The sequence below is a fragment of the Macrotis lagotis genome, chromosome X (genome assembly GCF_037893015.1).
Source record: "Macrotis lagotis isolate mMagLag1 chromosome X, bilby.v1.9.chrom.fasta, whole genome shotgun sequence".
Classification (NCBI taxonomy): domain Eukaryota; kingdom Metazoa; phylum Chordata; class Mammalia; order Peramelemorphia; family Peramelidae; genus Macrotis; species Macrotis lagotis.
Genome location: NC_133666.1, coordinates 635,557,442 through 635,700,939, shown reverse-complemented (window position 1 = coordinate 635,700,939; position 143,498 = coordinate 635,557,442). Strand labels below are relative to the sequence as shown.

General features: G+C 37.9%; 25 non-coding genes across 25 annotated transcripts; 10 read left to right on the top strand and 15 right to left on the bottom strand.

Annotated features, from left to right (window-relative positions):
• Positions 1-56,585: 56,585 nt before the first annotated feature.
• On the top strand, positions 56,586-56,657 carry TRNAP-AGG (transfer RNA proline (anticodon AGG)). Its single transcript has one exon. It is a non-coding gene; the product is annotated as a tRNA-Pro (tRNA).
• Positions 56,658-56,939: 282 nt separating this feature from the next.
• Positions 56,940-57,011, top strand: TRNAM-CAU (transfer RNA methionine (anticodon CAU)). Its single transcript has one exon. It is a non-coding gene; the product is annotated as a tRNA-Met (tRNA).
• Positions 57,012-61,743: 4,732 nt separating this feature from the next.
• Positions 61,744-61,816, bottom strand: TRNAF-GAA (transfer RNA phenylalanine (anticodon GAA)). Its single transcript has one exon. It is a non-coding gene; the product is annotated as a tRNA-Phe (tRNA).
• A 3,020-nt stretch (positions 61,817-64,836) lies between these two features.
• On the bottom strand, positions 64,837-64,909 carry TRNAF-GAA (transfer RNA phenylalanine (anticodon GAA)). Its single transcript has one exon. It is a non-coding gene; the product is annotated as a tRNA-Phe (tRNA).
• A 453-nt stretch (positions 64,910-65,362) lies between these two features.
• Positions 65,363-65,436, bottom strand: TRNAN-GUU (transfer RNA asparagine (anticodon GUU)). Its single transcript has one exon. It is a non-coding gene; the product is annotated as a tRNA-Asn (tRNA).
• A 1,795-nt stretch (positions 65,437-67,231) lies between these two features.
• On the bottom strand, positions 67,232-67,304 carry TRNAM-CAU (transfer RNA methionine (anticodon CAU)). The gene has a single exon. It is a non-coding gene; the product is annotated as a tRNA-Met (tRNA).
• A 7,379-nt stretch (positions 67,305-74,683) lies between these two features.
• On the top strand, positions 74,684-74,755 carry TRNAM-CAU (transfer RNA methionine (anticodon CAU)). Its single transcript has one exon. It is a non-coding gene; the product is annotated as a tRNA-Met (tRNA).
• Positions 74,756-79,635: 4,880 nt separating this feature from the next.
• Positions 79,636-79,708, bottom strand: TRNAF-GAA (transfer RNA phenylalanine (anticodon GAA)). Its single transcript has one exon. It is a non-coding gene; the product is annotated as a tRNA-Phe (tRNA).
• A 493-nt stretch (positions 79,709-80,201) lies between these two features.
• On the bottom strand, positions 80,202-80,275 carry TRNAN-GUU (transfer RNA asparagine (anticodon GUU)). The gene has a single exon. It is a non-coding gene; the product is annotated as a tRNA-Asn (tRNA).
• Positions 80,276-81,086: 811 nt separating this feature from the next.
• TRNAM-CAU (transfer RNA methionine (anticodon CAU)) lies at positions 81,087-81,159 on the bottom strand. The gene has a single exon. It is a non-coding gene; the product is annotated as a tRNA-Met (tRNA).
• Positions 81,160-87,201: 6,042 nt separating this feature from the next.
• TRNAM-CAU (transfer RNA methionine (anticodon CAU)) lies at positions 87,202-87,274 on the top strand. Its single transcript has one exon. It is a non-coding gene; the product is annotated as a tRNA-Met (tRNA).
• A 3,155-nt stretch (positions 87,275-90,429) lies between these two features.
• TRNAN-GUU (transfer RNA asparagine (anticodon GUU)) lies at positions 90,430-90,503 on the top strand. The gene has a single exon. It is a non-coding gene; the product is annotated as a tRNA-Asn (tRNA).
• Positions 90,504-93,727: 3,224 nt separating this feature from the next.
• On the top strand, positions 93,728-93,800 carry TRNAF-GAA (transfer RNA phenylalanine (anticodon GAA)). The gene has a single exon. It is a non-coding gene; the product is annotated as a tRNA-Phe (tRNA).
• An 8,320-nt stretch (positions 93,801-102,120) lies between these two features.
• Positions 102,121-102,192, bottom strand: TRNAM-CAU (transfer RNA methionine (anticodon CAU)). Its single transcript has one exon. It is a non-coding gene; the product is annotated as a tRNA-Met (tRNA).
• Positions 102,193-102,743: 551 nt separating this feature from the next.
• On the bottom strand, positions 102,744-102,815 carry TRNAM-CAU (transfer RNA methionine (anticodon CAU)). The gene has a single exon. It is a non-coding gene; the product is annotated as a tRNA-Met (tRNA).
• Positions 102,816-103,450: 635 nt separating this feature from the next.
• On the bottom strand, positions 103,451-103,584 carry LOC141503796 (U8 small nucleolar RNA). Its single transcript, XR_012473102.1, has one exon. It is a non-coding gene; the product is annotated as a U8 small nucleolar RNA (small nucleolar RNA).
• An 11,219-nt stretch (positions 103,585-114,803) lies between these two features.
• On the top strand, positions 114,804-114,876 carry TRNAR-CCG (transfer RNA arginine (anticodon CCG)). Its single transcript has one exon. It is a non-coding gene; the product is annotated as a tRNA-Arg (tRNA).
• Positions 114,877-116,373: 1,497 nt separating this feature from the next.
• On the bottom strand, positions 116,374-116,445 carry TRNAM-CAU (transfer RNA methionine (anticodon CAU)). Its single transcript has one exon. It is a non-coding gene; the product is annotated as a tRNA-Met (tRNA).
• A 6,393-nt stretch (positions 116,446-122,838) lies between these two features.
• On the bottom strand, positions 122,839-122,911 carry TRNAM-CAU (transfer RNA methionine (anticodon CAU)). Its single transcript has one exon. It is a non-coding gene; the product is annotated as a tRNA-Met (tRNA).
• A 10,409-nt stretch (positions 122,912-133,320) lies between these two features.
• On the top strand, positions 133,321-133,392 carry TRNAE-UUC (transfer RNA glutamic acid (anticodon UUC)). Its single transcript has one exon. It is a non-coding gene; the product is annotated as a tRNA-Glu (tRNA).
• A 3,782-nt stretch (positions 133,393-137,174) lies between these two features.
• Positions 137,175-137,247, top strand: TRNAK-UUU (transfer RNA lysine (anticodon UUU)). Its single transcript has one exon. It is a non-coding gene; the product is annotated as a tRNA-Lys (tRNA).
• A 468-nt stretch (positions 137,248-137,715) lies between these two features.
• Positions 137,716-137,788, top strand: TRNAR-ACG (transfer RNA arginine (anticodon ACG)). The gene has a single exon. It is a non-coding gene; the product is annotated as a tRNA-Arg (tRNA).
• A 1,277-nt stretch (positions 137,789-139,065) lies between these two features.
• TRNAR-ACG (transfer RNA arginine (anticodon ACG)) lies at positions 139,066-139,138 on the bottom strand. The gene has a single exon. It is a non-coding gene; the product is annotated as a tRNA-Arg (tRNA).
• Positions 139,139-139,606: 468 nt separating this feature from the next.
• On the bottom strand, positions 139,607-139,679 carry TRNAK-UUU (transfer RNA lysine (anticodon UUU)). Its single transcript has one exon. It is a non-coding gene; the product is annotated as a tRNA-Lys (tRNA).
• A 2,381-nt stretch (positions 139,680-142,060) lies between these two features.
• On the bottom strand, positions 142,061-142,132 carry TRNAE-UUC (transfer RNA glutamic acid (anticodon UUC)). Its single transcript has one exon. It is a non-coding gene; the product is annotated as a tRNA-Glu (tRNA).
• Between the last annotated feature and the right edge of the window lie 1,366 nt (positions 142,133-143,498).

Genomic DNA, 143,498 nt, shown 5'->3' with positions numbered 1-143,498 from the left:
AAAGTAAGAAAAATCAACTGATCCCTGCTCTCAAGGAGCTTGGTATAAAGAGGGGAGGCCAACTAAATACAGACAAACTGTAGAATAGAGAAAATAAATTGGGGGCAATCTCAGAAGGAAGGCATGAGCATGAGGAGAATCAAGAAAGCTTTTTTGCATTGTGGTTCTTTGGCTGAAACTTGAAGAAAGCCAGGAAGTGTAAATGGGACAGGAAGGGGGAAAGGGGGTGGCATAGGAGTCAGTTAGTGAAAAAGCTCAAAGGCTGGGGATCAAGGTTAGATGGTTATGAGAAACAGTAAGGAAGCCACTGTCATTGGATCACAGTGAAGAATGGGGAGAGGGTGATATAAGGGTGATACAAAATCAACAGAGGATTTCATATTTAATCTTGGAAATAATGAGAAGATACTAGAGTTTGTTGAATAAGAATCTATGTGATAAAATTTGAACTAATCAATTTGATAGCTGAGTGGACAATGGACTATAGTAGAAAGAGACTTGAGGCAAGGAGATTCACCATTAGACTACTATAATTGTTCAGCTAGAAAATGACTGACAGCCAGCACCCAGATAATGGAAGCACTAGAGAAGATAATTGGGTGTGTGTATAAGAGATAAATTTAGCTATTGATCAAATATGAAGAGTGAGAAAAAGTGAACAGTTGAGTTAAACACTTAGGTTGTAAGGCTGGGTGACTAGGAGGAATCCAACTCTAGAGGTAAATACATACATACATACTTGTCCACATTTACTCACACAAACACACATACACACACATTCACTCGTGGGAGACAGATAGAAACTGAAAGACTGGGGGCTTTGGGGAGTCTTAGAACAGGGTGGTTGAATTGCACAAATATAACAAAATATAACAAAAATGAAGATTTTCCTAAATTAATTTACAGGTTGTATACTATATCTAATTGTGTGTTTTTGGAGCACCATCTAGTAACTAAATCATGTACTACAGCCCACACTGGTTAATTAATGATGATATGTCTTGAAATTTGGATAAGAGTTGAAACTGGATCTAAAATACTCCCACCCCCAAAAAGAGATACTTTGAGTTATTGGGTGGAGAGTGTGTGGGATAGAAAAGATTGTTAATTGAGATAAATCTTTAAATTGTGATGTGGATCAGTTACATGGTCCTGATTCTTTCACTCCAGTGAGGAGGGGGATGTGCAGATGAACATGGCTAGACTGATTGATGAATATCCATGAAAAGAGCTCAGGACTCTGAAGGAATTCCACCAACATATATTTAGCTTTTGCTGATGGATTTATGATTGGAGTATTCAAATCTATGGGAAGTCAATTTACCACAAAATCGGTGCATTGGTTGGAGACCTTTGTCTTTTTTGTCTATTGAAGTATAAAACTATATAACATCAACAGTCCTATTAGATTGCATGTGCTACCTGCGGAGATCTGTCTTCTTGAGTTGAAGCAACACATTTCCTCCAATCAAGACAAATTGGGGGCATGGGATGGCAGTGAAGTGAAACACACAAAATTTTTTACTCTCTTTATTTGGTTATGTGCCTTATCGGTTGAATAGTATCAATAAATCAATGTATTGTGATACTTTGTCTATATTACTTGAAATTCTGGATGTGACTAATAAAAGTTATTTGTTGCTTGGAGTCTTGTTTGGAGGAATGGAGACCAAATTTTTGGGGGGGTAGGGAGGGGATGGAGTTCCATAAAGTATTATTAAGTATTAAGGACCTTGATGGTTGTGATAGTTGAAGCAATAAAAGATGTAGATAATATGTAGGAATTGATTTTCAAGATTCAGTGTTGAGATTGGACACAGGAATTCAAGACCCAGAGATAGTAGTACCCTTGACAATAGATGCATTGTGTTGAACATCAAAAAATAGTTATGATAGTGGTATCCGTTCTAGAAGGACCTTTGATGCAAAATCTCTGAATGATTTCTGCCTTTTCTGGATGTTCCTATTTGGCTGGTCAGTTTGATCATGTAGCACTTGGGATAAAAATGTATCCTAGTAAACAACAGTAGAGTCTGTCAAATGGCAAAGATCTTTGCAACCACCATGACCTTTCCCTTACACAGAGTAAGTGGAAAGAAAGACCTCATCCCTGAAGAACATCAGTATAATATAGTTCACTGGACCTGGAGTAAAAAATACTTGATCTGTCCTCAGACACTCATTAATTAAGTAATTTTTACTTAAATTGTTATTTAATTGATTCATGTGTGAAATAGTTATTTACTAATTAAATTAATTATTTTTGGTTAAATAATTGGTTAATAGATTATTATATGTGACCCTGGGCAAGTCATTTTGTTTCTTTCTTCATCAGTTTAACTGCAAAATGTAAATAACAATGGGATCTACCTTCCAGGTTGCATGAAAACATATTGAGATTCTTATTTGTAAAAATATTTTCTTTTTTTCCCCTTTTCCTCACTTCCTTCCTTCCATCCTCCTTCTTTCCTTCCTAATTAAACCTTAGGAAGATTTGTACATTCATTCTCAATTTTTGTGTAAATTTTCTATGAATATTTATTACATATAGCTTGATTTCCCTCAAAAATAAAACTTTACAAACAAACAAAAAAAGCCATAACTTTCCCAGTAAATGCTTAGAGAATTATGCCATGAGTTTTATTTGCTGTTGACTGGATAAACACTGCATTTACCTATTATATAAACTTTGTAGTTGTTTCATTAAAAAATATTTCATTAGTATGGAAATATGTTAGACATGGTTACATACTGCTGCCATAGGGAAGGGGGAGGAAGGAAGGGTGGTAAAAAAATGTGGAGCTCAAAAGTTTGCAAATGGATGAATGTAAAAAACTACCTTTACATGTAATTGGAAAAAAAGAAATAAAATTATATATAAATACATATACATACATACATATACATATACATATACATATATATCATTAGTTATTTCTTTTGCCTTTATCCACCATTTTGTGAAACTAAGTTTTAGCTGCTTATAAATTATGTGATTTTGGAGAAGTCACAAGATTATTCCCCTGAAGGGCAGCTTTTTAAAAAAATATATTTATTTTTCCAACTACATGCAAAGATAGTTTTTCAACATTCATTTTTTGGTAAGATTTTTGAGTTCCATATTTTTCTCCCTCCCTTCCTTCCCTTCCTGCCTCCCCTTGATAGTGAATAATCTGATATAGATTATATGTGTGTAACTATATACATGTATATACTATATTGTATATTTATAATTATATAACATATATTGCTATATATATTTATAACTATATTATATACTAGATATAACTATATATATACCTAAAACTATGTTAAATATATTTCCATATTAGTCATATTGTAAAAGAAGAATCAGAACAAAAGTGAAAAAAACACAAAAGGGAAAAATATAAAGTACAAAACAAATTAAGGTGGAAATAGTTTATATTCTTTGATCTGCATTCAGATTCCATAGTTCTTTCTCTATTTCTTAAGGAATGTCACAAAACTCCCCTTCTCCTTCTACCTCAGTGTATCCCCATTCTCTCTGCCATTAAGAAATCAGGTGTCTCAAGCTCATTCCTGGTTTTTTTCCCCTCCCATTTTTCACTCCCTCTAAATTGTATATTAACAATGTAGAAACTAATGGTCAATATTCTTGATTACTGAGAACCCTAGAAGCCAGTTTGTTTCTGTACCTGCATGTATTGCTAAATAAATTGTTTGGATATATCTATTTGATTTCTTTATCTGATAGTAGCAGAATTTTAGAAGATGGAGAAGATATAGAGACTGGCAAACAGTGCATATGTCAGGTTGGAAACCACTTGAAAGAGGCTTGCTACCTTCAGCTCAGAAATCAGGAAAAATAAACATATGGGTGCTATTTGACTTGACTATTAGGGGCTTCTGTCATTGGATACAATCTTTCTATGTTACTGAATGAATGAATTAAAAAAAATAGCAAGTGCTTACTATAAACCAGGCATTGTGTTAATCAATGGAAATATGAATACAAAAGTGAGATAATCTCTTCTCTCAACAAACTTACATTCTAATAAAAGAAAGCCCACATATAGATGAGGGATTGTTGTTTGTCCTCTGTTCTAGAAGAGTACCATTGCAAGAGAATTGATTTAAGTGAAACAGAGAGGCTGGAAATTATCAGCCTCACTCCTTCCTTCAGTCACTGGCAAGATCTGACCCAGGTGACTAAAAATAGTTGAATAACAAAACAGAAAACTGGAATTTATTGAGTAAGAGTATGACATAAGTAGGAAAATTGGTAATTTGGCATGGGGAAACATCTAGATGTAATATGCAGTATCATTTGATCTGTAGTTAAACTTGATGTAGTAGTTTAGGTGAAGGTGCACTCAGCCACACACCAAAGTGATTTTCTGAAGCATATTTAATTTTTTTTGAGGTAATTGGAGTTAAATGACTTGTTTGGTGTTACACAGAGAATAAGTATCTGAGGTCAAATTTGAACTCATGTTTTATCTGAATCCAGAGCTGGGGCTCTATCTACTCCACCACCTAGCACCCCCAGATAACTATTTGAACCCATTACTCAATAACAGACTCCCTATCACCTCCAGGATTAAATACAAAATGCTGTTTGGCATTCAAAATTCTTCATAACCTAGTCTTCCTTTACATTTTCCTAGTTGTTTTTTTAAATACTTTATTCCTCCACATACTCTTCAATGCAGTGTCACTGACTTCCTGATCATTCCTTGAATGAGAGATTCCCATTTCTTGACTCAAACATTCTCTCTGTTTATCCCCCCAAATAAAGTCCCACCTTCTACAGCCCCTCTTAAATCTAGTGCATTTTGTCCTTTATTCCCTATTTCTCTGCTATATAACTTGATTGTATTTATTTGTTTGTTATTTTCCCATTAGATTGTGAGTTCTTTGACCGTATGAACTATCTTTTGCCTCTTTTTTTAATATCTGTCAACTCTAAAAACAAATGACCAAAGAGTCACAGAGATTAAGCTACCACTGTTATCAAAGAGTTCACACAGGTTATCACGACTGATGTTAACTCTAAAAAATAAAATTTTAAAAAAAAAAGCTAACAATGATCATAAGCAAAAAGTTTCTTTATACTATTGGGGAAAAGAAACTAAAAGACCCATATTAATGTGGGCAAATCTCAATACATATACCAATGGCTACGCAGTGAGCTCTAGCCCTAAAAATGAAGGTAACAGTGATTATGAAACAAGTTTGACTGATAGCAGGACCTGAATGTGGTTTCTGCAGGTACTTGTAGGAGTTCAGGGACCATCTGGTGCTGCTGTGAAACAAGCTGGAAGTAGCCAGGTGGTACAATGAATAGGGCACTGGCCCTGGAGTCAAGAGGACCTGAATTCAAATCCAGCCTCAGACACTTTGTACTTAATTAGTTGTGTGACCTTGGACTTAATCCTATTACCTTGCAACCCCCCCCCCAAATTGGGGATTTTGTTATAACTGTATTATTTCAGAGAGTGAGTCAAAGGAATGCTGTTATGTCAAGCTCAGGAAACAGCTTGCTTGCTGGGTCTTAGATCTGGAAAACAGGGTATTTCTTAATAGTAAAAAGACAGGAGTGAAAAAGAGAGGAATGGTCTTGCAATGGGAATCCTAACATATACTTAGGGATAATGTCTGACACAAATAGTATGGATATATGAAATCTCTATTTTGTATGTAGTCTCAACCTTCATGCTACCCTTCAAATTCACTTCACCTTTTGATAAAAGATAGGGATAGGAAATTGTTACAGAAATTGTTACTGAATCAGATTAACACCTTCTCTACAGGCTTAGAGATGGTGTCCCTGAGAGGTTAAGTGGCTTGCCCAGGTTCACACCTCCAGTGATTATAAGGACAAGACTTTTTATAAGTTTTCCATTTGAAATTTTTAATAGGTTGTCTACTCTGTCCACTGTTCTAGATGGTCTCATAAGAAAGTCTTTTAAAAAATAAAGTCTAGTATTGCCAGAAGACATTAAGAGGGAAATACAAGTTCACCTAATAGGTTGGGGGGGTTTGCCCCACCCATTTCCGCTGAGGAGGGATATTTATAGAAGGATTCCAATGATCTCCATTCATTTTCCCTTCTTTGAGCCTCAGTTGAGCTAAACTCAGCTCAACCTAGCTAGCCCAGCCCAGCCCAGCCTAATCCAGCTCAACCCAGTTCAGTTCAACTCTGAGTTCAACCTCAATCAAGATTGAAGAAGATATAATTCTGGGTTGGAAACTATGGACTCTTCTGGAACCCCTCTTTCAAACTCAGGTAAGAACCTTTTGATTAAGTGTGGGATATCAGCATCCCCATGCCAAGACCACCTCTTTCCTTTTGCTTTTAGGAACCAACGTGTCCCTCCTCTACTCACATCCTCAGTCTCTTCAGTGGGGAATGTATGTGTCTGTCCTGTTTGCTTGTCTAACTTCCTGGGTCAACTGACCCAAAGGGTTTTAGAAACTTTGCAATTTATAAAAGACTCCTGAGTTAGAGAATGAAAGTAATAATATTATTTATGTAGCTCCTACTATGTACCAGGAATGTTCTAAACACTCTACAAATATGTTTCTTACTACAATCCTGGGAGGTACATTTATGAACCTTATTGACAAATTTTCTTAGCAGATAGAGGTCAAATGGGTTTACCCAAGGCCATAAAATTAGTGTCTGAGGTTGGATTTGAACTTGGTACATCCAGGCTCCTGGTGCTTTGTTCCCATGCCACCTAGCTTCCAACTACTTGGCACAGAATATAAACAGTATTCAGAAATATTATTGTACTTGTTATATTTGTATCTTCTTAGAGAGACTGGTAAATGCTTAAATAACAGGGAAAGAAAAAAGAGAAATAGAAAAAGAGAGAGAGAAGGAAAAAGAGGGGGGGGAAGAGAAAACAACCAAATATACTGAGTATATTTTAAGATTCATCTGCTTTGTTAACTTGTTCTCAATCACTTTCTTAAGTAGAGACATTAAACAGAACAGTAAATCAAGATCAGACTTCAAATTTTCTTGGTGTAAAGGAAAATTTTAACATTTGGTTCCCTGAATTTTCAGCCTGAGTTTTCTTCCAGGTCATTAGGTATAATCCAGATAAATTAAAACTAAATAATTTTATAATACTAAAAGGTTATTTCCTAAACTGTGTAAGGCTGTCACCTTTGGACCTCCTTCTAAAACCTTGGAGCAGAACAAAGGATTTGAGTGAAGCTCTCTGCAAAGTTAATTTGTTCAGTCATTTTTTTCCCTTCTTTGTCTAACTCTTTGGATAACCACAACAGATGAGGAAACTGAGACAAACAAGGTTGTCCAGGGTCACACAGTTAGTAAGTGTCTAAAGCCAGATTTGAACTGAGGAAGATTAATCTTCCACTATAAATTATCCATAAATGTGTGATGTAGGGAGATACCTCACCTGAGAGAATAGTGAGTGACTGTCATATTTGAGCTATATTTTTTAGTGTATTCATTCAACAGTGGTGGTACAGTGGGTAGAGCCTCGGCCTTGGAGTCAGGAGTTTGAAGACATTTGCCACTAACTGTGTGACCTTGGGCAAGTCACCTAACTTTGATTGCCTTGAATCCAGGGTCATCTCCAGTCATCCAGTATCTGGCCATTTGGACCCCAGATGGCTCTGGAGGAGTAAAGTGAGACTGGTGACTTAGCACAGAACCCCCCTCAACTCAAATCCAATTCACTTCTTGTCATGATGTCATGGTCATCTTTGAGAATGAAGGACAAATATCAACTGAATGCCTCCTAAAGACATAGTCTTCTGCCAGGATTTAAGAGATGTGTCAGTCAGTCAATAAATATTTGTGTCTATTATATTCCAGATAGTAAGCTAAGTATTCATGATACAAAGAAAGACGAAACAATTAATTTGGAAATGGTGATAGCACTAGAATGAAAAAGGATCAGGAAAGGTGCCTGGTAGGATTTTACCTGAATCTTGAAACAACCCAGGAAAACCAATAAGGAGTTTTACAGATTTGGGAGACAGTGAAAAAGGTGGAGTTAAGAAAAGAAGAAACTCTTTGTAATAGCAAGTATGACTCTGCCTACTTTTCAACTCCCTTTTGTGTATTGACTCCCTTGATAAAATTATAAACTCCTTGAGGGCACAGAATGTCTTTGTTTTGATTGATTGTATCCCTAGTACTTAGCACTCATTTATCTGACCCTTAGTAAGTGCAGGATGTTTACTGGATTGGATTGGATTAGATTGGAAGGACTTCCAAGGCCAGTGTCTCAATCACAGAGCGAAGGGGCAAAGCCAGTATTGGGAAATGAAAGAAGGAAAGGTAGAGGGGAGATTATGAAGAGCTTTCTATGACAGAGGATTTTATATTCGAACCTGGAGGTGATAAGAGAGCCCCTAGAGATTATTTAGTAGGTGGGTTTATTATTTAATAGCTCAAGTTAGACCTGAGCTTTAGCAAAATCACTTTCATAGTTAGAATAAAGTGGGAAGAGACTTCTAGTAGGAGAACCTACAATTAGGTCATTGCAATAAAGTTTTGAGGTAGGGAGGGAGGGTGAGAGGAGTGAAAAGTCATACCTGAGGGAAAGAGTTAGATGTCAAAGTAGATAGAGCACCAGATTTGAGTTCAAAACTGGCCTCAGACACTTAATAACTGTATGATCCTAGGCAATTAAAAATTATCTTTAGCTAAAATAAAACAGTAGAAATTTAGGTTATACATAATGTTTATCCTTTAAGATTTGAGGAATGTCTTTAGGCGCTAGCCATTATAGAAATGTCTACCCAAAAGTAAATGTGAAGAGTATTTATTGAAAATCCACAAAGAGTCACAAACTTTTGGCAGTCAACCAATCAGGTTACATATTAATGCATAAAGATGTTATTGATTACTTTATGATCTTTCAGAAAAAGCAGAATTAGTATATGCTTCCTGACTTGTTATTTAATATTTTATCAGATATCCTATATATATCAGATATCATATATATATATATATATATATATATATATATATATATATAACACATGAGATTTTTCCCTTTTTAAAATGTCATAAGTAAAGGAATTTATTTGGGGTTCTTATAGAGATAACCAGAAAACCTTCCTATTTTTTTTTTAAGGATGGACCCTAATTGTTGATATAACTGGAAGGACAATTTATTGGTGAAATTAGAGAAAGGCCAGGCTAATATACACAGAATCAAATAGTTGGAAAGGACAGGGACGCAGCTAATATTAAGATTTATAAAAAACCTTAGAGGCAGAGAAAGCAGTTTTTGATCAGAAATATAAGTTTTTAAAACTTATTAACAAGCAGGGTATTAACAAGCAGGGTGGCTAGGTGGCGTAGTGGAAAAAGCACCGGCCCTGAAGTCAGGAGTACCTGGGTTCAAATCCGGTCTCAGACACTTAATAATTACCTAGCTGTGTGGCCTTGAGCAAGCCACTTAACCCCTAGCTGTGTGGACTTAAGCAAGCCACTTTAACCCCATTTGCCTTGCAAAAAAAAAACCTAAAAAAAACTTATTAACAGTTGACATTTCTTAAAAAGATTATCTTCCTTACTGTACACTCATAAGTTGGGTCCCCCAGAGAGTGACTAACACAGGTTCAGGGTATTCTGTGTGATGACTGCTATACATGGTGCATGTTAGATATGGCTTTACTTATACAAATTAGTGCAATAGAAACCTTAATGCATTCAAACATTAGTTTGTATTATCTCTTAAACAATATAAACATTGTCCCTATATGATTTCCTAAGATTTCTCAGGAAATTTGTCTTATATTCATTGATAAGGTTTCCATTCTGCCCAAAGAACAGCCAGATGCAGTTTTGATGACTGATAATTCCCTAAACACAGATATTTTGAGGAAAGTATTTGGAAGGCTGACTTCAGGCAATTTTATGTTGCTGTTCTTTTCCTATTTCAGGCCCAACAAAATTTAGTGATGCGGACAGACTCACAGGAAACTCAACAGTGGAACCCAAGTCCTCAAAAGAGTGTTCTACTAAGAAAAACACAGTCAGGAAGAGGATAACCTATAGCCAAGAACAACTTCAGGAATTGAAAACTTATTTCAATCAGAATCAATATCTTGATCCACTACAGATGGAACAAATAGCTAATAGACTGGGAATTACCCACAATCAGGTGAGTGGGGGATATTTAAAGACTCAAAGTGCAAGGTTCTGCAGTAAACAAGAAGGTATGCCAGATTTGGTTTGCCTTGGTTTTAAATTGAGAGATAGTAAAGAATATCTTCTTGGAGGGCCTTAGAGGACATAAACTATCAGTGTTCCTTATAACCTACCATGGGTTAATAGAAAGAACACTGCTTTGGAAGTCCAGAGATATACATAGGGTCTAGTCTGGATTTTTCACTTGACTTTTGCTTTGCCCAACTGAAAATAAGGTGACTGGACATTATTCTCAAAAGGCTTTTCTAGCACTAAGATTTGTATAACAATATAGGGACTAATACTTGGACACAATCAAGTTTTCCATTATATCAAAGACTCAGTCTACTTCCTTGCGTTTTGAAGTTCTTAACTTGAGTTACATATCATCATCATATATCCTAAGCTCTCATATCTCCCATCTATCTCTTCCTTCCTTGTCAAACTTCTAATGCTTTATAGAAAAAAAAATTGACTCAAATGTATCTATTTTAAATGGTCTCTAGAAAGTGTTTGAGATTTATGAGTTAATATTTTTTCTCTGGGAAATGTCTCAGCAAAATGTAGGTTTTAGAAAGTATATATTAGGGGTGGCTAGGTGGTGCAGTGGATAAAGCACCAGCTCTGGAGTCAGGAGTACCTGGGTTCAAATCTGGTCTCAGACACTTAATAATTACCTAGCTTTATGGCCTTGGGCAAGCCACTTAACCCCATTTGCCTTGCAAAAAAAAAAAGAAAGAAAGAAAGTATATAAGAAAAATGTATATTTTTCCTGATTATCACTACCCTATTCTGACCATTCGCTTTGATCTCATGACTTTGCTCATCATTTTCTGTCAGCATTTATTGCATAAAAAGATCTCTGTTCTTGTATCCTTGACAGGTGAAAAAATGGTTCCAGAATATGAGAATGAAAAGAAGAAAGCAGGGAAATGGTTTAACACAAGAATTTCAGTCAGCAAGGGTAAGGTAACTTTTTTATCTTTTGTTTGATTCAAAACATAAGATGTTACATTTATCTGTATTAAATTCTACCTTACTAGACACAGTCCCAAAATTTTAGCCAAATAAGACATGGGGTTTGGGGAGTATGTGTAAATATTAGTGATATTTTCTAGCTTTGAATCATTAGCAAATTTGATTTTTTTCAAAGTCAAAGCATGTTTAAGTAATGACTTGAGGAATGGAAGAATAGCACAACTTCAAGCATAGATCATTGGTTCATTCCAACAGAGATTTCTTTCCATGATCACTGACCCATTACCAGCTACTCTTTATGTCTGTATATCAAACCTGTTTGGAATTCACCCTACTCTATTTAGTCATTATATCTGTCTTCATTATTCCAGAAGCATGATACAAAATACTTCAACATTCTTTGCTACAATCTTGGTAGGCACTATTCCAAACTTCTCTTTATCCATTAGCCTAGGAATATAACTTTTATTTTTAACAAATGAGGTTCATTTGGCACAACTCTTTCTTGATGAAACTATGCTGGTTCTTTGTAATCTCTTATTCTCTTCTAGATTGTTCACTCATCTCTTTTCACTTCTCTGTGGGTTTTTTTTTTTGGATGGGGTTAGATAAAGGTAATTAATGGAAATCATGTTAGTTTACAATTATATTGAACTACCAAACATATGGAACTTCAAAGGTATCATTTGCTGAATACTGTATGACTACACAAATGATTTCCATATAGTCAAAATGCAATCTTTAAAACAGAAAGCACATAATTATTCCTGGAAAGAAGATTGTGCTAGACTACCTCTGATAGTCCCAATTGGACATTTTTCAAATGGAGACAAAGATCTAAGTTACTGACTAGATCTTATATGGAGGATTTATAGGAAAATGTGGAAAATCACACAGGATGATAAATGTTCAGTGAGAGAGAATACCCATGTAGATGAGATTATGTATATATTAAAGGTGAGAGAGAGCAAAGAGATTGATATAAATTTATTATAGATTAAATAAACCTGATTTTTGCTTCAATCAGAGTGGGACTTAACAGAGATCAAAAATGAGTAGGGGAACAGTATGGATGAAATTACCTAGGACTGAGAATTAACAGATTGGGAATGTCAGAAATTTTAGAGGGGGGGACAGAAAAAGGGATTTGGGAGGTGACTAGGGATTCCCATTGAAAAACAGTGGAGGAAAGGTTAGTTATAGAAACAAATGCAGTCAAAATGATAGACATTTGGAGAGAATGATGACTATCAAAAAATGATGAAAATGTCACATATTCTTTAGAGGTTTCGTGTGCAGGCTAAGGGACAGAGGTCATAATACCATTATATGCTTTCTGTTAGTTATGCACACAGGGGACATTGTTTTGGTTTTCATCCTTTCTGAACTGTATTCAACTTTTGACACTCCATCTTCTGACTAGATGCATTTTCACTGGCTATCTACCATTCCTAGAATTTTCTCCATCCTCATCTCTGGCTTCTGGTTTCCTTCAAATCTCAAATGGTAAACCCCTATTCTATAAGTAAACTTTTCTAAAACCACTTAATGTTTGGGCCTTCCTTCTGTCTTTTTCAATTTATCTTGTATAAGGCCATCTCCAGGAGTCCTGACCATATCTTGTCACTGGTCCCAGATGGTTCCAGGGGAGAAAGTAAGGCTAGTGACTTTGCATAGCACTCCACTTACCCATCCCACCCTCTCCCTAAAATCCAATCCACTCTCATATCATGGCATCATGTCCCTAATTTGATGTTCCTCTGAGAACCTGAAGAACAAACGACAACAACAACAATCTTGTGTATACCTTCTATGACACAATGGATAGAGCACTGGACTTGGAATCAAGACTTACCTTCCTGTATTCAAATTTGGCTTCAGACACTTACTAGTTGTGTGACCCTGGGCAAGTCACTTAACCCTGTTTGCCTTAGTTTCTTCATCTATAAAATGAAGTGGAGAAGGAAATAGCAAGTCATTCTATTATCTTTGCCAAAAAATCATCAAATGTAGTTGAGAAGATTCAGAAACAACTGAAATTACCTAACAATAGCAAAAATATCTAATTTGTACGTGACTATTTGAATGTCACTCTTCCCCCCTCCCCTCATTAGAATCTGAGATACTTGAGATAAAGGACAGTTTTTTTTTTAATGTTCTTTCCCTTTTTTGTATCCCAAGTGCCTGGCATTTTGCCCAACACATAGAAGCTGCTTAAAAAATAATTACTTGACTTGTGATTTGATCACCCTCTTTCTTGGAAATTCCTGCTACCACTTCTCCTACATCCTGAGTCTTCCCTTTTGATGTCCTTTCCTGACTTTTTGCTCCCCCTCCTATCACCTATGTGCAGTATTCATAAAGTATCCCTAGACCCTCTCTATTCTCTATATCATTATCTCCTTTCTTACCTACATTCAATCATTTGCCAATCTGGTCAATTTTTATCACCCTAACCTCATGACTCAATTTCAGTTACCACTTCTTACAAGAGACCTTTCCTGATTTCCTCTAGTTATTATTTTTAAATTCCCTTATCTCTAAATATGTTGCTTCCCCATAAACTTGATAAAGGGACTATTTTCCTGACCACATGGTATCTAACAATTGCTCATTGAATAGAAACAAACAACCATTTCTTATTCTTCTGACTATAATTTCTTTTTTAAAAATTTTATTTTTTTCCAAATACATGCAAGGATACTTCAGCTTCTTTATCTGGAAAGTGGGAATGGTTTGGTTAGGTTTGCTATTTGTATGCTCTGTTATTACATCAGTTTCCATATTGAAATAGGAATGTTATGAACTCCGTCAAAGCACCAAATAATGCTGCCTATTTATTTTTCAGATGCATGACCTATCAGTAATGAACCCTAGTAGGTCTCAAGGCGTTGTCTTGCAGCAAGACTCTTGGACAAATAATACTACTCATGCAACAAAAAGGGACAACCAATCCTGGGATTACTTTTCTCATTTACATAGCCAACAACAGAAGAAGGATGAGCTCCCAAATGTTGGTTATCACCAAGCACCTGTTGTTTCCACTTATTTCAATCCTTATTTGGAGCCTAGTACTTTTCAGCCAAACTTTGGAATGAACCAATCCTGGAATATGTCCTCAAAAGACAACTTGCAACAGCAACAAAATAATGGAAATTACCAAGACAACCTACTTTCTGACCAACTAAAATCAACTCGCTGACTAGAGAAAATACATATTTTCATACAACTTTAATACCATCATAACCCCCAGCCTGCTCTCTCCAGTCTGCTGTACCACCATATCAATTGTCCTTTCCCCTGAGCATTCCTATTTCAATTTCATTTTGAACCAGTTCAGCTCTTTTCTATTTTTTCTTCTGACACTTAAAACATTTATTTTATTTTTAAGGATTTTATCAAATTATGTATAAATTTTGAATTACAAATTTTCTCCTTCCCTCTCCCTCACCTTCCTCAAGATGGGAAACAATTAGGGGGTGGGGAGGGGTTTGCAAGGCAATGGGGTTAAGTAACTTGCCTAAGGTCATACAGCTTGGCAATTTAAGTGTCTGAGGTCAGAATTATTTAATGTAGGTTATATATATACATATATATGTGAATGTTATTTGTATGTATATGTATAGGTTATGTGTATGTGAATAGTCTTGTGAAAGAAAACAAAAAACATTTTAAAAAACCCAAAGAAAAATAAATTTTTTAAAAGTATGCTTTGATCTACATTCAGACTATATCACTTCTGTCTTTGGAGTTGGATAGCACTTTTCATCATAAGTCCTTTGGAATTGTCTTGGATCATTGTTCTGCTGAGAAGAGCTAAGTCATTCACAATTGATTATCTTCAAAATTGCTATTACTATGTTTAATATTCTTCTGATTCTACTCATTTCATTTTGCATCAGTTCATGTAAGTCTTTCCAGGATTTTTCAGCATCCTGCTTATAATTTCTTATAGAACAATAACATTCTATTTCAATCATACCACAGCTTGTTCATCTATTTTCCAATTGATGGGCATCTATTCAATTTCCACTTCTTTGCCATCACAAATTGCTGCTAGAAATATTTTTGTTAATTCAACTTTTTATTGTCTTCTTCTCTAGAGTCCCTTGTCTACTTATCCTGTGGTTTACCTTGTTCTGCCAAGTCTCAGCTTTTAACTATTCCCACTATCTACTACCTTTGTTATCACTGATGTGTTATGCTTTGAAGCCAGAGACAATTGGGAAACTCTTCTGACTGGATCCTCTACAAATATATACTACTTAACTTTTGAAACTTATGCCACTTTTAAATGTTCCCTCACTGGGGCTAGGCAGCTTTTTAGACTCTCTCTAACTCACTGTCCCACTTATTATAATGCCTTTTCTAAACCTTTTTAGCCCCTTCAAAAAGTCTCACAGATGCTCCTTCACTTCCCATCTCAGTTGCACCTTTTGCCTCATTTTACTGGAAATATTGAGACCATTCTCTGATCTCCTGTCTCCTCTTCAAGTCTCCCAAATGCCACACTCTTCCTTTACTCCAATCTCACATGAAAAGATAACACTTCTCCTTGCTGATTAAAACTCCTCTACATGCACAGTCTCTCATTCTAGCCCATATTCTCCAGTAGATTGCTCCTTTGATTTTCCTACTTTCACTTACTTTGAATTTCTCCTTGTCCATTATCTTTTCCTACTTTTCTATTACCTACAGACATGCTTATGTTTGTAAGCCTGCATTTCACACCACCCCTTCACCTCCTGGCCCCCAAGATCATATTACAGGACAAAGAGCATTTATTTGACTGCCCTCATTTAAACTAGGATCTCTCTGTAGGTCAAAAACTAAAAATAGACTCAACTCTAAAAAGAGGTCCTTTGGATATGCAAAGGCAATTTACATATGAGGAGATCAAAGCAATCCATAGCCATGTGAAAAAAATGCTCTAAATCATTAATTATTAGAGAAATGCAAATTAAAGCTTCTCTGAGGTACCACCTCACACCTCTCAGACTGGTCAATATGACCAGAAAGGATAATGATCATTGTTGGAAGGGTTGTGGGAAATCTGGGACACTATTACACTGTTGGTGGAGCTGTGAACTCATCCAACCCTTCTGGAGAGCTATTTGGAACTACACCCAAAGGGCAACAAAAATGTGCATACCCTTTGACCCAGCAATACCACTACTGGGTCTAATATCCTGAAGAGATGATGAAAAAGGGTAAAAACATCACTTCTACAATAATTTTTATAGCAGCCCTGTTTGTGGTGGCAAAGAATTGGAAATCAAGTAAATGTCCTTCAATTGGGGAATGGCTTAGCAAACTGTGGTATATGTATGTCATGGAACACTATTGTTCTATTAGAAACCAGAAAGGACAGGATTTCAGGGAAGCCTGGAGGGATCTGCATGAACTGATACTGAGTGAGATGAGCAGAACCAGAAAAACACTGTACACCCTAACAGCAATGTGGGGCTGATGATCAACCTTGAAGGACTCATTCATTCCATCAGTGCAACAATTGGGAACAATTTCGGGCTGTCTGCAAAGGAGAGTACCATCTGTATCCAGATAAGGAGCTGTGGAGTTTGAGCAAAGTTCAAGGACTATTCCCTTTAATTTAGAAAAAAACAGATATCTTATTGTCTGATCTTGTTACTTCTTAGACTTCTTGTCTCTTCTTTAAGGATATGATTTCTCTCTCATCACACTCAATTTGGATCAAGGTACAACATGGAAACAAAGTAAAAACTGACAGATTGCTTTCCGTGGGGGTGGGGGGAAGGAAGTAAGATTGGGGGGAAAATTGTAAAACTCAAATAATATCTTTAATAAAAATAAATTTAAAAAAAGAAAGGTCCTTTGATTTAGGTGAAGACAGAAAAGGTAAGGAATTACATTTGGGCATTCTGGAAGTGGAACATGCTATAAAATGCAGGATTTATGTTTCAGGAAGTCCTCAATTTGGGCAATCCTGAACACACCATGATAGTAGGAATTTCCCATGTAAATCACCAGTGATGTCTGGAGGGAACCTTAGACCCCTCCAGGATAAGAAAACTAAAATTTTTAGATATATGATAGAAAAATTTATTAAATAGTCAAAGAAATATATGGTCCTACTGTCCTATGTTTGGCTGCTGTTACATAGCACTGGTACACTTAAGGCTTAACCTTTCCCAGTTCTATTTAGGTTGCTCAGACTTTCCTTTGAGTTGAAGCACTGCAACTTTCTTATCATGAATAAGTCTTAAGAACTCACTTAAGAACTATTAGCTCATGTTCCCAGGTTCCCTAGTCCCATTGTTCCACAAGCAACATGGTAGCTACCATGACAGGTTTGTCTGAAAATCCTAAATTAACCTAAGTTTCCAGAAGTTCTTTGCCTCCAAACTGGGTGATGACCCATTGATGGGCCACTATCTTGTATGCTGCTCCGTGAAATAGTGGGAGCAAGGGAGGAAGCAGTTGATTCTATCCCTAAGATAACTGCTGTCCATCTGTGCAAACTCTTATTCCTGTGCTTTGTTAAGAGAATTAATAAACCATTTTTCTCTGTCATCATTGTTGTGAATGATTCAACTGAACTCTACCCTAAATTTGCATGTCAGTTTTTAATTAGACAGATTTCAAATGGAGAACTGAAGAGTTTGAGGATGGAGGTAGTAGTGATGGTGGGAAGATGGTCTCCTTAAATAGAATACAGTCTTTTTTGATCTTTAAATGTCTTAATCATACTATAAGACTAGGATGAATTTTAGTCTTACCACAAACCCTGGAATGCTGGACTTATTGCTTTCTAACTAGAGAAGAAGGTTATATCACTGATAATAGAGAGATGTTTAGGGCTGCACCAGTGAAACTTTCAAAGCTTCAGAACTATACTGATGCTTAACCCTTTCCTAACTTATAAAAAAAAGGGAAAATTTGTTTTGTGAACTGGGACACAATCAAAAGGTAATTGAATTTGCTTGGGATATCTAATTTTATATTTAAAGATTACAAAAGAGGGAAAGGAAATGAGGGATTGACAGAAGGAAGGGAAGAAAGAAGAGGAAAAGGTAAACAAAACACTGGTGAGAAAGGGAAAGAGTGAAGGGAAGGGAAAAAAGTACAAATGGAGAAGAGATAGAATGGAGGGTAATAAAGAGTTAGTAATTATAACAATGTGAAGGGAATGACCTCTTCTAAAAAAATGGAAGAGGATAGCAAAGTGGATTAAAAACCAGAATTCTACAATGTGCTGCTTACAAGAAACCCATTTGAAGCAGATACAGAGTAGAGGTAAAAAGTTAAAAGCAGAATCTATTGTGCTTCAGCTAAAGTGAAAAAAAAAAACAAGGGTAACAATCCTCAGACAAAGTGATTGCAGAAATAGATCACATTAAAAGGAATAAGGAAGGAAACTAAATCTCCCTAAAAGGTACCATATATAATGAAGTAATTTCAATACTAAACATGTATGCACCAAGTGATATAGCATCCAAATTCTTAGAAGAGAAGCTATAAGAGTTACAGGAAGATATAAGTAGCAAAACTATACTGGTGGAGGATCTCAAGCTCACTCTCTCAGAATTAGATAAATCTAATCATAAATAAAACAAGAAAGAAATTAAAGAAGCGAATAGAAAGTTAGAAAACTTAGATATGGGGGTGGCTAGGTGGTGCAGTGGATAGAGCACTGGCCCTGGAGTCAGGAGTACCTGAGTTCAAATCCGGCTTCAGACACTTAATAATTACCTAGCTGTGTGGCCTTGGGCAAGCCACTTAACCCCATTTGCCTTGAAAAAACCTTTAAAAAAAGTTAGATATGATAGATCTCTGGAGAAAATTGAATGGGGATAAAAAGGAATATACTTTTTTCCTGCAGTACATAGTACCTACACAAAAATTGGCCATGTATTAGGGCATAAAAGCCTCATAATCAAATGCAGAAAGGCAGAAATATTAACTGCACCATTTTCAGATCATAATGCAATAAAAATCATATGCAGTAAAGGGCCATGGAGAGACAGACCTTTATTGGAAACTAAAAACAATTTTAAAGAATGAGTGGATCCAACAACAAATCAAAGAAATAGTTAATTATTTCATCCAAAATAATGCCAATAAAGAGACAACATAACAAAACTTGTGGAATATAGACAATGCTGTTATTAGGAGAAATATTATAACTCTAAATGCATATATAAATATAATAAAGAGGAGATCAATGAATTGGTCATACAACTAAAAAAGCTAGAGAAAGAATAAATTAAAAATTCCCAATTAAATACCAAGTTAAAAATTCTGAAAATCAAAGAAGAAATTAACAAAATTGAAAGTAAGAAAACTATTGAATAAATAATTAAAAAACAAATAAATATATAAACTTTTTGGTTAATTCGATTTAAAAAAGTAGAAAACCAAATTATCAGTACCAAAAATAAAAAAAGGTGAAGTCACCACCAGTGAGGATGAGATTAAAATAATAATTTGGAGCTATTTTCCCAACTGTATGCCAATAAATTTGACAATCTGAGTGAAATGGATGAATATTTATAAAAATATAAATTACCAAAATTAAAAGAAGAGAAAATTAAATATTTAAATAACCTCACCTCAGAAAAAGAAACTGGACAAGCCATCAGTGAACTCCTTAAGAAAAACATCTCCAGGGTCAGATGGATTCACAAGGGAATTCTACCATACATTAGAAATTTGAAAAAATAGATGGAGAAGGAGTTTTGCCAGATTCCTTCTACGACACCAATATGGTGCTAATACCTAAACCAGGAAGAATCAAAACAGAGAAAGAAAATTATGGACCAATTTCTCTAATGTATATGGTTGCAAAAATCTTAAAACCAAAAATTGGCAAAAGAACATTACACATACTAGCAAGTTATCATTACAATTATCACTATCAATACAGTTTGATCAAGTAGGATTTATAGTAGCAATTCAGGGTTGGTTCAGTATTAAGAAAACTATCAGCATAATTGACCATATGAATAACAAACCTAAAAGAAATCATGTGATTATTTAAATAGATGTTGAAAAGACTTTTGACAAAATACCCTTTGACCCAGCAATTCCAATTCTAGGTCTATATTCAGAAGAAATTATGAAAATGGGAAAAGCCCCACATGTTACAAAATATTCATAGCAGCTCTTTTTGTAGTGGCAAAGAATTGGAAATTGAAGGAATACCCATAAATTGGGGGAATGGCTAACAAGTTATGGTACATGAATACTATGGAATATTATTGTTCTCTAAGAAACCATAAATGGTCAGACACTAGAGAAGCATAATGACTTACAGAATCTGATGTTGAATGAAGGGAATAGAACCAAGAAAACAATGTACATATTAACAACAGCACTGTGAGATGATCAACCTTGATGAAAGCAGCTCCTCTCGGCAATACAGAGAGTGAGGACAATCATATTAGACCAGCTATGGACAATGTTATCCCCATTCAGAGGAAGAAAAATAAAACAATACCAAACAAGGCAGCTAGATGACACAGTGAATAGAGCACCGGCCTTAGAATCAGGTGTACCTGGGTTCAAATCCCACCTCAGACACTTAATAATTACCTAGCTGTGTGGCCTTGGGCAAGCCACTTAACCCCATTGCCTTGAAAAATCTTTAAAAAAAAATAACAAAACAACAACAAAATCCTTCAGAATCTGATGAAAATTTTATAAACTTATCTCTTATATGTCTCTTTCTCTTAATCCTAATTCCTCATACTAAAAATGGTGTGTAAACATGTTTATCAAAAATATGTTTATACAATGCTAACCCGACTGCTGCTGTGGGGAGGGGAGTAGGAAGAGAGGGTGGAAGGAAATTTTGTAACTTAAAAATATACATGTATATGTGGATGAAAAAAATAATTAATTTTTAAAAAGAAACAAAGCTTACTATTTTCAGTTTTTTAAAAGTCATTGTTTTTATGTCATTTCCCCCTCTATAATACATTTTTTCCTTCTGCATTTAATTCTTTTTTTCACAGCATGATTATATTTATCTATATTTAGTATGGATATACATGTAGAATCTTTCTGTCAAGGAGAAGGGAAAAGGAAGAAAGTGAGAGAAAAAATTAAAACTTAAAACCTTGCAAATGATGATTTTTTTTCTGTATGAATGATTTTTTAATTAATATTTTGTCTTCCAATTATATACAATAGTAGTTTCTACTTATTTTCTGTAAGGTTTTGAATTTTACAATTTTTCCTCCACCCTCTCTTCCCTCCCTTTATCCCCCCACAGAAGGCAGTCTGATAATCTTTACATTGTTTCCATGCTATACACTGATTGAAATTGCATGTGTTGGGAGAGAAATCATATCCTTTGTTGGGGGGTCGGCCCTGACCGCCTGAGTGGATAGGACCTCCCCAAGAGTGAGGTCAGGCCAATCCAAAGAAGACACGGTTCCTTAAGGGGAGCAGTGGCTTCACTGGTTGGCCTGTGTCGCTTGCTCCAATCGGGTGGTAGGTTCTGCCCTCGGGGCGGATCGGGGTGGCAGCCCAGAACGAACTCCCTATATTAGCCATCACCCTGAGCTATTCGGGGGATCCCTCTGCACCTAATAAAACATATGCCTCCTGAAGACGTGTCTGCCTGAGTCCCTCCTCGCTGATCCCTGGGGGGAGGGAAATACCAGGGACACCTGAAGCAGTGCCCACTGAGGAGCTCACTCGGGAGTCCGGGGAAGAAGACCCCGGACAGAACTGGCCCCCGAACAGGGACACCCGAAGACCCCGCCGAGTGAGGTAAGCCTGTTTAAGTAAAAACAGAAGAGGCAGACACCCTAGGTCCACGGGACACCTAGAGGGAGTAAAGATGGGCAAAGGAATGTCTAAGCATTTACAGCCAGAGGATTCAGGAGTATTAGCATGTCAAGTACATGCACTAGTAAAGACTCATGGTATAAGAGTCTGTATAAAAGAATGTAAGGATTGGGTGGAAAAAATATTGGTTGTCTCTCCTTGGGTCTCCCACACCGGCATTGACCCTCAGAAGTGGAGAGTGGTAGGAACTCAAATGTCCTCTTACAACACAGAAAAACCTGGCTTTCTAACGGACACAGACTTTGTAATTTACTCCGTGGTGGCCGCGGCCCTTGACCCGCAGCCCCCACAAGGAGCTGTGTCCGGAGAAACACAAACAGGACCCTCATTACTGGGGGAACCTGAATGGCCCCCGGCCCCAGATGAGGGGCTTGACGACCGGAGGGAACCAGCCCCCAAATACCCTTGGGAAGAACTGGCTGCCGCGAGTCGATCGCCTGCCCCGGTAAAAAGTGATAGTAAGATTTTAGAAAAAAAGGGCAAACATACAGAATGGCAAGGGATCTGCGGACAGGGTGCAGATGGCTGGAGCCACGTGCTGATAACAGGAAAGGAAGGGTCTGGGGCGACCGTCCCCAGCCAGGCACCCCGCCGGACTCGTTTACAGCAGGCCATTCATAAGGCTTTGGAGGATGGGGAGGAAGTAGAGGAAGAAGACCTAGACTATCTTACCTCCTCAGCAGCTGCTTACCCAGTATTTGTGCAAAGAGAAAACGGCCAACAGGTTAGAGTTCGCCGCCCAATACCGTACAAATTTATCAAAGATCTCAGAGAGGCAGTCCATAATTATGGGCCAGGATCTGCCTATGTAAAACGGCTCATAAGTTCTAACACTCAGACTGCCGCCTGGCTCCCCATGGATTGGGATGAAACTTTACAAGCAGTGTTAGAGTCATCACATTACACCGCCTGGGCTGCCTACTGGCGCAGAGAGGCCAGGCTACAGGCTGAGATCATAGACCCAAATAATTCTGATTTAGTCACTAATCAACTCACTGGATGTGGCCAATTTAACACTGTGGAGGCTCAATTACAACTTTCGGAACCCATTGTTAGGGCAGTACAGATAGCAGGACTGAATGCCCTGAACAAACTGGCTACTCCCCTGCAGCAGCTGAAACAAAGAACTAGGGAGTCTGCTGTAGATTTTATCAGCAGAGTGCAGACTACTGTGGAAGGGAAATTCGGGACAGGAAATGCAGCACAGCTGTTAATCATTCAGTTGATAAAGGGAGGGCTAACTCATTCAAAAGGCTTGCTAGCTACTCTGCCTGCTGACCCCTCCTTAGAGGAGATAATTGATAAGGCCCTAGACGAGGAACCCCCCACCCTCTCCAAACCTTTATTAACCTCCTCGCTAATGCTTTACAAACCACAAGCTTAGTGCCTAGATCAAAGGGTAAAGGAAACTGTTTCCGTTGCGGGAAGGCCGGTCACTTTCAAGCTAAGTGCCGTAACTCCCAGAAGAGTGCAATGAAGTGCTTTGTCTGTGGTAAACCTGGTCATATAGCAAAGCATTGTAGACAGAAAAATAAGAACCAGAAGTATAGCAATGATGGGCCGCAGGGAAACAGGAAGAGGGGTCAAGAAGCCGAGGGCCCGACCCCAGGGCTGATCTATTAAATCCCTCGGTTACTATTCCCCTCTCAGAGAGCACAGAATTGAGCCCATGGACTACGACTACTGTTAAAGCCTCCCCTAGGGACTTCCACCGTTTAGTGATTGGAACTGCTCTCGCTCCCCAGGTCATTGTCCACACACAGCTCCTAAGCCCAGGCCAGACTTCTATAACTGTTACAAATCCCCACCATTACCCGATAGAACTAAAAGGCGGTGAGCCTGTTGCTCTTGCTATTTCCCTCCCCTGGATAGATAAGGATTGGAGAGAGTGTACCAATGAGGACACATTTGTGGCCTGGACACAGACTATATCAGCCCACCGTCCCACTTTACCACTTATAGTGGAGGGGAGAGAGATTGTAGGTTTAATTGATACAGGTGCTGATGTCTCGGTCATATCCACAAAAGATTGGCAGCCCTGTTGGGAACTTTCAAAAAACTCCCCAAGACATCACGGGAGTTTCAGGAGGAACTTTGGCGAAAAAATCCCTAAGATTTCTAAAATGGAGAAGTGATGATGTGGCAGGGATCTTCCGCCCTTTAGTACTTCCTATTCCTATGTCCCTATGGGGGAGGGATGTTTTGCAAACTTTGGGCTTGTCTCTAACTACAGACACAGCTTTAAACCACTAGGGGTCACTGGAGGGCCGCAACCCATACCACTGACGTGGAGATCCGACAAACCGGTTTGGGTAGATCAGTGGCCCCTCACAAAAGAGAAATTACAGGCCCTTGCTAACATAGTACAAGGACTTTTATCGGCTGGACAAGTAGAGCCATCCACCAGCCCATGGAATTCCCCAGTTTTTGTAATCAAAAAGAAAAGTGGGAAATGGAGAATGTTAGTAGATCTAAGAAAGGTAAATGCCACTCTACAACCTATGGGTACCACCCAGCCTGGGTTGCCTTCTCCAGTTGCCATTCCAAAGACTTGGCCCATAACTGTTATAGATATAAAGGATTGTTTTTATAGTATACCCCTTAACCCTGTAGATAGGCAACGCTTCGCCTTTAGTGTACCTGCTGTAAATTATCAAGAACCTGCTCAGCGTTTTCAGTTTAAAGTCCTTCCCCAAGGCATGGCAAACAGTCCCACTCTATGTCAGGTTTATGTTGCACAGATTTTGATGCCCATTAGGCGAGAACACTCGGGAGCCATTATTATTCATTATATGGATGACATATTAATTTCTGCATCCCACCGGACTGATGTCTCGCTTATTTTACAAAAGATTACCTCAGCCCTAGCAGCATATGGGTTACAAGTTGCCCCTGAAAAGATACAAACAGAACCTCCCTACACATATTTAGGACATCAGGTATACAAGGATTTAGTGAAGAAATCTCCTAATATTGATACAGCTCAAGTTTCTACATTAAATGACTTTCAGAAATTAATTGGTTCAATCCAATGGCTGAGGAATGTAGTTCCTATTTCCAATGATATGATGTATCCATTGTATAATATTTTAAAAGGCTCATCTGATTTGAACTCGCCTCGTACATGGACCCCTGCAGCCAGGGAAGCTGTTACTCAGATACAGGACTTAGCATCCACATCAATTATTGCCCGATTAGATCCAGCCGCTCCGGTTTATGTAACTCTGGTGTGTCATCCTTCATTGGGTAAGGCCGGAGTAGTGTTCCAAGTTACAGGTCCTTTACAATGGGTACATTCATCTAAACCCATTAAGTCTATACCCTCCAAGTTTGAAGTGGATGCACAACTCCTTTTGAAAGCAGCGGAAGCTGCAATCACTATTTTTGGTACCATTCCTATGTTACTGCTCCAGGAGGATCCTGCAATACTTACTCATCTAGCACAGAACTCTGAGGAGTGGGCCATGTTATTGTCTATTTATCCCACTTCTCAGGGTCATCCACCTCCCTCATTACGAGGATGGTTGCAACTCCCTTTGAAGTATCCCTCCAACCCTGTAGTTCCTCAGCCAGTACAGGGAGTCAATGTTTTTACGGATGCTACCAAACACCATAGAGCATCTATTTATATTCCAGACAGGAAGATATTGAAGGTGTTACAAACCCCATATACCTCAGCTCAAAAGAATGAATTGCAGGCCATTGTGATAGCCTTAGAACTGTGTGCTTATGAGCCTTTTAACTTAATCACTGATAGCTATTACTGCTTTGTCTTATTGCAACAGTTAGCTCTAGCAGATCTTTCTTTGTCCAACTCTGCAGTCATAGATCTTTTACACCAAGCACAACGGTCTCTCCTACACCGCTCTGACCCCCTCTATGTCTTACATGTCAGATCTCATGTGTCCACTTCTGGCCCAATATACTCAGGGAATGCCATAGCTGACTCGGCTCTCCTTGACCCTGATATCAAAAGTGAGATAGTCATGTATGCAGATCCTTCTATTGTTCATGACACATTTCATCTCCCAGCAAAAACACTTGCACGGCTTTATGGTCTTCCTAAGGAAGAGGCACGTCGCATTGTCCGACAATGCAGGCATTGTGTCCCTTTCCGCCCTGCCCCGCTTGTACATGCCACCAACCCTCGGGGCCTGGCCCCTAATGACATTTGGCAGATGGATGTCACCCACTTTCAGGCCAGCCTGATTTATGTCACTGTGGACACTTTTTCTAACTTTATTATGGCCACTCTGCAGCCTGGTGAGGCTGTACGCCATGTGATAGCTCATTGTCTTCACTGCTTTGCCACCCACGGGATACCTCGGTTGTTAAAAACCAACAACGGCCCGGCCTATACCTCCTCTGCTTTTGCTCGCTTCTGCCACCAATTCGGTGTCACTCATGTTACCGATATCCCTTACAACCCCACCGGTCAAGCCATCGTGGAGCGTGCCAATCAGTCCTTGAAGCGCACTCTCATTAAACAAAAAGGGGGAGTGCGTGGTAGACTCACTGCAGCCCAGGTAGCAACAGCAGTATTCACTAGGAATTATTTGATTGATAATGAACAAGGCATCACCCCTGCCATGAAACAGATGCTGTCAACATCAACACAAACACAAAAACATGATGAACAACAAACACAAAAACATGATAAAAAAGCACACTCGCAAAGTCCGACCACAGTTTGGTGGAGAGATGAGGAGGGTCGTTGGCACGGCCCTGCACAGGTTAGGGTGTGGGGAAAGGGATTCTTATGTCTCCAAACAGGTGAGGGAACACGCTGGGTGCCCGTCAAATGGACCAGGGCCTGTGAAGAGACGAAGGAAAAGATATCGGAGCAGCACCCTCCGGAGAATTCCTCTTATTCTAATTCCACAGTGCCTTTGCATTCCCTACCACCCTGCCCAGTAGGCCACCGTTCGCAAGTATTCATACCTACGGTACCCTGCTCCACGGGCATCCCAAGACTAGGCCCGCTTGGGCTACCTAACAACACTGAGTTATGGTTTTGGGATGGACAGCAGAACCACACCACGTACACCATGAGACCCTCTCCCACTCCTGTTGCCTTACCGTATGGACAGATGCATCCCGACCTCTGGAAAATAGGAGCGGCCTTAGGGGGTGTGAACGCCTCTTTTCGCCTGTGGCCATGCCCTCGTAATGACAATGCCTGTCATGACTTTTCATTCCAACAATGGTATAATGTGTTTAAGACTCTTAACAGCTCTTGCCATCAAACCAAGGATGGCACGGACCACCTGTGCTACCGGCTGAGCGCCACCACGCACACCCCTCCGGACGCTCTCTTCCTTCTTTGTCCCCCTGCCTAACCTGACTATTCAACTAAAAGGGGAGTCCGCTGGTTTACCCCTTTTTAACATCACTTGTACTGACCCGATTTTTACAAATGTTTTACGGTATAATCATACTGGGTATGCTGTGTTCCTAGCTGTATCCCCTCCCTACCAACTCCTACCTGTCAAAGCAGAAGATTTTGCGTTGTCCCCCGCTGATTCTTTGGTGAAAAAATTGTACCGTGCAGTGTCGGGGGAAAAGTTGTTACGTACCAGGAGGGATGGGATCGGGGATGTTTTGAGTTTGGTGAACTTGGCTGTTGAGATGTATGAGGAATGGCAGATCCAGGAACTAGAGAGTGAGGTGACTATGTTAGCTTCTACTATCCAAACATTCATGACAAACCAGGTCTCCCTCTGGCATTACCAGCAACATGTTGACTCCCTTCTACAGAAGCAAATAGGAGCATTGGAAACAACAGTCCTCTGGTTAGGGGATAGACTGGACCTTATGGCAGGGTACATGAAACTTCAATGCCATTATAAGTATCAGCCTCTCTGTGTGCTTAATTTGCCTGTAAATATGCCACAGTTCCCATCGGACTGGGGTAGAGTTAAACAGGCGTTACAGGGGGCGATGTTAGCATACAACACCTCCAATGACATCCGCCAATTAGATATGCTGATAGCCCAGCTCAACAACATTTCCTCCCATTTTAGAGCTGAGTGGGATGATCAAGAAGACTCCTTTCTAAAATGGTTTACGGGTGCCCTCCACCTGAGATGGTTGTTTTCCTTCTTGCCGGCTGTAGGAATGTTTATTGTGATTTGTCTTTTTTTCCCATGTATCCTGAAACTATTGTTCTTCATCTTTTCTCGTTCTCTGGAGGCATTGAAAGCGGACCTCCTAGGCCCACGCCATCGCCGGGCTCGGGCAGCCCCTGTGTGATTACTGACTGAGCCGAGCCAGGGTGCTCTGCCCCCCCCCCCATAAGCAGGTGGGGCGCTAATTGTGTTAAACAAAAAGGGGGAGTTGTTGGGGGGTCGGCCCTGACCGCCTGAGTGGATAGGACCTCCCCGAGAGTGAGGTCAGGCCAATCCAAAGAAGACACGGTTCCTTAAGGGGAGCAGTGGCTTCACCTGGTTGGCCTGTGTCGCTTGCTCCAATCGGGTGGTAGGTTCTGCCCTTGGGGCGGATCGGGGTGGCAGCCCAGAACGAACTCCCTATATTAGCCATCACCCTGAGCTATTCGGGGGATCCCTCTGCACCTAATAAAACATATGCCTCCTGAAGACGTGTCTGCCTGAGTCCCTCCTCGCTGATCCCCGGGGGGAGGGAAATACCAGGGACGCCTGAAGCAGTGCCCACTGAGGAGCTCACTCGGGAGTCCGGGGAAGAAGACCCCGGACAATCCTTGAGGAGAAAATTGAATATTAGAGATAGCAAAATTATATAGTACATGAGACACTTTAAAAAACTGAAGGTAAAAGACTTTGGTCTTTGTTTAAACTCCACAGCTCTTTCTCTGGGTACAGGTGGTATTCTCTGTTGCAGGTACTCTAAAATTGTCCCTGATTATTGCATTGATGTAATGACAAGTCCATTAAGGTTGATTATCACTCCCATGTTTCTGTTAGAGTGTACAATGTTCTTCTGGTTCTGCTCATCTCACTCAACATCAGATCATGCAAGTCTTTCCAGGCTTCTCTGAATTCCCATCCCTCCTGGTTTCAATAATGTTCCATAACATACATATACCACAATTTGTTCAGCTGTTCCCCAACTGATGGATATTCACTCAATTTCCAATTCTTTGCTATCACAAACAGGACTACTATGAATATTTTTGTACAAGTGATATTTTTACCTTTTTGTGTGATCTCTTCAGGGTATAGACCCAGTAGTGGATCTAAGGCTATGCACATTTTTATTACCTTTTGGGCATAATTCAGATAGTTCTCTAGAAAGGTTAGATGAGTTTGCAGCTCCACCAACAATGTATTAGTGTCCCAGATTTCCTACATCCCTTCCAACATTGAGCATTGTCCTTTCCAGTCATCTGGTGTGAGATGGTACCTCAGAGCTACTTTAAGAAAATAATGATTGGGGCAACTAGGTGGCACAGTGAATAGAACACTGGCCTGGCGTCAAGAGTACCTGAGTTCAAATATGACCTCAGACACTTAATAACTACCTAGCTATGTGACCTTGGGCAAGTCACTTAACCCCACTGTCTTGAAAAAAAAACAACCCAAGAAAATAATGATTGCTGTAAACTATCATTGCATGTAGTTGGAAAAGTAAATAAATAAAATATTAAAAAAAAAGATTATGGGGCAGCTAGGTGTCACAGTGGGTAGAGCAGCAGCTCTGGAGTCAGGACTACCTGAGTTCAAATCCAGCCTCAGAGCTTAATAATTACCTAGCTGTGTGGCCTTGGACAAGCCACTTAACCCTTGCAAAAAAAAAAAACCTAAAAAAATTACACATGTTAAAATTAAGTATTTATCAATGTAAATATAACTTTTTATTGAGATGAATAAAGTGAAATTGGAAATCTTGCTATAAATTATATGAGGCTCCTTTTCATTTTATCATAGAATTCTGTATTTGACTCTTAAGAAACATCTTGCTCCTTACCATATAAGGTGAGCTTATTTAAGAAAGAAAATTGAAAATATTTTGTTATTAACTTTGTGAATCAGAATTTAACTATAATTTGAAAAGATCAAATTTTGTAACTTATTAAATATTTTTGTAAGGGTAAATGCATTTTAAAAGATTTTTTGTGCTTCCATCATATAAGAAATACCTGAATTGTGACAAATGAAGAGAAATAATTATGGTATGATAAGTAAACTCAAGAGATATATATAGAAAAAAAGATCATTTGAGTTTAAATTAACATTACCTCTGGGAAAGTAAGCATTTGATAAGTCATTGGGTTTGTTTAACAACAATATGTGCAAAAATTATAAAAGGAAATATTCAATGAAAAAATATAGTCTGAAATATTCAAAAAGAAAAGGAAAGTGGTGTAATCTGAATGACTGACTTGGAAGCCTTTGAAAGAGAAATAATAAAGGGTTGCAGGGAAAATATGAAAGTTATTAGGAGGTTAGGGGGTTTTAAGCCATAAGAGAAGTATATAAAAATGAAATATAGTTTGACCATATTGAGAGGGTATAAGCAAGTTTGATCTTGTTTAAGTAGAAAGATTAAAGTATGAAAAATTTGAAAGTCAGTATGAAAAATTATAGTGATGAGTCAATTGATGAGTTATGATTCATTTTGAAATTATAGAACCCAGATTTGAATTAAATTAAAACTTTCTCATAAGTATGATAATTGGGGCAAAATAAAACCAATTTCAGACTACCACTTTTATAAACTTTGGCAGTGGATTGACTGAATAATAGAACCATAATATGAAATGTTTGGAATAAATAGAATTTATGTAAACTATAATACTGTAGTATTAAAATCATAAATTGAAATTCTGTGTAATACCATTTGAAACACAGACCTAGTTATAGCTGAATTAATTTTGGTCACATTTTAAGTGAAATGAGTCTGCTAATTTGATGTTTGAATTTGTTAAATTTTTTGGCATTAAATTAAAAAAATGCATGGATTTAAAATTTGTTAACTGTGACCTAAAGAAAGTTATCTCTTCTCTTTTTAACATATTGTCTGTTATATGTTAACTATTATTATTATTATTATTTCCTTGATTAGGTATGATTTTTCAAACTTAATAATTTTACATGGAGTTTTAAATGTGAACAGTATATAATTTCAATGGTAAACCTGATTTTCTGTGTAAATAAATGTAAAAAGACATTCAACTGGATTGGTGCCATTTTATCGGTAATGCATTTGTTTTAAATTTCAAATAAACAATAATCCTTATATACTGTGCAAATTGGAAAACTTTTGTATAAACTATGTTGACCAGCATTTTATAGTTTGGATTTTATTAGAGTATGAGCTAAACAAACCAAAAAATTGTGGAAAAATTATTTAAAATCAATTTTGTTATTTTATTAGCCTTTTACCCCCCTTTTGTATTATTTTGTAACTGCCATTTGGGGAAATGAATATTCCCGTCTTTACCTGAAATTAAAACAAGTTTTATCTAAAACTATTTGGTTATCACTTATCAAAGTGTAAGTTAATGGAGGTTACAATCACAATGCTGAAATCTAAAATTGGTAATTGATTACTGTGTTTGGAAAGGAGGGCGATGGTGTCAAAGAGGACAGCCCAAAGCAGAATAAATTGGTGGGTAGGCAGGGACACCCAGAATCAGTTCCTCCTCTATGGTGCCTGTTGAATTCCCTTATTTTGTAAATTTCTCAGGTTCCTGGAAATCATCTGTGTGAGCAAGGTTATTAACCCTGGGAAATGAATTAGTTTGGTTAATGGAATTCCTAAACAATTAACTTAGCTTGATGACAATTTGTAAGCTTCTGCATAACACAGAAATGATTTGTAAAAATTGATTTTTACTCTAGAATGAGTTTCAACATGAAAAGAAGAAAAGGAAAAAAGTGAAGAATGTTAAGCAAAATCTTTTACATACGTTTCAGTCCTGGTAAACTTTTATTGCTCGATGCAACTCCATGAAAGAAAAAAAATAACTATATCTAGCCCTAAGCCGTGATTAGTGAAACTTGTCATTTGAGATAAAAATTTTTGGGGTTGTAGATGATTTTGTTTTGAAGTTGAAATTCAGGCATAGTTTTCTAATGGATCATTAAGTCAGTAATCCACCATTCAAAAGAAACAGCACAAGCTGTTCAGACGAAATATGATCCTACTCTGTGATAGGTGGAGATCTGTGTCTGGGAAAAAACTGAGAGGGCATTCTTGGTCTAAAGTACCTTCTGACTCATTTTTTTTTCATTGTGTACCTTTTAAACAGGAAATGTTTCCACTTAGTTATTCCTGAGTCTGACTATGAGGTGGAATGGTTACAGCATGGTGGGTTGCCAACTGTGATTCCTTAAATCAACAGAACTAAAGGATAATTTATTTTTCTCTATGTGTGTTGAGTCATCAAGAACCAGTTTGAGGTTGTTATAATTATATCTACAGTCTCTGCAGGTGGTCAATAGAAGACATTGATACATCCACAAAATGCTCTACTACCACAAAGTGTTCCTCTATTTGTTAGGGGAAAAAACAGCACTGCCCAAGTTTGGGAACTACCATGAAATATATTCCAGGTATACTGATGAAATCACCAACTGTTTCTGATTTTTGTTGGTTCCTAAAGAACTCTTTTATTATCCATCCTTCTCTGTCTTGTTATTCTCCTTCTTTGCTATTGCTGTTTACATTATGTTTGTGTTTTAGGCCTACAAATGGGACCATCCCTTCTAGTTTTATCAAAAAAAGTTCTAAAACCCAAGTAGAGAATCACCCCAGAGATTTTTCAGAAGATATTTGGAAAGAATATATAGAAGGAAAGCTTTCAGGGGCAGAAATGTGAGTTCCCCACTGGTGAAAGTCATTAACATGGATCCATAAGCCATAAAAGTCAAGAATAATGTGGATTTCTTAGGAGAAATTCCTGACAATAAAAGTCATGAATAATATGGGTTTCCCAGCCAAAGTTTCTATTGGTAAAAGTCAAAATAAAAATAATGAGTCCCCATCAATAAAAACTAAGAATAATGTAAACAAAGATTAATATTAAGCAAAAGAAAACATACTGTCCAATACTTGACCAATGAATGACTGAATATGTCAGATTATAACCTTGCAAATCTAGAACTCTACCCAAAACAACACTGAGATAAAAAACCCCTTTATATGCCCAATAAATTTGATGCCTTTATTGTTGTTTGTCCTTTGTTCTTAAAGATCAGGACTTCAGGAGGTGATACCATGACATGCACATGAATTAAGAAGCATTTATTCAGGAAGGTGAAACCTCAAGAAAAATATGAAAATCCCTGATGATCAGTGAGAACACACAAAGCTTATAGGAGTTTCTGAAAAGTTACAAATAAGTAACTTAGAACTCCTGTTAGTAAAGTCTAGTAGCACTATTTGAAAGGATGCTTGGATTTAATCTAGACCTCCCACTATGAGATCTTGTCTTTGTTAGAGAATGATGTGCCCTCGTCACAGTTTGAATCCAAAGAGATGCCAGTTCACTTTGCCAATATAAGGTACCCTTGACTAATGGAAATGATGGATTTAATAAAGTTGGTTTCTCATAAAAGAGGCTAGCAATGTCTCTTCTGTTTTCCTTTGTGCTATACAATGACACCCAATGCTACATGTGGAACATAGTTCTCCCAACTTCTAAAACTGAGTTTACCATATTTTAAGTCATTTCCTTCTTTTTACATCACCAGTCATTCATATTCACTAACTTGGTGCTGTGGTTGACTTTCCCTTAGCCCTCCCCTCTCGGAAAGAGAACTGTCAGGGTGGCTAGGTGGATAAAGCACCGGCCCTGGAGTCAGGAGTACCTGGGTTCAAATCCGGTCTCAGACACTTAATAATGACCTAGCTGTGTGGCCTTGGGCAAGCCATTTAACCCCGTTTCCCTTGCAAAAAAAACCCTAAAAATAAAAAGAGAACTGTCTTTGAAATGAGAGGATCAAAACTTAAATATTATTTCAATGTGACCTTGGACACATTACTAAATTTTTTTTTTAGGTTTTTGCAAGGCAAACAGAGTTAAGTGGCTTGCCCAAGGCCACACAGCTAGGTCATTATTAAGTGTCTGAGACCGGATTTGAACCCAGGTTCTCCTGACTCCAGGGCCGGTGCTTTATCCACTTAGCCACCTAGCCACCCCCAAATCACTAAATTTCTCTGGAGTTCTGATTCCTCCTCAGTAAATAGTTTCTATATTTCTTTCAATATCTGTGATATTGAATAATTCCTGTGGGAAACAGAAGAATTGTAATTAGCCACAAGCTATCAGATGAAAGTTCAGATTATTGGGTTTCTTTCCACAGCATTTAGAATACTATATTCTTTTTGAGAATCCACAGCTTAGAAGGGGATAAAGGAACACTCGAATCAATTAGATGGTCTCTTGGAGTTTCTATGATCCTTCAATGGGGTACAGTTGAAAGAACTGGAAATAAAACTAGAGAAGGGAGGAGAGAATAGAAGACTAATAAGGAGCACTGGCCATGAGGTCAGTTCAAATTTGGCCTTAGATTCTTACTAGTTAGGTGACCCTGGGCAAATCAGGAAGGGGAAGAAAGAGGAAGGGGGAAGGGAAGAGAAGGAAGAGGAATGGGAAAGGAAAAGGGGAAGGGGGAAAGAGAAGGGAAGGAGGAAAGGGGAGGGGAGAAAGGGGAAGGGGAAAGGAAAGGGGAAGGGGGAAAGAGGGTAGGGGAAATGGAAGGGAAGTGGAAAGGAGGGAGAAGGGAGAATGGGGAAAGGAAAGGGGAGGGGAGGAAGGGGAAAGGAAAGAGGAAGGGGGAAAGAGGGTAGGGGAAAGGAAAGGGGAAGGGGGAAAGAGGGTAGGGGAAATGGAAGGGAAGGGGAAAGGGGGGAGAAGGGAGAATGGGGAACGGGAACGGAAGCTAATAGGAACTTCAAGTTCAAGGTGAAAGGCTTTTTAAAAACCTGAATCCTACAGGTAGGACCTGAAATCAGAGGTTCTATGAAGAGGGGAGCTCAACTCCGAAGGAGTTCAAGCAAATGTTATCAGAGAAATTGTAGAGAAAGGGGAAAGGGAAGCAAGTAGAATGAATGTTTGAAGGAGGTCAAGGTTTCTTCCACCCTGCCTAGACGCTCCACAGCTGACGCCAGTCAACCTCCAGGTCCTCCTCTTATCTTTGTATGTTACGCTATAACACATACACAAACTCACCCAAAACACTCAAGTTCGATTTCATCAGCATTTGTTAAAGCCCCGACTACGTGTGCGGTATTGTTCAGAAAGTGGGAAGACCAGATCTCCAGGGAACTCACCAGCCCACGGCCCTCACCGTAATTACTTCCCCGAGCAGGGGCACCTGAGGCCCGGCGGTCCCGCCCCCGCAAGTGAGGTGGGTCCCACTCAAGAAGAAGGGGCTGAGGCCACTTGAATGGCATGAGGGAGGGGGAGCGAGAGGCGTGGGGCAGCCGGAGCAGCTGGAGCCAGCCCTGCGCTCCCGGTTCGCTCTCTTGGCTTGGGGTGGGGATGAGGTAGTGGGCTGGGGCCTGTTGGTTAAAAAGAAGGCTGGTGCCCGGGCTGTAGGTGCTCCCGGGCTCGGCAGTGACCCTGGGGTCGCCTAGCTGCAAGAGTCCCGGAGAGTACAGGCAATCTGTGGTGGAGAACTCGGAGTCCTAACCTCAACCTCACTCTCTGCAGGGACGCGCAAGGAAGGTGCTTCCTGCTCTCAGTGCGCTGCTCCTCTACCAGAGTTTGCCAGGTTGGCAGCTCTCAGTTGGTCCAGCTTCATCTAGCTCCTAAGCTGACCTGCCTCCTCATCCACCTTCCCTCCGTCCTAAATTAGGTAAGCTGAGAGAAAGCCCTTCTTCTTCTTTCAGCCATTTTTTTTCCGGGACTTCTACTGGCATCTAGGTAACAAAAATTGCTTTGAAATGGGGGTCTCAGCGACTGTGCCTCTTAAGGCCTTCGTAGCACGATCTGGAACTGGAGAACTGGGGATAGGATCTGTCAGGGCCTGGGCCACCTGGCTGCCCGCCAATTAAGATTTTTTGCTCCCATTTTCTCCCCTCTGGCTAGGTCCCAAGTGAGATATAGTCTTGGCTTTGTCCAGATTTTGGAAAAGTGAGGGATCTGGACCAAAACATAGAGGTTGGTGCTCTGTGACTGTCCTCTCATGTGTTCCTTAAGGCAATAATTGGTAGGGTCAAAAGTGAAAGTCTCTACCAACTTCTTCCCAGGTCTGTGGATCTGGTACTGTTTCTCTTCACATTGAGGATTATAAGACTGCTTGAAGTGACTGTTGAGAAGGCAAGGTGGACAGGAATGAATGGTGAAGTTAATAAGGTGTGACTAAGGTGGAGCACATTTATTCAACCTCATACTTACTCTACATTGTCTTCTAGTTGAAATGCAGTGTAGATACTGGAGGAAAACATGTGGGATTTTGTAATGGATCAGCAAGAAAAGATGGGAGGAAACAGTACCATATGGCGGGGCAGGGGTCTTGGAGGAAATGGCTCCTGGAAGTAATAAACACCAATATTGTTTCCTGTAATGATATAAATGTGTTTTAGTCCAGAAAATGAATGCTTCACCAGCTTCAGTAACTGGATCACGTTCTGAAGGCAACAATGCAAGACCTTTTTATTATGCTCAACCCACATCACAGCCCCCATTTGCAAATCCATGGTACCTGAATCCTGTCTATAGTCCTTATTGTATGTCAACAGCAGGTAAGGCTAATGACCACTACAAAGCTGTTTTATGAAATGCATATTTTTAAAATGTTTCAGTAGACAATTTTCTGCCTCAGACATCCCCCTTTCCTCTTGCCCCATCTAAAGCCAGAAAGCCTATTATGTCCAACCTTGACAACAACCTATTTTAAGAACATGCTCATTCACTCCATCTAGACTTTCATCTAATGGAAATCTAAGGTTCCTGATCTGTGTAATTCTTTTGTGGTATTATTTTGCTTACTGATGATGTTAAGAGGAAAACATCAATGGAGACAAGACTTCGTGCAAAGAGATTAGTTTAGAAGTATTTTTTAAGGTTTTTTTGCAAGGCAAATGGGGTTAAGTGGCTTGCCCAAGGCCACACAGCTAGGTAATTATTGTGTCTGAGACCGGATTTAAACCCAGGTACTCCTGACTCCAGGGCCGGTGCTTTTATCCACTGCACCACCTAGCCGCCCCTACAAGTATTTTTAAAAAGAGAAAGTTGCATTTACAGTTTCTTTGGACTTTGAGCATCAGTTGGCAATGATCCCAGAGAGGTGGTAGAGTGAAATTTAAGGAATTTGAGGAACTACAGTGTTAGTCCTTAGAGTCTTAGCCAGCTATTAGGGACTACAGAAGGGAGTTTTTTTTACCCTTACCATAATGAGGTTAAGAGAAAAACTACATAAAATAGAAGTTTTGTATCTTTGTTTCCCCCATAGCATTACAAAGAGGGATTGCTGAAAGTGCTACAGTAACTTCCTTCATGCTCCAGCTGATCCTGTGTTCCTTGAAAGCTCTGATGGTTCTGTCAGCTGAAGTGTTTTTTTTTCTTTAAAGTAGAAAAGAAAAAATGAGGAAAACAACCAATTTTAAAGGGGGGAAAAAGCTACCTAGAGAAAGGTGAGAGGGGGAGAAAGAGAAAATGTGAATAAGTGGAATCTTTAACAATGCCTGTGATTGACCTCTGTCTCCTCTCTCCACCTTGTATTTCTGCATATGCTGTTCTGTGACCACAATGGGCTCCCCAAAACCATCTAATCTAATTTCTTTGCTTGGATATTACATCAGAATTTTTCAGTAATAACTAGAAAAGATCTCAGAGGACTTCTAGTCAAGGACCCTCAATTTACTAATGAGGTAACAGGCTCATCAGAGTGAAGTGATTTGCACAAGTTAACAGATAAAAATTGGCAGATCAGGCGAATGTATTAGACTATTTTTTCAAAAAATTGCTCAAATCAGAAGCTGATTTTTTTTTCTTGTAGAAAAAATGGAGCACAGTCTGGATTACAATCTTGTTGAGTAGATTAGCTTCTAAGCAACCATAATACTCAGAATACTGACCTGTGTGAAACTGGAAGCAAGTATCTCAGAGTCTCTGTTCTTGTACTCTGTTAATCAATAATTTCATCAGTAGCTTGGATTAAAAACAGAAGCCATACTTTATGGAAGAGCTAATGTCCTCTTTCAAAGAATAAGATCTCTTGGAATCTTAAATGTGTTAAAATAATACAAGTTAAATCTAAGAAGTTTAAATTTGATAGATACATGTGATAAATTTAAAATTATTAACCACTGTGGTTATATTTCACTATACCTAGAGAGATATATCCAATTTAACAATAATATATGTGGTTTGGTTGGTTAGGGAGCAGAAAGATTAGAATTATTGACTGCCTATAATGTGACATAATGGTCATAACAGATATTTCAAACTTTAGCTAAATTAATAGAAGTATAATATCCAAAGTTATTGCTCTACACTGACTAAAATATATGCAAAACATGTTCATTCTTATTACCATACTATTGGAGAGATCCTGGTGGTCTAGAAGGTTACCAGAATGGAAAGAAATAACCAAAACTATGTTGAAAGAACTAGGGAATCTTTACTGGGAAAGGGGAAGATTGAGGGACAAATAGTAATAAGCTTCAAATATTTTTTATTTTATTTTTCCAATTACATGAAAAGGTAGTTTTCTACATTCATCCTTTCTGCAAGGTTTTGAGTTCCACATTTCCCCCCTCCCTTCCCTCCCCCTTCCCCATAGTAGTGAACAATCTTATATAGGTTGTACATGTACAATCCTATAAGGTTCGAATATTTGAAGGACTATCATGATAGAAAAAAGTCTAATTTTTCTGCATCTTTTCAGAAGGTAGAACATGAGTCAATGAACAATAGTCTTAGGGAAGCCACTTTTAATTCTTGATAATTAATTATGAAACTTATCCCAAAAAAAATGGACTATAGATTTCCTCAGAGGTGATAACTTTCTAGTACCTGCAAACATTCAAGTATAAGGTAAAATAGGCACCTGTTGGAAATGGAATCACTGGATTAGAAATTACGCTTAGTTGATTTTAAGGTCCTTTCCAGGTCCAAACATTGACTCACTCATGAAATTTTAGAACAATTAGAAAAAAAAAGTTTTTCTTTTTAAAAAAATGTCAGGGGGCGGCTAGGTGACACAGTGGATAGATCATCGGCCCTGGAGTCAGGAGTACCTGAGTTCAAATTCGGCCTCAAACACTTAATAATTACCTAGCTGTGTGGCCTTGGGCAAGCCACTTGACCCCATTTGCCTTGCAAAAACTAAAAAAAAAAAAGTTGGGGTGGCTAGGTAGTACAGTACATAGAGCACCAGTCCTGGAGTCAGAAGGACCTCAGTTCAAATCCAACCTCACATACTTAATGATTACTTAACTGTCATTTGGGGTCTTCTTGGATAATGAAGCACAAGAACAAACCAATTTACCTGTGTGATCTTGGGCAAGCCATTTAACACCAATGCCTTACAATAACAAAAATCCTACTCATTTTCTAAATTCCCTAAATTGAATGCTTTTTAAAAATTCCAATTTAAAAAAGGGTTAGTATTCTACGTGACAATTGCAGTATATTATTCACTGGAGTAGTTGCTATAATCTTTTTGTTGTTGTTGTTTTTGCAAGGCAATGGGGTTAATTTGAACTCCAGTCCTCCTGACTCCAGGACTGGTACTCTATCCACTGTATCACTGCCCAAATATAATCTTCTTTAATAAAATGAGTTCAGTTTTATGGTCATGACAAACATATTGGGGAGGGGGGTGCAGAATATCCTTTCCAGGAAATTATCTATACCAATTACACTCATTATCATTTCAGTCTAAAGTCTATTAGAAAATAAACTCATAGCTTTCTTCTAATCTACAATGCAGATCTTCCTGCCTGTCCTCTATTCTCTCACAGATGAATTATCCAAATTTGTCCAAGAATTCTTAGTTATGACTCTGTTCCTTGGCTACTACTGTATAAGTGACAGCCATCAGTTGACATGGTCCTCTTGTCTTTACAACTTCACTTGATCCCCTATTGTGTTGGGGGGTGGGGTGGGGATAGAGTGGTGGTGTCAGAACTTGGATCATCTAAGTCTCAAACCAATCCCTATCTCTTAAGGACAGTTACTTCTTTTTCTCCTAAGAAGTTAACACTGATAAAAGCACTTCAGACACTTCTGAACCACCTTCTAGTAAATATTATTAAAGTTGACTTATGGGTAGCTAATTGGAGCAGTAGCATGAGTGCCAGACCTGAAATCAGAAAGACTAATCTTCCTGAATTCAAATCTGGTCTCAGAAACTTATTAACTGTGTGATCATGGGTAAGTAACTTAACCCTGTTTGCCTTTGTTTCCTCATCTATAAAATGAACTGGAGAAAGAAATGGCAAACTACTCCAGTATCTTTGCCAAGAAAACCCCAAATAGAATCACAGAGAATTAGACCCAACTGAAAAACAACCCAACAATAGCTTAAACCATATGTTCCTAGTCAATGAGTAGATTTCTATGGTAAAATCAAAACCCCAGAGACAATATATACCTTTTCTTTAATTTGCCAGGCTCATAAATCTTACCAAATGTAAGGGAGAACCATGGCTGTCATTGATCAGATTTAATTTAGGTTAAAATAAAGAATTCACTGTAGAAATTCACTTGTAAATTTTTTTGACTTTTTCTTCCTTAGGATTCAGAAACGGAAACCCATACATTCCATATTATTCAGTTGCTCTTCCTGAATACCCTGGCTTTCTCTTGCCCCAGGCTCCTGTACCCTCCAGAGTAAACAGAAGACCGTATTTTCATCCTCAGTCTTCAATTCCTATGTTCCAGCACACTGCACGTTTCTGTCATTACAGAAGCCCTGGGAAAAAAACAGAAACCAAAGAGACCCAGACTGATCTTCAACAACCTGAAAGCAAGTCCAAAAAGCAACAAGATTTAAAAGAAGATGCAAATGGCTTCGATACAGGTAGAATGACTAATGTTGCTGCTGAAAAAAAAGCTGCAGTTTTGTCTTCCCTTGTGCAAGAGAGAGAGGTTCAAACTAAGAATCCTTCTGCAACTGCAGCTGCAGCTACAGTGTACAGAAGCATTCCTCCAGGAAGCTATGCCCTTGAAAAGGAAGAGGTAAGAATAGAATATGGAGATGGGTCTCCTGCAATACAGCTTTGGAAATCCTTTAAAGAAACCATCCCTATTTATGATTTGACACATGGCAAAACGGCACCAGAGAACGTAGTACAATGTGATTTATTTTCGGTGAATTCCTGTGAGAGGATGGGAGTTCTATATACGCCTCATAAGGGAGAAGAAATGCCAACTGTGGAATATTCAGAAAAAGACAAAAATAGTGCTATGTTGACCAAACAGTATCTTGAAACTGTACAAGATAAAGAGGTTCAGATACCAGGACCTAGTCCGGAAAGAAGTTTAACTAAAGATAAGGAGACTATAGTCACTCAGAAATATTCAACCCCCTTAGATACAGCAAACCAAAGGCAACCTGATAAGTTGAGCAGATCAGGTAAAAAAGTCCATTCAGTAGCAAGTCCAAGTCGATCAACATTGAGGACACCAAATAGATTTACTCAAGAATTGGATCAACAAGCAGGATCAGTTTTTTCCAACATGGAGGCTGTTAATGGCCTGAGCCAAGTGTCCCCCAACCCAAATAGACCCAATCGGCAGACCAAGTTAAGAGGTGGTTTGGGGAACAATGAATTGAGTGAATTCATTCCCTCTGCCACATGGCTAGCTCGCTTTGAGAAGATTGATTCAAGCATCCATTCCTTGCCGCAGAGGAAGAGTCCAAGTGTTAGCTCCATAGAGCCATCTTCTGGAAGTGAAGAGTCTTCCCTGGACAATGTGCCTATGACTGACTTTGTACTTAAGAATGTCAAAAGCACAGAGGACACTGAGATCCAGAAGGATTGCCATAATAAGGAGGAAAGAATGATGATAGAAGAAGCTGGTATAGTTGTCCAAAATACTGATGAGAACTCAAGTGGGAAGTTTAGAGAATCTATCAAAAGACACAGAGAGCAGGAAGACCTACCAAGGTGTCCTACTCAAAAAACCTATTTGTTCGATGAAAAGGAGGAATGTCTCTCTATTCCCCACAATTCTTCAGAATCAGGATCAGACAATGATGATGATGATGTTGATTATGACCAAGATTTAGATGAGGTGGAATATATTTTTGAACAAGTTGACCCACAGGGAGATCTGACTCCTCCTAATGAGGGCTTTTACCAAAAGATAGGTCATCGGGTAATCTGGAAGCCACCTCATGCTACCACATCTCCCCAGCTAATTGTTTGGCCTGTAAAAAACAAAGGCAAAACAAAAAGTGGTGGCTATGAAAGTACTGCTTTATTTCATAAGCTTAAGAACAGAGAATACTATGAAACTGCTTGTGGCAGGCTGCTGAAAAGACAAATGGTGGTCAAGAGAAAAGGTGAGCATCATAAAATCTCAGAAGTAGTTTCAGTGTTTGACTTTGGAAATGCCTAGAACTACTTCTTTTAAATTCGTATTTATTTATTTTGTTCTGTTTTCTAATTACATGCAAAGATAAATTTTCAACATTCATTCATTTGCAAGCTTTTAAGCTCCATATTTTTCTATCACTCTCCCTTCCCTAGCCCCTCCCCATGGCAGCAGTCAATCTGATGTAGGTTGTACATGTAGAATCATATTTAACATATTTCTGTATTAGTCATGTTGTAAAAGAAGAATTAGAATGAAGGGGGAACCATGAGAAAAAAATGACAAAAAAGTTTTAAAAAATTAACAGTATGTTTTGCTTTGCATTCAAATTCCATAATTTTTTCTCTGGATGTGGATGACAACATAGTTGATCATCTCATACTATTGTTATTAATGTATACAATGTAGAATTACTTTTTATGATGGTGATGATACTATAAGAGTAGGAAAAGAAAATACATAATATCTTACACTATAAAAAGCATTTAAGGGTTCCTCCCCTCTTTTGGGGGGAGCCTTTCAAAAGGCTTGTGGACAGAACCATAACTAGCAGTTTTAGCATTCAGGACAACCTCTGCCTATAGTGGTCCTAACTAGGGCCCTCAAAAACTACTTTTTAATTTATTCTATGATACAAATAATTTGTGAAGTAATCACAAATTCGTTTGAGAGAAGAATGAGACTCTTTAGAAATGTAGGAACTAGATTGTCGATTGGAAGAGACCTAATCAAAACCATGAGAATCAAGGTCTAGCAGGTGAAGTAGAAAGAACATCAGAATCAGGACAACTAGGAGGCCCAATCAATAGAGCACCAGCTCTTAGTCAGGAGGGCCTGAATTTAAATCTGGCCTCAGACCCTTGATACTTAGCTGTGTGACCTTGGGCAAGTCACTTAACCCCATTACCTTGCAAAAAAAACCCCAAAAACTCAAAAAAAACCCAACACCAAGTTCATATTGTTCATTTTCAAGGAATTTTGGTTGAAATCTTTTATCTCTTTTTTTCTATAAATGTATTTCTATTATGTTTTGTACATATCAACTTTCTGGATTTCCATTTTCTCATCTCTAAAATGAGGGGACCAGACTAGAGAGCCTTGCCAAGACTCCTTCTAACTCTAATTCTATGATTCTATATCTCTTTAGAGAAATCTTGGGTTCCTTCCTACACAGTGTCTGGAAAGAAAAGTAACATCAGGGATTATCATTCTCTTTCTAAGTCCACTTTCACTCCTGAACCTTGTTACAGAGAAATTATTAGTGTTTATGGAAGGAGGGCAGAAAAGATGCTAGTCTGCTGGGAAATAAAGGAAGGAAAAAGGTCTAGAAATGAGATGAGAGAATGTGAATAATTTGATGAATTATTTATAAAACAAGCAAGCAAAAAAAAGGAAATAGTGAGCAGTCTGTAATCTGCCTTTACATCTAGAAGGTCTTTAAAGCATCCTTTCTCCACCTCTTCCCTTAATTAGTACCTGAATTCTTGTTCCCCTTACCTCCTCTTCTTTTGGAGCATATATGCTTAGTTGTGGTACCCTTTCAATTGCTTCATCTTGGGGTCAAGACATAGTGATCCTGGCTAATTATGTCTCTGTCTGTAATCTAGATATACAGCCAGCAAGTTTCTTAAGTGTATTTGACTTTTTCTGACAAATCATCCTAGAAAATGTGTGGTAAGGGTAGTGGGTTAGTGTCTTTGTCCTCCAGGAGTGCCCTCATCTGTAAATAGTATTTACCTCACAGGGTTGTTAATGAGGACTAAATGAGAACCATAGGTATAAGGCTTTACAAATCTTAAGGTATTATATAAAGGCTAGCTATTATTTCTATTGGTTTCATTCCATCTCCATACATTCTCACAAACCAACTTCAATGTCTATGCTTTATCATAACTTCTTAAATTCCTCTTATTAAAACTTTGGTTCAAGTACTACCTCTTCCACAAAGTTTTCCATTATTATTCCTTTCCCAGTTAAAAAAAAAATTCATTAAACATTTTTTCTAGAGCAACTTGTTTATCTATCTCTTTTCCCCATACATTGTAGATATCCCAGTGAATAGAACACTGGAGTTAGGAAGACTTGATTTCAAATCTGGCTTCAGATTTCAGATGCTAACTGTCTAACTCTAAGCAGGTCACCTTCTATTTGCCTCAGTTTCCTCAACTGTAAAATTAGGATAGAAAAGCATCTGTCTCTCAGGATTGTTGAGGATCAAAACAGTATCTTAAAAATACTTGCATAGTACTGCCCTTCCTGTCGACATATATACCCACCCTCCCCTTTTAAGTGTCATATTTGAAGTCATCTTCCTGACTCCAGGCCAAGTGCTCCCTCTACTGGGATATCTACAAAATAGAATGTGATATGGGGAAAAGCAATAGATAAACAAGAGCTGGTTGTCTGAAGCCTTGGAATGTCAGTGGAAAGAACAGTAATTCAAGCCCAGGAAGAAAAGTATCTTTTTATGAAAAGTATTTTTAAAGAAAGAAGGGATAGTTCTAGCTATCAAATGCAACAAAGGTATTTGAAGAATGGGAACTGGCAAAACTTTTGATTTTACATTATTTTTCTCTGATGAGCATCAGATAGGGAATAAAGTAAAAACTGAAAGAAGAAAATGAGTGGTGGAAAAATTAAAACCATGGGGAGAATCAAAATAATATCTCATTTGGAATAAATTGAATATGATAAATTGAGGCAGATGAGGAAACTCATTATGTTGAAATTATTTTGGGGGAACATAAAAGTAATTTCCTCAAGGACACATCTAGGATAATCTGACTTTACAGCTGAAAATAAGAGAGAACAGAAAACTGCAAACAGGAGAAAATAAACAGTATAATAATAGTAAAAAAAAACCAAAAAGTTTTGTAGTGTTCTGAAAGAAGTATACAGTGAACCCCAAAACAAATAAGAAAGCTAAAAAACAAGGAACCAGTTGGACAAGGTAGGAAGTTTTAGTGACTTAGATATTTCTATAGTCATCTTCTGGGTCCTGGAGTTAGGAGTAGGAAGAGTAGAAAGGGACTTCCGAGGTGAAGATTTTGTTGTTAAGTCAAATGAGTGAGGGGGAAAAACAAACAAACCTGGTATGGTGAATAGGAGCACTGAACTTGGGGTTAGAAATACTTGGCTTCAAATCCTAACTCAATAACTTTTTAATCTGTGACCCTGGACAGTTCACTTAACCTTTCTGTTTCAGTTTGCTTAGACTCAATAACCACAATAGTGTCTTCCTGGGACCTTAAGATCTAGCTATAAAAATCTATGATCAGAGTACAGTACTGAGTTCAGGAATTTTGTGATCTGACTAAAATATAGATCACAGCAGAAATGGGTGGAGAATCTAGGTCACCTGACTCAATACTTTATCCATAATCATGTTGCCAGTATTTTTATAGCTTCTTGCAAAATTCTTTCCAAAAAAACTCCTTAATTTTAACTGTAGCAGAAATACCCAATGCAGGGAAAGAAATATTCCCTACACTATGCAAGAGATGGGAGCTTTGGTTATCTAATCACTAAGATATAGTCTTTGGAAATGCAATTAGCCTTTCTAGATGTCTCTTATTGCAATGCAATGTCAGAATATCACAGAAATGGTAATAAATATTTACCAGCCTGAAGGCAGGAGGTCACATTAAGACTTCTTCAGCTCTCTTCTGGCTCCAAGATAAATTATTCTGTTATGCTGGAGTTTGAGGGGAAATGTAGACTTCTACAGAATTTTTCTTTATGAAAAAATTGACCACATATTGTCTATCAAGCTCAAATATCAAAGCATTTTCATCAATGTAGCACCCTCTAAGCAAAGAGAGTAGTGGAAAATTAAATTCTCTTTTTTTGTGCCTCCCCACCCCTTTCTTTCAAGAACTTTCCCAAATACTTGGAAACCAGGGGAAGAAGATAAGTGCTTGCCCAGGTCAACTGACTGTTAAAACTAGTTTGAGACATTTAAACATGTGCACCTTTCCTTTTTCTGGTACCATATTGAAATTTCTACCATCCTAATTAGGTAGACTACAAAAGGAGGACTTGATGATGGCAGGAGATGATTTCTGGGTTAAAAGTGGTGCTAAACCCAAATTCATCAGTCAGAATATGTCCTCTACAGTCAGGAGCAAGAAAGAAGGTATGTGTTTTCTGAATTCATCCCACATACTTATAGTGGAATTAATTTCCTTTTTAAAAAAAAACCTGGCTAGCATTTATATAGGGCTTTTCAACTCTCAAAGTTTACAAAACACTGTACAAATACCTGGTTTAATCCTTATGATAAACCTGTAAATTCTATAATTCCCATTTTTCAGATGAGAAAACTTAATCTGAGAGGTTGTGACTTCTCTAGGACTACAGTCAGTATCTTAGGATCTGAAATGTAGTCTTCCTTACTCCAAATCTAGCTCTCTATCCACTGTACTACTTAGCTGGATCAATATATCAAATCATTCAGTCAGTAAATAATTTTATGTTAAGTGGACAGGAATATAGTCTAGTGCAAGATTGGGCAGATTATCTTGAAACCCAAATTCAGTTTGTCCATTAAAAAATTCTCTTATGTACTTCAAATAAAATTGGTTTTTCTGTCAAATTCAAAAATACTTTCAAAAACTAAGTACACACACACACACACACACACACACACACACACACACACAACATTCTTAGCTCGAAGGGCCAGATTTTGCCCTTCTGTGATATAGTAAAAAGAACCCTGGATTTAAAGTTGGAAGTCCTTAAAATCCCAGCTTTTCCATTTTCTAGCTTTGTGACCAGTATCTTCCTTTTTTGAAGCCTCATTTTAAAAACTGAGGTTGTGATTAAATGATGCCTAGGGGATTTAGCAGTTATAAGTTTATGACCCTTTTAGCTGATGTGACAATTGTATGTTAATGTGGTGTGGGAATGTTTCTGACAGAGTTTTTTTGGAGGGGTCTGGTGTTCAAATGATCTTGCTTCCACATTATCATGTTTAAATACCAGACTAACATAATACAAACCATCAAAATCCCATTTAACTATTCTCTGCCTTTCATCTCCACAAGTTTTATTTTAATGCTTTTTATTTTCGCCTTAGAAACTCAAATTGATCAAAGATGTTAGTTTCCAACAGAATAGATCTGTACCAGATATGTAATGACATTATTAAAGCACTTGGTATGTATAATGTAATTTAAGTGCAATCTCATTTGTTTCTTCAATAACCATCAGAACTACAGAAAGGTGTCAATTCTACCTGAAAAGTCAAGAAATTAAATGACTTTTCAATGTCACAGAAGTTGAGTTTGATTAGGATTATATTGTGTTGAGTTTTTCCCAAAGTCTTTTTGGACAGGTAAGTTGATAGGATAGGAAAATTTTAGTTGACCTGCTTCCATTCTTTTCTTCTCCCTCCATTCTTATACATCATGTTAATTAATGTTGGAAAGATGCAGATATCAAAGGGGAAATTTTTCCACTCAACTTAGTTTTTCTTCCTAATGAAACCTGAAAAATAATTTTTTGGTACCATTAAATTATAAACTCTTTGAAGGTAATTTTTATTTTTCCTTTGGATTTGGAAGGATTAGAGTTCAAATCTGGCTTCAGACACTGGACACTTGCCTCCAGGTCCATCTCCAGGCATCGTAATTAATGGACCCAGATGGCTCCAGAGGAGAGAGTGAGACTGATTTAGCACAGCACTCCTTACTCAAATTCAGTTCATTTATTTGTTACGGCATCATCTCCCCTGATGTCATGGTCTTCTTCAAGAATGAAAGATCAATATCATCATCCCCAAATTTCTAGTACAGTGCTTGGCAAATCTTCTGACTCAGTAAATGCTGGTTTTGATACAAGTTATTCTTTTAACTTTTTTAAAGTTAGCAAAATGGCAGGTTTGCATTTGGATTTCTCCAGTGACATTGATACTTCTTCCCATTCCCAATAAAAAAAAAATCACCATTTAAAAAAAAGAAAGAAGTTGCTCTGGTTATATTTAATATCTTGGTCATTTTACCAAGTTCTTTGACTTGAACACTCTCTCCTTTGGCTTTTAAGAAGGTTCCTCCTCTAAGCTCCTAAGTAGCTATTTGATTATTACTTTTAATTACTTCAGGGGCAGCTAGGTTGCACAGTGGATAGAATACCAGCCCTGGAGTCAGGAGGACCTGAGTTCAAATCTAACTTCAAACACTTAATAATTGCTTAGCTGTGTGACCTTGGGCAAGTCACTCTTAACCCTATTACCTTGCAAAAAATCCTAATTACTTTATTGGATTCTGGACCTGTACGTAGACCATAGGGCTGATCTAGGTAGAAAAAGGATTTTTAAGACAATGAAAAAAAAAAGCCAAAGAGAAGGAAATAAGCATTAATCTAGTGCCAACTATGTGCCAGACACTGTGTTTTTACATATTATTACAAATCTAAGAGGTACGGTACTTCTTATCCTCCTTTTAAAAGTTGACACAACAGAGGCAAGCAGGTTAAATGACTTGTCAAGAGTCATGGAACTTTTAAGTGTCCTAGGTCAGATATGAACTCAAGTTTTCCTAACTTCAGCCGAAGTGCTCTATCCACTGAAGTACCTATCTGCCCAATAGCCTAGAAATGTGTTAATGTTCTATTTTCATATCTAAGGTTTTATTCATGATTTCTTCTTTTTAGTTAAATTGGACAGGCCAAAAAGGAAGATGCTCCGAAAACACAAGGACACAAGACCTGAAACAGAAACTGTAGAAGTATGGGCAGTACCAAAATATAGCATACATCGAGGTGGGTGTGAACTAGGTAGCTTGAGCTTGTATAGATTTCAAATCTGATGAGATAATTTGGTCTGAAACTTCCTCTAGCTCTGAGGTCCCAGCTAAGATACATCTGAATAAAAAGCAGGGAATTGAAGAATTCCATCAAAGGGAAGATTCTAATAGAATAAGCAAGTGTCTAACTAGAGCTCAACTTATATTTCTGAAGATAAAGTTGGCCCTGTGTTCCACCCCCCCTGCTTTATAGGACCTATTAAGTTATGGGTTAATTATGTGTTGTGGGTTAAACTGTTTGATGGCAGACCTAGGAAGTGGATACAATTTTTCTGTTCATCAAACCTATTCAATTTAGAAGTTGAACTGTTGGGAATATCTGTCTTCTGCAATGAGCCCAACTGCCTGAGGAGGTTCTCTGTTGACATATGTATAAACTGATACAGGAAAGAAAATCCATATGTTGGGAGAGGGAAGAAAGAAAATGAATATACAAGAAACTAAAATCTCACCTTAAAACTATAAAAATGACTTTTTAAGTTTCAAAATTCTACAATTGTGGGAGCTGAGGATGAATTTAACATTTGTCTTAGATTACTTGTACAGTGGAAAAGAAACAATTTTTAAAGTCTTTTATTTGCTCAATTCTTTATAGGATACAGATTGAGAAAATCCAGCTACAGAAATTAATGTACTCCTGCTAGGGACAACTGATGACAAGTACATGGCTATTTTTACTTTGACTTGGGCTGGAGCTCATGGAGTTTATGTACATTCATAAAGAGAGAAGTTTTATATAATGCTACATAATCGACTGAATGAAATCTGACCTTTGAGATGCCTTCAGAGTGTGAATTGAACAATAGTAAATAAACAAAATTGCATAAATATTCGGCTCTCACTTTCTTTAGGTGAATGTATGATGGGGAAAGTGGGAATATTGCTGATTAAATTTCTGAAAATTATCAAGAGTTGGTTAAGGGCAGTTAGGTGCTTCGGTGGATAGAGAACCCGACCCTAGAGTCAGGAGGATCTAAGTTCAAATCTGGTCTCAGACACTTAATTACCTAGCTGTGTGACCTTGGAAAGTGACTAAACCCCATTGTCTTAAATTTAAAAAAAAAGAGTTGGTTACAAGGATTTTTCTTTTAATCTTTGTCTTCCATCTAAGTAACTTATTCTTCCTTTTTAGTGTGGAAGGGGAGAAATATGGGGTTTTTTTTCAGTAGATGTCTAAAGCATGAAGTTAAACTTGATAAGTACTTTAAATACTTTTTTCTTACCATTCCTTATTACTTTTGTCCTTTGTTCCCATGATATAACTTCAATAATGGTCACCTTAACCAGACAATATTTGAATATTTTATAAGAACACTAGTTTGTCAAGCTTCTATTTTTTTTAAGGCAATGAAATGAAACTCTAGTCTGCTTCCATTGGGAGGCATCTGACTCATGGGTTGGAATGCTTTGGCATTATTGGTCAAAAAATTTGAATTTGGAGTAAGCTATCATACAAAGCCATTGTAATAATTTTGAAGTCATTGTTCCATTTTTAAAAGATCTAGGACCCATCTCCTGGAAGAGGAGAGGTATACCATTTTATTTTTACCAAATATCTAGGCAATCATTGAAAGCCTACTCTTAAGTAGAGACTAGCAAAACTCATATATAAAATATGACACCTTGATCTATTGACCAGGTTTGTTCTTTGTTTCGACTGTCTTAGTCTTAATGCATATAGATGCATTGCCTTAGTACCTATATATAATAAAAATAAAAACAAAAATAAAAGCTATATAGTACCTAATACTAGTAACTTTTTTTTCTTTTTGTGGTTCTAATCTTTTGTTCTGATTCTTTTACAGAAGGATTAATATGGAAATCTATGTAACATATATGTATAACCTAAATCATATTACTTGGTATACTAGGGTATAGGGAGAAAAGGGTAGGTGGGAGAGAACTTTATCTTTACTTATAATAGGAAAAATAAATATTTTCTAAATATTTTCTAAATATTTCTAAATATTTTCTAAAATTTTCTAAAAGAAGAAAAATAGAAATAAGAAGGCATCTTTCTAACCTTTATGATACCAATAAATAAACCAATAAAAAACAAAGTAGAGAAAGAAAACTATAGAACATTTTACCTAATGAACATTCACTTAATCAATAAAAATTTTCTAAGCAACCTATTATGTGCTAGGCACTGAGAACTGGTTTTTGATGTAAAATTTTAAATAGCTTATTAGCAAGAAGACCAAAACAACATTTAGATTATATGGAAGGGTTAGTTTGAGTTATTTCTAAGAATGAGGAGCATATAGAGTATTCAGGTGTGAGAACTTGCTGAATCCTTTTCAGGATCACCTTAATTATCACCTGTGGCTTCAAGAAGCTGCAACAAGCAGAACAGGACACCCAAGTAAACCAGATAAACTTTCTTGACAGATAAACTCAATAAGATTGAGGATAACAGATCTCAAATCCTTTGGTGAGTTAGGAAGATGTCTACTCCAAGAATGTTAAGACTTCCTTTGACAGAATTAATATTAGAACAATTTATTCCAAAAGCCATGAAGGTGACTGATGTAGGTGCTTTAGAGCACTTAAAACTTGGTCAGACATGATATCTAGTCACCTATTGCATCCCAGGAAATTGCCAGTTCTGGTTTTGTCACTTCAGTGATTCTGAAGAGAGAAAATGTTTGATGACTGTGCAATCCTGCCTCATTTAACTCACTGGCAAGGCAAATTGTCAGTCCATGATGTCATTGGTCTTCTATAAGAATAAAGGACGAACAAAAATACAAAGGATGTAGGTTGGTTCAATATAGCGAAGTTATAAATATAATAAGCAGGTTAATTCCATAAATAAAAATGATATGACTATATCAATAGATTCTGAAAAGATCTTTCATAAATTCTAATAAATTTCTCTTTAAAGCTCTAGAAATCATAAGAATAAATGAATATTTCCTTAATATATTTAAGAGCATTTACCTAAATCCAAAAGAAAACATTATTCATAAAGGAGAAAAATTAGAAGGTTCTTGAATGTAGAAGAAAAAAACTTTAATACCAACACTATACTCTGATTTTTACTTAACTCTGAAACAATTTTATCTAATTTAAAATAATTTTATATTAAATATATACTCTAACTTAACACTGCTCATTCCAAAATTTGAGTCATAAAAATACTGAGCATGGGGGGGGAAATAATAAAATACAATCTGAGTTATTATTCTAAAAATGAACAAAAAAAGTTATCTCATTGTTTCTGAACACTTTCCTAAAGGAATCAATGGAGTCCCTTCCAATTATCCAGATCAAGAATGTATGTCTAATAGGAAATAGTATGAGTAGAAGAGGGCACTTATCATGAGTTGAACCCTAGTCTATTCTGGGGGTCAAAAGAAAGGAGATTGTATTTAAATCTATTCCCATAATGAATTGTCATTTTATCTTAAAATATTCATCTAACAAAAGATCTTCTTGTCTTCAACCTATCACCCATCTTTCAGAAGAACTTTTTGAAAGTGCTTTAAAGAAAATTATTCTTACTTAATTTTTCTTGTTGTTCAGTCAGTGTGTCCAATTCTCTGTGATCCCACCTGGGCTATCCTTTTTTTTTTTTGCAAGGCAATGGGCTTAAAGTGACTTGCACCTAAAGTCACACAGCTAGGTAATTGTCTGAGGTCAGGTTTGAACTCAGGTCCTCCTGACTCCAGAGCTGGTACTCTATCCACTGCACTACCTAATTGCCTCCATCTAGGATATTCTTAGCAAAATTGCAGGAGTGGTTTTCCATTTCCATTTCAAACTTGTGTTTCAGATGAGAACTAAGGCAAACAGGATTAAGTGGCTTGCCCAGGGTCTTACAGCTAGTACATGTTTTGAGTTTTATTTGAAGTGAAATTATTAGAATTGTTTTGAAAATTCATCATCACTACTGCTTCAAATAAGATCATTCTTAGATTGATGGAAGTAATCTTTTCCTTTTTAATGCCAAATTTTGATATCTACCAAGACAAAAATGTTCCCAGTATGGCATGATGGAAATCTTTCTGTAGCCCTCAGGCTCTACCAATCTCTTTGAAGAGATTTTTCACCCTATTGTTTGGCAGGTGATGATTTTTTCCCCTCAGCCACAGTTGAAAACTATACCAAGGGGCAGCTAGGTGACACATTAGAAAGAGCACCCACCCTGGATTCAGGAGGACTTGAATTCAAACATGGCCTTGGATACTTAATAATTACCTAGCTATGTGACCATGGGCAAGTCACTTAACCCCACTGCCTTGAAAAAAAGAAGATTGGACCTTCATCCCTCAGGAGAGATTTAGAGTGAAAGGGTGAATAAGAGCCCTCAAGTGAAGAGAAATACATTTCCTCAGTCTAAGGGATATCTGGCGTTAAATCTTACTACGCGGGCAAAATATAAGATCTTCAAAGTGCTGCACCCTCTGAAGAATAGTCCGTATCTCCTCAGGATCTTTATCACCTCCTCTCTGACCACCATGCTCTTGAAAAATTCATTCCCAGAAAGTCTCCTTCATTCCCACAGTTTCAGAACCACGGACAGTTCTCAGAGACAGACTTTCCACCAGCGAGCACTTCTCATTTTTCTTTTTCATCTCTATATATTTTTGATCAGAAAAAAAATCGCATCCATAGAAAGACAGTGATTTTTTTTGAAAAATTAAAATTCCCAGAGTTTATTTCTAGAACTGTATACTAGATATTAAAGTATAACAAATACAAAATAATGCTAAAAAAAACAAAGTTTAAAGTCAATTCAATAATAGCGACAACATCTGAAACTTAAGACTTGTTCTGATTGTCATAAATTTGTCTTAAATTCACAGAATACTTATGTCAAACTGGGAAAACTGGAATCCCTGGAATATCAGTTCCAAACATATTTTAACACTGTTACTAAAAGTTCCCTCCTTTTAGTGAAAAATTAGGAACTTTTTTTAAAAACATGGTAACATGTCAATATTTTTCTAAATTATTTTTAATTCTCATTTTTAGACATCTTTTACAAATTATTTTCAATTCTCATTTGTAGAAATGTGCTTGTAACTCTGGGAAAGCAATTTCCTTGTTGGTGAGGCTTATTCCTTAGTTTACATTCAAAGTTGAGATATTTGCTAGATACTTTGGTTAAATTAAATAGTTTCACTATGCTTTACAGGATCTGAAGTTCTCACACATTTATGACCTTCCATTTTAAAAAATTAGCAAATTGTAATTTAAAATTTTTTTAAATATATAATTTAAAAACAGAAAACTATTGCACAATTCTTTGTTCTAATTGTGCATAGTATCGTATTCTTCCCTAAACAGTATTGAACATCCTTCAAGCAAATTCAGCAGTTAACCATGACAAGAGGAAAATCAAGGATTTAAAAAACTAGCATGGAAAAGATGAAATATCATTATCAAAAGAAAATTATTGTTATCATCAAAGCACTAGTTATACTTCTAAACGAATCAACTGTCCTCATCAGATTCCCTGTTTAAAAAACATCAACAGTGCAATTTCTCATCTAGGATTTTTGGGTTATTCGTATAAAAATGCGGCAAATGACTATTCTTTTTATAGACAATAACAAATTCTCCATTAGGATGTTTAAAAACAGAGGAAAATACATAAGAAACTGCAGTGGTCTGTGCATAGATGGTACACGAGAGAGAGAGAGAGAAGAGGGTCTGTAGACAAACTGGAGGGAAAAAAATTCAAGCTCCTTTTGAGTTTTCGATGGTTTTTCCAGCTGATCCCCTGTCCCTTCATATTCATAGTGCATAATGCTATGAACGACTTTCACAGATAGAGAGGAAGCTTTAATAATAAAGACGTTCCTTTTTAAAAAAATCAAAGGGAAATGTGAGTCTATTAGTCTATTTCTTTTAGCTCTTTCCTTGTGACCTTCTTTCTCCATTCTCCATTTGATCATCATTCTTCATTCTATCCTTTCCTCACCCCCAATCATTTTACTAAGCGGGAGAAGTGAGTCTGTTAGAAAACTCCAAAGGCAGAGAAGCTTAAGTCCACATGGTTTGTTCTTGACCTTCTTTACGGAAGAAGACTAAAACGAAATCACTCACTATGTTTGAGACAAATTACAGTGCGTCCAACGGGGCTGATCAGAACAGGAGGAGCTCGGAATGCTCTACCACAGGTTGGACACAAATAGTCCATGTGAATACCTGGAGAGGGTACTCCACACTTAGGCATGTCACATTTTCTTTGAGCTGCTTCAATTCTGCCCTTCTCATAGAGCACATAGCACCCTCGCCAATGGGGCACGCTATGCTGGGCAGTCCTGTGTCAGTGTGTCCCAAGTAGTACAATCAATTCTAAAACTCTACTGAGAGACCTTCAGGATCTCTATTGCTTCTTCTGACCTCTTTGTGAGCAATTGCCCTGTGTGAGTTCTCCACAAAATAGTCTTTTCCGCAGGCATACATTTGGCATTCTAAAAACGTGGCCAGACCATCAGAGATGCGCTCTCTGTGTGGAATGTTAGGTAAGAATGAAAGGTCAAGAAATGACCTCAATGTCTGGTATCTTCTCCTGCCAGGAGATCTTCAGAATTTTCTTAAGGCAATTTAAATGGAAGCGATTCAGTTTCCTGACATGGTGCTGGTAGACTATCCAGATTTCACAGGTATATAGCATTAAGATCAGCACAACAGCTCCGTAGACCTTCTGTTTGGTAGTCAGTCTAATATACCTCTTCTCTCCCACACAATCTTTGTAGCCTCCCCATTACTGAGCAGGCTCTGGCAGTGCTTGTGTCAACCTCAGTGTCAATGTGTACCTCCCTGGAAAGAACACCACCAGGGTTAAGAACTTGTCCAGTGTACGCAAAACTTCTCCATTTGCTGTAATCGATGATTCCACCTATGGATGGTGTGGTGCTGGCCGGTGGAACACTGTGTTTTCTTGGTTGTAATTGTTAGACCAAAATGAGCACAAGCAGCAGAGTATCGATCTACACTGTTGCATCTCAGCTTCAGAAGCTGCGTTGAGTGCAGTCACCTGCAAACAGAAGATCATGAACCAACTTTCCTCCACTTTGGTCTTGGCTAACTGTAGCCTTTGCAAGTTGAATTTGCCAACAGAGTGTTAGCTGAACTTGATAGCCAGCAGTGTTCATCCTCAGTGAAGGCGTTTGACTACATGACTGAAAACATGCTTAAAAAGCATGGGAGCAAGGACATAGCCTTGTTTCACTCCATTGGTGGCTTGGGAAGTCTGGAGAGCATCTTCTACTACCTAGAACAGGGGCAAGCATGCCTTCTTGGAATTCATGTACAATACTGATGAATTTCTCTGGATAATCAACTTTTATTCTAGTGTGTTGGCTCGTTGGTCTAGGGGTATGATTCTCGCTTAGGGTGCGAGAGGTCCCGGGTTCAAATCCCGGACGAGCCCTTTTTTGTTGTTTTGCCTTCCACTCAACCATGCTTAATTCTCACATTCAGGAGCCCGAGCAAAAGAGTTCTATTGTGAGTACTGCAGAAATTTGAGTTGGAACACTCACAACCCACCTCCCTCCTGTTCCTGTACACCGCTCCAGTATCTGGATCATTAGTCTTCTTCTCTGTCCACCAGGAATCTTAAATATGACATTTCACTTCACTGATGAAGTCTACATAAAGAAAACCTGACAGAAAAGTAAGAGATGAAGGGTAATTTTCTAGAGCACTAACATGTAGCAGAGTGGCGCAGCGGAAGCGTGCTGGGCCCATAACCCAGAGGTCGATGGATCGAAACCATCCTCTGCTAACAAGGTTTTTTTTCTCCCAAAGACAAAATGACCACTGAAAGAGTCTCTCTTTTGAAAAATCTATTTGTTAATTGAGTTGTTGCGTAAAGTAAGCCTTTTCTACCTGTCCTCGATGTATTTTTCTGAATGCTTTTCCCTTCGTGCCAGAAATGGCAGTGAGTCCTCAGGCCGTATCCATGGCTCCTAGGTCCATAGTTATGGACAGATGACGATCAAACAACAAAATGAAACCATTAAATTAATAGCTCTTTGCAGGTAGCCTTCGTGCACCCTTCAATGTAACTAGTGTCCTCTCTGCTCTCTCATAGGATATTTTATCTTCCTCTGAACCTATGTGATTATAAATCACAGCCTCCTTACCTCTACTTCTCTGTCTCTCCTCTCTCCCTCCCACTCCCCCCCCCCCCACCTCCCTCAAATTACCATTACTTCTCACAGAATATGACCAAGGTGACAGGTTCGATTTTTTTCACACAAGATTAGCTTTTACACAGAACAAGTTTGAAATAACTAAAATATTACCAAGTGCTGTGGATCAGTATCTTGTCTTCTAAGACAAAGTTCTTCTAAGCAACAGAGATCAAAGCTATAGTAATGGGAATGTTCTGAGAAACTGTCTCCTGACACAAATATCTGGTCCTCTCCATAGTCGAGCAATTTTTTTCCCTTTCCTGGAGGCGAGAGGGCGCACTTTGAACACCTTTTCCAAATGCATCGATCACCTATGCACATGCAGGATCCCCAGATAACCATCAGGAGATGGAAGGGTTGGAAGACTGGTGATGTAGAGGAGGAAATGGGATGGGGAAGGGAAAGACGAGGAGGGAAAAGGGAGAATTAGGGATACCTCCAGCTGTCCCCAACCCCCTCTCCTCACTTTAGAACCCAACCCATCTTTTAAGGATCAATCAGCTTTTCCTGATCACCTTTCCAATTGCTAGTGCCCTCTCTAGAAAATTAGGTAGTATTAATCTTCAGATTTATCCTTACTTGTTATTGTTGTTTTATTTAGGCTAGAGGTTGAACAAATTACACACTAGGATCATTAAAATAGATCAAAATGGTTTCTTCATTCTTATAAGCAACCACATTATAGGAGAGTATAGACGTCCATTTGGTAGACCTAGTAAGGCAACATGTGCAGTGGGAGCACAGGCAAGCAGTGGAATATGCACTCCACCTGAAAAGATAGGGAAACATTTACAGAAAAGAAGGGTATCATTACAACTGCCATTTTACTGATAAAGTGATGGGGTCATGGAAGACGTCAGAAACAAAATGGGAATCTCTAAAGAAGAACAGAACTTTTCTCAGAAGAAAAGTGGAATTATAATTATGCCTCATCCCCAAGCTTGTAGTGGAGGTTCATTAATTACTTCTTACTATGACTGAGTGATTGTTAAGTCTGAAGCATTTCCAGCATTATATAACAGGGTCCAGGCCTTGAAGAAAAGAGTCGCATTCTTCTATATATTCAATGACTCTTTTTTTTTTTTTGTATTTTAAATGTAGTCACAAGTTATGGGACAACTATCTCAATCTGCACTGAGAAATACAGGTCAGCTCCATAGGGTCTGACAGATTCCTTAGTATATTAATGGTAATTCTGAGAGGTTAGGGTTTGGATTCTAACACAATCACTCATGAGCCCCCATCCAGGATGTTGCCCCCAATATCAATTGCTAAGTGATATTGCCATGATGTTATTGAACTGATTAACATCAATTTACCTTTTACAAAGTAATAGTTACAAAAAAGATATAGTAAGGACAGAAGTATAATTTTTCTCCCAAACTAGGATCACATTCTCATCTACCACCTTACTTTCTGGAGGGATTAAGGTTAAATTTGTAGTTTACGATGTGGTTACAACAAAACATCTCCCTTCCCAAGTTCACTCATTTGTTGCATAGTTGATGGACAAGCTGTTGCTTTGTTAGAAAGTCACAATGACTTGATTATGCTAGATGGGGCAAGTAAGTTAATTGGTTGGTTGGTTCTTGTCCTTCCTTACTGAAGACCAAAATGACATCACTATATTTGAGAAAAATTACACTGTTCAACTGTGACAGATCAGATCATAAATGAGTTCTCCATAAAATAATTTGGGATTTTTTTTGGTAAGTGTACATCTGACATCCTAACAGTATGTTTAGAGTAGTTTTGCTCTCTATAGTAATGTTGGAATGCTAGGCAGTTTAGCTTGGAAAAGGATCTCAGGTATCTTCTCCTGCCAGATGATCTCTGTAATCTTCCTAAGACAATTTAAATGGAAGCAATTCAGTTGCCTGATATGACATTAGTAGACTGTCCAAGTTTCACAGGCATTTAGCAATGAGGTCAGTACAATGGCTCTCTAGACTTTCAGTTTGATAGTCAATCTAATACCTCTTCTCTCCCATACTTTATTTTGGAGTCTTCCAAATACTGAGCTAGTTCTGGCAATGTGAATGTCAACCTCATTAGCAATGTGTACCTCCTGGGAAAGGACACTGCCAAGGTAAATGAATTTGTCCACAGTACTCAAAACTTCTACATTTTCTGTAATCAGTGGTCCCCCATATGGATGGTATGGTGCTGGCTGATGGAGTACCTGTATTTTCTTGGTATGCAAGTAAGTGCCTTTATTTATGGTAAGTGCTCCCTTCCCATACCTGGCAATTACAGCTACCAAGACTCTTACTAATTTCATTTGTTGGACTTCTGATGAGTCTTCCAAGTGCAAAGGTTGAGTCATCTATGATCAGGGAAAAAATACACAGAAATAAAAAAGACAGTGGTATCATGAGTTCACAGACGAATTGTCTTTTGAACTCAAAGAGGATTAAAATGGCATCACTGTGTTAGAAGAGAGTTACAGTGTGTATAACTGTTACTGTGGTTGATCAGACCAATATGAGACTACTTAGAATGTTTTCCACATGTCAGGCACAAATAGTCCAAATATTTAAACTGGAGGAATCTCTAAATCTCACATTTTTTATGAGCTACTGTAATTGTGCTTTGCCCATAGAGCAAAATGAATTCTTTGAAGCAGATAGGCTATGCTAGTCCTTTGCCAGTGTCTAATATGGCTTGAAATCCATTCCAAAGTTCTTTAGAGTGTTCTTGTATCACTTCTTCTGACCACATGGTGGGGATAGAAGGCCTGAGTTCCTACCTCACCTTAAGGCACACAGAAGTTCTCAGTTCACTCAGTGGATAAAAAGAGAATTTGTTTGATCAAGTCTTTCTCAAACACACTTAATTCCAGTTAAGCAGCCAATTATAAGTTTTGTAATCACCATACAGAAAGCCAGCAAGAAACAATCAAATTATTACTCCAAAATATGTAAAAAAAAATAGCCTTTCTATCATACATTTCCAGGACAGATTTACTGTTTCCACAAGTATTAGTAGCAGACAGAGAATATTGTGTGTGCTATAAGGAATATATCCTCATTAACTTGTCCCCTCTTTTTGTAAGCATTTCTTTTATAGAGGTGTATCTATCTGATTTTTTTATAGAAGTCTATTTATTTGACTCTTTTCTAAATGTCTCACTTTTGGGGAGACTATAGACAAACTATAGCTAAGTTTTTCCTTTATTAAAGATTTTATTTATTTTGAGTTTTACAATTTTTTCCCTAATCTTACTTCCCTCCCCCCACCCCCACAGAAGGCAATTTGTCAGTCTTTACATTGTTTCCATGGTATACATTGATCCAAATTGAGTGTGATGAGAGAGAATCATATCCTTAGGGAAGGAACATCAAGTGTAAGAGACTGCAAGATCAGACAAAAAGAAATCAGGTTTTTTTTCCCCCTAAATTTATGGTAATAGTCCTTGGTCTTTGTTCAAATTCCACAGTTGTTTCTCTAGATACAGATGGTATTCTCCATTGCAGAGAGCCCCAAATTGTTCCTGACTGTTGCACTGATGGAATGAGGGAATCCATCAAGGTTAATCATTGTCCCCATGTTACTGTTAGGGTGTACAGTGTTTTTTCTGGTCTGCTCATCTCACTCAGCATCAGTTCATGCAAATCCCTGCAGGCTTCCCTGAATTCCCTATATCTAACATTGTTTTCTGTCTTTTCAAGGGACATTCCTCCCTCCCCTTTGATTCCATCCTGGGGAAGAGACAAAATGAAGTAGAGAATATGATCCTTTCTAGAAGTCTTCCAAAAATAAAATTAAAGCTCAGTGTTCTATAATTTGTACACTCTTCTTTTTTGTTTTTGAATATTGGGATCTTGGCCCTAGTCAATCCCAATTGTACATACTCTCCAATTTTTCAAATGATCGGACAGAAGTTCCTTAGTGATTTCTTAGAATGTATCAATATCCTCTGATGATATTTATTTGGTCAGATAACTTGCCTTCATTAAAGCAACTAAGTGCTCTATTTCATCTCTTTATATATACATTATTTCTCTTATTAGTATTAATAATAGCCATTATTCATATATTATTTTATGATCGTGTATTTTCTCTCATTTGATCTGCACAATAACCAATGAGGAAGAATTTATGGGAGGACAAGGTTTAAATGAAGTAAAATGACTTGCCCACCGTCAAGGAAAGTAAGTTATCTAAGGCAGGACTTAAACTGAAGTCTTCCTGACAACAGTCCAACTCAGGAGACCCGGGACAAAGTCAAAGAATCATGCTCCAACCAAAACAACTGAGAAAAAAAGTCAGAGGGGTGAAGCAAAAAAAGCCACTTTTGCCACTACTAAGAAGTAAGATTGCCGAAACCCGGGATTGAACCAGGGACCTTTAGATCTTCAGTCTAACGCTCTCCCAACTGAGCTATTTCGGCTCCTTTTTTCGTGACTTTTTTGATGACTATTCTGTGTAAAATCTACTGTTTTCCCGCTGTTACGAATTTAAAAGTTTCTAAGTTTTCACTTTCATCCTGCACCAAAGTGAATGAAGTCAATATTTCAGTGAGGAAGCAAAATCTCAGTCTCTGTTAGGTAAGAGTGGGACCTTGTGATTTCACCGATTGTGCAGAACTAGACTAGTTATTTCCTCAGTTCACAGAACTCAGTTGATATAAATTCATCTCGAAATGGAAGTAAGTAAAGATCAGCACCTTCTCTTCAACTAAGAAAGCTTTTGATACAACAGCCTCCCATCTCTATGAACGGAATCTAGGAGAAAAGTGGGCTGAAATTTAGAAAACACGTAATTCCTGAAAGTTTCTGTATTAGAATCTTCAAGATGTTCCTTTAGGTATAATGTAGGATTTTTAGTTTTCTTGGTGTTGTTTTGTTTTATTTTTGCTGGGCTCTTTGCTGAGTTTGGAATTTACATAGACTATTTGACTCCCGTTGATAACAAACACTATTATCAGCTGTTCTGGAGTTAATGCTAAGGTCGAGAAGAATGAGGGTAATATCTCCACGATTTTTTCAGTCCCAGAAGAGAAATAACAACACTCTGATTCCCTCAACCTGAATAACAAAAAAACAGTAAGAGGGAATCCATGCCACAATCCTTTCCAGAAAGCCACAGAGTAGGGGTAATCAATCCAAGGGTCTGGGGTTTTTTTTTCCCCTTTTCTTTATTATTTAATTTTTTAAATTTTTTAATTGAATTTTTAATTTTTTAAAAATTTGGCAGACTAACCTCCAAGGGAAAAAGAACATGAGACTTTGAAAATTAAGATGCACAATATAATTATTTCTTTTTTGCAAGGGAGAGAATACTAAAGAAATGGTTCAATGAATCTAGGTAAAAGGAAATACCATCATCTAATAGGAACATAACACAGGGCTGTCAAAAAATTCTACTTTATAGATTGAAATATGGCTCCTGAAGGCAACTAATTAATACAGAAACACTTCAAAACATGGATCAACTTTCCTCAGGAAAGGAAAATCACTACTAAATAGAGGTAGAAAAATCAGATAATACACAATACGAACTGACTCTAAAGTACTGAGCTCCCTGTCATAACAAGTGTTCAAAAGAAGCTAAAAGATCAGGTATCAGGGACTGTGTAGAGGATTCCTTTATAGGACAGGGTGTTAGAGTAGATCATTTCTATGATTAATAATAAAAATTCCTCACCAAAGTTAGACCCAACCACAACTATATTGCCAATAGCAAGCAAAGGGCATCTGAATAAGTATTCCCAAATTAAAGTATCTCTTTGCATCTCTCTTAGTTTCAGACCCAGCATATAGAAGTCAATTAGCAAATGCATATCGAAAGATTTCTTACATTATCAATTTTTTAAAGGTCTGGGTTTGAACCACAATCAAATCCAATTACTTTTTTTTTCTCTCTCTCAGAAACTAGGGTTCTTAGTAGGGGAATCTTCTAAATTATCTGTCTTAATCTTTAGGGTTGAGCAAAAAGTTTCCCTCATCTATCTGCAAATCACAAAGTTATTGCTTCAGATTTGTAAAGAGGCCTATTATTTATTGAGACAATATGGAGAATTGCTTACTTATAGAAGGGTTTTCCTTTGATTCCTCAAGCAAAATTTTATTCCACTGCCATTATTGTCATTGTTGTTTCCCATGATGAACTATTTTGTTGAGGATCGAATTTCATTATTTGTGTAGGAAAACCAAATCGTCAATAAGAAAATAGTGAGAACTATTCATTTCAATGACTTTAGATAGAAGTTAAAACAGTTGGCTTATCGAAATTGAAGATGACAGATACTTCTGAGTTAATATTCTATGTGACAATCCAAATCCAGAAATATCTCAACAAGCTAGAACTAAGGGTCACATCTTACTTCAATCGATATGTGAGCTCACTCCTGTATTATCTCTTCTAATATATATATCACAACCAACCTGACATTCTTATATATGTGTGTGATGTTTACCCATATTCTCCCATAAATTCTCCAAAAGAGCTCTATCTCACAAGCAGAAGGGCTTTCTTTGAAAGATGTAAAAACACTGATCAACACAACCATGATAGCAGAGAACCAGTGATCAAGGATTCTCTACCTGCTGATAAAGATATAGCAGATTCAAGATGCAGAACATGTTTTTAAATATATGTAGTCAGTGTGGGAATTTTCTTTGCGTGACTATGTATACCTGTTGCAAGAGTTTTGTTCCCTTATTCTGGAGGGATAAAAAGAGAAAAAAAAATAAATTTAAAAAACACTAATTAAAAAAATTAATGGACATATTTCTCTTTACATATGCTATATTTCCCACTCACTCCTCTAGTAGAATGGAAATGTTTTGAGGGTAGGGATTGTTTTTTGTTTTGGTATTATACATGTAGGATTCTGCACATGCACAACAGGAATTTGGAATGGATTGGTTGGGTTGAATTCGAGGGTGGAGGGTGACCTCTTTAAATATTGCACGATTCTAGTCAGCCAGTCGGAACAAGGAAGGAACTTAGATGAGAACTGGAATGGCAATAAAGATCTTCCAAGGCCAGGAGAAATGGAAAAGAAACATAAGGCATGATTCCAGGAATTTTTGCTTTCCTTTTCCTGATGTCTCCAAAACCTCAAATGTGACATTCTCCCCAAATCAACCGACACCCCCACAAACACACAGACTCCCTTAATCTACACATTTGCTTGAGAAAGTGTGTTTTCCCTCCAAATAAGGGGTGGGTGGTAACGAGGGGAATGTGGCCCTGTGACAGTTCCCTGGAAAGGGGCATAGTGAGAATCACCTTCTGTAGAAATACATAGAAAGAAGACCTCTCTGATATAAAAGGTTAGTAGCTGATTTTGAAAAACCCTGGCCTGGAAAGACTTGGCTGCAAAATTACAGCAGTAATTCTAACAGAATTTCATAGTCCTTCAAATGCCTACGAAAGAGCAAACCGCAAAACAAAGAAATTCCTTGCCGAAACCCGGGATTGAACCAGGGACCTTTAGATCTTCAGTCTAACGCTCTCCCAACTGAGCTATTTCGGCCACAAGAAAAGATTGTTTTCTTTACGTTTCTTCTGACACCTGTCAAAGTTTCAAAGTTTTAAGATTTGTGAATATTTTGATGGGGTAAAGGATGGGACTACTGACCAAATAACTATTTTATTCTAATTTTGCTCCAACCTAGGGTCAAAGAGAGAACTCAATCAAAACGTCTGTCTGATCAGAAAGAATGAATTATCTGCGATCTCCGACTACGCAGCTATCTCCAGCTCGTTTATACTAGGGAGAGACGGATTGTTCACTAGCTTGGTCACCTGTGGAGGGTACCCTGATAAGCTTTGGGAGAAGAATGTAAAGACAAAGGTACAGAAAAGAGATGAGGAAAAACTCGGAGGGTAGAGTGAAAAATTAAAGTACAAAGCAAAGAATCATTTATAGATTTGTATCAGCAAAGGTTGAACGGATTTAAAAGTTGTAGTTGGTAAAGTCTAAGACCGTCCCTGGGTGGGCTCGAACCACCAACCTTTCGGTTAACAGCCGAACGCGCTAACCGATTGCGCCACAGAGACATCCCTGTTTTGCTTTTCAATGAGGTCATATTCAGATGTTAGCGGAAGCAATTTGATCCTTAAAGATTTCTTGTTTAGCAACATGGGGAACAATTTTGGGCTGTCTGCAAAGGAGAGTGCCATCTGTATCCAGATAAGGAGCTGTGGAGTTTGAACAAAGTGCAAGGACTATTCCCTTTAATTTAGAAAAAAAACAGATATCTTATTGTCGGATCTTGTTTCCTCTTAGACTTCTTGTCTCTTCTTTAAGGATATGATTTCTCTCTCATCACACCCAATTTGGATCAAGGTACAACATTGGAAACAAAGTAAAGACTGACAGATTGCTTTTCGGGGGGGGGGGGAGTAAGATTGGGGGGAAAATTGTAAAACTCAAATAATATCTTTAATAAAATTAAATTTTAAAAAAAGATTTCTTGTTTAGGTAGGTTCGATAGCTTTAAAAGTACGTTTGAATTCATCCAAAGTTTTGAAAAAGACCAATCAAAAGACAGAAAAAGACTCCTTGAATCAGTGAGTCCGGTAGAATTCAGAATTTCCAGACTGTAGGCCTGTCTTTTTCTTTATTTGGTCCACTCTTCTTCAAAGTTAGATAAAATTGTTAATCTAGACTCTGTATTCTGTCTTAGAACTTCCCTGGACAATAGTTATATTAATCTTCGGCTAATCCGAAGGTTTCTGAAGTTCCTGCTTGACATACTAGTGATCCTTTGGGAGTGAACTCTTGTCGAATTTGGAAATAGAAGCCTATAGCCAGAAACCACAGAACCAGTTTTGATCAGATCAAGGACAACCTTGAACAGAAGCTGCAGATTCAAGATCTTATTCAGGAGCTGATCAGAAAATATTCAAGTTAATTCTCCGTTTGTCCATTGCTCAGGACTTTCTAAACATTCTGCTGCCTGACATATTGTGTCTACAAATGTCCTCTCCTTTAATCCTGGTTCCTGCCAGAAAGCCAAGATATTTGTTATTTTACCACTTTTCCACTTCCCTTTGAGTAGCCAAGAACTCTTTCTCCTTCTCTGCTCCCTGGTAGGATCTTCTCTTTGCTACAAGTCTTTTCACAGACAATAAATGCTTATATTAGAACTCTTTCATTTTAGATCCCTTTATGCAACAAATATATTATCTTAGGGACTTCAAAAATCGGTATTGGGGTCTTTTTCAATATATAAATTTGTTAAAAATGAAATTAAATTAAAAGGGATCCTTTCTTTGCAATTATGATTGAGTACCACTGTATTGGTCAGACTTTTTCAGTGTTTTCAGTGGGTTACTTTTACTCCCTCCCTATTAAATTTGCTCTCTTTTTTTGGTTTTAATAAACTGACTCACTGACAGATTTTGGAAGCCATTACTCTTTCTAATGTTTCTCAGGGAGGACTAAATACTGGATTTCACCCGACTGGTGTATGTGAAATACCAGGCAAAGAAAGCATAGTTTAATCTCTTTATGAGGAAATTAAAATCAGATCTTTTAAAGATCCAGAACCCAAGAGGTCCCCACTCTCTTTCTCGCATTTTTTCTCCATCTTGGGGAAGCAAAAGAAGAGAAAAGGCTATATCTGGAATCTCAGATCATTGCACATTTTCTTTTCTAGTAATGTTTTTTCAGGTCATTCCCCTGTAAGGTGAAGTAAATTTGTGAGTGCATATCTAGGGAAAATTGGTCTCTCTGGATGCCAGATTCCAAGAAAAATTAGTGATTGTATCCACAGCTCACTGCTCTTGCCTCACCATTCTGTCACAGATAAAGATTGGTTATGGAACTCTCTTAAAAAAAAAAAAAACCTGCCCTCTCTGAGGTTCGAACTCAGGACCTTCAGATTATGAGACTGACGCGCTGCCTACTGCGCTAAGAAGGCAGTTGAGCAGATAAGAGCGTCTCTAAATTCTTGAGAGGAAAACGTCATTTTTCAAGTTAAATGTTTTCTATCTTGTATTGTTTATTTTTAATTGAATATAATGAGGTTTTTAAGCATTCTGAAAGAGAACCTTGGCGCCATTATCCATTTTACTCACGTTTCCATTTTAAGGTGCTTACAAGACTTGGATCTTTGTCTCCTGAGCAGGATCCCTTTCAGAACAGAACCTTGCTTTGCAGAATTTTACGCAGAGCTATTTGAAGGCAGATAGGCTCCAACCCAACTCTCTAAACTTCTCTCACCCTCACCCTTCCTGATGAGTCCAAACTTAGGTGTTCTTCATATCAGTCACGCAAACTATATCTTCCAGTCTTACAAAGCATTCTCCCTTCAACTCAGTCGATTGCAGTCCGTCTCTTTTATTTCTCCAGGCTCCGATGCCACTTTTCTTGCATTTTTCCCTAAATAAAAAGTCAAACGTCCTTCTCTAATCTCTGATCTCTCTGCTTAACCTTTCCTTTTCATTTAAATAAACCTGCATTACACGATTTAATTTGTGTGCTTTAGCTGCCAATAGACTGAAAGTTGGCAATGGCAGGTAGAGTCGTTTCTTTTCCCTTTTGAATCCCCACAGTCGATCCCTGTGCCTTTCTCTTCTTCCACCTTCCATACTGATTCGAAAACTCTTCTAAGTGAGAAAGAAAGCCCCCCCGCCCCAAGTCCTCCTCACGCCCCAGCCTTCCCAGTGCCCCAGGTTTGTTTGTGTTGGAATCACCTCTTTGATCTACAATCTCTTCTTTTTTTTTTCTTCTTTGCTCTTTGGACCTTCTCTGTTCTTTCCCCTTTTACTTCGAGAAAAGTTCCTTCGGGTCTAATGAGGAAGCCGAATAGACCCTTCAAGTCTAGTAGGGAAGGCAGAATAAGAAGGACGAAAAGAAATGGCTATTTTTTTTTTTTTTTTTTTTTTTGCCATTCACGATAATGGCACATTTCTTAAAACACCTGCTTCTTAGAGTTTCCTTGGATCTGGGGAAATGAGATTGCCTTGACATCGACTTAAAGTGTCTGGGTTGTCCTGGAGTTAGAAATGAAGAAGAAATAACTCCTATATTCTTGAGTCCCCTAGATCCTCCAGAGAATTACATAAAGAAAAAACCAAAACAGAATAAACAAAAATGAAGAAGTCATCAATTAGAGGAAACGCACACCAAGAAGATGATGCTCACATGGGGGTGATAATCAACCTTAACGGACTTGCTCATTCCATCAATACAACAATCAGGCACAATTTGGGGCTGTCTGCAATGGAGAATACCATCTGTATCCAGAGAAAGAACTGTGCAGTTTGAACAAAGACTATTACCTTTAATTTTAAAAAAGCATGTTACCTTATTATGAAATTTTGCTCTTATACTTTATTTTTTTCCCTTTAAGGATATGATTTCTCTCTCATCACATTCAACTTAGATCAATGTATACCATGGAAATAATGTAAAGACTAACAGACTGCCTTTTGTGGGGGGGGAGCCAGATTAGGGGGGAAATTGTAAAATTCAAAATAAATAAAATTTTTTAAAAAATTTTAAAAAGAGGATGCTCCTAGTGAAAATCTCATTATTTCCTAAATCATTGTTTAGATTCATTACAATATAGATAGAAACTGTACATCTGAAGACCAAGATCAAATGATATTGAACCATATTATGTATATACATATTTTGGTCAATGGTGGGGGAAAGAGCAAATCTATATGAAAATATAGATGGAAAGTGAAGATAAAGAATTTCAGGAGTTCAGACTCTCAACAAGTAATAGTCCTAAAACTAGGCTGCTTCATAAATAGTAAAAAGCTTGACCTTTCTCACTTTGAATATTTTATTTTCATAAAAAAACACTAGGCAATTCCTCAGAGGGTTGGCAGAGAAAACAGACCTGTTTCTGGTTGTAGATAGCTGCAAGAATTTAAAAACAGAAATGCAGTAGCTGTAAAGTGGAAAAAAGAATCAGCTATACAGGTGAGAAGAGAGAGGGCCATGTTGGAAAGAACCCAACTCTTGAATTTCACTCTATTTCTTCCTTTATCTCTTTCAGAGATATTTGCCCTTGTCAGGCATTGACCTATATCATATAGATTTAGTTCCCAAAGCCATCCATACTGAACACAGTTACAAAAAAAAGAACAAAATCATTCATTGTGAAAGGATGCAGGTCTGATTCTAATGCACTGTTGGAATTATGCTCAAAGGACTAAACTTTGCATATCCTTTGATGCAGTAATACCACTACAAGGGCTGTCTCCCAAAAAGATCATTTTAAAAGAGGAACTTACATGTACAAAAATATTCTTAGCTCTTTTTGTGGTAGCAAAGAATTAAAAAGAGAGGGGACACCCCATCAATTGGAAAATGATTGAGCAAGTTATGGTTTATGAATGCAATAGCATATAATTGCTTTGAAAGACATGATGAGCAAGAGGATGTCAGAAAAACTTTGAAAGATTTACATAAATTGATGCCGAGTGAAGTGAGCAGAACCAGAAGAAAATTGTACACAGTGATAGCAACATTGTCTGATGATCAACTATGATAGACTTAGTTTGTCTCCACAATATAGTGATTAAAAAGAGAATTCTAAAAGACATGTGTTGGAAAAGTCATCCACATCTAGAGAAAGAACTATGGAATCTGAATGCAGATTAAAGCTTATTCTTTTCACTTTTTTTTTAAATTTGTTTTTTGCTTTTTCCATGTTGTGGTTTTTCTTTTTTTCTTATTTTTCTTTCATAGCATGACTAATATGGAAATATGTGGAGCACATATGCACAACCTAAATCAGATTATTGTTATGCTAGGGTGGGAGAAAGGAAAAACTTTACAAAAAAGAATGCTGAAATTATCTTTACAGATAATTGAAAAATTAAATAAATTTTTAAATGAAAACCAAAAAAAGCATCATTCTATGACATCAATATACTCTTGGCACTTGAACCAGGAAAAGATAAAGCAGAGAAAGAAAACCATAAGCCATTTCCCCTAATGAACATTAATAAAACAATAAAAAAACATTTTCTAAACACCTACTTAGCAAGAAGACTAAAACAAGATTTAGAAAGATTATATGGTAGGGATAGTTTGGGTTCATTCTACGAATGTGGGATATATAGGTGTTCAGGTGAGAGAACTTGCTGAACCCTTTTCAGGACCACTCATCCATCTTTGGGTTTAAGAGGGAATATTTTATAAGAATAAAAAGAAAGAAGATTGTATTTAAATCTATTCACCTAATGAATTACCTTCTTTTCCTTAAACATTCATCTAATAAAAGGTCTTTTTGATTTCAACCTATCACCCGCCTTTCAAAGGAACTTTTGCAGGATTTTGGAAAGGACTTTAGAGAAAATGATTCTCCCTTAATTTTTCTTCATGTTCAGTTATTTCAGTTTGTGTTCAGTTCTCTGTGACCCATCTGGGGTATACTTGGCAAAGATATAGGAGTGGTTTGCTCTTTTCTTCTCCAACTTATGTTAAAGATGTGGAACTAAGGCAAAAAGGATTAAATGACTTGCCCAGGATCATACAACTAGCATAAAGATGAATCTTGGTGACTCCAGGCCTGTCCCTCTATGGACTACAAGTAAATTGAATTCTAGACAAAGTGTCTGTGGACTACTCCATAACATTATTGATCCCCTAACTGATTCTGTACTATTAAACCTAGAACCTTGTGATGAATGGGCTCCCTGAAGTGTTTTCACTTTTACTTGAAGTCAGGGGTGTAGAGCACAGAGATTTCAACTATAACTCTGTTTTAGAGATTCATGGTACCCACCCATCCCCTCCCAATCACCATTGTCCTTTTTATCTTCTCACACTTATAATTGCTGTAAACACAAGATGACTTTATTCTTCTCTCATTGCTGAGAGAAGGCCTCATATATCCCCTCAAAGGGGGAAATGGTGGATGGAGGGATTCAGTCATCAGGGTGTGATTGAAAGGGTTTGAGGAACACAGTGAATCTAGATAGTGCCAAAATGACTTGAACCTTTTGGAAAATGCAATTTCCCAAATGCTCATGTATCCCTGAACGTTTTACAGAGCCTGAAAGCTGGGAGAAATATGAAATCACTCAGTCTCTGCAACACAGAATCATTGACCCCAAGTATTGAATCTCCCAATGACTCTCTTAACAAGGTCAGGCACTTGGAGGTCTACAGTCCCAACTCTGGGAATAGTGAATTAGTTCAGGAGAGACAGTGACACATTAATGAAGAAATCAAATCATTTGTGATTGGAAACTTGAAAATGTTAGAAGTGGAAAAATATCTTCTATAATTCCTTCCTCCCATTCCTTTGGAATAAAGCAAAGAGAAGAGAGATATCCAGGAGCAGAGATTTCTCAATGCAATATAATGAGAAGAGTACCATAAAAGGGACCGCTGGGTTCTAGTCTTGATAGAATGCATTATATTATCTAGGCAAGTCACTTAATTTCTCACATTCTCAGTTGTCTTATTCTTAAAAATCAGGGATGAAATGGGAACTAGAATATAACTAAGGTCCTGGCAATCTTTATCTTTCTGTGTTTCTAAATCTCCATCATCTGATAGGAATTAATCTGACCTGAGTCCAGATCCCCCAGGTAAAGGTCCACAATATGAAAACAAAGAAAACAGAGGGAGGGAAAAGAGGGTAGAGGAAAAATTGTAGAATTCAAAACCTTATAGAAAATGATGGGTAGAAACTACTATTATATACAATTGGAAACCTTACAGAAAATGATAGGTAGAAACTACTACTGTATATAATTGGAAAACAAATAAAATAGTAATACAAAAAAAGAAAATAGAGAAAAACTTTTTTTCAGTTGGAACACGTACCAAAGAAAGGTAGAAGATATAACATAGAGCCTTAAAAAAAGATCTGAGTGAGTGGACATAGAAGCTTCATTCTCTGAGGGGAAAATTGAACGGTGACTTTGGATGCACAAAGAATTTCTTCTCTTAATGAAATGGGATTAGGGAGAGTTATTTATAGCAGAATATAAATTTCTTGAGAGCAGTGACTTTTTTGTACTCTTCTCTTGGTATCACCAATGTCATGAAGAGCTTAAAACATGCTTGCTAATTGAAATTGAATCAGATGCCACTTTTAATTATCAAGATTTTGATGTAATAGTCAAACTACAAGCCTCTGAAGCCACAGAGAGATCCACTTACACCCACTTTACATCCCCATCTGTATAGACAGGGAAAAGGGTACTTCTTCCTTTTCCTAAAGACTGTCATATTTGACCTCCATACTTCAGGAGAGACTGACAATCTAAGGGGGAATAAGAGCTCTCATATGAAGAAAAATAAGCTTCCCCAGGCTAGGAGAATTATGTGACATCTGACATAATATGATTATGTGAGGAAAATATGAGATTTCTCTGAAGAAAGGTTTATATCACCTCAGATCTTTATCTCCACCTCTCTGACTTCCATACTCTTTTTTTTAGGTTTTCGCAAGGCAAATGGGGTTATTAAATGGCTTGCCCAAGGCCACACAGCTAGGCAATTATTAAGTGTCTGAGACCGGATTTGAACCCGGGTCCTCCTGCCTCCAAGGCCGGTGCTTTATCCACTACGCCACCTAGCCGCCCCTCCATACTCTTGAATAATTCATTCCCGGAATTTCGGAACCACGGTCAGTTCTCAAAGTTAAACTTTCCTCCTGTGCCCATTTCTCACTTCACTTTTTCTTGCCTTTACATCTTTTTGATTGGGGGTGGGGGGGATTGCAGCTACAGAATTACAAAGATTTATTTTGTTTTGAAAGACAAGATTCCCAGATATTTATTTTTGGAACTATACAAGTATTAAACAAATACAAAAATAATGCTCAAAACCCTCAGTATTTATGTACAAATATTAAAGTCAATTCAGTAATAGCGATTTCCTTTTGGACATCTGACACTAAAACTTGTTCTAATTGTCACAAATTTATCTTATACTCTTAGAGTACTTATTTCAAACTGGGAAATTTGAAACCACTGATCCTCTGAAAGGAATATTGATGCCTATCATATTTTAACAATATAACTGCTAAGAGTTTTCTTCTTTTAGTGAAAAAAATAGGAACTTTAAAAGAAACATAGTAACCATGACAATATTTTTGTAATTTAGTTTCAATTCACATTTGCAGACAATGTGCTCATAACCCTGGGCAAACAATTTCCTTGTTGATCAGACTTGTTAGTTTACATTCAAAGTTGAGATATTAACTAGAGATTTTGATTAAATTAAATAGTATCACTTTACTGGATCTGAAATTCTCACACTTTTATGATCCTTAATTTTTAAAATGTAATAAAAAGGAAACAATAGCAGAATTCTTTGATCTAATTGTGCAAATAGAATACTACATCCTTCAAGCAAATTCATCAATTGACCATGATAAGAGGAAAACCAAGCATTTAAAAAACTAACATGGAAAAGATGAAATATCACTAACAAAAGAAACTTCTAAATGAATCAGCTGTCCTCATCAGATTCCCTGTACACAAAGATATCCACCAATACTCTAATTTCTCATCATGGATTTTTGGTTTATTCATGTAAAAAAAATTCAACACAGGAAAAAATAATTCGTCACAGATTCTTATGAGAATTGTGCTTCGACAAGTAAGAATGATTGCAGCTCAATTTTCTTCGTGTATTGTAGCAAGAGATAGTCTGTGGAAACACATTTTAACTTAGAAGACAAAAATACCTTTGCTTGATCCACCGTATTTTAATAACATATCAGTTACTTCAAACTTGAATCTCTACAAAAGCTACTCTTGGGTCTTTTTTTGGCAAGGCAGTGGGGTTAAGTGACTGAGGAGTCTTTTAGAGGTACCAAATTCTCCATTAGGATGCTTAAAAAGAGAAAAATAGATAAGAAACAGCAGTGATTTGTTTGTGTGTAAATGTACGTGGGAGAGAGAAAAGAATCTGTGCACAAATTGGAGGGGGAAAAAATCCAAGACCTTTGTGAGTTTTCGATGATTTTCCCAACCGACCTCCACCTCCTTCATCTTCACAGGACTTTCAAAGATAGAAAAAAGGAAACTTTGATTATAAAGACGTTTCTTTAAAAAAAATCAGAAGGGAAATGCGAATCTATTAGTAGATTTATTTCGCGCTCTTTCCTCTTGAGTTTTCTGTAACCTTCATTTGAGAATCATCTTCCATTCTAGCGTCCCCTCACCTCAAATTTTTTTACTGGTTGGGGGGGGGCGGGAAAAATGAGAGTCTATGGGAAAATTCCGAAGGCAGAGAAATTTAAAAAGGGGGGGGAGGTGTCACATAAAGCAAACCTGGAAGAAATATGAAAGAGTCCAACCAAGAAAGGCAAGTAGCAGAGTGGCGCAGCGGAAGCGTGCTGGGCCCATAACCCAGAGGTCGATGGATCGAAACCATCCTCTGCTAGTAATTTTCTCCCACTGAAGAAAAAGCCAAGGAAATGACCCCTCTTGAAAAAAATCTATTTGTAAGTGGTTGAGTTGGGTAAGACTCTTCCACCTGCCCCGCTGATATTTTTCTGAACACTTTCCCTTCTTGCCACAAAAGGCCGTGAGTTCTCGTGGCCGGATCCATGGCTCCTATAGTCCATAGAGCTATGGACGAGTGGTGATCACACAACAAAATGAGACCATTGAATTAAAACTCTTTTCAATCTCATTATAGACTACTACCCTTCGTGCAACCTTCTATGTAGTCAGGGTCCTCTCTTCTCCTCACATGGGGATATTTCATTTCCTTCTGAACCTTTGCACTATCACGTAGGATTATGATACACAACCTCTTTGCCCCCATCTCTCTCTCTATCTCTCTGTCTCTCTGCCTCTCTCTATTTGTCTGTTGTTTGTCTCTCTCTCTTCTCTCTCCAGCCCCTTTCCCCCAATCCCTCTCCCTCAGATTACGTTTACTTCTCACAGAATATGACCAAGATGACAGCTGAGTTTTTTCAAATAAGAGTAACTTTGGGGTCAGCTAAGTAGCGCAGTGAATAGAGCACCGATCCTGGAGTCAGGAAGACCTGAGTTCAAGTTCCGCCTCATAGTCGTGATAATTACTTAGTTATGTGACCTTGGACAAGTCACTTAACCCCACTGCCTTGCCAAAAAAAGACCCAAGAGCAGCTTTTGTAGAGATTCAAGTTTGAAGTAACTGATATGTTATTAAAATACGGTGGATCAAGCAAAGGTATTTTTGTCTTCTAAGTTAAAATGTGTTTCCACAGACTATCTCTTGCTACAAATATTTTGTCCTCTCTATTGACATCTGTCCCTCCCCCTTCCAGGAGACCAGAGGTCTGCAGGTGTTACACTTTGTACACATTTTCCAAATGCATTGATCATAATTTCTACAAACACACACACACACACACACACACACACACACACACACAAACACACATGCAGGATCTTCTGAGAGCTGTCAGTAAAGGGGAGAGGTGGAAGACAGTAATGATACAGAGGATGGAATGGAGTGGAAAAGGGGAAGAGGAGGGAGGAGGGCGAGGGCGAGGGGGAAGGAAGCTCTTTCCTCACTCCAGAACCGAACCAATCTCTTAAATATCAGCTTTCCTGATCCACTTTCCAATTACTAGTGACTTCTTTAGAAAATTAGGTAGTATTAAGCTTCAGCTTTATCCATATTTGTCCTCTTTATGTTATTTAGGATGCAGTTTGAGTAAATTACACACTAAGATGGATCAAAACAGTTTCTTATACTCACAGCCAGGCACAGCATAGGAGAACCATTCTGGGGTGAGGTTGAGAGAAAAGAAAGCTATTATTACAGCTGTCATTTTACTGATTAGGTATTGAGGTCATGGAAGATGATCAGAAGCAAAATGGGAATCTCTAAAGAAGTATCAGGGAAGTTTGCTTCTCTGAAGAAAAGCAGAATTATAGTTATGCCTCATTCCCAAGTTTGTAGTAGAGGTTCATTAATTAATTCTTTCTATGACTGAGTGATGTTAAGGGTCCAGTTGGGGAGAGTAGAGTCACATTCTTCTAACACATTCAATGACTCTCTTTATGTAGTTTAAGTGTAGACAAAAATTATGGGACCACTATCCCAATTTGCAGTCAGATATACATGTCAGCTTCCCAAGGTCTGTTGGACTCCTCAGTATATTAATAGTAGTTCTGAGAAGTTAGTTCTAATATTATCACTCATGAGTCCCATCCAGAATGTTGCCCCTAATATCAGTTGCTAAACGATATCTCCATTTTGTTATTTTTTACAAATTAACATTAATTTACCTTTTACAAAAGAATAGTTATAGGAAAGGATATAGTAAGGATAGAAGTATAATTTATCTCCCAACTAGGATCACATTCTCATCTATCATCTTCTTTTCTGGGGAGAGTAAGGTCAAATTTTATGTAATTACAGCAAAACATATCCCAAGTTCACATATGGTTGTTTCATGGTTACCACTGCTTTGCTTGAACATCACAATGTCTCAGTTACTGGATCAATTTATGGCAGGATGGATCAAGTAAGTACCTTTATAGGGATAGCTCCCTTACCATACCTGGTTGTAGCAGTTACCAAGATTCTGTTACTAATTTCATTTGCTGGACTTTTGATGACTTTTCCAAACTGTCAAAGTGCAAAGATTGAGTCAATTCCATTCCTGTTATTCATTTACTTATGATCAGTAAAAAAAAAATAAACACACAAACAAAAAAAGACAGTGGTACCCATGGTTATTGTCTTCTCTACTCAAAGAGGACCAAACTGGCATCACTATGTTAGAATGGAGTTATATTGTGTCCTCTGTAGCTGATCAGCCCAATGTGAGGCCACTTGAAATGCTCTTCCACAGGTCAGGCTCAAATAGTCCATATGAACATTTGAAGTGGAGATATCTCTAAATTTCCACATTTCCTTTGAACTACTGCAATTGCGCTTTGCCCATAAAGTAAAATCATTCTTTGATGACAGTGTCTCCCATGGCCTGAAATCCATTCCTAAATTCTTCAGAGAGACCATAAAGAGTTTCCTTGGATCACTCTTCTGACCACATGGTAGGACAGAGGGCCCAAGTTCCTTTGCTCACACAGTAGGTCTTAGTTCACCAAGCCTTTTTCATACACACTTAATTCCAGTTCAGCAGCCAATTATAAGTTTTGCAATCACCATGCAGAAAGTCAGCAAAAAACTGTCAGAGAATATCTACACATACTCCAAAATATGGAAGAAAATAGTCCTTCTATCACACATTTCTAGGACAGGTTTACTAAGTTTCCACATGTATTAGTAGCAAATAGAGAGTATTGTGTACGCTCTAAGGAATATATCCAAATTAACCAATTACTTCTCTATATAAGCTTTTCTTTATAGTGGAGGAAATTTAAAAATCTCTATATCTTGTAACTGCTACTTTATATAGTATCTTTGTATACATATGATTTATCTCTTCATATATATGATTCTTTTCTATATGTCTCACTTTTGGGGAAACTATAGACATAAACTATATCTGAGTTTTATTTAAGAGATTTTCTCCTCTTTGTCCATCCCAGGGAAGTGACTAAATGACCCAGAGAATATGATCCTATATGAAAATTTTCCAAGAATAAAATTAAAACTCAGTGTTCTATTATTTGCACAGTACATTCCCTTGACTTTTTTTGCTTTTTGTTTTTATATATGGGAACTCTGCCCTAGTCAATTCCAATAGTATATACTCTCCAATCATTCAGATCATCAGACAGGAGCTCCTTAATGAGCTTTCAATACCCTCAGATGTAATTCATTTGGTCAAATAATTTGCATTCATCAAAAGTCACTATGTGAAGTGCTTGCAGCTTCTTGGGTGTATTGGAACAATAAACTTTGAGTTGTAAACCAGAAAAAAAAAGTCACTGTGTTCTATTACTATCTCTTTATATACATTATTATTCTCATTAATAGTAATAGCTAGTATTTATACAGAGGTTCATCTTTGCATATTTTCTCTCATTTGATCTTCATAATAACATGTACAGTAGGTTTTATGGAAAGTGGGTATAAATGAAATAAAATAACTTGCTCTGGATCACAGAAAGTAAGTTATAGAAGGCAGGACTTAAACGAAGGGCTTCCTAACAGCCCAAAGTAAGACTTAGGACAAAGAGGAAGAGTCATGCTTCAAGAAAAGTCACTGTGAAAGAAAAGTCGCTGTTTCTATAGGAAAAGAAAGGTTGAAGAAAGCAGACCCCTGAGGATGAGTAGATACAATTTGTATGGCATTCAATATAACTGAAAGACCTTTAGAAGTTCAGTCTAATGTTCTCCCAACTGAGCTGTTTCATCTTAAGTAAAAGACACTTTTCGATTACTATTCTATTGTAAAGTCAACTGTTTTTCACTGTTTCAAATCTAAAAGTTTCCAAGTCTTCACTCTGATCCCGTACCAAAGTGACTGAAGCAGTATTTCAGTGAGGCAGCAAGATCTCAGCCTCCACTAGATAAAAGAGGGACCCTGTGATTTCACTGATTGTGTTGAACTAGACTAGTTTATTTCATCAGTATATGAATTCCACTGATGTACATTCCTCTCACTACGGAAGCAAGTGAAGGTTGTCACCTCATCGACTTAGAGATTTTGAAAGCTTTTGAGAAGGAAACTTAAGAAGTAAGTTCATCCTGTCCTATAGGAGAACCAAGGGAGAGCAGAGTCTAAAGAACTGAAGAAGAGTATCCAAAAAGGAAGTGGGAGATAGGGGTCTCCGATGTCAAGAAATCAAGGAGAGAAGGGTGATTTCTTTAAGGAGTACACGAGTGTGGTCAGACACTAGGAACAAGGAATGAACTGAGACCAGAATGGGAATGTCAATGAGGATCAAATGAAAGGAAATCTATATTTGTCTTCCTGGTCCAGGAGAAATTGAAAAGAAACCTGCGGAGTGATTCCGGTAATTCCTGGTTTTCCTTTCCCTGAAGATTTCGAAAACTTCAAATGGGTCATTTCCCCCCATATCTATCTAACCTTCACACAGAAGAAAACTCCCGTCAATCTACACATTTCCTTGACAAAAAATATAACGTTTTTCCTCCAAACAAGGGGTGGTACGAGGGGAATGTGATCCTGTAAACAGTTCCCTGGATAGGGGCATAGTGAGAATCACCTTCTATGGAAATACATCTGAAGAAGGCCTCTCTGAAATAAAAAGTTAGCAACTGATTTTGAAAATCCTGATCTGGAAAGACTTGACTCCAAGTACTTCTAATAGGATTGTAAAGCTGTCCCTTAAACCCCTACGAAGAAAAAAAAAAAAGAGCAAACCGCAAAATACAAAGAAAAACTTTGCCGAAACCCGGGATTGAACCAGGGACCTTTAGATCTTCAGTCTAACGCTCTCCCAACTGAGCTATTTCGGCTACATGAAAGTTTGCTTTTCTTCGTTTTCCTTCCGATAACTTTCAGTTTTACAGTTTCGAGATTTCTCCCCACACACACACACACATTTTGGTGGAGGAATGATGGACCTCATTGCCAAAATTCTATTTTGCTCCAATTTCTTGTCAAAAGGAAACGTCTCAATTACAAGTCTGTATGATTACAAAGAATGATATTTATCTGCAATCTCCAACTTCGCAACTCTTTCCAGCTCGTTTAGCCTAGTGAGAAACGGGTTGTCCATTAGCTTGGTGGTGAGAACTCAGATGACTTTGGGAGGGGGGTGTAAAGGAAAAGGAGCAGGAGACATCTAAGGGGAACAGAGAGTTGGAGGAGGGCTAGATTAGAAACAAAATTTGAGCCTTACTCCAACAGGCCTGGTTTCATTTAAATCCAACTGATATATCGTGCCAACAACCGCGTGTGGACAAAGGGTGACGTCATTTGAAATTTAGGTTACCTAAAGTTCAAAGACGTCCCTGGGTGGGATTGAACCACCAACCTTTCGGTTAACAGCCGAACGCGCTAACCGATTGCGCCACAGAGACTCAGTCTCTTTTCGCTGCTAATGGAGTTTCCTTCAGATGTAAAAGAAAGCACTTGTGAGATTTCTTGCTTAGGTAAATTTCGTAGTTTGGAAGCTACCTGTAGTTTCTAGAAAACACAGAGCCAGCTTTGATCCACTCAGGGTTGGTTAACCGGGAGCAGCAGTTGCAGACTCAAGCCCTCATACAGATCCTAATCAGAAGTGATACAGATCAATTCTCTTGTTTGCACTTTGTTCCAGGCTTTAGAAAAACCCCGCTGCCTGGTTTATTGTGTCTATAAAAGTCCTCTCCTTTGACCCCCGCCCTCGCCAGAAAGCCTAATTATTATCTCATTCCTTTCCCACTCCCTTTTGAATACCTGAGAACTTTCCTTCTCTGCTTCCTTGTGGGATCTCCTCTTCCCTACAGTCTGTTCTCAGACAATAAAGGCTTTTAACTGGACTCTTTTATTTCAGATCCCTTTTTGTGTTGGTATCTTTTGCTAACAAACTCATCTGAAAGTTTTGAAGCAAGTTATCTTGGGAATTTTAAAATAGGCTTTGGGATTTTCTTCAATAGATGATTTTGCTAAAATTAAAGTTAAAGGGATCCTTTCTCTGCAGAGGTGGTCATTTTATGTGTGCATAGGTATGGAAAATTGGTCTCTCCAGATTCCAGCTTCAAAGATTGCTTTTAAAATCCACAAGTCACTCGTTGACATGTTGGATAGGAAATCATCCTAGTTTACATACATACCGCCTCCTTTGCTTTTGATTTGTATTGACTAGAAATTTGGATTGTTTTGAATGTAGAAATTTTTCTAAAAGTCATCTGCCCTCTCTGAGGCTCGAACTCAGGACCTTCAGATTATGAGACTGACGCGCTGCCTACTGCGCTAAGAAGGCAGGTGAAAGAGCGGAGGCGTTTCTAAGTACTTGAGGGAACCACATCATCATTTTTCAAGTTGGATAGTTATATGTTTTCTGTGTTTTACTATTTATTTTATATTGAATGCAATGTGGTTTTAGACGTTCTAAAAGAAAATTTGGCTCCATTAATCACTTTACTGTGATTTCCATTTTGAAGTGCTGGCAAGACTTGGATGCAGACTTGGATCATTCTTCCTGAGCAGGTCCCCATGAGGGGAGGAAGGACACCTTTCGGAACAGGACCGTACTTTGCAGAATTTTACCTCGAACTATCTAAAGGCAGATAGGCTCCAACCCAACTCTATAAACGTCTCTCACACCCAACCTCCCAACTGAGTCAAACCCAAAACTTAGACGTTTCTCACACCAACCACTCCAAACCCAGGCAGTACCCCCGGTCTTACAAAGCATTCGCCTTTCTATTCAGTCGACTGCAGTCTGTGTCTTCTAGCTCTCCAGGCTCCGATTCCATCTTTCTTACACTTTCCCCGTGACAAAAAGTCAATCTTTAGTCTCCGGTCTCTCTGCTTAACCTCTCTTCATTTAAGTGAACCTGCATTTCATATGAATCTGCACGCCTTACCTGCCAATAGACTGGAAGCAATTAAAGGCGGATACTGTCGTTTCTTTTCCCCCTTAATCCCTACAGTCGATTCCTGTCCCTCTCTCCTCTTCCATCTTCCTTATTGAACCGAAGACTCTCCTATGTAGAAAAGAAAGCTCTCCTCTTCATCCCCCTTTACGCCCCGCCACTCCCAATACCACAAGTTTGTTTGCGGTGGAAACACCTCTTTAATCTACAGTCTTTTTTTTTCCTTTGCTCTTTGTACCTTTTCTGTTCTTTTTCCCTTCCACCTCTCAGAAAAATCCATGTCAAAAGTGGGGTAATCCATATGAAATTGCAGGAGGGGAAAGTGAAGATTAAAAAGAATTTTAGGGATTCAGACTCAACATAGTCTTGTCACTATGCTGTTTGATAAATAGTAAAAGGTTTGAACTTTCTCATTTTAATCATTCTATTTTCATACAAAAATACCTTCAGAGGGTTGGCAGAGAATATAGGCTTGTGTCAGATTGCAGACAGCTGCAGAAAACTTGACACGCAGAAATGCAGTCGCTTTGGAATTGAGAAAGGAATTAGCTCTAAGCAAATCTTGAACTCTACTCTTTATTTCTTCCATTATCTCTTTTGGAAAATTGACCAAGATGAAATAGATACTTGCCCTTATCAGACATTGACCTATATTATATAGTATTAGTTCCCAAAACCACCTATAGAGAACACACACACACACACACACACACACACACACACAGAACAAGATCATTCAATGTGAAAGAACCCAGGTCTGACAGCAATGCACTGTTGGCGGAACTGTGAACTGATTCAACCTTTCTGAAGAGCAATTTGGAATTATGTTCAAAGGGCTAAACAACTGTGCATACCCTTTGATGCAGTAATATCACTACTAGGTCTGTATCCCAAAGAGATCATTTTAAAAGGGGGATTCACATGAACAAAAATATTCTTAGCTCTTTTTTAGGTGGTAAAGAATTGAAAAGTGAAAGAACACCCCATCAAATGGAAACTAACTGAACGAGTTATGGTATATGCATGTAATAGAATATAATTGTTCTGAAGGAAATAATGAGCAAGAGGATTTCAGAAAAAACTGGAATGATTTACATGAACCGATACTGAGGGAAGTGAGCAGAATCAGGAGAACATTGTGCACAGTAACAGGGGCACTGGGTGATTATCAACTATAATAAACCTAGCAATTCTCAGCAATAGCATTATCAAAGAAAATTCTAAAAGATTTATGATGGAAAATGTCATCTACATTCAGAGAAGGAATTATGGAGTCTGAATGAAGATTGAAGCTTACTAATTCTCACTTTTTAAAATTTGTTTTTGCCTTTTCTTTCTTATAGTTTTTCCTTCTGTTCTAAATCTTCTTTCACAAGATGACTAAATTGGAAATATGTGTAGCATGATTGTGCATGTACAACCTGTATCAGATGCTTGTTATCTTAGAGAGGGAGGAAAAAGGCAGTGAAAACTTTGCAAAAATGAAATAGAAATGAACTAAACCAGAAGAACATTATACATTCTAACAATAATAAGGGGTGATGATCAACTATGATGGACTTATTCATTTCAGCAGTACAATAATCAAAGACAAATTTAAAGGACCTATGATGGAAAATACCATTCATATCCAGAAAAGAAACTGTGGAGTTTAAATGAAGACTAAAGTTTATTATCTTCAAATTTTAAACGTTGTCTTATGTCATTTTTCTTTCTTTCTAATGTTTTCTTTCTTCTGTTTGGATTTGATTCTTCTCTCACATAATCAATTTGAATCTATGTTTAGCATGATTATGAATGTAGATCCTATATCAGATTGGTTTCTGTCAGGGTACCAGGGCGGGAAGAGAAGGAGGGAGAAAAATGTAAAACTCAAAACCTTGACAAAAAAAGACTGGTACCACACTGGTACAGACCTCATCACTTCACACCTTGACTTATTGAAGTAGAATATTGATTTGTCTCCTAGTTGATGAAATTAATCTTCTTAAAGTATAAATCTGACTAACTCCACTATGAAATCAACTCCAGTGATTCCTTATCACCAAGTTCAAATATAACATCCTCTGTTTGAAATTCAAAGCCCTTCACTACCTGACCCCCTCCTACATTTCTACTACACTTCTCATACCCCACTCTATTCCACCTTTAACTTTTTCTGTGACTTACTGACACTGGCTCCCTTTCACAAGAAACATTACATCTCTGGACTCCAGACATTTTCTTTACTTATTACCCAGACCTGGAATACTCTCCTCCCTCCTTCTCTCTCCACCTCCTAGCTTTTCTGACTTCCTGCAAGATCCAGATAAAATCTTATCTTCTCTGAGAAGTCTTTCCTAATCTTCCTTAATGTTAGGACCTCTTCTCTACTAATTAACTACAACATACTATATATATTGTTTGTACATAATAATTTTCATGTTGTCTCCCCTATTAAATTCTGAGTTCCTTGAAAGTTGGGATGGTCTTTTGCTTTTTAGGTATCTTCAGGACTGACACATTATGCTGTTGCTCAGTTGTGCCCAGCTCTTTGTGAACCCATTTGAGGTTTTCTTAGCAAATATACTGGAGTAATTTGCCATTTTCTTCTCCAAGTCATTTTACAGATGAGAAAATTGAGGCAATGAGAGTTGTGACTTGCTCAGGGTCACACAGCAAGTATATGAATCTGGATTTGAACTCAGGTCTTCTGACACCAGGCCTAGTGACCTAGTGGTGAATACACCACTGAGCCACCTAGCTCCTCAACTGACATAGTGCAGGTACTAAATAAATGCTGATTTACTATGGTAAAACTAATGGCTTTAAAAATGAATACTAGTGCTAGACAAACTGAAAAGAAAGAAACATTAGTAGGTGAGATAAAGCCCATAGTTCAAACATCATGTAACACATGAATATGCAAAAAGAGACATATAGACAGAAGCCAGATGAAACAATTAGCAAAACAGAAAAAAGAAAAAGAAAAAGAATGATGAGAGCCAAATTCTTAGCTGTCAGATAAACAAGAAATTCTTGGCCGAAAAACAGTTGAATTTGTTTGCATAATTTTATCAAAATGTAGTACAAAAAAATAGGAAAATATCTTCAGGGTCATTATATGAGATGAAAGCCTGACATCTAAAAATAATAAGATAGTTTCCAATAGATAAATGGTGAAAATATATAAACAGAAACACAAATATGTACATGATCACCTGAAAAAGCATTCACTCTCTTCTATCCATGATCTTACTTGCTTTCTCTATTAAAACCATGTGAGGAAGTAGGAAGGACAAATACCCTTGCCAGTAGATAGAGGAAAGAAGAGGCTCTGAGATTTCAGGTTGTGATACCCTAAGGGCCATGGGAGTTTCACATCTGACCTTCAACTGAAAGAATCTCTTAAGAATCTGAGATCCTTGAGAACAAAGATTGGCTTAGTTATCTACTTTTTCCCCAAGCTTTTCTTCTAATGCTTTGAACAAGGAAAACTAGTAATTAAAAAATACTAAATGAGATTATTTCAATAAAGAAATTAAAAATTGTGTCTTCCCTCTTTTAATTTTTCCTAGGAAATATAAACATGTTCACATGTATGTATCGCATATACACACACATATATCTTGTTCACACACATTTGTTTTCTTTTTTTTTCTTGACCTTTAGATTGTGACACCCTTGAAGGCAAGGGTTTTGTTTTACCTTTTTTTTGTATACCCAGCATCTAGTGGAGTGCCTGGTGCAAGGTAGACTCTAATGAGTGTTTATTGCCTGGATTGATAACATAGCAAACATTTTGAGATGATTTCAAAGCAATCCTTACAAGAAAAACATATTATAAAATAATTTCAATCACAAAAACAAGAAAGGATCTGAATCAAACATTCAAAAAAGTAAACTAGAAAAGCAACTAAGGGAAAATACAGACTCCAACACACACACAAATTCTTTATATCAAAGAGATAAAAGTGTAAACAAACAATTATGGTAAAATAAAATTAGATCTCTCCATAAATTAATAAAGAAGAAATGACTCTCTCTCCCTTTCCTCATCAATTGTCTATTGGCAGGTAAGATGTGTAAATAAAATAAGTATAATGCAAATTTACTTAGATGAAAAGGAAAAACACTGGAAGAGATCAGAGACTAGATAAGGGGTTTGTCTAAGGCTAGGAGTGACAAGGGAAAAGTGCTAGGAAGAAAAGAGGTGGACTCTTAAGGGATGGAACAATGGGAAGAATGCTTTATTAAAGTTAGAGGATAATGCCTGGTTTTTTTTTCAAGGCAATGGGGCTAAGTGACTTGCCCAAGATCACACGGCTAAGTAATTATTAAGTGTCTGAGTTTTGAATTTGACCTCAGATGCTCCTGACTGAAGCCGATGCTCTATTCACTGCGCCACCTAGCTGCCCCCTGGAGCCTGGTTTTGATTGGTAGACTAGAGAGCCACGACTTAGCAGGACCTGCCCCAGCAGGAAGGACTGTGAGAGAAGTTTGGAAAGGTCGTTTTGGAGTCACATTGCCAAGACATTTTACCTTCAGATAGCTCAATCTAAAATGATACCCCAGACCAGTGTGTTCTGAGAGGTGGCCTCACTCCTAAGGTCTCCAAGAAACTTGTTTTTTTTTTGTTTTTGCAAGGCAATGGGGTTAAGTTAATTGCCCAAGGTCATACAACTAGGTAATTGTTGTCTGAGGCCGCATTTGTTTGTTTTTCTTTCCAACTTTCCAGTTTAAATTTTAAGTATAGATGAGAAGGGGGAGGGGAAGGAGAGAGAAGAGGCCCTCTCTGGAATCCCAAATCACAAAACCACCTCACCCCGGGTCCCGTGCTCTGTTCACTGCACCGCCAGCAACCAATACGCACTTCAAAATATAAATGAGAAAAGGAGAGCAAAGTCTTCTTCCGTAGTAGACAAAAAAGCAAAATAATAATAAAAAAAGCAGCTTACAAATTCAAGGTGGTCTGTAAAACACCTGAGAATATTTTGTTTTGTTCTTTTTAAATCCGTTTGATAAAAAGAGACCTGTATTGGATAATGCCATCCATCTTCAGAGAAAAAAACTATGGAGTCTGAATGCAGAGCAAAGCATTCTATGTTCATTTTTAAAAACTTTTTTGATTTTTTTCTTTCTCATGTTTCCCCCCTCTTAGTTCTCATTTCTCTTTTGCAACATGACTAATGTGGAAATATATTAAGCACGAATTTACTTGTACAAATTTTACCAGATTGTTCTCTTCCACGGTGGGTGGGGGGGAGACAGAAAAACATGGAACTCGTAAACTTGCAAATGGATGAATGTTGAAAGCTACCATTGCTTGTAATTGGAAAAATAAAATAGACTAATAAAGAAATATCACTAGAAATCCATTTGCTAGCAGAAAGCTAAAATTACTTTTATTCTCTAAAATTAAGAGATAAAGAAGGGAAACTTTATTAGCCTTCTTAGCGCAGCAGGCAGCGCGTCAGTCTCATAATCTGAAGGTCCTGAGTTCGAACCTCAGAGAAGGCAAGTAGTTTTCGTGCCCCCATAAAAGATTAGCATAATAAACTTCTAAATATCGAAGTAAAGACTACTGTAGTAGATTGGTTAATACTAGGTTTTGTTAAATGTTAGAATCTGAAAATATTAATTTTTCCAAGACTGAAAACAATTTTTCCAAGATTTTTTCCTCTCAAATTCTCAGAAAAATCACGTGGGGGAACTTAAGTGGCTAAATCCACCGTAATTTGGGGTTCCAGAGAGGGCCTCTTCTCTCTCTTTCCCCTCCCCTTTCTCACCTATACTTAAAATTTAAACAGGAAAGTTGGAAAGAAAAACAAATAAATGCCAGCTGCAAACCTTCACATTTCTGAAACCCTAAAACTTAAATTCCCGGGAGCTAGAAAAAAGCTAGAGTCCAAGGTGGAAACAGCGCCACCTGGTGGGAACCCTGTGCACCTTACAGAGGATCGTGTACTAAGAAGGGAGTTTATTGCAGGTCTGTAACTGAGGTAAGGTTTCTTCAGCTTCTCGTATTGTAGAGGACTGAGGAGAAACCAAATAACTTCAGATCCCGGGGTCCCCAGGGGACATTTTTTTACTTAAGTTTCCAGGAGGCTGTTGTTGTCGTTTGTCCTTCGTTCTCGAAGGGACAACAGAAAGAAGAAAAAAAAGAAACCTTGAGAACAGAGGTGGGAAAGTTGGATGTCTCACTGAGTCAGAATATTTTGCAAGATCCTTTGTCAGGAATGAGGGAGGAGATTCCTTCAACAATTTGGAAATTGAACTGGATTATTCCTCTAACTCTGATAAACTTCAGGGTTGGAGACTTTGATACTGTTGATCTCTTCTCCTTGATATTCTTATCTTTCAGTTTGGGTAATACTATATTCCCTTGGTTTTCCTCATACCTAACAGACTGCTCATTTTGATTCCTTTGTCGAGTCCTCAACCAGATCCTGCCTTCTAATCAAAGATCTCTATTTTGCACAAGTTCTGCCCTGAGTGCTTATCTCTTTTCCTTCTATACTTTTAAATTCCTTCTTGATCTCATCAGCCCCCAAGGATTTGATTTCTATCTCTATACTGATGATTTTCAGATCTACTGACCCTGCCCTAACCTTTATACTGACCTCCAATCTTGCATGTCCAGATGCTTTTCAGACTTTTCAAACTAGATATCCAGGAGACTTCTTAAACTCAACACCTCCAACACTGAACACATTATCTTTTCCCTTAGCCCCTACCTCTAGTCCTCCTTCCCTTTTTCCCTATGTTAGTAACATCCTCCTCCAAATCCTTCATGTTTGCAACCTAGGTACCACTCTCAACTCCTCTTTTCATGTCCAATATATTGTCAAAGTTCTCTGGATTTCCCTCTTGCAACATTTTTAAAATATGGTCCCCTTCTCTCCTCTGATACTGATATTACTTTGGTAGAGGTCCTCATCAATTTGGTCCTAGACTATTTCAATAACCTGGTGGTGGTTCTGCCTATCTCAAGTCTTTTCCCATTCCAATTCATTCTCCAACAAGTCTGATCCTGCCACACCTCCCCCCCCCATTTGATAAACTCCGGTGACTCCCTATTCCTTTCAGGAATCCTCTCAGCTCTGGGCACCTTCTCTGGCTGTTCCCCCATGCCTGGAATTCTCTCCCTCCTCATCTCTATCTATTGGCTTCTCTGGCTTCCTTTCAATCCTTTTAGTCCCATTTCCTATTGAAAGCCTTTCTGAACCCTTTTAATTCCATTATCTTTCTTCTTTTGATTATTTCCTATTTAGGTAAAAGTTCCTCAAGTTCCAAAATATTCATAGCAGCTCTTTGTAGTGACAAAGAATTGGAAACAGGGGGTGCCTATCAATTGGGGAATGGTTGAACAAGTTATGGTATATGAATGTTATGGGATACTATTGTTTTATAAGAAACCATAAATGATCAGACTCTAGAGAATCATGGAATGAATTACAGGATCTGATGCTGAGTGAAGGGAGCAAAACCAAGAAAGCATTCTGTACATTAACAACAACACTGTGAGTTTATCAATCTTAATGGATACAGATCCTCTCAGTAGTTCAGAGAACTGGAACAACCCTATTAGACTAGCTATGGACAGCACTATCCCCATCCAGAGAAACAAAACAACAACAAAAACCCTTCAGAATCAGATGAATACTGCATTCACTTTTCAAAAAAAGTTCTCTTATGTATTTCTTTCCCTTAATCCTAATTCCTTATACTGAAAATGACTAATCTATATTAATCTATCACTATATATGTTTGTATGTGTAGTTACAACATTCACCTGACTGTTCACTGCTGAGGAGAGGGGGCTGGGAAGGGAGGCTGGAAGGAAATTATGTAACAGATATATATATATGAATGTTGAAAAACTTTTGTAACATGTTTTTGGAAAAATAAAATATCAATTTAAAATTATTTCCTATTTATCTTGTATATAACTTGTTTGCATATATTTATTTGCTTATTACCTCCCACATTTGATTATGAGCTCCTTGAGAGCAAGTATTCTCTTTTGCCTCTTTTTTATTCCCAGTTTAATACAGGGCCTAGATTAACTGACATCGACTATATTTTTGAATTGTTCTGTCCTCTACCCCAGGTCTAGAGCAGAGAGACAGAGACAAAGTCAGACAGAGACAGACAGACAGTCAGACAGAAAGAGAGAAAAATAGAGACAGAGAGAGAATAAAAAAGGAGAGGAGAGAGGAACAGTTAAGTAAAACCTAACCAACATATTGCAAAAGTCCAGTATTGTTTATAGTACTGCATACTCATACCCCCCACCTCTGCAAAGAAATGGATATTTTAATATAGTTTTTATAAATAAACACAATGAAAAAAAAGATCAAACTCGGTTCCCTTAAAAATCCTAAGGTTTTAATTTGTGGTAGGGCCCAAAGCTTCTACCTAGGCTGAGCTTTATCTGGTTTAAAGAAAAAAAAGGTGACACCTGGGTTCCAGGTTCATTTATTCCCAGGTTCTCCTGGGAGTCTGATTTATTGATTCCTTTCCTGCCTCTATGTTATGTGACACTTAGAGGAATGCAGGATCTCTTCTTAGACTGTTAAGGCTTTACTGGAACTCTTGTTCTGGAATCTAATAGATACAAAGTTTCCTTTCGGTGTACTGGAAAGTATGATCTTGAAAGAACTAATACAACCGTCTCTGTGGCGCAATCGGTTAGCGCGTTCGGCTGTTAACCGAAAGGTTGGTGGTTCGAGCCCACCCAGGGACGTTTTTCCTTCGGGAAAAAAAATTGAGTTCCCAAAATTCAGAAAGCTGCCAGAAGTGAGTGGTATGACAGTTTCTCTTTCTAACTCAGTCAATTGCTTCTGAATGATTCCAAATATGAATCTTGCTCACTCTGGCCTTCTGTTTTCTGCATGGGTTTTTCCATTATTATCCCCTCTTCTTTTTCTCCACTGTCCCCCTCCCTAAACCATTAGGATTTCCACCACAGGTGACCAAGCTAGAGGACACTCTGCTTCTCTCCTTCCCCCTATCCCACACATACCCTTTATTTTACATGCTGAATTTGGACTTAGTTCACCTGGGTTCAAAACTCTTTCTTACACTTAATGGGAGAACCACTGGTGAAAAATCATTTTCCACATCTCTAAAATGAAGGAATTGAATTAGATGAACTCTGAGTTCCCTCCCTTTCACCTAGAAATCTATGCTATACAATCTGTTTAATGGGTATAATTCATACCTACCCTTTATATCTGCAGGCAGAGTGTTGTGAGTGACATTCTTTGCAAAATTTTACGATCTAAAAAGTATGAACTGTTCACACCATTAGAAAATGTATGGCTAGACTATAGTCCTCCCTAGATTCGGTGGGGGGGGGGGGGGACTTGAATTCAAATGTGGCCCTTACTTAGTGACCTTGGGCAAGAGAAAGAAAGAGAGAGAGGGAGAGAGAGAGAAAGGAAGAAAGAAAGAAAGAAAGAAAGAAAGAAAGAAAGAAAGAAAGAAAGAAAGAAAGAAAGAAAGAAAGAAAGAAAGAAAGAAAGAAAGAAAAAAACTGTGTTGCAGTTCTTCCATCAAATGGAATGTAATTATGAGGGAGGTGGTCATTGGATAGTGGCCTTAAAAAAAGTAAATTTGACATCTCCACCGTCAATTAAGACAGGAAAAGGGCTCTCTGTCTAGAGAATCATCCTTAGCAATTTAGAAAGAGGCAAGGGATGGAAAAAGAAGAAAACTGGAGTGAGAACTGTTCCTTGATTTTTCTCTAGGAGGATCTTCTAAAGTCCAGAGGGAGAGGGGTGAAATGAAATGGGAGGCTCAAGAAAGGAAACATTTTCTTGCATAGAACCAAATGTACTTTTGAGAAGTTTATCACAGAATACATACATCAAATGCTTTTCACTGCTAACAATCAAGCCTTATTAATCAAAGGCATACAAAAAGTTCATATTTTTTCTGTTGAGCAATACAAACTTTAATCCCACTAGGAATAAACTACCAACCTGATTTCCTAGAACTTCACAGCATAGTCTTATACTGATGCCCAAGAACCCTTCTCTACTCAAAGATCAAGAGTTTCCCTCTGAGGTGGTTGTCTAATAAGCCAATAAATCTTAGTCAACCAGCAGGGGACTCAATGGAAGTCAGCTGATGGAGAACACAACCGCTGGCTGAAGTGGTCATTTAAGCTAAAATCTGGGTTTCTCTGAGGAAATTCTTAAATTTCTAGCCATGAGTATTCACAGATGACATTTTAAAATCCTATTGGTGGTGACTGATTTAATTTGTTTTCCAACTAATTTGGTCAACACCTCATGATATAAACTAAAGACAAGGTTGTTTTTATCAGCTATTCTCAGGTAATTGATTTGTCTTGTCTATCAGTCATTTGTGAGCACACATAAATTGTCTACCAATCTATATTACATATATGTTTATCTTAATATTAGAGAATGCTTTAAGGTATTGCACATCCATACCCCCCACCTCTGCAAAATAGTGGCCTAATATCAAAAACATGTAGTTACTCATATGAAGTCACACCACCAAGAGTCTGGTAGCCCAAATCAGCTGTCTTCTTAGCAAAATGCTGAGCTGAGCGGGAGCAGCACGAAGGCAACATACCAGGAGAAAGGGCTTGGAGATCACATAAAACTAAGTTGAATTGGCCTCTTGTGTTCTTTAGGCATTTCTCTCTTAATGTTCACTCTTCACTGAGGCTATATGTATTTTTTGAGAGAGTATTCATTCTATTTTTGATTATTTTGTATATATTGTATATGTTTATTGCATATACTGTATATATATTTTGTAACTAATATTCATTCTATGTCATTTCAAAAACCTTTGCTTTGAGGAAACAATGGTTAATAATAAACTCATCAAAGAAGACTCCCAAGTTCTAGGAGTGTGAATGGAGAACTTTGAACCTAGCCAACCTATCTAAACCAACCCCAGCTATTAGCATTAATATGAAAACAACTCAAAAAATACACTAGGCATGCATACCTACCTAACTATCCAAATACAATTCTCATTAAATGGTCAAATCAAAATAAAAAATGAAAAGGAAATATATATATATATATATATATATATATATATATATGAAAACATGCTCTAAACAATAATAGAACAATATGTATTTTTTAAAAACCGAGGTTTTACCCTCTATCCGGATAATTGGCTCAGTGAAAAAAAAAGATGGAAATGGTTTATGTTGGAGGAGTTGTAGACAGATGAGTATACTAATGCAATGTCACTTGCTCTTTTTAAATGGGGTCTACTTTACCCACAAATGGACTTTAGGAAAGTTGTCTTGAATTCAAAGCAATTAAATAAACATTTAAGCATCTGCTATGTACTAGGCACTAAACCAAACATTGGGAATAAGACAGAAAGTGAGATCCTGCCCTTAGGGAGTTTACAATCTAATGAGGGGAGATAACATAAAAAAGGAAGCTAAAAATCTAGAGTGGGCTTCACTAGGGGTACCCCAGCAAGGGGGCATGATGTTCCCTGGAGCAGTTACCAGGCAGAGCTATAAATGGAAAATGAAATTCGCCTGGAGAATATTAAAGGGAAGAAGGTTGGATTCTAGCCAAGTTGTCTGGTGGTTAGTTTTACTTTCTTTCTAGAGTAGATCAGTTCCCTAGTCTTCAAGGACTCTGGAACCCCGGAGTCTTAACTAAAACTACGAGGGGAAACAGCAGGGATATCTGCTATATAGATCCCAGATCTGAATTGTTCTTGATAAGAACTAGAGGCTTTGTTGATGAAACCACACGGTCTCTCCTTTGGGACAAAATTGAAGTATCGCTCTTTCTTTCTTTCACGTTAATGAATATCAGAATTTAGGACTTGACTGCTTAATCCCGAGATTCCTTCTATTCCTGCCTTTTTCCTACCTTAAACAATCTCTATTTGGAATTGTTCGATTGTGACAACGGTTAGAGGGAAAATGGAATGCCACAGTTAAACAGCTGAGCCGAAATAGCTCAGTTGGGAGAGCGTTAGACTGAAGATCTAAAGGTCCCTGGTTCGATCCCGGGTTTCGGCAGAGTTTTTAAACCTTTCTCTCTAATATTAGTGTGAGCGTGAGCCTCTGATTGCAAAAATTCAGTCTGCTCACTCTTATCAAAAAAAAAAAAAACCAGTTCCGTCGCTTTTGTGTTTTACAGTCTGCTCACTCTTATCAAAAAAAAAAAAAACCAGTTCCGTCGCTTTTATGTTTTAAAACCATGGGACAAATTTTGTTTTGCTTTTTAATGTTGGAGAGGTCTTCAGGCAGGATCCTCAGAGGTGATCCCCTTCCTCAGGAAACTGTCTTTTACTGCTCCAGGGGACTCCCCAATCCCTGGTGTAGAGGGAAAAACAGGAATTTTCCCCAGACAATCCTTAGGTGCGAGAAAGATGCCTCCTGGTCTTCTTCTTCCTCACCCACCTCCTCATTCTGGTATCAGTTTGTCTGTGCTCTGAGAAGATTCTCACCCCTTGGGTCTTATTTGAGGCACCCCTTCCAATCCAACCCAAATTAAAAACATTTCATGTGTCTATTCTTCTGAACTCTAGAGATATAATGACAAAGTAGTCCATGACCTCTATTGAGGGGAACACACAATGTAAACAGTTAAATACATAAGTGAAAACTTAAAGAAGAGGATCAAGAGGTAGCAACTAAGGGAAATGGAGGAGGTTTTCCTTAGGAGGTGGAAGCTGATCTGAACCTTAAAGAAAGCTAGGCCATACAATAGGTGAGAAGGTGCTGAAAAGTGACGATGTTTGTCCTTGATTCTCAAAGAAAATGATGCATGACACCTTACATGAATTTAATTTGAGTAAGGGCATTCTCTTTTAAGTCATTGGCCTCACTTTCTCCTCAGAAACTATTTAGGCCCAGTGACTGGAGATGACACTGGATTCAAGTCAATCAGTGTTACGTGACTTGCCCAAGGTAACCCAGTTAGCAAATCTCAAGTGTCTGAGATCAAATTTGAACATAGGTCCTCCTGACTCCAGGGTTGGTGCTCTCTCTTTCCACTGAGAAGATAGTACTTTTGGGGTCATGGAGCAGGATTTGTCCAAAGTTATGCTGACTCATCTTTGCAAAGTCATAAAGAGGAAATGGAAGGTCACACTCCATGAATAACATGAAAACTAGTTTGACCCAGAAAGTGCTGGAAAAAAGAGTAATGGAAAATATAACTGGCAAGTTTAATTGGCAATGGATTGTGAAAAGCTCTAGATACTAAGTTTGTATTTTTATCCTGGGAGATATATGGAAGCTGGAATTTATGGAGCAGGACTTTTTGTAGGGGTAAAGAATTGGAAATTAAGGGGATGGTTGTCAACTAGGGAATAGCTGAACCTGTTGTGGTATATGTATGTTATGGAACACTACTGATTCTATAAGAAATCATGAGGGATGGGATTTCAGACTATATGAATTGATGTGGAATGAATTGAGCAGAACCAGATATACACTAAGACAACATGGGGGGATGATCAACCATGATGGACTTGTTCATTTCAGCAGTACAATAATCAAACACAATTTTAAAAGACTTGGGATGGAAAATACCATCAATATCCAGAGAAGGAACTGTGGAGTTTAAATGAAGAACAAAAGCTTATTATCTTCAATTTTGAAAAAGTTGACTTGTATTATGCCATTTTTCTCCTCTTTAATATTTCCTCCATTTGGATTTGATTCTTCTCTCACAATATGATATGTATAGAACTATTGTTTAGTATGATTATAAATGTAGAACCTACATCAGATTGCTTTCTGTCTGGAGGACGGGGAGTGAAGGGAGGGAAAAAAATGTAAAAAGTCAAAATCTTGCAAAAAAAATTGGTAAAAACTACCATTGCATGTAGTTAGAAAAACAAATATATATATATAAAATGTATGTCATAAAAAAATGAGCAGGATTGACATGGTAAGATGAGTACCAGGAAGGTAATTTTGGCAGTTGTGTGGAAGTTGCATTAAACAGCAAAGATAGAAAGCTCCAAGTTCAACCAAGGGAATGCTGCAGTAGTTTAGGCCCAAAGTAGGGAGGGTTGGGACTACAATAGCTAGAAGGTTGACATTGCCTTCAAGAGGAATAAGGCTCAGTCCATTGTCATTCAACTGCCTCTTTTTTCCTTGTTCTACCATTCCAATGATTCTGTCAAAAAAAGATAATAAGAAATTAAAGCAACTCTGAGGTATCCTCCTGATGACAAATAAAATATTTGGGGTCTGATCTTGGATTCTAGAATGTGTGAATGAATTCACTGAAAAGACCAACTCTTGACCCAGAAATATTTGTTTACAAATAGGTTTATTCTATTAAGGTACAAAGTAAAGGGATTAAGCAGAAAAGCAAGTTTAGTAATAAGGTACAGTTGGAACAGTTAGCTGATCAGCAGCAGCCACAGGGAAGAAACGTGATAGACAATATTAAGTTTTGTAGTCATGGAAGGTCAGGAATTTGATAACATTATGAAGGAGATCACTCAAAAAAGCACTATTGGAGCAAGAGTTTCAAGCCTTAGCTTAAAATAGTAGTGGTTTTACATTGATCACAGATGTTTAGGATTTTGAATGCCCAGAAGCTACACTGGTAAACTGGTAAATCTGTGAACCTGAATCTCATGGGACTAGTGAAGTCACATAGTATCTATTGAATGAGGCAAGTTAATTATGCTCATTTTTTCCACAGGAATATTGATTCTCTCCTTAATTTGATGTGGGTCCTCTGAATAATGTTAAATAAACAAAATAAATTATATAAGATAATTTTTAAACAATAATAAGGAAAGGCTTCCTTGGCCTATTCTGACTTTTAAACTCCTTCTGGAATTTTGCCAGGAATTAAAGTCAGGATCAGTGCTTTATGTCTCCTCAACTCCTTCAACATTTATTTTCAACAAATACAATCTGCAAAATTTATCAGAAGAAAAAATTAATGGCAATTACTCCATTAAATTGTGAACTCCTGGAGGACAGGAATTGTCTTTTGCTTCTCTCTGTATCCATGGCACTTAACCCAGTGTCTGACATATCCTTGGTACTTAATAATAGTTTACTGACTGACTGACTCTTATGGATTGAAAGTTGGTTTGAAGAATCAAAGAAAATAAGCAACTATGTGCTGAAGTGTAAAATCTCAAATTTTTCCAGGAAAAAAATGTGTATTTATTTGAAATATGCAATGTTTAGTTAAATAAGAAAACCAGTTGGCCCATAGAAATGATAAAATAAATTAAGATTTCACAAAAGGAATTGACAAAAAGGAATTATGTTGGTTTGGGGAAGAAAAAGAATAAAATGGATTTTATCAATATGCTTCAATTTCCCTCTATATTCCTGACCTTCTTACTTTCTTTGAATGATATTTCACTTTATTTACAATTACATGCAAAAATAGTTTTCCATGTTCATCTTCTTATAAGCTTTTGAGTACACCATTTTTTACCTTCCATCCCTGCCTCCCTCTTCATGACAGTGTTGCTGCTATTAATGTATACTATGTTCTCCTGGTTCTGCTTACTTCACTCAGTGTCAGTTCATGCAAGTAACAAAGAATTTTTAAAAGGAAAAAAGAAGAGGAAGAGAAAAATTAAACAAAAAAAGCTTTAAAAAATCTGTTATTATGTGCAATATTCCACATCTCCTTCCTAGCTGCACCCCCACCCCCAATTATTTGCCAAGGAACTGGTAGGTATCTTTGCATCTATTCTTTGGGGAAGAGTTCATTCTTTGTAACTTTTCAATGTTAAAAAAAATTCTTTTAGATTTTCATTTTATTGCCTTTTTGTTTGTTTACTGTAGTTTTTCCTCTTCTATTTCCCCTATTCAACTAAAAATAATTATTTTGGAAGGACAAATAGTAAGAAGCAGGAACAATTATCAAAAAACCTATCAATAAACAGAAAGAGTCTGGAAATATATGTAATATCCCATACCCATTGACCAACTCTCCTGGGAGTGAGGTGGGTTTGCCTTATTCCTTTTCTTTGGAGTCATGCTTGCTCTCTGTTTTTTCCCAGTATTAACCTTTTGAATTGAGAATCAAAGATCTTAATAACATTGTTATTTAGATTTCTCTTTCTTTTTTTGGAGAGTATTTTACTCCAAGGATATAACTGAAATTTTGCTGGATATCTGAAAGGTGAGATGTAGCAGTTTTTATACGGGAAATGCTCATGACCTTCTTTAAAGTGAAAAACACCTGCTCTTCTCTGAGGCTCAAATTCAGGACCTTCAGATTATGAGACCAATGCAAGGCCTACTGCGCTAAAAAGGCTAGTGGCTTTTTTTGACATGCTAAGAATTTGAATATAAGTCTCTACTTTCAACTGTCATAGAATCTCTAGATTGTGTTTGTTGTTTGCAATTGACTTTATATTGTATTTAATGTGTCTTTCTTTGCCCCCCTTGCTTCCTAGAGATCTCAGTACCGTTGTCCACATTCTAGGAATTCTGATTTGGGATGAAATTTTGGGAAAGAATCAGGTTTAGCATGTTTGAATGACTGAAAAAGTACAGTTTCTCTACTGAATGAATCAAGATAGACTCCACACCAATGAAAGAATTTGTTTTTCCTTGACTCTTCATATTTGTTATGAGGGTCTTGTTTTACTTTAACCTGGGGAAGAGGGGAGAGGGAAGAAAAAAGAAAAAAAATAAATTTTTGTTAATTAAAAAAAGGATAGATTCCATGATCTGGCTCACATTTACCTTTTCAACCTTCACTCAATGGACTTCCTTTTCTTACGATCAAAAGTCTACTGTTCCTGACCTAAATATTCCTAGGTCAATCTGGCTCCTTGTCCTGTACTGCTTTGGATATACATTGACCAGTCCTCCAATGACTATCCCTAATACCTAGTCTCTCAGCATACTTTTTTTTCTTTGAGGTTTAAACCCCCACCTTTGTATAGATATTTTATTGGAATTCCCAGATGGAGGAGAACTTTGTATCCCTCTCTAGTTGGCCTTTTCTATTATTAAATTAAATTCAAAATTCCAGTTTTCTTATGCTGATTTTATATTCCCTTCCTACATTTTAAATAATTGTGGTTAGAACCTGTATTATTCTTTCTTTTGGTTGTTAGGTCAATACACAGCTCTGGGCCTGGTTCCTTTATTGGGAACCATTGAATTGAAATGATTCTCCCATGTAAGGAATGAGGCTTTTCAGCTCCTTGGCAATAGACACCTCTTGGACCTTTGGACCTTTGGTGTAATCAAAGATTAGTGTTTCAGTTTCTTCATCAAACTCTACCTCCTTATACTATCAGTAGCCCAGACCCCCCCCCCCCAACAAAGTTTCCAGGCCCATAAAGACAGCTATTAGTCTGATCTTGATTTGATGTTATGACTTCTGAGAGGTGAAGCACTATTCAGAAAGAAATACCAGATACCCCTTAATCTCCCCCAACACACATACCTCTTTTCAACTGATTTCTGATAGCAGAATTTATCATTATTGATAGTTTTCTGTGTTTTTATATATGAACCAGGATCCACATAGATTACATTTCATTTATATTAGGTTAACATGTTCATTCTTGAACTAAAAAGTCCCTTAAAGTTTATATCATAAGACATCTCTCTCTAAGCAAAGATTCTTAACTTTTTTTTGTATTATGGTTAGTCTGGGAAAGCTTCCAGTTTCCCTCTCAGAAAAAAAAAATGTTTTAAAATGCATAGAATTCAGTTGCTTATAACAAAGGAAATCTATTATATTGAATTGAAGGTATCAAAGCATTTTAAAAATATATTCATGAACGCTAGTTTAAAAACCCCTGTTCAAATGCAAAAGGTAGATACACATTTTGAGAATTCTCCTTTGCTTGTAGGCTAAGACCAAGGCCACAAGATCCCCAACAGCCTTGAGACCCGAGAAGATTTAGTTCAGCACAATTAATGGCTAGTGTAAAGGGTTAGTGGCCAGTCCTCAACAAACAATTTAACAATATGAATAACTCATCCCATAAGTTCTCCTTGGTCATGTGAGCAAAGTCATTGGTTTGAACAGCAGAATTTTTTTTTAACAGATTTCCTTTTATACAGATGGGTTTCCATTCTTTGTCTGGAACCAGTAGAGTGATCCTGAGACTTTGGTAAGTCACTGTCCTGAGCAGCAAAAGGGAGAAATTCTATTCAGATGATCAGTGCAAGGAACCTAGAAAGAGTCTGCTAGAACTGCCAACAATCAGACAAAGAACTTGGACATAGAAGGATCCAAAATTGAACCTTGAATGGAAACTGTACAGAGGAAAGTCACAAAGTAGAGATAAAAGTATCTGAGATTCTTGACCAGTCACCATAATTCCCTTTTCTATACTTCCTACTAGTATCTATCTACTTTATAATCACCAAGACTAATTCTGACATTCCCTTTTCAATCAGTCAACAAAAGGTATTTATTGAGTCTAGTGGGGCAACTAGGTGGCACAATGGATAAAGTGCCAGGCCTAGATTCTGGAAGATCCATTTCCCTGAGGTCAAATCTGGCTTAAGACATTAAGTCATTTAACCCTGTTGACCTCTGTTTCCTCATTTGTATAATGAGCTTGTAGAAAGAAATGGCAAACCACTCCAGTATCTTTGTCAAGAAAATTCCTGGGGTCATGAAGAGTCAGACATGGCTGAAAAGACTGAAATTGTACCAGCAAATGGGCTGGATTGTAGTATCAATACAAAAGTAAGATAGTCCCTGTCCTCAAGGAATTTCATTTCCCAAATGGTTGCATTCCTTTGACTTCTTTACCATGCAAATAGTAACTTCATCACTGGGAAACTTTGTTATCCTAATAGATTGATTCTAGCTTAGTACCCAACTCAGCAGGGAGGTCAGGGCAATGGGCCTCAAAAGCTGCATTTAAGATGAGAGCCCAGGACAATCATCTCTACATTTCCCACCTAGATGGTCTCCTGGACTTTTCCAGCATAATCTCCCTTCCTCCTCACATCATTTTTAATTTTCTTCTGTATGTTATTTTTCACTGTTGGACTGAAAGCTGCTTGAGAGTTTTGTTTTGATTTGGTATCTCCAGTAATCATGAAAGCACATAGCATAGCAGACTCTTAATAAATGTTTAACCTTTGATTAATTGAAGGAATTTATATTTTACTGGGGATGGGAGTTATGATTTATTCAAGTATAAGTATATTCAAAACAAATAAAAAATTATGGTGGGACCCTCCCAACTGAGGTGATAAGGAAAGAGCTTTTGATGCAGGTAGCATTTTAGCATAGTCTTGAGGAAGCTAAGACTTCCAGGAGGCAGAGATGAAGAAGGAATTTATTCTAAGCAAGAGGGACAGCCTGTCCAAAAGCACTTTGGTAGGATCTGGAATTTTGCTTTAAATAAATCAGCTCACCCTTTGAAGGAATGTAGATTGTGTGAAGCAGAGAGTTTGGAATGCCAAATAAAGGTTTATATTTTATCTTAAGTCCTGGGGGGGGGCAAAGGGGGAGGAAAAATTGAAGCTTCTTGAGGGAGGGAATCAAATCCTTTTTGATTTAGACCTGTGACTTCAACTGAATCAAAAACAGAAAAGAATGACTTCAGGAATACTAAATATCAAATGAGATAATATTTGTAAGTGCATTACAAACTTGAAAGGATTATATAAATGCTGATTATTCCTGTTATTGCTATTAACATTAAATAGTCCATATGACAGATAGTGTATGTGTGAATGTGAGTGTGTCAGTGTGTGTGTGTGTGTGTGTGTGTGTGCGCACGTGTGTGTGACAAAAACAGAGGGATCAGGGGATGGAGATGAAATGTTGATAAGGTGAATTGGACAAGACTTTGACAACTGATCGAATATGGATAGGAGAGAGAGTGAAGAATCAAGGTTGGGGTTCATGAGGGACAGAATTATTTTTTTTTTCTTTAAAAATTGTTGGTCTCTGCCCTTTCCTCAGGATGGAAGGCCTAGTATCTGGCCCTGTGCCTTGCAAATAGAAGGAGGTCAAAAAACATTTCTTAAAGGGAAATGAAGGCTTCTGGTACTAGGGATACAAAAGTCAGGAATGAGTCCTGACCTTAGAGCTTTCTCCATTCCCCTACCACTCAATTTACTAGTAAAAAGTTATATATTACTGCATTATATATGTGTGTGTGTATCTGTATAGATTTTTATATATACATATATATGAAACCTCTTTTCTGAGGCCTGTGCCTTTCTCTTCCAGCCAGAAGCTAAAGTCCCATAAGATTAACGGCCCCAGCCCGAGTTGGGGGTAACCTGGTTACTTCCAAGTCCCTTTTCCTTTCCTTGTTGCCATCTCCTGCCCTCGCACTCCCAGCTCTGCGGCAGCCGGCCCAACAGGGCCTGCTCGAAACCCTGCTAAATTAAAATAGTTTGCTAGCAGAGGATGGTTTCGATCCATCGACCTCTGGGTTATGGGCCCAGCACGCTTCCGCTGCGCCACTCTGCTACACAGAGAGATAGCATGTTTCTTTAATCTTTTATTCGTTTCAAGATTTATTTTTTAATTTAATTTTTGAATTTTGATCTATTTTAATCTTTTTCATTTTCCATTCCAATTTTTATTTTATAAACGTACAACCTCTTGTTATTCCTTTTTTCTTTTCCATTTTTATTTATTCTTATGTTTTTTCATACATTACTAAAATATTCTTGTTTAAAAGTAAACATAATACCCCCTCCCCCCAATTTAGCCCCGCATGAGCGATAAAGAGGAAAAAATTAAAAATAATATTTCTTAAGATTGTAAGAGGGGAAGGCTAGAGTGAAGAACACATTTTGTAAAGAAAAAAGTTAGAAAGTTACAGAGTTCGGGAGGGTTTTCCTCCCTCGAAGCCTCCGGACTTACACTCAGCCGCATTTTTTATAAACGACCTAGACCGTGCAGATGCGGTAAAACTGGGAAATCTGAAAAATGAACACGAAGATCAAAAACTCACCAACTGGGAAATACCTCCTTTTTTGGTACTTCGAGATGAACGGCCAAAGACAAAAAGCAACTAGCAGAGGATGGTTTCGATCCATCGACCTCTGGGTTATGGGCCCAGCACGCTTCCGCTGCGCCACTCTGCTGCTCCGCGGAAGATCTCGACTGGCGCCCTCATATGTCTTTCCTTTCGGTTTGCTTTGCCTTCGCTCCCTACAGAGGAGGATTACTGCTGTTTTTCCTCAGACTTTTCTAATACAAGAAAACTTCTCGGTTTTCTCATCTTAAATGCAATTGAATCGAGATGTGAGAGAAAAAAGAATGAAAGCAAAGAGGAAGTAAAGAGAAATAATTCCAAGTGCATAACGAGCATTTCTTCCGTCTCTTCTCTGCAGCCCTTCGGTGGCAGCCTGTCAAGATCAATGCAAAAAAATAGTTTAAAAATGCCTCCGCCGCACATCATCGTGAAGATGGGCAAATTCAGGGGAAAAGCACACTTTAACTCACATGAAAATCATCCCACGCCTAATGTTTTTGCCGGGGTTTACGCCAAGTCTTTCCTATTTCCTTTTACCATTCCCTTATTCCCGAAATTATGTTTCTATAGACTAAGCGAAAACCTGGAAACATTTCTGAACCATTCAAGTGAAGTCATGAACGTAGAAGAGCTTCAGCAATTTTTCTGACACCAAATTAATTATTTTAAACAGACGAAAACAAACGAGTTGAAACTGTTTTTGGAAACTGCATGATAAAGTATAGAGAATCATCGTCAGTAAGAATCAGAAAGGAGCAACAAGGAGGTTGTCGCATCTCCAAGCTGCCAGAGACACTAATCACGTGTCATGCAAGCTCCAATCATCATCTGCTGTTCTCCTAAAAGGAGGAACAGGTAAGGATATACCTTACTGACGATATCGAGAACTTCCCAGTAGCCAAGTGAAGGAAATTTCGATCCTAGTTACACTTATGATGAAAAACTTTTCGCTTTCTTTTCAAGCTCTTAGTGCAAATATGACTTTCAAAAATGTACATTTTTGTCGTATTTCCCCGTAAAAGCTTGAAATAAAACAAATTCTACTTTACTCATACGCCAAACCGTATTCTCCCAACAAGCTTCACGATTTTATTTGCATAATGCCCTAGGAACGCGTGACGCACATATTTTGCATAATAGTGGGCGGGGCGGGTCAGTTAGGCACTTAAACCTTAATCATTAGAAACATACTTCCTCAATTTTAGGAACGTGGAGATGGAAAAACCTTTATTTCCTCGACTTTTTCATTCTCTAGTAGTATGGTCGCAATCCAATTGCCTTTGCACCTCAATTCACGAGCTTTTTTTTTTAAGTGAGTTTTTAAAAAAACACCATAATACCATGGAAACAATGTAAAGAATGGCACATTTTACCTTCTGTGGGGGGTGGGGAAGGGAAGTAAGATTAGGGGAAAAATTGTAAAACTCAAAATAAATAAAATCTTTAAGTAAAAAAAAATAAGACGATAAAAACTACTATATTTTTCAGAATGCTCTTCTGGGATGAGAATTCTTACTTAAACCTAGGTCCATGAACTTACTCCAAAAATTATTTTACAAGAAATATATCTTCTTTTTTTTTTTTTTTTTTGTTACTCTCTTCGGCGTGCACATAAAAGTGTATATATATGTTTCATTATATCTATCATCTGCTGAGTAATCAGACTCATATGTCCATCACTACCAATGGGGGATGTCACACTCTTGAATGAATAGGAAGCTGAAGTTTGGCCATCTGCTTAAAGTATTTAATTGGGCAGTAATTAGAAAGGATCTTGAAAATTCTCTCAGCAGTAGCTATGGAGAGAATGGATTGGACTGGAGAAAGTTGTACAGGTTAAAAACCCAGTATGAAGCTGTTACAATAGTTCAGAAGAAAAGTGATAATTGCTTGAACCAGGGTTGCTGTTGTGCATGTGTGTTGGGGAAAAGGTTGAATGAGTCATGTCCCACAGATGTAGGGAAGAAATGAGAAAATCTGAAAATTACTTAGATTTATGGAGTAAGAGTGGGGATTTGAATAATGACAGGAAAACTTATTATTATGACCAAAAGTGTTAATGCCAAAATACAATTTTACCTCCTAATTCCCTGAAATGATCCTAGTAATGTCAGAATTTCAGCAATGTTCTTGTATTCCTACTCTTAAGATATATATCAAGAATTTGAATAGTTTGAACTGAACCACACTAAATCCCACCCTTGGATCTTACCCAGTAAACTAAACTATCTTGAACTCCTAATGTCCTTGTTCCTTTCCAATGGAATTTGTGGCATGAAAGGCAATACATTCAGAAAGGGGGTGTTTTTTCTTGCTTGGACTGCTGAGGGCAGCTATTATCAAATCACTAGGCCTTTATATGTTGATTCTTCCCCCTTTTTTCCTAAAAGTATAAGAACCATTTCCTGTGAGTATGCTGTTGGGACATCCCCTCCACTCCCCAGGGTGGCAGGTTTGGTACCCTGTTATCTCAAGTAAAGATACCCATGTGTTTGATTTATTTTAGGACTTAACAGACTGAATAGTTAAGTGCCTGGAAAAATACTGATTTCTTCAATAGTGATAGGGAAGTTTGAAAGAAGGGTAGGTTTTCAGGACAGGTAGTATATTTGTCTGTGTGTGTGTGTGTGTGTGTGTGTGTGTGTGTGTGTGTTTTAGGAGGTTTTTTTGCCTAAGAAGGTTGAAATGTAGAATTTTTTTAATGCCCTGGGAGTAATTTATATATTCATTTTTAAAAAGAATTCTATCAAGGATTTACTTCTAGTACAGTGCCTGAGTCCAGGAAACTCTTAGTAAATGAACTATCTATCCATCTATCATTCTATCAATTTATCTATCTATTTATCTTTCTATCTTTCTGCCTACCTATCTTTCCATCTATCCATCCTTTCACCCATCTATCCAGCTACCCTATCTCTACCTTCAACTTTAATTGTTGCAAGCAAAAGAATGTATCAGGACTCTTGACAAATTTAATCTTATGTATTTAAAAGTATTTAATTATTTAAAAGTATTTAATATGTGCCAGACACTTGACTAATTGTTGTAGATACAAAGTAAGGCAAAAATGGTCTCTAATAAATAGATACATTTAAGGTAGGCACACACACACAAGTTTCAGAATAAAAAACTATTTTGATTTCTAAAGTAATTACATCTTCCTCTAGGAAAAAGAGAGTGAAACTTTATTTTATACCTACATGGAATGGAGGTTTTATTATTACTTTATTTCCCCCATCAAAAAAAAGACACACAGGTGTTGAAATGGAGAGAGTGCCAGGCCTAGAGATAGGAAAACTTCTCTTCTGAACTTAAAATCTGACCACAGTCACTTACTAGCATTGTGACCTGGGCAAGTCACTTAACTTTGTTTGTCTCAGTTTCTTCATCAGTAAAATCAACTGAGAAGGAAATGGCAAACTACTCTAATATATTTGCAAGAAAATCCCCAAACCAGGTGGGAGAAGTGTCACAAAGAGTTGGACATGACTTAAAAAACCACTGAAGAAGAACAACAGCCAAGACATTGGTTCTTTAGTATAAAGGTTGACGATGCTCATGGAATAAAAATAGAACTAGTAAGGGACCTTTATCTGGGACTGTACGGAGAAGAAAGGGGGGAAAAGGGTAAGGAAGTAATAAGAAAACACAAGTTTAGTGCATGGGGAGTGATATAATCAGTCCTGAGCTTTAGGAAGGCCAGTTCGACAGCTGAGTAAAATGGAGGATGAATGGGAATAGAGAGAGACTTGAGAATTCAAAACCCACTAGTGTAATGCTTATATCACTAATGCAGGCTTGAAATGATAAGGAACTTTCCCAGGGTGGTGACAAAATCATAGGAAAGAGGGGGTATATCTGATAACCATTAAGAAAGTAAAATTAACAAGCTATGACAACAGATTGAATATGGGAGCTGAGAGTGAGGAAACATGAGTATGATACTAAGGTTTCAAATCTAGGTGATGGAGAAGATGATAGTTACCCTTGTCAGTAATATAAAAGTTAGGGAAAAGGGCAAGTTCCAAGGGAAAGCATCTGGTCAGTTCAGATTTAGTTATGTTGTTTAAAATGTCTGCATGACATACATTTGAGATACCTAAAAAGAAAATGGAAATTTAGAAATTGGGAGAAATTAGATCAGGAATGGTTGATTTGATAGTCATCTGAAAAGAGAGGATAAATGAAATTGAAAAAGCTGATTAGATCATGACCCTAATCCCATCAAGGTACAGGAGTTCGGCATTGTTTTGGAATGCTTAGACTAGGAAGAAAGATGTTTCTTATTCTGAGAAGTTCAGAGGTTTCAGACTAATTTAATTTTAAAATACCTTCTTAATTTCTAAAAAGGAATAGGAGAACTTTGTTTGATTCCACAATATTTTTTTAGGCTTTTGCAAAGCAAATGGGGTTAAAGTAGCTTGCCCAAGGCCACACAGCTAGGTAATTATTAAGCGTTTGAGGTCGGATTTGAACTCAGGTACTACTGGCTTCAGGGCCAGCGCTCTATCCACTGCACCACCTAGCTGCCCCGATTCCACAAAATATTTGAAAAAAAATTTTTAAATAAATATACTATAGTAAGGGGAAGGGCACTAAAATTTTAGATCAGGAAAAGTTTTCTGTAGAATATGATGCTTGAACTGAGTCTTGAAAGGAAGGGAGGGATACCATGAGATCAGGATAAGAAGTAATTGCATTCCAGCTAAAGGAGAACAAGAAAGCAAAATCAAGTGGGTAGGAGAGTAATTACTTAATGAGATTAGAAAAATAGGTTGAGACCAGGTTGTGAAGGCCTTTAAAGGAAAACAGAGGAGATTATAGTGTTGAGTTTGGGTTGAATAGAAGTGAATTCACAGAGACAATGACCCAGAAATCTGAGGGACAGATAAGCTTATTAAGCTTAGTTCTTAGTTGGGGGGGGGGGGGACTAGCAATTTGGGGAGAACTAGGTAGACATTTATAAAGAGAAAGTCAAGCATGGGATCGAACTGAGAAGGATTTAGGGAAGGAAGCCTTTTGTGCAAATGTGGTTTAAGAATCATGTCAGAAATAGTCAAGGATAGTCAGTTCATTACTTGAGCAACATTTTCTTATCTCAACATTCTTTGTGCACCCCTCTGTCTCTCTTCTAGAATCAGATGGTTCTACCTGGGGCAAGACAGCTTTGCCAAAATGTATGGGAATGTTTCCAAACTAAAGAGTACATGAGGTGGGGTGGGGGCAGCTAGGTGGTGCAGTGGTCTTGGAGTTCAAATCCATCCTCAGACACTTAATAATTACCTAGTTGTGTGGCCTTGGGCAAGCCACTTAACCTCATTGCCTTGCAAAAACTAAAAAAAAAAACAACTAAAAAAAATGCTGTGGGAAAGTTTCTGACCAGATACAAGATAGTAAAATAAGCACCAAGAGGCACATAAATAGCAAATTTTCCCACAGATGTTACAAGGACCTAACATTCCTTTAAGTTACACAAGATTGATTTTTTGGTATGTAAAATGTCAACATATAAAAAGTACTATTTGCTCTCTGCCTAGCATTTCCTTGGCATCAATAGAAAGCACTGATTAAGTAGGGAAATGGTTGAGAAGATGAGGAGACTGAGAGAGAGGATAATGAGAGAAATGCATTCCTTCATAAAAGGAGAGATAAGAGAAAGAAGAGGGAGAAAAGATTGTTCAGAATAGAACTCTAATTAATGAGTGTGATATGAATTGATGAATCAGTAAAAGAAACCACAATGTAATAGTTAGGAAGACTATAAGGAGTAATGTAATATCCACATGGCCAACACTCTAAGGAAAGTTTCTGTACTTTTCTCAAGGCCTCAGTGCCCATCACATAGATACAGAGACTAGGCCTGTAATTTTATTAGAATAGGGAAATCCCTAATGATGAAACTATCAATACTTTTCTTCCAGTTAGCATTTAACACAATGTCCTACAGCACTGAGGAGTTAAGTGATTTGTCTAGGGTTGAATGACACATATATGTCAGAAAGAAGACTAGAACTTACCTCTTCCTGTCTTTAGGTTAGATTTCTATGCACTTCATCACTATATACTGCCTCTCTCCTATAAAAGGAATTTATACTCTATATCTCACAACACCCTTAACTTCACAAAGATCACTAATCATGTCAAAATTCCAAGCTTTCTTTCCTCTTGCATCACCATATTCTCTTAATGAGTCATTATCTCCAATTTTTCTCTACACCCTAATTTAGAGCATAAATATTATCCCCTTTATGCTTGAACATTCATAGTCATTTCACCTTCATCATTGTGAACCCATACTGTTCTCTGAATGGCTTTATCTTCATAGGTCTTCCATGATCTGATGGCCCATGTGAGCTCTTCTGTAGACAAAGTGTTATACATTTTAAACTTTCTTTCTCCCCTTGTTCTGCTGCCTCTTTATTCTTAACAGAACCTTTCTCTTCTCCTGTGGCTTTAATGGAAAAAAATGGAAGGAGGGGTTTCATCATTTTATTTCTTTCCATTGATACTTTTCACTCATTATTCCAAAACCATCTTCACATCCTTTGTCTCACAGCTCCAATCTCTCCATTTAGCAGTAAAAGTATGTATTGCTTCAGAACAAAGGGTATGTCCAAGAAAGAAGAAGAGAGAGACAGAATGCATTTATTAATGGAGAACATTTATGCAGTGTTTTAAGTTTTGGAAAGTACATCACAAATATCTCATTTTATCTTCACAACCCAGGAAGGGAAATGCTATCCTACTATTCCCATTTTAAAGGAAAATGTAAAGAAAGGCAGAAAGAGATGGCATGAAGTCTGGAAGCTAATACATATCTGAGAAAGGATTTAAATTCATATCTGCCTAACTTGAAAATCAAGGCACTATACCACCTAAAATAGGTTAGCTTGGAAAGGTGAAGAGAATAGATTTTAATATATGGGGGATGTTTCTAATCAACTTGTTCAAAGTCCAAAAGAGGAAGAACATCGGAAAAAATTCCAGAAGTGAGGGACAGAGCTGTTTCCATGGTTCTTTATGGCTTTTGAAGCCATCTGTTACAACACCTTATAGAATTTCTAAAAATCTCCAAACAAGAACCTATCTTTCTTTCTCCTGGCTACCAATCACCTTTAACATGTCCCTCAGTCATCATGGAGAGCAATAAGGAATTACTTTGCTATTTTAGGAAAGTGTAATGTCCATTAGGAAAAGACCACCATGCATGTTCAACAACTGGGAAGATACCCCAGTTCAGAATATCAAGTGTTCCCCTTGATTCGGAGAACTGATCCTTGCAAACCTTCTCTACACAATTAAAACATTTCCTCTTGATCTTTACTTTGACCCTGGCCCTGCTTCACCAGTAGATTAAATGAGATGCTAGATTATGAATAGTGAGATAGTATGTCACATTAAACCAAGTTGGGACTCATCCTACAATCATACCTACAGCAACCTCTCAATACAAGACCTAGACCAAAACACCACCCGGTCCTGGATCCTGAGGAGGATGTTTAAGGAAAAACTGGTGTTTCTCACTCTCTTACTCTTTGACTACTAATGTGAGAGTTAATCTGTCATTGGCCTGCTTGGTTAAACTGTTTCACTCAAAACCAAGTGACCTTTAAAGAATTTTAACTTTCTTAATTTTATGGCTTGTATCTTAAAGAACTTTAACTCTCTCAATCTTTTGGTCTCTAACCTCCTAATGTGCAAATTACATCAGTTGCTGGTCTCCTGGTTAAACTGCAGCACCCAAAACCATGTGGCCTTTAAGGAAATCTGGCTGTTGTAATTTATATGTCATTAGCCTTAATGGAACAAGAAGGCACTGGATTGTACCTTCCACCTTCTAGTCGAATGAAGGTAATGTTTATCACATAAGTATTTAGAGAGTATGAGCTACTAAACACTAGGGAATGAGTCTGAAATTTATCTCCTCTTCAATTCCTAGATTTAGTCCCATCAATTTAGAACATCTGATTAGCAGATAATCATAGTGAAATGTAAATCAATTCTGATTTCATTTTGTATTTGATTCAACCAAAACATGTAAAATCTTTTAAGTCATATTTCTTTGATCAGAACTTCAGCTTTCTTCTCTCAGCTAAGCTGTCTCATAAATCACCTAATTCAGAATATATTGTCTCTATACATCTTACTGTCCATATATGATTTGCTATCCTATCAAGAAGTCTTATTAGAATGCAAGGGGGATCAAGAAGTTTGATATCTCTATTCAACAAATAAGAATATGGATTCTAAACAGAGCACCAGCCTTGGAGTCAGGAGTACCTGGGTTCAAATCAGACCTCAGACAGTTAATAATTACCTAGCCGTGTGGCCTTGGGCAAGCCACTTAACCCCATTGCCTTGAAAAACAAATCTAAAAAAAAAAAAGAATATGGATTCTAACCATCAACCTTTCCTTAGAGCAGGATGGAAGAAGTTGTTTCCTAGCTCCAAAAGACCAGCCAAACATATTGTTTTTACCATTTATGACACTTCAGACTTTATAAGCAATCAAATTGTTTTCTCTTTTATGATTTCATTTCTTTGTTTTCTTAAACTTTCCAAAACTAAATGCAGGTTCACTTCATATGTGGGTTTAGCTTGCTGAGGAAGAGTCCAAGATCCATCTTGTTTTTGACCACTAATCTCACCAATAAAAGAAATGTGCTAAAAACTTTATTGCTTCAATGAACCTTAATTTTAAAATGTACAATGATGAGAAAAACCAACTGACTCTGTTTTGTATCATCTTTGACATTTTGTACAGCTGCCAAAGTTGTTTTGTTTCCCCCAGTTAAATTTAGTTTTCATGCAAGTCATATAATTTGAGGGGAAGATATTTATCATTGTATTATTAATTGTTTTGCAGGATACAGGTAAATGCAACATATAGAGTTTAGACTTTCTAAACTCTGGAAAGAACTCAAATCTAAAAATAATAACACTAAACATAGTAACTGTACTTTACTGTAAAAGCCTTTTAAGGCTGTCTTCAGAGTTCTTGTGTTTACTGAGGGAGTTCTGGATCTAGTTTGTTCTGATATTATATAAATAAATTGCATGACTTAGACATTGTTTCTTCACTAATAGAAACTACTCAGGACAATAGAATTCAGTATCAGACTGACCCAGAGTAGTTATATAAATAAATGCTTGTCCAATGGAGCTGACTATGAAAACTATGATTATCAGCGACAATGTCTTTTTTTCTATTTCCAGTACCTAGAAATGTGCTTTGCATAAAAATCAGTAATTGAATTCCACAGAGTTCTGTTGAATCTTTGCTGAGACTTATCTCCAAATCCACCCAACAAAGTATCACAGAACCTAGACTGAAGAACAGAATATTCTGGCAATGTAAATATCTGCAAATACCAGGAGTAATTCTCTTATTCACTAGCCCAGGTTATCTTTAAGGCTATAAATTACAAAGGAATGATCTAAATGCTTAGGTGGAGGGAATTTCCCAAACTTAGAACATCTTATACCAATTAACAGTGAGATCTAGAAAAAGGAAAAAAGTCATATTCGAAAGAGTCTCTCTTGCTATGTCTCTTTTCTATGTGTTGTGACCTTGACAACCTACTGAAAGTTCAGATGTTCTGACTTCTTTCCATTATAAAAAGTTATCATTGTAGAAATGGAGTAATTGATCTCTTAAAAATGTCTGAAATAGCTCATTTGAATTAACATTGGTATGGAGACATACTGAAAGATCAGTTTGTGGTCTAAAGAAAGGTTGCAAAAGAGACAAATAGAATGTAAAGCTGTTTATTTAAGGTCATAGGGAGAGCCTGGTCATCGGGCAAGCCTGCCTTTTATACGATGAGTGCTGTAGGAGAGTGCTGTGGTTTCTATGGGGGTTTGAGAATTGTTTGGGGTTTTCTATGGAGATTAAGAGTTGTTTGGGGGTTCTATGGAGATTGATTCATTTTCTCAAGAAATGATATTCAATGGAGTTCAGCTGGGTTAGAATGCAACCCAGGTTTGTATCCAATACATTTGGGTCACAATTTTCCCAAATGTTATAATATCAAATTTGTATGGTTCCCCCCTCCCCAATCTAGCAAAGTGGGATAAGGTGCATTATAATCTTGTAACCTGAACACTCCTTCACCTTGACAAAGTCACCAGTACTTCCCAGTTAATATTGTAGGTTCTCCAGATCCCTTCCAACCTGACATTTTAGGTTCTATGTTCTGAGTTTCCACATTGTTCTTACAGTTCTTGGCCAATCCAAAACCATTTATTAAAAAGTTATTATTATATATTAATTTATTAAGGACTTACAGCATGCCAAATCCAGGGATACCAAAGCAAGACTGAGATAGCCCTTGCCCATATAGAGTTACATTCTAATGGAAGAGTTGAGTCAAGTCAACAGATATTTATTTAGCACTTACTCCATATACTTATGCATAACTGTGTACACTTCAAGGAATGCAAATATGAGCAAAAGGAAGGCCAGTCATTGCCCTCTAGGGCATCCTAGTGAGAGAAGATAACACATATAAGGGAGCTGAAGATGGGGTGAGGGGGTCCACTTGGAAGCCTGATGGAGCTATCAGAGAGTTAGGAGTGTAATTGGGAGAAGATTATCACAGGCCTAGGTTCTTTCTTTTTCAGTTTGAAGAGCTCACGATCACTAGGAGAGGACTATAGGGGCTGAGGTCACAATGAAATGAAAGGTCAGTTTAGAGGGTTAGAAGTGGAGAAAGGACAGTCCACAATACTTCTCTAGCAGGGGAAAGGATAGCAGAGTTCTTTGTCCCTAATCCCATCTATAAAGAAAATGTCCTAATAATCACCTAGCCATGTGGCCTTGGGCAAGCCACTTAACCCCATTTGCCTTGCAAAAACCAAAAATGTCCTGTTGTTAGATGTATGTTAAGGATTAGGAGAAAAATGAAAGGGCAAAATTGGAGTTGGCACTTTCAGATCAGTGACTTGAGTTCAGTCTTTTGTCAAGAATGTCATTTTTGTTTAATATTATTTTCTTGCATTCGTAGTAAGGGTTTAAAATAGGAGGGGTGAGTTTTAAATTTTCTTTTATATTTCCCTCAGGATTTTAAAGGAGAAAAGACACCAATCACCTTGGCCTGTGAACTGTGTTCACTCTCCTCTCATTATCTAAGAGTTCATTTCTTTCTTTTTCACTTATGCCAGAAAGACCAGCCCCAATTATTGCAAATAATTCAAAACTTCATTCCTTCATCAGTTGAGAATGTCTCTTTGGATTTTGGAATCAATCAAATGTGTAAATTAACAGAGCAATCACTACAAACCTCTACTGCATCAATCAAAAATTTAAACCAATTGTGAACAATATTTAGGCATTTCTATTGAACCAAGCAAAGATGTGATAGTAGATTCTAAGAATGAAGTATTTCTAGCTATTGGATGAAATGACAAGGGGAAATGCATTAGAATTAGCTGAAAAAATTAGATATACCACTGGACCTAGGAATGCCAGATTTTTGCAGGAAAGTAATAACTATTTTCTTTCAGGACATGAAGCACCCCTCTTAAACTTTAGATACATCACCCATGCCCGACTGGCACAGGCTATACTCCCCAATTTTTGTTATCCTTTTTTTGAAAAGTAAATTTCTCCAGGGGACTGTCAATTTGAAATATTTTGTATTCTGATCTCCATAATACACCGTGTCTGGCAAATAGTAAGTACTTAATAAATGTTTATATTCCTTTATCAATTCTTTTCTTACAAAGGCACAATAAAGGACCAGTCCTTATGGATGAGAAATTTATAGCTCATTGAAGCTAACTAAGAGTTCAAAGTCAGAATCAGAAGTTGTACTGGGAACTGAAATCTAGCCTGCCAAATCCTCCTCTCTTTCCTCCTTGTTTTCCTCCCTCCTAGCCCTACTGGGGGTTGAAAACATTAAATAGTGATCATTAGAACACCAGAGGAGGTTTGTTATTAGATATAGCTTTACACTAACGTCTTGCCACAGATTTTTAGCAGCCAAAATTGAACAAGAAATTCCATAGTATTAATCAATGATAACTCTCCAAACACGTCTTTTTGTATTTTCTACTAGAAAGAACAGGGAAAAATAAAACATATACTCCCGTAAGTGGCCGCGTGGCCTAATGGATAAGGCGCCTGATTCCGGATCAGGAGATTGAGGGTTCGAATCCCTTCGTGGTCGTGGGAAATAGTTGTTTTATTCTGCATCTAAATTGTAATCTGTTGGGGGTAAAGTCATAAAGAGGAAAATGGCGTGAGATGGTAAAATCCCTTTTCATATCTAGAGCCTGAGTTTCCCCTTATATAACATGACCTCCTAAATCGCAGCAATACGATTTGCCTGAGAAAAGGAAATTTTGTCTACCCGGAGCTTCCTTTTATGTCCGTGGGCACATGTATCTTACGGAATCAATGGGGTTCACCCAGCCCCGCGGGTGGGAGCTCCCCATGGGTAGCTCCTGGGGATGCTGAGGATCAGTGGGTCAAAGGTGGGTCAAAGGGGCTCAGATCGCCACCAGCGTTCGGGAAAAGAACGTGGGATACACCCCAGGTCTCCCTCTGATCCTCGGCGCCCACCCCAACCCCATTCTCCCTTCAAGAAGATAACCATTTGCTTTCTTTCTCCTGTGGACCCGATTAGGCTATTTAGGTGAACAAGAAGTAAGGTACCATATTTGTGCTTCCCACATGCTAGGTTCGGCCCTCTTAATTCTATGGTTGGTTTTGTTGATTAAGCAGAACAAAGAATATTTTCAATTCCCAATGGAAAAGACTTGGCTCCTCCTTAATATTAGATGTCACAGAGGAAAGTATCAGGAAGGCTGAGGACAAAAGAGTATGAAGAGGACTAAGTTTGCCTTTAGAGTAGAGATTTTTAACTTGGTCTTCAGATTTCTAGGGGTCCATGACCTGGGATGGAAAAAAAAATGCATCTTTTTTACTAACCCCTATTTCCTCGGTAGTCCTATAATTTATAAGATGGGATTAAAAATGAAAGTAAGCTTGATAGTGCCGGACCTGTTTTAATGGGGGAAGATAACCATAAAGGGGAAATGTAAATGGGGGGGGGGGTGTAAAGGAGGTTTGCATCATGACGGGGTCCCTGGAAAGAGAAAGTCAAAACTCACTTCTCAAGAGTCAGAAGACCAGGGGTGAAGTTCAAGGGTGCAGAAGAGGGAGATAAGGTTAATGGTCAGAGCAGAAGGCTAGGAGAACAAGTAGCTCTCAAGGATGAAGGGAGTGAAGACCGTTAAGCACTCGTAGACTCCCCCAGAATGCCAAAGGGGTGCATAAAACAAACAAGGTTAGGAATCCTTGCTTTATAAGCAGTCCCCTCTCTGCTATTATCTCAGGGTAGGGAGGTCTCAGTACAAAGCCTTGCATATAGTAGGCGCTTTAAAAAACGTCTCTTGACTGCCCTGTGGCTCCCCCACAAAATTAAGTGGCTAGAACCCCTTCCTACTTAAGACATAATACTTTCCCTCAACAACCCCATCTTTAGATTCTCCCCAGTGCTACCTCCTCTTGTCAATAACTTTTCCTCCTTGGATCAATACGGGGCCTTTTTGTCTTTGCTTCCAGCTTGGTTGCAGTTTTGGCGGAAAATAGAGAAAATAGTTTTGAATTCTGTGCACCTGGGTAAAGGTTCCTTCTCCAACACTCGGTTAAAAATATTTGCTAGCAGAGGATGGTTTCGATCCATCGACCTCTGGGTTATGGGCCCAGCACGCTTCCGCTGCGCCACTCTGCTATACATAAAGAGACGTCAGAAGAGAATGGATAAGTGTCCTTTTCCTTCAGGCATTGTTCTCTTTTAGGAGTTATGCCAGAAATTTCCTGCAGTGACAGAAAATCATTCCACCGGACTTTTAAAAAATATCTTTTATTATTCAGTTTCTCAGAAAATGAAAGATGCTGTTATATATGTATGAATTTATATGAACATATATAGTAAATGTACACATACATATATAACTGACTTAGCATTTTATTTAAATTCAGTTATTTCTCTACTTCACCTATCCTTCGATATCTTCTTTTGCCCTTTGTTTCTCCCGAATTAAAAGATTTGATGAGGAATAGGGATGGAAAACAATGAATGAAGAAGATATAAGGAGGAAAATCTTTAGAACCAAAGCATCATCCCTCAGGGGGTTGTTTTAGCCTTCCTTACAGTCTTCACTGCTTTCGTTCCTTGAGGAACACCTCCCCTCCCGTGGCCTGCTCTCTGATCCTTGTCCTTATCTCTCTCTTTTGTTGGAACCTTGGACTTCACCCCTAGTCTTCTTCACTCTGTGAGGTTGAGTTTTGACCTTATCTTTCCAGAGACTGTCGTGGTGCAAACTTCTCCTTTGATTTTCCTTCTCCCCCCTATTTCCAAATTCCCTTTATGTGCTGTCTTCTCCTAATAGAATATAAGCTTCTTCAGGCACTGTCCTGCTTACCTTTATTTTTATCCCCATCTTTTAAGTACAATAACTAGCATATAGTAACACTAAGTAAATATTTCCCATATCTGCTTACCTGCCCGTTTATATGTCTCTGAAGTTTTCTTCCTTTCTGTTTAACAGCCCTTAGGTGACAGAGAGATGGTCATCATGAAAATTCTGAAAAAACTCTGGGAGAGTGAGATCTGGACTCAAAGAGTCATTAGTTTAGGGAGAAATTCGAAGGAATCTCCCTTTTTTTCCCCCCTCTTTAATTTTTTTTTATTCTCAGTCCTTCCCTATGTACTTCACCTTTTTAAATCACACATGTTCTCTCACATGGTTCTATGAAGCTGCCTTGCTTCAAAAGACAATCCTCAGGGCCAGTCTTCCTCACCCTCCTTCTCCAATCCCTACTCCAAGGTGTAGCCCTTGGGCCTCCCCTGCCCCAGTTCTTACAACTATACTCATTTCTTTGAGGTAGCAAAGGCCTCGCCATTCCTGAGAGGCCCCACAAACCAAGTGGGACTATTTTTCCTAGGTCACACTTTTCCATGTCCCCACATTGCCTTTCTGCCCAAGATACATGCCTTTCTCCATTGTGGATAAATTCACAATAACACCAAGTCTTCTAATAGAAACACTTCTGTGCTGTCATAGAAATAAGGCAATCATAAAGAGAGATACATCAATTTTTAAAGATAGAAAGTTCGGTTTTAGAATTGCAGCTTGTTGACATGGAAAGGATGAAAAGCTGTAGCATTTGTACATCAGTACAAATAGTTATAGGGATAGAAGCCCCTCCTCCTTAAGACCAATAGTTATACAGATAATTAAATACCTTGGACAGAAACTGCAAATGGACAATGAAACGATGTTGGAGTCATATAAGAGGCAAGGACTGACTTTGATAACTCAGTAGGAAATCCCATAGTTCTTTTAATGACAACAAGTTTCTCCCTGAAACAAGGAATTATTCACATGGAAAAAATTGTATGCCTGTTTAAGTATTTGTGTACCTTAATGAATGTTCATTGACTGATCTGATGGTCTAGAGGTTTTAGTTTTCTAATATTCAGGATTGGGTCATTCCAATTATACTTGCCATTGCTTCTGAGAAAAAATAATTTTTCTAAGATGAGAACTGTAGATTGAAAAACTATAAAAGAAGAGTTGTGGATTCTTGAATTAAATAAGATAGACAGTTGCAGTCTTTTGCAAATTTTAGATAATGCCTAGATCATGTCTTTTGATAGCTAGTATTCCTTAAATCTTTAACCTGTTCCCTCCTGTCTACTCCTTCTTCAATATTTCTCTGGGTGATCTCATCAACTCCCATGGATTCATTTATTAACTCCATTCAGTTGATTCTTAGCTCTATCCTTTTCAAACCCTACCCTTTATTTAGTCTAGTATCTTCAATTGCTTATTGGTCATCTCAAACTGGATGTCCTATAGGCTTCTTAAACTCAACATGAATTCATTTGCCATCCACTTCCAACTTTCCTATTACTATTAAGGACATCACTATTCTCCTAGTGACCCAAGCAGGCAACCTAGGTATTATTCTGATAGTTTCATCTTCTCTCATTCTCCATTCTCTCATCCAATCTCTTGTTAAAACTTAATTTTTACCTACTTCCTTATTGTTTCTCTTGTAAGTCTCCTTCTCTCCTCTGACCCTACTAACACTTTGGTGCAGGTCATCATCACCTCATGTCTGGCCTATCGCAATATCTTTCTGGTTGGTTCCCCTATTTCATGTTTCTTCTCATTATAGTCTATCTTTAGGATGCTAAATTGATCTACCCAAAAGACAGTTCTGACCACATCTCTCCCCTATTCCTTGAACTCCAATGGTTCCATATCAGCTCCAGTATTAAATTCTTTTTTTTTTTGACCATTCAAAGTCCTTTTTAACCTGGACTTCTCCTACCTTTCCAGAGTTCTACAATTACTCCCCCATATTCCCTGGGAACCAATGATACTGGTTCCAAAAGAAGATTTCTATCTCTATGGATGCATTTTTGCTCATTATTCCTCCATACCTGGAATTAGCTCCCTCTTTCTTTCTGCTCTTTAATTCCCTTGGCTTTCTGCTAGTCCCAGTAAAAATTCTACCTTCCACAAGAAATTTTTTTCTGTCACCTTAATTCAAGTGCCTTTCTTCTGTTCATTATTTTCAATTTATCCACTATATATTGTTTGTACTTTATGAGAATAGAGACTGGTTTAAAAAGTTTTCCTTTGTTTGTATCACCAGATATTTGCACAGTAAGTGCTTAATAAACACTTATTGATTGAATAACTCTTACTTGGACATTTGCTTTTGGGGAGGGGGGGTAAAGGGCAATGGGGTTAAGTGACTTGCCCAAGGTCACACAGGTAATTATTAAGTGTCTAAGGCCAGATTTGAGCTCAGGTCCTCCTGATCAGAGGGCCTGATGCTCTATCCACTGCACCACCTAACTGCCCCTGGATACTTGCTTTACACCAGATCATGAACTTATGGAATCTTTTTTCAATTTTCATGTGAACAGAAATCTCCTTTTGTAACATTCTTAATAATGTTCAGTCAATTTCTGTTTGAAGACCTTCAGAGAAGAACTGTTATTTCCCAATTTTGGTCAATTATAGTAACTAGGAAAATCATTATTTGGAGCCAAATTAGTCTTTTTTTTTTCATCTTTACTCTTGATCCTCCTGTATTAGGCAGAACATGTCTAAGCTCTGTTCCACATGGCAGGCCTTCATTTTTCTCCAAGCTTAACACAAGTTTCTTCATCCCATCTTCTCTTGGGATAGTCTTTCATTAGCTCACAATGGTGAGCTTTCACCAATACCCCTTTCCTTAACTCAGGAAAGAATAGGCACAAGAAAGACAACTATCCCATATGTTCATGGCTTCATAAGAGTTTCAGGTGAGAGAGGAAATAAGGTCTTTACACCAACCAGAAATCCACTACTGTTTATTTTCTTTCCTTGATATCTGGAAAGAAAAGGACTGAGTTACCTTCATGGAAGTCTTTTCTATACATACTTATTTTTGGTCAATATATAATCACAAAGATTCCTACTTGCCACATATCAACTGAGAGGAAACAGTCATAGGATACTGAAGAGAATCCACAGAAATGAGAAATCCACAGAGGATATTGCATATGCTCATTGAGTACCTAATTTTCATTGGTCAGTCACCTGTTTCCAAAGTAATACTTGGTCCATAATCCTATTGTGATCTTTCTGAAACTTGACTCAGTGGGTCAGATATTCTTCCATATTGTCTGTCATATGAAAACTGAATAAGGAGGAATACTTAATCGCCCTTCAAAGTTTTTGATAAAATAATCAATAGCTGTGCTTCAAGGACAAATCCCTAAGGCACTCTAATGGTGAAAGGACACCATATGTAGTAGGTCCCAGAATCACCATGCTGTCATCCAGGCATTTTGCTATGAATTTAATATTGCTATCCTTATTATGAGAACAGAAGTCAAGTCAACATATCATTTCTGAAAAGGTCAAGTCAATCAATTTTTGTGACTACTCACCTTGTGCAAAACACCTCAAGTCTCCCAATACATTCTATGTATTACTTTCCTTTATTAGAATGTAAGCTCCATGAGAAGAGGACTTGTCTAGTTTTTTTATATTTATCTTCCTATTACTTAGCATACTATCTAGCATATAATAACTGCTTAATAAATATTTTCTAATTCTTGTCTTAGCTTGATATATAACCTATATTTATCTTTGTAGATATATATATATATATATATATATATATACACATATATCATCTCTTTCCTCTATCAGTCTAATTATTTTGTCAGTAATGGAAATGATGTTAACCTGGAATGATCTGTTTTTGGTAAATCCAGTTGTGTCTTTCTATATCTAAATGGTAAGAAATTATTCCTAGAGTTTTTTCTAAGGAAGCAAGGGTCCATTCACACTTTTTACTTCAATTTAGATTGATTCACTTTGATAAAAACAAAAATATCCTCAACAAGATATGTTCATGACAGGACACATTGGTTTTACTTGCTCTGTTGGAATGAATATTGATTTGAAGATAAAGGAAAAGAGGGATTTATGAGGCAAGAACAGTAACTCAAATTTTTCTTATAAGATCATCTTTATTAGTCTGAAACACCAGCCTCTGGGTTTATAATTAATTAGAAGAACCAGTTGCTGAGACAGGAATGATGGATATTGATAATTTAGAAGATTACTTAGTTGGCACACGAATGGGAGACATTTTGATTTTTGAAACAAATAAGAGCAAGGCTTATTTTTACTGAGGTTCAAGTCCAGAACTATCACTAATGAGACAAATGTCATATTGCTTTTTGTATTTTGTTACAGTAAACTTCATTTGGTGAAGAGTCACAAGCGTTAATCACAAAATTATAACTCTAGAAACAGCCTCAAAAATCATCCAACCCTTGTCTTATGAAAGAATTCTCCCTCCAATATCCTTGGCAGGTAATCATTCAGTTTCTGCAGCCGATAGAGCTCTGGACCTGGAGTTAGGATGACTCGAATTCGGATCCAACCTCGGACACTATCTCTGTGACCCTGGGTAAGTCACTTAAAAACTATTTGCCTCTGTTTTTTCATCTGTAAAAAGTCGATAATAGCACCCACCTCCCAGGATTGTTTCGAGAACCAAAAAGAGATTAAAATTGTAGTTTAGCACAGTGCCTAAGACAGACTAGTTATATATAAATGTTAGCTATTATTTGTATTAATTACCCCATATTATTATTGCTTCTCCACCTTCGCTCTCATGTTCTCTTTACTTCTTTTACCCTTTAAAAACTAAGTTCAGATAGTTCCTTGAGGAATCCTGGAGTCCTTTTATTCATGTGTTGTTATCGTTAGCCAACTCCAATCCTCTTACAGTACAAGAGAAGCAGACACTGACAACTCATTCATACCCTCACGGAATATTCTATAATCGAGTTGTCCTAAATTTCCATTAGATGGCGGCGTTTTCCCTTTAAACTAGACAGCAGTTACTCTTTTTCTTCTGCCAATTTTCAAGGAGCTCTTATTAGATGGAGCTATTATTAGTTGGTTCAATTTAATTTAGGGGGGAAAAAGGCATTTTCCCTCTCTATTCTTTTCCCCTGGAGGGTGTGATTTCTATAATCTTAAAACAGAGGTTTGTAGTGATTCCTCTCAGGAATCAGAGAAATCAATGCTGACCTGTCTAGTTTATCCTGGGCAGAGAGCAGAATCGGGATAACGTTTTCTCTCGCCTTGGAGATGAAAGCAGTCCTTAACTTGTAAAAAGTTAAAGGGTAGCCTCCTCCATTCTTCTCTTTTCTTTCAACCAAAAATGGCTGAATGGATACGAAGCTGGTTTTCCTATTGCTCATTTATGTACGTTAGTGGTGAAAGTGGGGGTAGTTAGCGTCCTATTGAAGAGAATTGGAAGAATTAAGGTCTGAAATCCGAAGCAGATGCATTTTTTTTCTTTCTATGGAAACTGAAGTTTGAGTTACATTTTTCGAGTGTTCACAGTCTCTTTCCTTTCGGAGGAATTGAGAGATTTGCTCTTTGAATCTCAGGCCTCTGTCGCAATATCTCTCCACCCAGATTTTCTTCTAGTGACAAGGAAATACAGGAAACAATTTCATTATTGTAATTTCCCTGATAGAAGAGAGTCGAGAAAGAAACGGTTTTCCAACGGAATTCAAAATATGTTGTGCCCTCTCTGAGGATCGAACTCAGGACCTTCAGATTATGAGACTGACGCGCTGCCTACTGCGCTAAGAAGGCTTCGGGATAAAAGACTGAGCTGTAAATTCTTGAGGAAGAAGCTTCCTCGCTCTCAATTGACAGCAGTATTGTTTTATTTTGGGTAATTTTCTTTAACCTAAAATATATTTATTTGGATATTTTAGATAGGGTTCCTTAGGCCTTTCCTTCTCTGTCTCATCTCTCGTATTATTTCCTAGTTTATTATCAGAGTAGAAAATTCATCCCAAGCGCCCCCTACCGGCCACAATAAGTTAACACTTCTTGACCGCAGAGCTCATGATTCCCTTTACAAAAAAACCTGTCTGAAGAGAAATATACTCCACAATTTGGATCCAGTTTTTCTACCCAGCGTTGTCTTCCCAATAGAATATAAGTTCTTTGGTGCTAAGGACTCTCCTTTTTTGTTTTTTCTATCTTCAGCCAAAACGCCAAAAATCATTCATTGAATTTATTTATTAAGAGTTTCTGGTGATAAAGAGAAAGACAAAAATACAGCCTCTGCCTTCAAGAAACTCACAATCTAATGGGGGGGGGGGAGATGTGTAAAATAAATATGTACATACAATATATATGCAATATAAATGAAGTGTAATTTCAAAAGGGAAAGGAAAGAAGGTGGGGGACAGGGAAAGGCAAAAGTACAGAAGATGGGATTCTAGTAAAACCTTGAAGGAGGACAGGAAAGCCATATGTCAGAGTTGAGGATGAAGACCATATAAGAGAAGGGAGACAATCAGAAATAGGTTGAGGGGCGGCTAGGTGGTGCAGTGGATAAAGCACTGGCCTTGGAGGAGTACCTGAGTTCAAGTCCCACTTCAGACACTTAAAATTACCTAGCCATGTGTCCTTGGAGAAGCCACTTAACCTCATTGCTTTGCAAAATCTAAAAAAAAAAAAAATAGGTTGTGGAGTTGGGAAATGGAAAGAGTTTAGAGGGAGAGCAAGAAGAAGAGGTTTCATTATTTCTGAATACCTGTGAAGAGAAGGTTTGAACTTAGTAAGTATATATTTATCCATCTTCTTATCTTTCTCCTTCTTGTATAGACAAAAAAAAATGAATCCTAATATTGAGCAAGTCTTTCAAAAGTTATACTTTAATCTCCACATTGGGTAGAGGGTAGGGGAGGTGGGAAACCTTTGTATTTCATCATGGGTCCTCTGAAGTCATGATGGGTCACTGCATTGATTAGTTTTTAATCTTATCTTTCAAAACTTTTTCTTTACAATGGCATAATAACAACATTCCGGACTGATTACTTCTCTCTCATAGGTCAAATAAACCTTCTCAGGTTTCTTTGAAATTATCTCCTACATCATTTCTTATGACAATACAATAGCATTCCATTATACGATTATTTATTCAATCATTCTCTAAAAGGTCATTCCCTTAGTTTCCAATTCTTTACTACCACAAAAACAAGTGCTATAATTTTTATAATGCATCCTTTTTCCCCTTCTTTCATCTCTTTGGGTCATATACCTAGTTGCAGAATAATTGGGTCAAAGAAGATGCACAAGGTTAGTAACTGGGAATAATTCTAAATTGTTTTTTACAATAGTTGCAGCAATTCAAAGATCTCCCAGCAGTGCACTGGTGTACTTATTTTCCTCCTAACATTTGTCATTTTCCACTTTTATCAACTTTGCCAATTTGCTTAGTGTGAGATGGATCCTGAGAAGGGTTCTTAATGTACCTTTTTATAATTATTACTTATTTAGAGCATTTCTATATAGTTACTGTCTGTGGAATTTGTTTGAAGACTATTTATTCATTTCTTTGAACATTTACCAATTGGGAAATGACTTTTATTCTCACACATTTGAATCAGTTCCTTACATATCTTGGAAATTTGAATGGTCTTAGAAAAACCGATTCTTCAAGAATGTGCTGAAAGTTAATTGACTATTATTTCTCTTTGAGGAAGCAAAGTTATAACATCCAAATTAATATTACCTTTGGTCTCTTTGTATTGATTTCTTCTATATTGATCCTACAATGTAATAGATTTTATGTTGTACTGTTTTTGTAATGGAGTATGCATCTGTCTAAAAACTACCTTTCTATATCGTTGAGTTGAGTTCAGGAAATTAACTTTCTCTCCAAGTTACTATAAAGGAATAATTACAGGAAAAATTGTTAATTTGTCCTAGGTAATCCCTGGGACATCTGCTTGTTATCTTTAGTCCTCAAGAAATTAATTGGTGTCTTGCCCCAAAAGGTCATCCCTCCTAGCCTTTCCTTGTACAAAGAAATAAAAGATTTTCTCTCCTCCAGAAGGACAGTTAAGCCTAGTAGTCCTGATCTCCTAGTATACAGATTACAAGATATGGGTATGGGGGAAAGAGAAAGTCAAAGATAACATCTAAGTTTTGAGCCTGGGAGAGTGGTGGTGCCCCCCACAATAAAAAAAAAAAGGAAGTTTGGAAGAGAAGAGGATTCTAGGGGGAAAGATAATTAATTCAGTTTGGGACATTTAGTTTGGTATATTTGTTGCATCTCAGCTTCAGAGGCTGCATTAAGTACACAATCATCTGCAAACAAAAGACTATGCACCAATACTCCCTCCACTTTTGCCTTGGCTTGTAACCCTTTCAAGTTGAAGAATATGATTTGATAACATGGCTGAAAACATCATGCTAAAAAGCATGGGAGCAAGGACACAGTCTTGTTTCACTCCATTGGTGACTGGGAAATCTCAAGAGCATTGTCCACCAGGTAGAACCCAAGCAATCATGAAACTAATGTACAATACTGATGAACTTCCCAAGGAAACCTAATTTTGACATAATTATTCCACAAATTTGACAGTGTCAAAGACCTTGACCAGATCTACAAATGTTATATACAGACTTCTGTTCTATTCCTGGCATTTTCCCTGTAGTTATCAGGCCAGCAAACACAAAATCGACTGTTCCTCAATCCTTTCTGAAGTCACACTGCTTCTCTGGGAGCTGACTATCTTCCAGGTGAAGGAATAGACTATTGAGGATTCTGGCAAGAATCTTACCAGCAATGACTTAAAAGAGAAATATTCCTGTGGACAATGTATTCCCTTTACCTTTATAGAGATGGACAATGGAGGCATCCTTGAATTCTTGGGGGATAACCTCTTCATGACATATAACCTGGAAAATTTCAATCAGTTTTTGGCTGAACAATGGACCCCTACTTTGTAGATCTCAACTGGAATAGAACCGGGTGCTTTGCTACTTGAAAGGAAGGTAATGACATTCAAAATATCTTCAGTTGGAACTGCAGCTAGATACAGATTGACTTCAACTTGAGGTATACATTGCCTCTGCCTTGATTGATGATGTTAAGAATATATGGAAGTGTTCAGACCATCTATTTGTGCCTGACCCATGGTAGAGCATTCAACATTCATATTCAGACATAATCGGACACACTGAGATTTGCCTCAAACAGTGATTTATGTCATTTTGGTCTTCTTAGATAATAAAGGACAAGAACGTAGATCAGTTTTGGAATATTCATAAGAAGTTGGAGAAGGGAGACTAGAGGTCAGAAGAGAGGTTAGGTATGTATTAGTATATTAGAATAACACCAGATATAATAATAGAGTCTAGGGAGGTGATGAGATCACCAATTAAAGCTGTATAAACTGGGGGTGGCTAGGTGGTGTAGTGGATAGAGCACCGGCCCTGGAATCAGGATCAAATCTGGCCTATCACACTTAATAATTAATTATCAAGCTGTGTGGTCTTAGGTAAGCCACTTAACCCCATTGCCTTGCAAAAACCTATATAAACTGAAAAGAGATGATCCAGGATATAGCCCTGGGAACACCTATAGTTAGCATATGACCTGGGTGAAAAATCTCACAAAAGATACTGAGAAGGTGAGATCATTTAGCTAAGAGAAGAATCAGGATAGAAAACTAGAGAGAAGAAAAGGATAATTAATGAGTCTTTGAGGTATCTAAAAATATAGGATTGAGGAAAAAAGTCATTAAATTTGGCAATTATGGAGAAAGTTCTAAAGAAATCAATCCCATCTGTATTTTCTGTATTCTCATCTGTATTTCTATCTGTATCTAATAGGACAAAGTGTCCAAAAGGAGGTTGTTTTCAAATCTATGACTAATGGTCCAAATCATCTAAGATTTCTTGCAGACACTCTGGAAGAGTCAGGAAAGATTTGTGCTTAGACTGAGAGAGGACTTATGGATCACAATTTACTCATAATAATTATTTAAGGACTATTGAATATTCCTAAATCCTCTCAAGGTTTATGTGCTCTACATGCAGTAGGGAAATTAATACTTATTTGGATGGGAGAGAAAGGAGCTATATGTCTAAAAGTGAATGTGATGTGACAGAAGGATGGGAAGATACTGGGGGCGGGGAAATAAGGTGACAAGAACAATGAGTAAGGCATGTATGCTAACTTCATCCTCTTATTTGATTACACACACACACACACACAAACACACAGACAGAGCAAAAGGTAGATCTTCCAAAAAATAGTTCACAGCATAAAATAGCGGTCATTTGCTGTTGTTGAAGCAAAAGTATCCAAGAAAATTGACATTTCAATTATTGACAAATTGACAAATATGTCAACTGTTTTATCTAATAGAGTTTTGGGGTTTGTGCATCTACAACAATTGTGGCTCAAGTACAAAATGAAGTCAGAGTTCAGTGAAACCTGAGGAGGCAGGGAGGGGATCCTGGTCAAAACTGAAGTGTTCTATTTTAGTGTGTATGTGTGTTCCCTAGACTAGACCAACTTTAAAGGCAGAGAAAAATAATCACTCTTTCAGCCTGGGACAGGAATCCCATATCCCATGATATGGAAGGTATGGGTTACCTTCCTAGAATGCCAATATTAAAGTTTTTGAATACTTCCAGGATTAGCTCATATGGCTCATTTAGCTGGGGAGTGTTAGGGAATTCAATAATCAACAAACAAGCTTTTAAGTCAGGGATTTTTAATCTTTTTTAATGCTACAGATCCCTTTGGAAGTCAGTTGAAGTCAAAACAAATTAGTGTATTTAAAAACATAATATAAAATGCATTATATTACAAAGGAAACTATATAAATGAAAATATGGTTATTAACTTTTTAAAATAATAAAGTTCAGGTGCCCTCAGCTATTTATTAATTAATTAACAATTGTTAAATTCTGAAAAATCTAAGTCAAGAGTGAAAATACCTGTCTTCTGATCAACCTTAATGCACTTGCTCATTCCATCAATGCAATAATCAGGGTCAATTTTAGAGTACCTGTGATGGAGAATACCATCTGTATTCAGAAAAAGAACTGCGGAGTTTAAACAAAGACCAAAGTTTATTACCTTCATTTTTTTTTAAAGTGTCTTATGTGCTACATAATTTTGCTATCTCAAATATTTTATTTTATCTCCAAGGATATGATTTCTCTCTCAACATTCAATTTCGATCAAAGTATAACATGGAAACAATGTAGAGATTATCAGACCCTTCTGTGAGGGAGTGGGGAGAGGGAAAGAGGGTGGGGGGGAAATTGTAAAATTCAAAAACTTACATAAAATGATAGGTAGAAACTACTATTGTATATAATTGTAAAACAAATAAAATATTTTTTAAAAAAGAAAATACTTGTCTTCAAGAAATTTAGATTATTAAGGGGAGATCATTGATTATAGGGCTATACTAGCAAACGCTAGGTTTTTCCCTTAAAGTGTGAACACACTTTTAAATTTAATTTATACTATTAGCATTATTAATAGAAATATAATACATAATCTTCAAAAGTAAGATGACCTTGGATGGGAAGACCCTGGTTAACTAGGAAGAGCAGTAAGAGGTGATACTTGAAATGTCAATGTAAAAGGGAAGCAGTTTGTGAAAAGATTTAGATGCCCAAATAGAGAAGCTTATATTTGATCCTAGAAGTAATAGGGGTTTACAAGGGCCTATTGATTGGGAAAGTTGGAGAAATGGTGACTATAATGGATAATTAAGGAATCATTGGTGACTTTGAAAATGCTTGAGTGATGTGGGCAGAAGCTATACTGAAGAGGATTCAGGTGATTGCCTGAAAAGGGAAAGTTAGACAGTCATGAAGTTGCCTTTTTCTTAGTTTGTGAAAGAATGGGAAGAAGGATTCTTTTTCTTTTCCCTTGGAGAAATACTCAAAAATCCACATAGTTATCAACTTCCACATAGGAAATATACAATTCAGTTCCACTGAATTGATTATGTTTCTTCTTTTGGAGATGATATCTGGGGTTATTAGGGACCCCTGGAGTACAGACAATAGAATAACCTCCAGATCACTTGCTTGACCCCTGGGAAGGGGCCAAAAATCTCCATCACAAAAGAAGGACTATAACCATTCCCTTTGTTAGATCATCCTTCATATTCTGCCCCCTAACAGTGGGAATATAGCAACGGACTGTTTGGGGACTGGTTCTCCCTTTTCTCTACATTTTTTCTTGAAGACTCCATAAATTAACATTAGTTTAAATGTAATCTCTATGTAGACACACATATGTATATCTAAACCTATATCTATGCCTATGTCTAGGTCTATATCTATATTGAAGGGGTTAACTGAAGTGCTTAACTTGAACTTTGAAATGAAAGGTTTTAACTGTGATAACATAGCTTTATGTAGAAAGAGGTCCCAGACAGAAAATTATTGACATAAGCATATTTTTGTAAACTGACCTCATTGACTGTCTTCTCTGACAGAATATACCATTTCATCTTTAACTCTAAACCCCTTTCTTAATTTGCCTTCCCAGTGGAAAAGTTCTAAAATCTTTCTTCATAAGCAATCCCCAAAGTCAGCTATCTTAAACCCCTTCTTTCTTTGACTTTGTGGGCTTATATGTAATAACAGTTGACTGAAACAAGTTCCTGGCCACATGAGTTCTCTCACAATCATCGATGAACCAGGGTGGGGTCCTAGAATTTTTCTGGGTCCTTTCCCCCAACAATATGTAGACACATATATCTTTAACCATAGTCTTTTCTGTCCTCTAGTCCTACATCATTAATTGCTTGATGGATATTTCCAACTGAATGTCCCTGAAGCATCACAAACTCATTATTTCTCAGACACAGACTAACATTCCTTCTTTCCTCCAAGCCATTCTTCCTCCAACCCCCAAATTTCTTTCCTCCAATTTCTGTTAAGGGTACCAGAATCCTTCTAGCTATATAAATTTGTAAATTCAGATTCAGTACCATTCTTTCCACTCTATAATTCCACATATCTTATAAATTGTTGATTTTTTCCTACTTCCACAAAATCTCTAACATCTGTTCCTTCTCTCTGTTCATTTGGCCTCTTTTTCAGGACCTTGTTACTTCTCACCTGTACTATTATAATAGCCTCCTAATTGTCTCATCTCAATTCTCTCCTTGACTCCACACTCAAGTCATATCAAAACTTCTATTGAAGTAATTTCTCCAAAGTCAACTAAATCACTCCACTACTCAATAAAGCCACAACAGCCTAGTGACCTCAAGAAGACTCCAAACTCCAGACCAGTTTTTTACATTGAATTGAAAGGACTTTCAGGGCCTTAGTGTAAGAGTTGAACTCACCAAGGGAGAATAGGATGGAATGATTATGTCACGGATTTCCTTCATTGTTTATACGATCTTCAGCAACTTTGCACCATCTGCAATTTCTGAGAGGGGGAAATAGTCTGTCCTGTAAGCAATGTGTGTTTCTTACTTCAGTGCTTGTGTGAGGTTAGGGGATCTGTTAGGCACATTTTTGGAAATCTAGACAAGAACTATATGTAAACTTTCCCAGAGCAAACACTGCGTTGCAAATAAAAAACACTAGTTGCAAATAAAAATAAAAAAAACCCACTAGGTGCAAATTTAAAAAAATCAAGAAATAAATGGTAATCTCTTGAGTAGCCCTAGAGATTAAATTTAGTGAGTATATCAAACTAGACTCATCAGACCATAAAATGAGACTCAAAATATCACATTCTTGGAGTACACTCTTGAATTACAAGAGGCAGAGAAGACTTGCCATCCCAAGGGATTGAGGAGTAAAGATAATCACATTTTACCTTAACTAAGAAGCTTATTTTGTGGAGGGAACATTTCTGATGTTTTGCTGAATTAAAATAAAGCAAGAAATCATAAATATTTGCCTCTATTATTGTTTGACTTAAAAAGAGCATTTTATTTTTCACTGAGTTACAGATTTAGAGATAGGAATTAATGACTATGTTGCTCACCTTTTCAGGACAGGATTATTCAGTAGTTGATTCAACAAGTCAACAAGTTTTTCCACTCCAGCAAAGCCTCCATTTCCAGACCTCAGGTCACTGAGCACACTCTTCTACACCTAACTATGATGAAACTACTCTACTCTGGGCATGTCTTAGTTCCTAAAAAAAGACATCTAGCCTATAAATTCCAAGATATTTTCCAGGTTTCAGCTATCAAAATTTACATTCCTTTGCAGAGCAACGCAAGATAAGGATATGATACCCTATGTTGACAGAGGAAGGAAGGAAGGGAAAGGAAAGGAAAGGGAGAGGAGAGGAGAGGAGTGAATGAGAAAAGTGGGAGGAACTGTGTTGTCCATTTGGTTAATTCCAATTGGAGTTTCAGAAGGGCAGGTGGTATTTCTACCTACAGGTTGTATTGTTTGTCCTCAGTTCTCAAAGAGTACCATGACATATGGGAGGCGATGTCATTGGACTGGAAAATGAATTGAATTTAAGCGAGGGAGGGTTAAGCAGAGCCTCTCTTTCTCCTCTGGAGCCAACTGGGTCCAGTGGCAACATATAGATCAGGACGACTGGAGAATGACTCTAGATGCAGTGGGAGACCTTGGCCTCAAGTCCTTTAAGAAAAGTTTCCTTAGGCCCTGAAGACAAAGAACAGTCTCCCTTTCTTCAAGTTTCCATTCTTGCTTTTTTAAAGAGTCAGCTCCGATGTCATCTTCTTTGGAAATACTTCTGGGATCCTGAGAGTGGCTAGCGAACCTCCCTCCTGCACTTACGTTGGATTTTCTTGAATGGTTCAACACTGTAACCTCCACGGTTCTAGTATCCCACTTTTTTGGTTGAAAGGTCTTGAGCACAAAGCACCGGTCCTGGAGTCAGGAGTAGCTGGGTTCAAATCCGGTCTCAGACACTTAATAATTACCTAGCTATGTGGCCCTGGGCAAGCCACTTAACCCCGTTTGCCTTGCAAAAAAAAACCAAACAAAACAAAAGGTCTTGAGCTTTGGGTGAATCGCTAGCGCGAAGTAAGAAATCTGGGCTGTCGAATTTTAACCCCTCACCTCTTACCCTGGTGCCAGCTAATGACGGTCTTTAAACACCTTCCTGGACTCTGTCTGATGTCCCCTGCCTCATTCCAATTTACAAGGTTGTTGGGACTGATAAAGTTTCTCTTAACTCTAAACAGCCACCCTGGAAGCTTTCCCTTCCATCCTTCGAAGCCGGTTCCGCGTTTAAACCGGTCCCACCTGCCAGAGGAGACTGTGCTACGCTGCTGTCTGGGACATTGCTGTTCGGCGGCTGATTTCCTCCAGCGCTTCTCTCCGGCGAGAGGTGCAGATCCTAAACTGCCCTAGGGCATCCTAGCAAGACTCAGTTCCTGAAGATCCCCGTGTATTACGAAGGTAATGTTGGTCCTTCGTTTTCGAAGAAGACCATGACAACAAAGAAGTGATACCATGACATAAGTTGCGTTTGCGAGAGGAGGTGTTGTGCCAAGTCACCAGCCTCTCTTTCTCCTCCAGAGCCATCTGCGTGCAGTGACTAGGTAGGAATCCGGACGACTGGCGATAGCCCTAGATGCGCGGTAATCAGGGTTAAGTGACTTGCCCAAGGTCACACAGCTAAGCTAGTAAATATCAAGTGTGAGGCCAGATTCGTTATAACGAGACAGAAACCTCTCCCAAGCTGGGTGTAGACTCGCTTGCCAGACTGAATACTGCTCATTATTGTATTTTTGTCCCTCTACGGCCGGCCTCAAGTGCTGTCCTGGGTTTGTGGGCTAAGTCGATTCCAAGAGGTCCTGAAGCGCCAGGTTCTACTCTGGCTGGGGCCGGCGAGATCTTTGTGAAAGAAGGCGTTCTGAGCTCCCCGTTCGCTGCAGGTGTCTGTCCTTTGTACCGAGTGAGAACTTTATTACTTTCACTATGCTTGTGTTTCTCGAATGTGGTTTTGTGGTTTCTGGGATAAAATACACATTCCTTGAGGTTTGAGATTGTTTGCTTTTCTGGTTAAAATGCTAAACACCTGACCTATATACTGCAGGCACCTACTGATGCTGATTGATTGGATTGAACGATGAATGGATGGAAGGAAGGAGATCCCTAAAAAGACTTAAAAGAAAGAACCTATTTCTTCAAAAGAAATAAAAAATAAACGACTATTTTTTTAAAAATATACTGAACAATAGAAAGGTTGGGAAACTTTCCAGTATCTTTCCCTGGTGGTCTAGTGGCTAGGATTCGGCGCTTTCACCGCCGCGGCCCGGGTTCGATTCCCGGTCAGGGAACTTGCTTTTAAATTTTCAATTAATTTAAGGACTGACCAATTTCGAATAACTAGGTTCATCTGATGAAGACCCCCATCCTCCATACCTCAGTCAAAGCTCACCCCCTCATATCAATCATGTGTTTCTTGTTCTTGTTGTCAAGCACGCTTGATTTACTAATTGATACTGCTCAAACTACTCATTCCCCAACCCCTCCTTTAAAAAATATTTCCCAAGATGGATAATTCCATAGGTAGGGAGAAAAAAAGGGTACCTTGAAAAATAAATATAATGTAGCAAAAGAGGGTGGGGGAAGGAAAAGTAATAATAAGGTCTATCTTTTCTTTTTCCTCTTTCTCCTTCGTCTTGGAATTTTCTCCATATTCTGTGGATCCCTCATTCCTATTATTAATATCTACCATGACCCTTCTTCCTACATCATCAGAGTGAAGTGAGGTGCGATTGAGGGGTGGGAAAATACCAGAAAAAGAACTAAGATGTCAGGAACCTTGAGTAAGAAGGGTAGGACAGGCTCGATTTCCCATTTATTTAAAAAAAAAGATCCTTCACAAAACCGTTTTTGGCAAAGCAAAAAACAAAACAAAACAAATCACACACACACACACACACACACACAATCAACACAACCACAATAATAATGAGCGAAAACATTCACTATTATCTAAGGGAAGCTTTTGTTTGTTTTTTAGATAAAAGGAAATGGAATAAGTTGAAGTCTCCATTCAAGAAAAGCATTTCAGGGAAGTCTCAGACATTTCAGTCCACAGACAAACTTGTAAACGATTTCTGACAGGATCACTTTATGGAGTTCAAGATTAGCATCAACAGAAGATGGTTTAGACACAAAGAAAGATCAGACCTGAGGCTGGGAGGCCAAATGTAAAGTCTTCATACACTCCTTTAGGGTAGAGGACAGTGACCGAAAAAAAAAAGTGTCTGACCAGGAATCCCAAATGCTACCCTTCCAATAGAAGTTTCCTTATTACTATCCTACAATGCAGTTATAAGATTAGTTTATGTGATAGAAAACTCGATTTGCATAGGAGTGGGAATGAAAATCAGCCATCAATCAAGTTATTTTGGAGCCAAGGATTCTAAATCTACTTCCTATTATAAGATCCTTTGGACGTCTGGGGAATTCTATAGATTCTCTTGCCAAATTCGTGTTTTTAAATTATTAAAATATTATTAAAATAATATGGTGCAGTGAATAGAGCACCGGCCCTGGAGTCGAGTACCTGAGTTCGAATCCAGCCTCAGACAATTAATAATTACCTAGGTTTGTGACCTTGGGCAAATCACTTAACCCCCATTGCCTTGCAAAAACTTTGAAAAAGAGAAAGAAAATAATATGAGCAGGCATAGAAGGAAATCAAATACATCAAAACACAGATGTGAAGCTAATAACAAATTTCAGGTTGGCTCTGATTTAAGTGCTTCCTTAGTAGCAGACTGTTCTAAATTCTGAGAATTCAAAGGAACTTACATTCTAATGGAGATTACTTGAGCATATATATTATATATATATATATATACACACACACATATATATGTATAAGACTCAAAAGCAAAGTAACTATAAAGGAGAAAACATGGACATTTGGGGAGTCTGGACACTGGTGGAAAGATAAGGGAAGACCTCATGTATAAGGTGGCACTTGAAATTGGTCTTGAAGAAAATCAATGATTTCAGGAGGTACCAATTGGTAGGAGAATATTCCCCATATGGGGGAAAACCAGTGCAAAGGCATAAAAAAAAGAATATGGAATATTCTGGAGAGATAAGGAGCTAGTTTGTCAACAGTTTTGAATGTCCAGAAGAGCTTATATTTTATCATAGATGTTATAGGGAATGACTGCAGTTTATTAATAATAATAATGACTGTCCTTTGTTCCTGAAGAAAACCATTGTTTCAGGGAATTGGTACGATTTCAAGCAAGTAAATTGCATTTGAGTGAGGGAGTGTTATGCTAAATCACCAGTCTCACTTTCTTCTCGAGTCATCTTGAGTCCAGTGGCCAGATCTGAAACAGGACTACTCCAGATATCTCTGGATACAGTTTCTTGATTAGCCAGATGAGAGAGAGTCATGATATGGACAGAAGTAGGATTTGGAAAAATCACTTTAGGGACAACAGAAGATGGATTGAAGTGGGGAGAAACTTGAAGGAGAAACAGATCAGCCAAAAGGAGATAAGTACTTTGATGCATGGTATGGTTGGAGGTAAAAAAGTTAAGCTCAGAGATACTCTGGAGATAGTAGAATAAGATTTTGCAACAGATTGACTATGTGTGGTGAGTTTGAGTGAGACTGGGAGAGGACATTTGACAACTTTGGTGACTGATAAAATAGTGGTGACATCAGGGATAAGAGAAAGTTTGGAAGAGGGATAGATTTGACTGGGAAAATGACTAGATTATGGAGTTGATATGCTGAATGTAAATTGGCCTAAGTAAAAAACCTGAAAAACACTAGAAATAGATTGATCTGTAGGTCATGAGCATATGGATGATATTTCATGAAAATTTATGATTTCTTAAGGTTAGAGAGAGAAGAGAGAGAACTTGTGGGTTCATCTATAGTTAAATCTTGGGAAGTAACAGGAGAATAAATCAGAGAGGAGACTGAAAAGGAGTGCTTAGATAAGTAAGAGGGAAACCAAGAGAGTGAGCCGTGCCATGCAAACCTAGACAGAGGAGAGAGTGGGTTGGCAGTGTCAAAAACTCAGGAAAGTCAGGAGGGTATGAGAGTATGAGAAAAATCCTCATTTCTATTTGGTCATTAAAGGAATCATCAGTGACTTTGGAAAGGGTAGTTTGGGGTGAGTGGTGTGATCAGAAGTCAGATTACAGAATTTAGAAGAGAACAAGAAGAGAAGCGAAAGAACCAAATGTAGATAGAATTTTATTCATTTGTTTTTGTTAAGAAAGGAAAGCAGTAGAGGATGAGAGCTGGGGAATGAGAGGGAGGGGTGCGCAACTCAAATATTCTACTTCGATGTGCTTACAAATGTAAAGGGTTTGTTGTAAACACACTCAGAGTAGATGCAGAAATAGTCTTCCTTTAGTCTTAAAGAAGATCTTAAGAGTAAGAGCTGGAAGGGATCAACTAGTCCAAACTCCTGGTTTGTTTTTACTTGGTGTTGCTGGTGTTTTTTTTAAAATAGTTGTTATCCTTGAGCAGCTGAGTATGAAGTTAGGAGCTGAATTCGAACAGCCACGCACAGCCTCAGCTCCAGACCTAAGCGAATGTCTCTACACTTCCTTACCACATCCTGATTCTTCTCATTTTACCCCCTCAGGCCCCCCCTCCCTCGCCCCAGGAACTGAGTCCTTCCCCTCCCCCCAGGCTAGGAGAAGAGAAGGACTGGACCTGGTGTTAGGGAAGGCTGAACTTGGAGCAATCGAGGACGTCAGAGAAGTGTTCCAAAACCAAAGTAGGCTATCCATTCAACTAAGAGGTCGGAACTTCTAGAAATGTCGATCGAAGGTCTGCGCCAAAAGGAGAAAGAGAGGTGCAGGCGCAGGGCAAAGGGTTCCTTGGAATTTCTGGAGGCGGAACGTCTGCATCTGAGCACCCATCCACAGGTCCCTTTCGAATGTCTTCTTAAAAGGGCAGCCCCTAGTTCCTAGGCCGGGAAATGTGTTTGTCAACAAGCCAGGACGAGACCCAAGCGAATTGCACCAGTGCAAACTTCCCTGAGATTTTCCTCGAGCTGTAAAGAAAGAAATGACTTTATCAATTTTCTTGTGAGACGCTCGGAGAAAGTAGCATGTGTGGGCCCGGATAGCTCAGTCGGTAGAGCATCAGACTTTTAATCTGAGGGTCCAGGGTTCAAGTCCCTGTTCGGGCGAACCACTAACTTTTTCTTATTTGCCGCAGGTAAAGGCCTCCGTTTCCTCGGACAGGCCCTGCATGCTACCTTCATTTTGCATTTGCAAGAAATTGAGAGTGAGACATTGGGGACACGTGCATGGAGACTATCACTACTGTTACCCAACTTCTCTCATCTCCACTCCTGCTCCCGGTCCCTGGAGGTTAGAAAGCAAGAAAAGGGGGCGATCCCACAAAGTTCCTAAACGAGATCCCGAGAAGAGAAATGGCCCTGGCCTCGAGTCCCAGAGATCAAAGCAGTTTCTTGCGGCGCCCCTGCAGCAACCACATTTCATGGTTAGGCGGCAGCGGCTCAAGCGTGGACTTGCGCTTCATTTAGAAACTGCTCCAGGTCAGGGAGAAAATGCTCTAGAGCACAAGCGAGTCACAGTCAAAGGGCGTGGGCTTAACTTCATTAAGTTTACGGGAGATTCTACTCTTCATCTCCGGGCCAGTGGCGCAACGGATAACGCGTCTGACTACGGATCAGAAGATTCTAGGTTCGAATCCTGGCTGGCTCGGTTACACTTTTCCTAAAAACTTCGAGTAAACAAAAAAGTAGTGACCAAATTGGGCACCTTCTTTGGCAAAGCTTGTTTTGCTTTTTAATCTCCAGTTTATTTTACAGATGAGGAACTAAGGCAAATAACGTTAGATGACTTTTCCAGAGTCCCAGTCTCTGAGAACCAGATTTGAACTCACGAAGAGAAAAATCTACCAGACCTCTGATACAGCACTCTATTCAGTGCGCCACAAAAAAGAGCCCTGAGAAAATAAATCAAGGAATTTTGATGATGCTTCAAAAAATGAAAGGGGAATTGCCTTTTTTGGGGGCATGGAGAATAGTTTTCAAATTTGTTTTTATTCTAAACTCAAAAAACACCAAATAAAATAGACATCATTGTATGCATGGTAGAACAATAAAAAGAAGACTGTACCTGAAATTGTAATTCTGTTTTATATGCCACTGAGGCTCTACTTGGGCTAGAGATAGGCCCGGAGGAAGTCACAGATGCCCTGCCTTTATAGCTTTGTCCACGACAGAATTCGCTCTTTTTAATCGACGTGGAATGGTTTCGGCTACAGATTAACTATTGTGAAATTCAGAAGTTTATAAACTTGAGAGCTTCATCGCTGTCACCTATTTTTTTTCATATCCCATCCTTCCTGACATGTAATTAAACTTCCTAAATAACTTTTGCTGAACAAGTTCAGATGCACTGCCCAGTACGCGGGGATATTTATACTATATTTGACTTTTGCATCCAAAGTAACTCTAGAAGACCGTCTGCTAAAGGAAAGAGGTGAACAGCATATTAACATAAAACATTTTGCAAACCTTAAGAGAAAGAAATTCAGAATTTTAAAATTCCTTATAAATATGGTTCCAAGATTTAGAAAGGTTAGTATATCACATAGGATTTGGCCTATAAATTCTTAAATCTATCTGCATATTCCAAATTAACTTTGTAAAAAAATGTATTTGAAGGTAATGGGGTTAAAGTGACTTGCTTAAAATCGCACAGTGTCTGATGTTGGATTAGGGTCCGCGCTCTTATGCACTTCCATGTAACTACTCCTCCAAATTAACTTTTTGGGTTTTACTAGTGATATTGCATATCAACATTCTACTAAGAACTCAATTTAAGCTCCTTTAGTTGAATTAGGAAATGTCTCGTGACTTATTTCCTCCTTCCTTAATCCGAATTGTGCTAAAGCACGAGTTTAGAAACATAGATAGGATTTGGTAGCACGAGTTTAGAAACCTAGATAGAGCGATTTTTAGGAAAAGTGTAACCGAGCCAGCCAGGATTCGAACCTAGAATCTTCTGATCCGTAGTCAGACGCGTTATCCGTTGCGCCACTGGCCCGGAGATGAAGGATACAATCTCCCGTAAACTTAATGAAGTTAAGCCCACGCCCTTTGACTGTGACTCGCTTGTGCTCTAGAGCATTTTCTCCCTGACCTGGAGCAGTTTCTAAATGAAGCGCAAGTCCACGCTTGAGCCGCTGCCGCCTAACCATGAAATGTGGTTGCTGCAGGGGCGCCGCAAGAAACTGCTTTGATCTCTGGGACTCGAGGCCAGGGCCATTTCTCTTCTCGGGATCTCGTTTAGGAACTTTGTGGGATCGCCCCCTTTTCTTGCTTTCTAACCTCCAGGGACCGGGAGCAGGAGTGGAGATGAGAGAAGTTGGGTAACAGTAGTGATAGTCTCCATGCACGTGTCCCCAATGTCTCACTCTCAATTTCTTGCAAATGCAAAATGAAGGTAGCATGCAGGGCCTGTCCGAGGAAAAGGAGGCCTTTTCCTGCGGCAAATAAGAAAAAGTTAGTGGTTCGCCCGAACAGGGACTTGAACCCTGGACCCTCAGATTAAAAGTCTGATGCTCTACCGACTGAGCTATCCGGGCCCACACATGCTACTTTCTCCGAGCGTCTCACAAGAAAATTGATAAAGTCATTTCTTTCTTTACAGCTCGAGGAAAATCTCAGGGAAGTTTGCACTTGTGCAATTCGCTTGGTCTCGTCCTGGCTTGTTGACAAACACATTTCCCGGCTTAGGAACTAGGGGCTGCCCTTTTAAGAAGACATTCGAAAGGGACCGGTGGATGGGTGCTCAGATGCAGACGTTCCGCCTCCAGAAATTCCAAGGAACCCTTTGCCCTGCGCCTGCACCTCTCTTTCTCCTTTTGGCGCAGACCTTCGATCGACATTTCTAGAAGTTCCGACCTCTTAGTTGAATGGATAGCCTACTTTGGATTTGGAACACTTCTCTGATGTCCTCGATTGCTCCAAGTTCAGCCTTCCCCAACACCAGGTCCAGTCCTTCTCTTCTCCTAGCCTGGGGGGGGGGGGAGGACTCAGTTCCTGGGGCGAGGGAGGGGGGACCTGAGGGGGTAAAATGAGAAGAATCAGGATGTGGTAAGGAAGTGTAGAGACATTCGCTTAGGTCTGGAGCTGAGGCTGTGCGTGGCTGTTCGAATTCAGCTCTTTGATAGGATCACAAAAATTCTCTCTCTCTCTCTCTCTCTCTCTCTCTCTCTCTCTCTCTCTGTCTGTCTCTCTCCATAAAAATGTGTGCATGAGCAATTATATCTTTGTGTGTTTGTATGTGATTGTATGTTGCGTATATAAATGTAAATCAGTTATATGTACCTCCCAAGCCTTTGGACTGGATGATCTCTTCTAGCTCTCATTCCTAAGATTTCTTTCACGAGAAAAGGAAGAATATTTCCTCATCGACTCTAGGTGTGTATGGCAACTCATTACATTTATAAGTCCATCGAAGTAGAGTATTTGAGTTACAGCCTTCCTAAACCCCCCTCGCTAGAGCCTACCATCTCTTGTAGCTATCATTTTCCATCATCTCTTCTTAGCAAAATAGATAACAAGACAAAATACCGTCTTCGATATTTTGATTTCTCCTCTCGCTCTCTCCAGAACCTTATCCTAACTTCTGATGCAAAAGTCTCTTAATTGACTACTGAATTAAAATCACACACCCAAGCCAATAGATTTCTTTGTCCCAGAAACTAATCTTGGAAACATTTAGTAACCTAAGTCAACATTGTAGGGATAGAAATCACGAACTTCCAAAGAAGAAAGGCATTTGGTGTTCTCAGCCAGGAAAGCATCCTTTCCCCTCTACCTTTAGATGATTGTCTACTTTAAAACTTCAACTCTGGCCTCCCAACCCCTTTAGGATGTTCTCAGTGGTACTGATGCTCTTTTGTAACTGAACCCACAGCTCCTGTTGAAGTAGACTGAGAACTCCGCAAAATCTCCAGGTCAGAAATTGTTTAAACATTTGTATGTGGGCTGAAATATCTGAGTTCTCTCTGAAATGCTTTACTTGAATCCACTATGCTCTATATTCTTTTATCTCTTATAGACACTTAAATACCATTTCCAAGGCCTTTTGGGCGTATATTCCTCGAACTTCCCCCTTCCCATTTTGGTAAATAGGAAAACGAGTTTAGTATTCCTTCATCACTCATTGTTCTTGGCTTCTCGATTATTTTCTCTGGTATTTTTCTCACTATGTTGATGTGAACTGAAGGTGCTTGACAGATGTTAATAGAATAAGGGATTCCCAGGTATCGGAGGACAAAATTCCTTTATCTTACAAAAAGAAAGAAAGAGAAAGAAAAAGAACGAACGAAAGAACGAAAAGAAGAAAGAAAGAAAGAATGAAAGAAAGAAAGAAAGAAAGAAAATATTAAGGTTGCTCTTTTCCCCCTGCATCAAATTTATTCTTTTAACGTATTGCCCCTCAGTTCCTTATTTATTGTGAGAATTTAGTTTTTTTTTAATAAAGGGAATGAGAAGAAATTGAGCAAAATAAATTCGTAAGCCAAGTGTGTTTGATAATATGTGCAAAATGCAAAATCCATAGCTGGGACGCAGGAGTAAATTGTCTTAGGTGGGGTCTTGATGAGATTGGTGATGATATTTGTCCTTCACGCAGGAAGATGACTAATGATATCAGAAGGGTGACTTGCAAGAGAATTGGATTTAAGTGAGGGAGCTTTGCACAAAGTCGTCAGCCTCCTTCTCCAGATATTCGGAATCCAGTGCAAGACACAGGTCAGAGTGATTAGAGATGGCGCCGAATACAGAGGGAGACCCTAACCCTTTTTTAAGCTAATACCTTTCCCAGGACTAGTTTGTCTAGGGGAACACTTTAAAAGTTCATTTAAAAGTTAGGTAAGATATGAGAAAAAAAGGTGGATTTAATTTCCAGTTGATCAAAGCCTAAATAAGTTTAGGTCGAAAAGTACAAAAATTAACTTTCCCTGACCGGGAATCGAACCCGGGCCGCGGCGGTGAAAGCGCCGAATCCTAACCACTAGACCACCAGGGAGAACTGAAGCAGAGTGGACCCAACGTCTCTATTGTAGGTAGGTTTGAACAATTGTTTTTCCCTTTCTCACTATTTTCTGAAAAAATGACTTCTTGGGGCAGTTTAGTGGCGCAGCGGATAGAGCACTTTCTCCTTCGTCTCATCTGTCAACGACCTAGCCAATCAATCGATCAGTCAGTCCACATGCCTTCACGAAGTGTCTGTGGTATAAATTAGGTACTTGGCTTTTTAAACCAGAAAATCAAACAATCCCTGCCTTCAAGGAACTTGCCTTTTAGCCCGGAAACGAGTAATTAGAGAACCAATGGCACCTTAAAGGCGATAGAATTCCCACTGGCTAAGGAGCCAGTAGAGAAGCCTTCCTTAACTAGGATGATTTTTACCTCTACTCCTCTCCCCCAGCCCCAGAAGGACCCAGTAGGCTCTACAATGGCTCTCGGAAGACCCGTAAGCATTTCTCCCCCCAAAACAAACCAACAAACAGCCAGGCACATTGGGGGCCGGCCGCAGAGGGACAAAAACACAACTATGAGTAGTACTCAGTCTGGAAACCCAGCCTGTACACAGCAACTGAGTGCTTCCTCCCTCCCTCCCTCCCTCCCTGGGCCCTAAAGTCAAGCTAGCATGTATCAGGGCAGTTTAGAGTCCGGAACTCTGTCAGGAGCTGGAAGAAAAGTGCTGGAGGGAATCAGCCCATGCCAAGTTACAATCTCACGGACATTGGAGTAGCACTTTCCTCCTACCTGCCAGTTTGGTAGAACCGGTTTAAAAGCAGAGTGGGCTTCGAAGGAGGTAGGGAAAGTTTTCAGGGTGACTGTCCAGAGTTAAGAAAATCAGCCCCAACACCTTGTAAGCTGGAATGGGGCAGCTGACATAGACAGGGTCTAGGGAGGTGTTTCAAGATCTGAATGAACTGGCACTAAGGGTAAGAGGTGAGGGATTGGAATTGGACAATTTAATTCAACAAGTCTTTTATTAGGCATCTCTTATGTACTAGGTATTAGAAGGAACCGGGAACTCTAGGAGTAGACTTTCTATTAGGAAGGGCGATATGGGCGGAGTGATGATCCGCAATATCCCTACAATCTTTCCAAACAAGAAGGCATCAGAACTGACTTAAAGAAAACCAGAATAAAAACAACCTTTTGCTTACACAGAGATCCAATCCCTGCTGGAGCCGGAACCGTGGGCCATTTTCCACCCCCTTTGTTATAGATACTGAAAAAAAAATGAGCCTTATCCAAAGGTTTTTGCAAGGGAAGTTCCAGATGCCAATAAGAATCTTCGAGAGAAAGAAAACAAAAATGAATGGATTTCCATTGTATAGTCTTTCTTTGTCAAAAGAATATGAATAGCTGTCTTCCGA